Below are 117463 nucleotides of genomic sequence, written 5' to 3'. Positions count from 1 at the left end.
TGATATACAAAATGACTGAACGAAATGAAATCCGCTCAGCCAAGGTTCAGCGAATATCATCTAAGATGAAATCTACTCAGCACATCGTTATTAAAATTAAAATAAAAAAATAATTATAATTATAATTATATTATAAAATATAATTAAGTTGAAATCCGTTGGAACTTCAATTGAATAAAGTAATATAATTATAAAATATAATTAAATTTGATGAAGTCCGCTCGTTGCTATGCAAGCGGACTTCATCTGCCTAGCAGCCCGCCTGTTTACTTTGGACGGACTTTATATTTTGAGATGAAATAGTAATTTCAAGATGAGGGTATTTTTGTCTTTTAATGTCTTTAGTAATTTTGTACGTTAACTAATTCGGGCAAAGTAACATTATTCATTAATAAATTATATTTTACATCATATTAATAGATGATTGTCTCTAAAAATATTATAATTAATTACTTAAATAATATTTTTATTTTTTAAATACCAAACGAGCGCCATGTTAAGTAAAAAAAAAGAAAGATAATAGTCAAGACTCGTTCAATAATTTAATTTTTATTTTTTAAATAAAATTTGAATGATTATTAAAATTATTTTCAAGTTTATTGTAAATTATAAATCATAAGTTTAAATTAAAAAAAATATTATTGTTTTTAAGTTTTTTAAATAAAAAATATTTTATTAACTTAATTTTAAACACTAAAATAACAAATTATCTTAAAATATAACATTCTTTATCGCATGCCTCAAAAGTTATATAATATAAACCTAAAATATCGTGAAATCATGAATTCAATTCTACCGATAATACGTAATCGTAATCAATTGTATTTATCTGAGGAGATAAGTCACCATACTTCATCTCACAATAAATTTTTTTATTTATGATGTGGAACAAATAAATTGTAAGTTTTAAAGAGAGTGAGATAAATTTAAATTAAAAACTAATTATAATCAAAATACTCTCAAATTTTTCATATTATAAAAAAAATTATATGACATACTGTAATTTAAGAGTCATAATTTTGTTAATTAATCATAAATATATCTTATATTAAATACATTATCAATTAATAAAAATGTTTAAGACTCTAAAATTAAGGTGTAATGAATGTACTATCTAAAAGGAAAGGGCATTTGTGTTATAAAGGCACAGAAAAAACCTCAAAAATATTTTTTAAACCATAATAAAGATTAATGCCTAGAGAAATTCTAATAGGTACCATAACAAAAATTATTACAATAGTAAAAATTAAGCATTTGCCTTAAGATGCCTAATTTGATAAATATCAAATATCAATTCTTTTTTTTTTTTTCAAAATTCAATGTTATAAATAAAAAAAATATTACTCAAAACTATAAAACATTTCTCACACCCCCAACGTCAGCAATTTTTTGTTATTTCATATATACCAATCACTTGGATTGTACGATCACAAAAACGAAAAATAGATACGATATAAAATACAAATAATGCAACAACATTTTTTAAAAAAGTAGACAATATGAGAAAAAATGTAAATAAAAAAATATATGAATCTTTTGTAAATATAATTTTTAATATAAAAAATAATTATTCAATTTAAAAATAAACATAAATTTCATAATATATTTAAACAAACATAAATATAAATTCTATCATTCATAAATTATAACTTATTAATTAAAAACAAACAATAAATTTTAAAAATTATAGAATCAAAACATAATTTTGATATTTTTTAATATTATAAATGATTAAAATATTTTTAAAATTATAAAAATAACTCAAAAATATTTTTTTTTTTAAATTTCTCAATATAAGAAACATTTCAAAAACGTTAAAAGGACACCCCGAGACATCTTCGCACAAAAAGTGATGGCTCCAATAGATGATTTACTCCTAATAAGCACTAAGTCATGGGTTCAAACATTTATATGCCTAGTAGACATCTTGTAATTTCTTATGAACCAAAAAAATAAAAAGAAAATAAAGAAAACTAATATAAAGATTAAGAGACAAAAATCACAAAACCTAACTAAAAATTTTCTTTTGCGAGTAGTTTAATTCAGACGGCCATCCTACCAAGTTGGCGAAGGCTTTAACAAAGCATGCCAACAGATTAATCCAATGCAGAACCATCCACTCTGTGATGTAAGAAAATATATAAATATATAGCATATTATACTATGCAACAAATAATGGAGACAATGGCAACAACAATAGGAGTATAGGACGGTCTGAATGCCTACAGAAATTTGATCCTTCCTTTCCATTTGGTTTGTCCAAGTCGGCTGCTCATCCCAAGTAGAGAGTTTTGAGTTTTGTCATGGTCCAAATGATCTTCCTTAGAGCATACTCTCATTTGGTATATCGGCAATATATCAGTTTTCCTCTCCTGACCTTAATTATAAAAAAAAACTAATTTATAATTTTTTGTCAATTTATATGAAAAGAAAGAACCAGTAATTGCCTTTGTAACAGTTGTAAGCAGTTTCTCCCATCAAGATAACTGTCGTCTTCCACTATCCCATTATGCTACTAATCCCACTAATCGGGTCACGTTATGGAAATATATTTTACACCGCAAGGTCATTCGGATTTCGAACCAAGAAAAAAAAGAAAAGAAAGCGAGAATATTTGGACAGCAAAAAGGGGAAATAAATTAGACACTGTAATTACCAGTTTATGTATCATGAAACTAAACACTTCCATGGCCTAACAAATTGTGTCACACATTATAGAACATCCATTCTCCAGGATGGATTTGATGGGTTTTGGGCTCACAATCATTTGCTTGCCTTGGAAAAGTTACCATTGGGGCTCCAAATATGAAAGGCAAGGAATGGTAAGTGAATTGAGTCAGTTTTGCTGCAGAAATACTGTAAATTTAACTCGTTAAGTATGAAGAGAACAATCATATGATAATAAAAGTAAACAAGCTCAGAGCTGACCTTGCGCAAGGGTCTAAAAGTTCAAGAATAGGGATTCCACTGTCTTGAAACCAAGCCAGCTAGACTTCTATCAACAAACAAGATCAGCAGTTTGCCCTTGAGTTCTCCTTATCCAGTCCAAAACGCCAGAACAATCATCCCGGCTGACAAATTTCCTTCATAAGCAAAGAATCGACTGAGCTCTTGAGATGATTAAGAAACAAGTATGTTGAAGAATGACCAGATTTGTACCTATTTTTCGGGCCGTAAGCCTTTAGTTCTGATAGTTGATAGCGGTCTGATATTTCTCTCTCCATACTAAGTGATCTAGGCACGGTCAAATTCCCAGTTTGGTCATAATACGCTTCACATATGAAGTTTAGCACCTTCTCCTGCAAAATTATTCTATTTCAAATCTTAGCAAAAAGAGTGTCAAGGTTCTTCAAATAATAAGCCTAACTCACTAAGTGAGAAGTTAATCAAGTAGCACTTGAAAGAAACAAATTGGCATACCAAGGGCTTAGAAGCATCAATCCATTGATAAATACGCTCATTGCGGAACCAAGTCAATTGCCTTTTTGCAAAATTTCTACACAATAGAATATAATTATTTCAGGTTGTAATTTAAACAGGAACAGCATCTTAAGTCTGAAAAAACCTACAAATGCATGCATGTCTTGTGAAACAAAAAAATTGTTTACAAACCAAAGCAAAAACTCAGGCCTAAAGATGAAATTGAAAGTGCCGTGCAATTTGATAAAGGTAGACACTAATAAAGGGGACCAAACAGGAACTCATACAAATGGCCAAGTCCCCACACAGAATATGAAAATCATGTCTGATTGACAAAGTTTTCTTGCAATGTTTAAAAAGCATTAAATTGACACAACTAATTAAGTGCCATTAGTTGCTGGTGTCAGTCCTCATGTAAAGTTAGCAAAAGAAGATGCCACTCTATCGATACTTTTGTTGGATCTCTGCATCGCACCTTGGATAGCATTTCAAAACAGAAACTGCTTTCGATTTTTAACCAAGTGATAGAAGAATATAATTTCAGAACTTGGCTATCACCTGATCAAGTGAAAAATATACTTAGTTGTATGCAGGCTTGGACTGTTTGGTAATGTCTTGATCGAAATATAAGAGCTAGGTGTATTTCTTGGCCATTTGTAAATTGCGGCCTTTCTTGGTCATTGTTCCATTTAGGAGAACAATGGAGTTTACTCATTGAAATCCACCTCTCATCACTCATAGGACCCCCAGAGAATGCCTTCCAGCCGGGAGCCATTTAGAGAAATGCAAGGAAAACTTCCCATCTGATATGATTACCCATATAGGTAACTTAGATGCACCACCCAAAGAAAGGTCTGTAGTTGCAAGCAAGACAAAAGATGAAGCTGGAGGAATCACTGTTGCAAACTCTTATTACTTAAAAAAGAATTGCCATGTACCAGACCAGATACCTCCTTTCAGGCAGTCTTTTTGATTTGGAATTGGAATATTCAACAGAGTTGTTTGAATTTCTGCAGTCATTCTAGAGTGGGGCAGGATGAGGATGGATTGGTTCGGAAATTGTCTACTGGTGTGGCCTTTTTGGTATCATGTGGAACATGCAGAGATGATAAATTGATAATATGAGAGCCTTTTTGGGGTGTTGACACTCAGGTTTGTCATCTTAAGGGAATGATTCTTGTTTCTCTTTTGTCATGGCATAGGGAGGAGTCCTTTCTTACTCCTGAGTCATTTTTGTGCTTTATGGATGATCTCTTGTAGTGCTTATTGATTTCCTTGTATGGGGTTCGCCCCCTCTCAGCTAGCATTTTTATAAATATTCATTTATCAAAAAACAATTAATAAATTTTCCTATTGCACCTTCTGCTGATAGAAAATTAATCTGAACTTCTAAGAGAGAGAAGAAAAATAAAGTCAACCATTAAAGGTACAACATCAGAGGTTGACTAACTTCCGTTTAACTACGTTGTTACATATAGATATGGGTTAGCAATTCAACAATGGGCTGATGACACGTAAGCAAGGCTGAATGAAGCAACACAAAGCTTAAATAATTAGATATTCACCTGTAAGGGATAAGAAACATTCAGGCCAGAGATGGAGCTGTACTGATACCAAATTTAGCAAAATATTACTAGAGAAACAAATTCTACCTAGCCAAGGAGACAAGTTTGGCTTCTGTAACACATACAACTACACCGAGGACAAGTTTCCCAAGGGCATTCAGCAATTTCTTATGAACATGAAGTTCTTATATACATGAGAAGCTCCCAACAATCAAGTTCAATGGCTTGGGTTTAAGCAAATGAAGCTATCAGCCAATCTAAACTGGCATGCATGCATTCTCTTGATAGGCAGTAAATTGTGGCATAGTACATACATGATGTGATAAAGCCTTGTCTAAACAATATGAAGAAAGTACATAATCATATTAAAAACATGAAAGCACAACTCATTACCTTGATGCTTTCTGGAATTCAGATAGAAAGGCAAAAAAGTCTGGAGCGGAACTCCAGCCCCCCTTTTCTCTACATCTGAGTAAATATTCCATGGCCTGAAATTCAAATAACCACTATAAGATACAAAAGCAGATAGTAAATTATCAGCATTCCCTACAGCAACCTATAGAAGAAATGCAATCTCAAAGTTTCTATGGTAATGGGGACCTATATTTTTCCCCCACATTTGATCTTTTATTTGAAAATAAGTTTAAAAAAAGAGATGACTGTCCATGATAATAAGTTAATCAATGAGATGGCAAATCCCTATGACTTTCCATAAATTTTCAATGAGAATAACATCCAGAGAAATCTCAAATTTTTTTCTAAATTGGACACCATAAATTAGAAGTCAACAGACTCCATGGTTGGTTTCCACAGCCAGAACGCATGCAGTGCCATAAGCCTTCTAGAACAACTTGGCATGTCTAATCAATAAATTGAAAACAAGAAAAAACAACTACTACACCTGTTCTGTCTAGCAATATCTCATAAATACACCATCACCAAAGTTGTATTCCTACCTAAGGCATAAAGAACTCCTCTCTTTGAAAATGTTATTCAATTCCTGTTTAAAATTTGCTCACTCAATTGCACTAAATACCCCTTATATTCATTACTTTCACTGTTTCATAGATTCAACCCTACCCAAAAAAACCACAGCTTGTGAATTAGAAGACAGGTTGCTGCCTGACAGAATAAGACAAGAAAGGTGCACACCTGTCTGTAGCCAATCGCCCTAGTTGCAGAATTTGAGTTTGGTAAAAGACCAATATCAAGAAGCCATCTAGCTTCAGACAAAATGCCGTCACTTCCTGTAGTACAAAGCCAATAGTTAACATGCTATACAAGTCAAATATCAGCTTATAAAGTTTCCCTTGATTCCTACAATCACATAGCCAAACAAAAGAAAGTGCAACTCGCATGCTACTTAATGCAATTTTGACCAGCTTTATGTGCAACACAGTAGAAAAGACTCCAAAGCTAGCATTTCAAACAATCAGTTGCATGCTAATTCCTGCCTTACGTAATTCATACAAGATACAAGAACAAATAAACCACAGAATAGTGTCAAAACAAGCACACAGTAGAGAAATAACAACTTAACAAATATGAATACCAGATCTATCATCAAAAAGAAACATGAGATGAATTGCTGAATTTGGGCCTTATAGAACACTGTTGTCCATCCATACTAACAGAATAATGAAAAAGCAAACCCCAAACTCAATCCTGATCAAGGAAACCGTGTTTACAATATGCCAACTCTTATTTATTCGGCAACTAGCTTGCTTAATGTCTAATATTGCATCCCTATAAGTCAACCAAAACCTAGATCTTAGACCAGCTCAAATGCTTCTTATACAATATGAAATATGATGTCAATATAAATCAATAACATATATCATGACATGAAATTAACATTACTGCCAACACAATATATATAGCAAAGATGAAACTCAGGTGATATCTAAAGCATATTGCTTACACAAATGCTGATCAATTTTTACCGTCATCAAAAGTTATGGTTGAAAATTACAAAGTACAAGATAGGCAGCAATGTTGGACTAGGAAAGGGATTTCAAGAAACAAGTGATTGACATGATAATGCATTGAGACTTGTTCCTCCACAAGCATGTTTTGATGCCTGATACCAACCTGATGATAAATACTATCTTGTAAATTAAGCAATGGGCTTTTCTCAATCAAAATAGCAAGAAACTACAAAGAAATGAATATATGAAATAGAGGCAATTTTGGAAAAGAGACAGGCATATTTCGCTGGATATTGAAATATATAGTCCATCTGCAACCAAAGACCTTCATGTAATGAATAATCCCAACCAATGATAATATGTGATGAGTGAAGTAGAAAACGGCTAGCCAAGGATGTCGCTGGCTTTATCATTCTCCCTAATATGCCCCAATACTCCTCTCACAAGACTGAGCACACACTGATTCGGTTCCAAGTCTCTAACTTCAACTAAATTGTGTGGCTTTGTGAAGGCAAAAAATTTAAATCCATGCAGACCTGGAAAAATTGGATGGGAAAGGTTGATATCCTTGTCATTTTTACCTGACAACATGTCTTCACATCGGAAATCAATCAATCTATAGAGATCCAGTCTTTGACTTGTAAGGAAAAAACAAATGAAGTCATAGTCCAAATCTTTGGATTTGTTATCCTCGAGTCCATAACCAGAAGACTTATCTTCAAGGGAGTAGTCTGTCACAGGTGAATCAAATTGTCCCCTGAAGGAGTCATATGGAACTTGAAAAGCAGATGGGGGTGATCCAGTAGACTGCAAAGTTAAAAATTACTCACAGCATGTTATCACCAACTTCTGAACGTTCTCAAACCTAACACGACAAAGGAAAGCAGCTGAAGCAAACTTAATTTCCTTACTAACTAGACAAGCAAAGTTGGAGAAAAATATCGGTTCATTTTTAAGACTGAATCTACAATGGAGACTGCACCAATTGTAAGGCACACATAGACAAACACATGAAGTTTCTTTTTCTTCATCTTATTCAATTAATTAATCAATTACTTCAGAAGAAAAAAAAATTACCTTAATGATTTCAAGACTCCGACGCAGACGATACCAATCATTAACAGCTAAAGACTGCGCCTTTGGGTCACCTGCTTTAACCACCACTTGCACGGCTGTGTCCCAGTCACCAATGTTCTGTAAATCTGCAAGCTCTGAGTACACTTCAGAGGTAATCTCTGGAGAAGATTTTGGAACATCTGGTTTTCCATATATATACCTAAAATATTAGAAAATAACGAACTGAATTTTATGAACCATATAGTTACTTTTCAATAAAAAATAGGCATGCTTCATTCACATGTATCATGCTGCATATTGAATGTTGTCCAACAGAACTAACATGAATCATCGTCTTTCTTTCTTTCCTTTTTTTTTTTTTTTTTGCATGACAACTAAAAGTGGGTCATTATTACACTTGAATAATCATCTTTAAACCGAAAACTAACTGGTTTCATGCAGTTACCCAAATGAGTTACTTAATACCTGTAGGACATGCAGATAGGAACAGTATCATTTACTCCTTTCTAGTTGGAACAATTATCTCTAGGAGTTTTTATAGAGATTTCTTTCACATTAACAGGCAACTAACCTAAAACACTGAATGTTCAAAATCCATTAGACATTTAACAGGAATGTGAATCCTTTTTTTCTTTATTACTTATTTAGTTATTTTAGTTTATTAGTATTCTTTTTAGAGAAAAGAAGAAAGTCAATCTATTACTGCCAACAAAGAAACAATGATGAACTATGTGTGGTAGTTATACATGATTGGTGCACTCTCCTCTTCAAATGATGCCAACAAGAAATATGACCTATATGATTATAAAAATGTAAAACGAGTATTGAATTATCAAAGGCAGGAGGTAAATCTTAGTAGTATGTCATGAGATGAGAATATACACTAGCAGAATGCAAAGGGAACCAGGTCGAGTCCACACATGCAACACTAACACTTATAGACCATGCAGCCCCTTTTTTGGAGTAATATTTCCTTTCGCGTCCTCATGGTGTAATTTGATTATGTTATACAGCACTTTAACGCCATTTTCCTAGGGTTAATAATTCTTTTCTTTCCCTCCTGTGATGCAATGCTGTTTTGGTAATACATTTCCTGCTGGTATGCAACAACCAGCAGTTTTGTGAAATTGTTGTGACAAATATTATTATATTTAATATAATTGAAAAGTGAAAACAAGAGTGACGAACAATAGCAGGAAATTTATATATCAAAGAGATTTTTGAAAGCATTACGCCTCCTATTAAAATTGAGAAGGCTGAAAAAGAAATTGAGAAACTAAACAAAAATCTTGGAATACTAAAGATATTTTTCATTAGAGGAATTGTGAAGGACTTGTTCTCATAGGTTGTAAGGTCCACTAATGAATTTGCAAGCCCTTTCGCCTGTAATGAAATGCTAGGGCACAAAGAATAGAGATTACGAGAAAGAGAGAAAAATAACTCTCAGTAACTTTACTGATCAGAAGAAAAATGACAAAAGCACACATATAAACAAGAGGTGCAGCTATATATATAGCGTAACACCTACAGAGAAATAAAAGCGCCAAAGCGCCTAACTAACATATGGACATAAGACTGAAAACACATAACAGCTGATAAAACATAACAGAACATAAACAGCAATACAAAACTACTCATGCTTCCACGTCGCCTTCTACTTTTAGATGCAGATATTAAAAAACATATCTCATGAAATTTGACACAGAGACATACCACCGCAAGTATAATCCGGTACCGCCAGTAACTATTGGAACACGGCCCTTGTCAAGAATATCCCTTGTAACTTGCCTTGCATCCTCAAAGAATTGCCCAACAGAGTATTCTAATCATGAATATCATGTTAAGTTCTACTTAAGAACTATATATATAAGAACACAGATAAAGAAATCAAATTAGAACATCAAAAGAGAAAGGAGATCAAAATATTAGAAGATTAGCCAGATATGGGGCCAATCACATCCTTGAAGATGAGTTTCAGAAGATTCTTCATATTTCCATTACTCATAGATGCCCCTTTATCCATTCATACAACCAAAACCAACCAGCTTTGTATCAACAGTAGACAAATTATACAGCCCAAGCAGCATACCTTCAGATGGATGCAGTATGTCAACCAAATGATGTCTGACTTCCTGCTCCAAAAAAGAGAAAAGACGATGTACATTTTTTATCCAATAACAGAAGTTGCACCAACCAAACAAAACTTGTAAGATAATCTGCATCAGACTAGACACATAGGCAACAGAAGTACATTTTCAGTATGGGTAAAGCTCTAAGCAGAATGCAGTTGACCAAGGTTCAAGGTCTCCCTAAAGGAATGACAAGAGTATACTATCCTATTGTAACAAAAGCTCAAGAGTGCTCATATAATTTGGTGTGATATTGTCTTCATAGATCGCTTAGCAGCAAACTTCTCCCTTTATTTGTACCCCTTCTTGAAAAGATAAAAACTCTAGTCATGGCATGCTCTGAGAAGGGGTGGGAAGAAAGAGATTAATCACCAACTACAATTGTTCAATTGGATCTATTTGTTTGGATGCAAAGGAACACTCCAGAACATGGAAAGTTTCACATTACTTGAACATATAGTTTCCCCAATCATAAACATAACTAGGGAAGCATGTTTAGCAGAGCATGCTCTTCACAATATTCATTATACTTAACTGTCTTATGTCACGATTAGCTAACCAAGTTACAGAAATTTTGATTTTTTTATTGCTGTAACTTTTACTGTTTCTTTTACTATTGTAGTTCTTGTTATTCCTTTACTGCTGTAATTCTGTTAGTGAGTTTGTTAGCCTAGAGGTTGGCCACGTGTAAGGGCTAGAATAGGACAAAGGAGTTTGTTACAACTGCAAGGGAGAGAATGATCTGCTGTGGCAGAGTCCCTTGATAGAGTGTATATACTCCCCAAGGCTTTCTTGGAGAGGACATCGATTATCTAAGAAAGAATTCTGAACTCTTCCTCAAATTCTCTAGCCTCTCCCTAACTCTCTCTCTCTCTCTTTCTTCTCTATTCTCCTCTGTTTCTTAATTCTGCACTTCCTAATTCATACCGAGTTAGGATAGTAGCCATTGTCACGGCTTTGCAGTGACATCTTATTACAAAGGCGATGTATCCTTCCCCCCTCTGCTATGAAAAAACAATATAACTAGATAAGAGAGCAAGAACAAAGGACTTGCACTATTGAGCATCTTCTTTGCAAGATTTCAAATAAAAGCTCAGAAAGACTCTTTGGTCTTGTCAAACAAAGACTTGCGAACTATAAACCCCTCTTACAGCAGCTAGTTCAGAGAGAGAAATGAACAAATGAATTGCAAGTGCAAGGAGCCTGTCAAGGCCATGGCCATCAATAGAAGTCAAGCCACTAATCAAGACTCTGGCTTCCAAATAATCGGCAGGAATTTCATTGTTCAAACAGGGGAAACCAAGGTAACCTAACTGCAAATATTTATCATGATCCCTGGTTCAACAAACCATTCACATCCCTCATAGCAATTTCTCAGTCACTACCTCTACTTCAAGCAACTTTAGGCAAGTTCACCCTCCCATATGATAAGAGTCTCTATGCAGAGTTAGCCATCCTTACCACCTTCTGTCATTAAGGACAAAAAAGTTAGCCTCTTTTAACAGTTTTCACAAGGAGCTAATTTTTGAACTGTTTGGTTTGTTTCCACATAACTATCATGATAGTTTCTTTTCATACATGAAATACCCAAGAAGCTGCATTCTTTAGGATCTCAATCTCAAATACCAATTGCAGTTTGATGGGAGCTGTCTATTTTGGAACAACTAGCAGGCAAGCCAAACGATTTAGATTCTCATATTGAAGGCATAACAAAAGGTTGATATTACCCATTTGGATATCCAAGACAACTTCAAATTGGTGGATTTTGCACCCAGAGGAAAGTAAAATTCTAATTTTTTTCATGGACAGCCTGACAAAGATTATTCATGCAGGTTCGAGTCTCTTTGACCGATTACATAACACATTTCCCAACTGGATTCTTGGGGGCCACGATGCATTGTGGGGTATGTGTGGCCCTACGCACTGCTTGCGGTTGATGTGGTGCTCCACCCACCGTGCTGTTTGGTGGAGTTTGTGCAAGAATTGCTTGCTCTCCTTGTGACTGCAGAAGGGGGCTCCGCCTGCCATGTGGTGGAGCTTTGCCTAGCTCATATGACCATGACAGTTTGCATAGGCTCATGGGGATTAGTCGAGTCGAAGCTCCAAATACCCCACGTTACTTAGATAAAAAAAAAAATGCTCTCCTTCATGGATTTGATTTTAATTACTATAAAGCACCAGGGAGGGTAATGATGATTTTGAGAAAGGATGCTCTAAATTTGGCATCTGAAATTGCTTGTAAACAATCGGGGTTTACATAATCAGTTATCTCCGAAGCAGTTTGCTTTAACCAAAAGATGCAATGGTTCTCAAATTTACCCATACCAATCATTATAAAATGGCATAGGACATAGGACTAATTTTGCAAAATTACATTTGCTTAACACCTTTAACACGGGCACACAGGCACAGAGTCAAGCATTTTATCTTCAATTCAGAAAAAATCAAGTGTTACAGTTTGAAGAGGGGCTCAGAAAGCATAAGCACACCACTCAAGATATTAATATTAGAAAGAAAAGATAATCACTTAAAAGAAGTGCTTAGCTAGGTGACCCCAGACTTTCATTTACATAATTTTACCCAATCAGGCAACAACCAAATGACTAATATACATGAAAACAATGTGAAATCAACATGTCAATTCTAGAACCAAACAGGATTTCTACTATGTATAGCTTTGTGTCTTTTTGGAAGTCTGCTTCCAGTCCTACTGTACTTCTAATATGATACAGTCCCTAAGCATATGGACTAACATATGAAGAGCATACATGATACACAGTACTTGGTGGACTACAGTGGAATGGTACTTGGTGGCTACAATTTTCTTTCGCCTAGGATTTTCCACTATTTTTACTTTCCTTTTTTAACTGTGGGCAAGTACATCCAATGATACAACCACCTCCAACCTCCAGCACCAGTAAACCCATGCATCTGTCCTTTCAATGGGTATCAAGTCGTATGCGGATTTCTCATAAACAGTAAAGGAGCTATGGTAAAAAATTTGGAATGCATTTGATGGAAGAAGTACGTGTACGAAAATAGAGTTCGGTGAGGCAAGCATCTGAATACCTCTCTTTCGCTAAATGAAGGCTTTGCAGATCCAACATCAAGACCCTGATATACCTGCAACAGAAATCAAATTGGATTAACTAGGCAGCAAATAAATGTTAAAGGTCACCGTAATAAAGAGAAGGGAGATCACTTTATAAGCAAGCTCACATGATCCTAATGCTAACAGTTTAGGATTGAAGCATATCCACGTAACCTGGAAACAATTATCCATGTTTGGAACTAAGATTTTTCAAGCCAAAGGAACTCGAAGATACAATCAAATTACCAACACGCATACCTTTTTTCACGGATAATGAAAACAGAAGGATTACAAATATCTCTTAATCTTGTTTTCATTTTACCCTCAACAAATTAATTAATTGTTATTAGTTATTAACCAAAAACAATTAGCTTCAACTACTTTTCCCACTATTTCCTTTCTCTTTTACTTTCCCTCCGCGATGAATCCTAGTTCCAAAGACAGCGTCAAGCTTTCTCTCCTAGCTCAAAGCAGCTGTAACTAGTTCAGTCCGGCTTTTCAATTCATGTTAGAACCGATTTCCACAAGATTCAAGGCAAGCAAAACGGTAACTAAGCGCCATCTCGAAACCTGGACAGAATCGGCACTGATAATCTCTCCATTGAGCCGCTTCGCGAGCTCCAAGGCTAGCCTGGTTTTCCCGGCGCCGGTAGGGCCGGAAATCACGATCACCTTCTCCTTCTTAGCCGCGGCTGAGCAGGTGGCGGTGGCGTAGAGTCGGCGAACACCACAACGGCGGCGGATGGGGAAAGCAGAGTGCCTGGGGAGAGGCCTGGCCGCCGGGAACGAGAGGCGGAGGCAACACTGGCGAATGCACCCCAACCCGCTTATCATCTTCTTCCGCGAATTGCGAAGAAAACCCAGGATGAGAGGGAAAGAAGAAGATTAGTGGAAGAAAGACCATTGTTTTTGTTTGGGCTTTGTTTTTGTTTTGGGCTTTTGTTTTTGTTAAACAATATTTATTTACAATCTAACAAATATAAATTATACGTACATGCTTATATACAAGCAATTACAATACTCACATCAATTCCTTCTTTACCTTTATCACTTGTCAGATTTCATCTTAGACAAAAAAATAATAGCAAACAACAATTAGAGAGATTATGATTTCTTGCAATTTTCGTAAAGAAAGAGTTTGCGAGATGCGTCTATAGTTAGAAGAATAATGCTTTCACTTCCATCAAGCCTTATATATAAAGGGACGAGAGATATAAATCATCGGATGAGATTCAAGAGATGATCAACAACTTCAATAAAAATCAACCTGTTAACATGCGTGTGCACATATATATATATATATATATATAAAGCAAATGCAACAGAAATGAAATGCACATGAAACCAAATGAACAAATTAAGTAGACTTGGGCTTGGGCTTGAGACACAAATGGCTGGCCCAACCCAATTATTTATTTGCTTAACCCAATTAATTATTTGTCAATTATATTTAACATAAAATATAATACCATATACTATATGTCACTTACATGAATTAACCAAATAACATATAACATATCAATATATTTTGAATCATATATCAATAAGATCAATTAAGGTCGTGACCCTAAGAGTAAAGCAGAATTGACTCGTCAACAAAGATATTGCCAAACTATCTCTATAGCCCAGGCCTCACATTGGCCTTGAAAAACAAGTTCACCAACTGGTAGTTGCATGGGGTGGTTAGGAAATGCTTCAAACCAAAGCAACATCGTGGCAAGACTCGTCGACCCAATAAGCAACAGCCTAATCTAAAAGCAACCAAGAAACTACAGAACAATGGCACCATCACAATCACCACATTCACCGGCTCAAAATGAAGAAGGCACCGCCTTTCCTCAACCGCCACGGCCAAGTCCAGTGCCTCTTCACCGCTGCGTTGGCCTCCCTCCTCGTGCTCGGCACGGCCCGACTCGTCCTCGACGGCTTGAAGAACAGCCACAGCCCTGTTCTGCAGCTGCTGAGCAGGCGTAATCCGGTGAGATTGCCAGTGAATGTGTCTGATGAAGATGTTGTTGAAGTAGGCTGCAATGTCTTTGAGGGGAAGTGGGTGTGGGACAATGGCTCCTACCCACTCTACACAGAAGAGAGTTGCCAGTTCCTGGTCAAGCAAGTGACCTGCCAGAGGAATGGGAGACCTGATGCCCTTTATCAGAACTGGAGGTGGCAGCCTAACACGTGCAAGTTGCCAAGGTAACTAATAAGTAACATACTTTGATAATATTGCTGTACAAATAGAGAAGGATATTGACGACGGCTGTAAAACACAGCTAATTCTAGGGCGTTTTCTATAATTTTTTCAGTTTTTGAAAGCGTCAGTAATGGAAGGACAAGTTAAGGCTTCTTGGTTTCAAGGGTTGTTTTTGATGGAGCTTAAATGTGTAGAAAAGAAGATGTCATTTCAAGTTTGTTTCACTTTATTTGTTAAGTATCGGTCTAATACCATTTGTCACAAGATCAGAATTAGAGACACACCTAGGAGGAACAAATTTTAGTATGTGATCAATAATGGATCGCGTAAAAGAGAGATTATCTAATGAACCCTAAAGCTCAATATACCCAATCTCACAATCTATAAACTGCCCACTAATGTTCATAGAGAGAATGAGAATGAGTTTTTGATTGGGTGTACAAATTCCATTTGAGGCAATCTCAGCATTATTCAATCATCTTTAAAATCATTGGCTAAGACTTGCAAAAAGAAAGAGAAAGGAGAAGGAAGAGGAGGAAAGAACCTTCAGTTGAGTCTTTTTGGTCCTTATCTTGCACAATATATGGACTCCATCTCTTTATAACAAGTGTGTACAACGGTGTATATCCTGCTAGGTTTAATGCTTTGAAGTTGCTGGAGGTACTGAGGGACAAAAGGCTGATGTTTGTAGGGGACTCAATACAGAGAGGCATGTTTGAGTCAATGGTCTGTTTGGTACAGTCTGTAATTCCTGATGGAAAGAAGTCCCTGCAGAGAGTTCCTCCCAGAAAGATCTTCACAGCCAAGGTACTTCCAACTTGCCTCGTCATCATCCTCCAACAACCATTAATTCAAACCCACATTTTGGTAAAGAACTGTTGGCAACATATGAAAGCATTTTGATTCCAGGATTACAACGCGACGATAGAGTACTTCTGGGCGCCCTTCGTAGTCGAGTCGAATTCGGATAACGCAATAAACCATACTGTACGAAAGAGACTGGTCAAGCTCGACTCGATAGCCAAGCATGGTAAGCAGTGGGAAAGCGTCGACATTTTGGTGTTTGAGAGCTACATATGGTGGATGTACAAACCCCAGATCAACGCAACGTGAGAAATCTAGCCAATCACCTGCTATTCCACTGTGATTCAGAAGAGGAATAAGATTACATTGTTTGCTCCTTGTGGCCTTTTAATTTACTTTTCAGGCTAGGGTACCCTTACAATGTCCAGGAGTACAAGGTAACCACTGCATATAGATTGGCAATGGAAACATGGGCAAGATGGTTAGAAGACAGAATCAACCCTCACAGCCAAAAGGTCTATTTCATGAGCATGTCTCCAACACACCTATGGTGAGCCCAGATAATTGTGTTTCTGTTTAAGCTTTCATAAGTCCTAATTCTGCCCATTTTCAGAGTGTCATCTGGGTACCTTAAACTGACCATTCTTGGTCATCTGCAGGAGCTGGGAGTGGAAGCATGGCAGCAAGGGGAACTGCTTTAATGAGTCACACCCAATCCAGGGTCCATACTGGGGAACTGGTTCAAACCTTGAAATCATGGGGATAGTGAGAGACGTCTTGGGGCAACTACAAATTGATGCCACACTATTAAACATCACCCAACTGTCCGAGTTTCGGAAGGACGGGCATACCTCAGTTTATGGGGAGCGTAGGGGCAGGCTCTTGACCAAAGAGCAGAGGGCAGACCCAAAGAATTTTGCTGATTGCATTCACTGGTGCCTTCCTGGAGTCCCTGATACTTGGAATGAAATCCTCTACGCACATGTACTACAGGATTACAGGTCAAGGAAAATTAAACCTCCACCTGCACCTGCACCTGCTCCTGCTCGTCACAAGACCTAAGTGTATAATCAGATTGATTGACGCATTTCAAAGTTTCAACACACCTCTTTCGATCTCCAGGTTCGAAGTAAGCAAAATAGACTTTACGGAATGGATAAATAAATAGATATACCCTCAAACTAAGCAAAAAGGGCTCCCCGTACCGTAACTTTAGGTTGTACGAAAAATATAAAAAAATGAGTTTTTTTATAAATATAATTTTTAATATAAAAAATTATGCACAATTTTATGAATTAATTGACTAATATTATTCGCCATTTGAATAATAATAGTCCGAACTTTCTATTCAAAAAATTAATCAACTAATATTAATCATGAACTAAAGAAAATAAACTCCCAAAATATCAAATAAACTGTACTAAACAAGGGCTGGGGGCTAAAACAGAAGGTAAAATATAGAATTAAAAACAAATGCACCAAACCGACCATATCGTCTTTCGTCTATATTTCAAATTATTTCTTGTTCCATTAGTTATCTTTACCATTTTAACATAACCTTGGTTTTTTTTTTTTTTTCTTTTATGTGATTCTTTTGCCCAAAAAATGGGTAAATTTCATAGCGAAAAAGTAACCAACTTCTTGCCTCGTCTAAGCTTAGCTATTTCAGTAGTCGATAACTTACTCCAATTACAATATGAATTATTTGAATTATATTTAAACTTTAATCATATTGTCTTTTAACTCTAAAAGCGAAATAAAAATATAACGATATAAATGAGTGTTAATGAATTGCAATTAATTTCATTTAAAATAAAAATAATATAAAAATGAAATATTAATACTAGATTCATTTAAAAATTTATCTAAACAACCATAAAAATTATATTAAGTAAAACCCATTTACATCCCTACAATATATATATACACAAAATGTCCATACCAATAACATAAATCTTTTTTTCATAATTTTCATTAAATTGTTCTACCAAATCAATCGCTCAAGATCTTTGATCTCTACCCAGACCCGATAAAAAGAATGAAATCACTTATTATTGTCTCTTAAAAATAATTCTAATTTAATTCATAACCTACTATAAATACACAAAGTACACTCAATTAAGTTACTTGCACTCAAATATAAATAAGGCTCGTTATCTTTTCCTTTTTTTTTTCTTATCTAAACTTGAAAATACATCATTTTAATTGTTGTCCTCATACATATAAACTTAACTTTAGTTCTACAACAATATATCGCATGGCTTTAGATTTTGTAATGAACCAACGTGAATCCTAAGCAAATAATAGTTCATTTGCAAGTATTTTAGACCATTTTCACCTATTTTATTATTTAAGCAAATAATTGTTTCATTTTTAAAACCTATGTCAAATTTTTTAAATTTTAATAATATTCTTAAAATATTTTAATTAAAAAATAGAAAATTATCTTAAATAAAATTTAATCACCAATCAAAATGTTAAAATCAGAATAACTGAGTCTATGTAAAAAAATTTAATTTAATCAATCAAACAAATACAAAAACTAAAGAAATCAAAAATCAAAAGAGCTGACCAAAATATGAAAAAAAAAAATGAACCAATTGAAAAAGTTACAAAAAACAAATCTAAAATAAACATTAATCGAATAAAAAGAATATTACTTGATTAAAAATAATTATTATTTAATTAAAAAATATTATTTAAATAAAAATAATATTACTTAATTAAAAAATTTCTTACTCGAATAAAAAAATATTTCTATTAATTTGATTATTTCACTATCAAACTAAAATAAATAATAAAATTAAATTTAAAAATCAAATCAAACCGATGCACAAATTGAATTAAACCGAACGATTAATTTCAAATAATTCAATTCAATTATTTTAATTTAACTAAAATTTTGCTCACTCCTAATCTCACATCTAACATGACACTAATCATACCATTATATCTAAACTATTCTTCATATAAATATTATCAAATGTATTTTTAAACTTGTACCCAAGACATAAAGACGACGACCTAAGAATCTATTATCAGCGTGCAAGAGTAGATCAATAAATATTTTTATAAATGTATTCATTTAAATTCTCATTCATCATTCCACGATATTAAAATACAAATATGGCAAAAAAAAATAAATACAAATCTCGCAATAACACTCATCCTTTAAACACAATAGAGAATCCCTCCGGATTTGAATCACCAAGTCCGCCAGTCATCAACAGCCACGACACATGAGACTACTTTCCATTCCAAGCCTTCTTTTATCCCACTATTTGACATCGACCACATCTACATCTATTCTAACTCGCCATTCATTAACTATTCATTTTGATCTCATCTTTGTTTGATTCAACGAGTTTTATGTCAACTATCAAACAAGGAGAAGAACCCACAAGCACAGTTCAATGGCAACCTCCCCCTCCCCAAAACATATTCCCTTGACCAGTAAACAACAGAGAATCTACACTGAAATTTAAAATAGAAACAAGGAGAAGGGAGGGGAAAGGGAGAATACAAGACTATTTTTGTGGGCTACTATGTAAGCCCTAGTGGCTGAGTTTACCTGATGCACACCAAGCATGCCCTAGTGGCTGCAAGTTCTCACCAACAAGAAAAAAGAAGTGCTATCAATCCAAATCAAACAAGGTAATAGTTATTTAAATCCCATCACATAGATGACTCTACCAGAACAGGGTTTCCATTAAGCATGTAAGTTCAAGTTTTGCGGTTATTATGCGATTTCTAATAACATAACTCTCAGATGCGATTGCAGATTCAAACAGCGCGCCATTACTTTCTTACAAAAACAAACCTATTCAGATCTAAGCAATATATACACCGGAGATAAATTTTATACAAGCACACGTATTAACAGCAAGTAGATGTAAGGATGGATGCATCTTAAAGATAGCGTGTAGATAAGCCATATAGGTTATTATGAGTGGCAATTTTGCTACCACTGCAATCAGATACAAAATGTTCACATTGCAGAAAACACACTTCAGTTCACAATAAAGATCAATAACCTTGCTCATTGCACCAGAGGATGCAAGGCACCTCCGTTACTTCTTTCTACTTGCTGATTACTGGGGTCAGGGACCTTAACTGCTGATGCCTTTTTGTCAACTAAACACATTTTCTAAAGTAAATTGGTCCACATAATAAGCAAATTGACCTTGACAGCATGAGGTAACATGTTAAGTGAGAAGTGATCTCATAGATATAGAATACCACAGAATCTCCTGTCAGACGAACTGCACTTAAATTACATAGAAGAAAAGGCAAAATCGGAAGGCGTTGCAGAAGATCCCCTCAAAAACCAACATGGGGATCACTTCAAAAGACTTGCCAGGATATGGCTAACACTTCATTCCAACTAACAAAGTCAGACAAATCATTATTGTCCAAATATGGTAATTCCTCGTTAAAGAATTGTCCCCACAGCAACAATCACAAGCCTCAATACGGTAATTCCTTGTTAAGCTATGTTAAGAAATTGGCCCAAATAAATTATTTTCTTGTTAAAGAAATTACCAAAAAACAGGAAGCACGAGACTTCGTGAAAGAATTACAGTTCAGACACCCTCTTTGAGTTTTTGACCCTGTCAAATGTTGTTTTCTCATGAAGATGAAAATACCAAGTTGCAGCGCTAGCTATTAGCATCCATCCTTACCTCCAAACACTACCCCAGAGATAGATAGCATCAGGGAAGTAGATAAGCAGGTACTACATCATTAGACATGTCTTGCTAACCATTGCCTGTAATTTCTCATGCAAAAATTCCAATACTTAAGGAGGAAGCAGAAAATTTGGGTTATAAGCTCAGAGCCATCACCCAAGGCATGGAAAACAATACTTAAAACACAGATGATACACCAGCATAAAATGGCAGGCCCACAAATGAATAGGTGCTTGAATGAATAAAACAAGCTTGAAGGATAAATTGTAAGGAACAATGATCCCACAATCTTCAACAATGTAAAATGGCCAACATGGGGCACAAATAATAAAGGTAGTTCATTAATGCTGGCCCTAAACCATCTATTTCCTAAAGGTTCGTGCATTTTATGCAACTTTTGGCCTCTAATGCCTTCTCCTAATGGTAATTGCAACAGCCTCAAATCAAAAGGCAAGATTATGCCACTTGCAACAATCAAAACCAACATCAAATCAACAAGCAACCCTGGTGCAGCAAGAACTGTTTTAACTATGAAAAACCATACTGCCAGGGGGGAAAATGCACTCACAATGATCAAACAGGGCAAAATATGATAGTTGAGACCAAATGATTTGAGGTTAGTAGCAAAAATATCAACATAGACACACTTATCAGCAAGATAACCATCAACACCAACTTATTGAGTACTCATTAACTTATAATATACATATAACAATATATATATTATTAGAATTATTAGTATAGTTGTACATATTTTACGTGTGTTTTATTTGTAATTATTAGGGCTTGTAATTAGCCTTAGGTTAAGCCCATAGGGTTAAGCCTGTAAATTAGGCCCATTATACATTTATAAATAGCAAGCTGAGAGAGACTAATCTTTTAAGTTTTTCTCTCTAAATTATTCTCTCACATGGTATCAGAGCCACTGGTGAGAAAATCCTAAGCCGTCGCTCTGTATCCTTCTTTAGCAGTCTCCCAACCATAAAATTCCTTTTTTTTTCTCTCTCTTCGCCGCCCCTGTCAAGGCTGAAACTCCACTGTCTGGCCACCATTTGCCAGCACTGCTGCTGCCATAGTGTTCACCAGCGTCAGATCAGCCGACCACCAAAGACCCATTGTCGCATGCGCCGTCCGACGTTTTCTGGCCAGTTGCCACGCGCCGGCGCATGGGAGTGTGTGCCTGGCCGGAATTCCGTCGTCTTCTCACTGGAACCTCAACGGAGCCTCCTTGTTTCCCATGTGCCCTCAAGATACATAGAACATGATGCAACAGCTTACTGGAGGGGTCCAATTCCTTTGTGACATGTTCAAGCATCTACGCCACCATGGCAAGGAGTGTTCTGTAGTCTGTAATGATCTTGTTTTTTAACTTAATATAATATAATTCTACCTTCTTCCCCTACACCCCCCCCCCCCCCCAAAAAAAAAAAAAAAAGAAAGAAAAGCTTACTGGAGGGGAAGAAGAGAAAAAAGAAAAAATAAATAAAACCACAATGGTGCACTTGGAACATTCACCGAAACTATCTGTCTGAAGCACCAATTCCTTATTTTGGAAAGTATAATATGGATTCCATTTGTGTAGTATAGATTGTCACATTCATCCAAAAGTTCACAATGAAACCTACAGTTTATTTTCATAAGCATAGTGTCCCATTTGACAAATTCCACTTGATAGAAGAAAAGAAATATGGAGCACATGCATAATTATAATTATTGCAAGTTGAGAAAATAATATTCATAATAACTACATTTAAAATGCAGCCTTTTCCAGGAAACTAACATCATGAACAAATGATGAACAAATGGAGAGCCATTGAGACCATGAATAGGAAGAATGACAAGCATTTCAAAAGATAACGCACAGAAGTAAGGAGACAAATCTAGGAAGCAATTAGAAAAAGTCAACACCTATAAAATCTAAAATATATCATAAAAAGAGCCCACATAATATATGGGTATTGGGTTCCAGACAAAGAGTACATAAAACTAAATTCAACTAGCCTTCTCAACTACCAGCAACATAAAAGACTCCACCTCTTAAGGAGCAGATGAAGTGAAAAGTACCAAAGGACATCTAATCAAATTGTCTGCACTCATGAAATCACCAGAACCACTAAAAGCAACTGCGCCAACAAGCTGTCAAACACCTGAATCAAACACCCATTGACAACTCAATCCATCAATATACATCAAACAAGCAAAACAAATGTCATGGAAACTAAAAGAATTTTCCAAATGAACAAACAAGCACATTTAATGCCTCTCGTAGCAACAACAAATGATAAGAAGAAATTACAACATATCCCATATATATGCACATGCAGTAGTAGAGTATCATATTTTTTTTGGGCTAATTGTAGAGTATCATAATTGCTCTTGAAAAGGATTACAACATAGAAAGAAGTCATATAGAACATACAAAGACCAAATATAATACAAGACAGAATCACAGATAGAGCATCATATCATCTAATACAAACATAAGACACGCATCAATATAGCAACAAGAGCTTATAGGTTGAAGAGTAACAGAAAGCACTTAAAAATATGTTCAGTCAACAAGAGAAATATACACCCACAAAACACAAGTTAAGATTCATAAATAAACTTAAAAATTAAAATCACCATATACTATGTATGGCTTTGGCATATGCCATTGATACATACACGGAGAACAAAAAATAGTTATCGGGTAATATGCGCACATCAAAGAGACATCGAAAGCAACATCACCATCCATATACAACAACAACCAAAAATTAATCCCACTAGGTGGGGTCTGCAACATGGATATGGAATTCAGTTCGCCAATGATTGTGCCTAGAATATATGTTAAAGATCTAACAGTTTTTGTGCTGGTTATGACTATCTGCAACCTCACCCACCCCTCTTTCTTTCTCTAGGCTTGAGACTGTCATGATAGGGACACAATATATACCAGAAAAGAACATTATCAAAGCATGATGGGCAATTTTTTTTACATTTTGTCTTGCCAAACACAAATATTCCATAATCAAGCAATACCTCAGGCAGATAATCTTTTAATATTACCACTGAAAAGCTTAAGCTCAATATTAAAAATGGAAAGAATGAAATAGCAGCCCAAATGCCTGAAGTGTACAGATTACTTCAACAAAAACAACCAGGATTCTGATCTGATGTCAAGCAAGCCCTAGTGGTATCATGCTCCAGATACACTCAGAAATCCAACCAATGCTATAACATCCAATCTACTAAGCGAAGCCAGAGGAGAAAAGTCAAGGGTCTGGTTCAACCAGAGATCACTTGAATGATTTTAACAGAATGAAATAATTACTCAAGTAATTGTATTGAGGCCTAAAGCCCACTACCAACAATACTACTCATACAATGCCCAACTCTTCTATTCTCGAAGCTAAACTTATATGCATGCCACTATTGCATATACATATGAATTACTTGACCCAACAACTTGATGATGCCAATACAAGATAATATTAAATTTCAGTAAGTCCTATAATGTTAGAAAAAGAAAAATTCTCCAATTCCCAAAAGGAAAACAAACAAATAGATCAATCCAACCTAAACTTCAAGCACATAAAAAAAGAAAAGAAACTTTGAAATGCAATGAGCAAAATATACATACAAGTTCATATGTAAGAAGTTGGACTGCTGAGATCATAGATTAGCCAAATTAGAAATTCAAGGTCAATAAGAATAAAATTTACATTCAGAAGCACAGTCAACCAAAAAAGGATAAAGAAATACAAATTCAAGCAATATCCCTAATCGGATCGTATCTTAACCAAAACAGAACTTCCAGCACGAAGGGGGAAACTTAAGAAGCTTAAATGTAACTTACAACTTTTTTAAGATCGTCATAAAAATTAGAACAGATTCAGAAAAAAAGAAAACAACAAAAAAATAGAAAGAAATCAGGAATGATATAAACAGGATCAAAGACAAAATAGGTACCAAGAAAGGGGGAATCACAAATTATTGAAGGCTATTTGTATGGCTTTATACACAGTTTTTGTAAGAATTGCCAAGGAAAACAACGAGCATATTTGATTAAGGAGAACCAAGGCCACCTAAAAAGAGAAGGCAGCAAAGTGAGTCCCAAACCAAATGAATTTTGGATGGATATTTACGGTTTTAGTTTATATAAATTTGTCCCTCTTTTATGTGGAGTTGAGCTGTCCATTTATAGTGTGGTGGGCCTCAAAAGTCAGTGCACCCACAGGATAGGTAGCCCACCCCCCATGGGAGGCATAATGCACTTAATATTTTTTTCCCTTTTTTGCTAATATGATGAACTCAATATTACAACAACATATCAAACTTTACTTCCACTGTGAGATCAGGAACATGAATTCTAGTTCACTAATCATCTCTATTTATGATCAATCTTCTGTGGTGCCATTATAACACATACCATGCTTTAAAGTTCACAATCAGGTTTTTCTTGGTCTTCTCCTACCTCTTTTGCTAAAAATTCTTGTGTTCTATCCACTCTTCTTATAGAAGGATTTATCGATCTATTTCTCACATGACCAAACATTCTAATTGGGTCTCGTTTTTTATCTTCAACGAAAGCCACTCTAACAACATAACATGTAACCACATTTCTTATTCTATCATTTCTTGTAAAGGCACACATTCACCGTAAGATCCATCTCTATGACTCATATTTGCACATGTATATACTATATTGCCAGCATTCTATGCCATAAATAAAATACCCTTATAGTCGTCTAATCAAGTTGTCTTTTTTGTGCATTCGGAATAGGAAATTCTTGAATATCATCCTAAATTTAGATTGATTTGATTTGATTGGTTCATGATTTTTACAGTGAATCTTCTTTAATTTAAGCTAATTTTCATAATGGTAAACCTCGCATGCCAAAATCCAAAACGACTATGTTAGCAGACCATCAGAAGAATTTTTGAAGAGAATAAAATGGTAGGCAACATTTGATATTTAGTTTCTCAATTTTTGTTTCCTAGGGCTCCAACGGACAACATAACTTGTAGATTTTAACCCATCATCTCTCTTGAGGACCATATCTATTGTAAAATCAATTATATCACATATCATGTCTAAAGTTCTTAACAAGTTTTCTTCATTCTTTCACTATAAACTTCTATCCCATCCAACCTTCTCAAATATACATCTATTGGTCTTCTTGCCACATGTCCAAATCATCCCAATTGTATTTTGCGCTTATCCTCATTAGACACCACTCCGAAAGATACCACATGCCTCCTATGTACAATTGCTTGCTTGCTTGCTTGCTTGCTTACTTCTCCAGCAATGTGAAATTACAAATATCATTTTTTAATCATGTCACATGATGTTTTATGCAAATATCAGTCCAATAGTTATAACAATACATAGAATTTTTCCCATGAGCAATAATGCTTCACTTTCATTTTCAAACCACAAAGCTGAATAGAACAGTTGGATGTTCAATACCTTTCATGCAGAGCTCTACACCAAATACATTTACTAGTTAATGACATGAAACCAAATTTCAACTATAAGACCAGATCAAGATATACTAAACAGTTACCAGAAGAGACTATTGCATGTCAGACAAAACCAAAAAGACAAATCCCAACACATTTAGTACGAAAAATTGGCTACATTTAAATGAAATAAAACATGATGTACCCAAACTGTCAGTTAACATAAACAAAAACAAGTTATTGTGTGTCAGAAAAACCAAAAACACCCCAACAGACAAATACAAGCAAATTCAGTATGAAATTTCGCTACATTCAAACGAAATACAAATATGCTGTATCCAAACTGTCAGTTATCCTAAATAAAATCAAGAAAAACCAAACTACATCAAAAGGTATCTATAACAAAACCAAAGCCAACTAAGGCCTCAAAGAAACACATTATACACACACAAAAATTGGTCATACACAAAACCGACAGCATACCTCAACATCTAATTAACCACCAAAGAATGGAAAGAAATAAAACAACCAAAATCAAATGAAAAGCAAATCAACAAAAATCTGGCAGCAAATACAAAATACAGCATGGCAAGAGAGGCACAAAAATGACAGGACAAAGCAAAACATAAAGGGCATAATAAGAAATAATACCTCAGTAGAATTGGGGGGCACCTTGGTACACTCCCCCAGGTGGAACTCGGGGTACTGGTGATGTTCCTGTTGGTTGATGATGCTGGCTTGCATATGCAGAGGATGAGAAGCCATAGTGAGCACCATCAGGATAACCACTGGAAGGCATCCCACCTGAGCTTGGTGGCAAACCATACGATGAAGAACCACGAGCAGCAGGCCCTGTACCACCCAACCCGCCTCCTGCACCACCCATACCACCACTGCTACCAGCACCACCCATTCCTCCATATCCAGCAGAAGCAGGCCCACCATAATGAGAACCTCCATACTGACCGCCCAACCCAGAGCCATACCCGCCACCAGCACCCATAGAAGATGGTGCTTGACTGCCACCTAGCGATGAATTTAGAGGGAGATGACCAGGAGGCAGACCCTGCAGTCCACCAGAAAATCCACCATAGGAACCACCAGGTCCGCCATACTGTCCTGGGCCAAGTGAACCCGAAACTGTAGAATGTGAATGCATCCCTAGCCCATCACCCTGTGCGTCGCCAGGAACCCCTGGCTTCCCTTTCTTCCCTTCAATTGCCAATTTGCAATTCAATTGACGCCCATCAATTGTCTTGATTGGATCAACTAACGATGCTCTAGCAGCTTCAGCTGTTTTGTACACAAACAGAGCAAACCCTTTCGACTTCCCAGTCGCCTTATCGAAACCCAACGGCCCTTCCTCAATCTCTCCATAAGACAAAAAATGCGCCAGTAGCCTCTCCGCAGGCATATCATACGGCACGTTCGCCACATAGATCTTCCTCATCGACACGTCCACGCCCGAATTCGCGTTCTGTCCTTGGACTCCGGCTGATGCAAGCTGCGTAACCGTCATTCGCCCGTCAATTTTCTTACTAGGCTCCTTCAAAGCCAACAAAGCTCCGTCAACGTGCTTGAACGTGACGAAGCCATATCCTTTGCTCTTCCCGGTGCCCTTGTCCAGTATCACCACAGCCTCTTCGATATCGCCATAGGCAGCAAAAATAGCGCGCAGCTTCTCGGTGGTGGTGTCCCATCCGAGGCCGCGGACGAAAAGTTTCCGCTGCGCGGGATCCCGATCGGCGATTGACCGGACCGCCTCCAGGACTTCGGCGTGCCGAACTGCAGCGTTTTGGACGATCTCGAGGAGCTGATCGTTAGTGAATAGCTCGATGATCTTTCGTACGTCGTCGACGGTGAGTTGGCCCGGTACGGCGTCGGATGCTGTTTGTACAGCGCCGTTTCCGTCTAGCTTTCGCTTCTTGGTTGGGTCCATCTCCATCAGGATATTCATCAAGCACTGGTGATGCGTCGTATGTAAGATAAAAACAGCTTCTCTACAAACCCTAACCCTAGGAGAGAGAGACAGAGAGAGAGACAGAGAGAAATAGTTTATCAATGTGTAGTTGGTTTTCTAAAAATAAGAATTTATTTATTATATTATAGATTTTAAACCAGCGGCTCGATTCCTATAATCCCGGTTCATGACCGGTCGAGATGGAATTACTATCCCTACGCGCCAACAAGGGGGCGCGCGTAGCCACTCGCTCTCATCACGAGTTTCTGGTGGATATTAGTATATCGGCATTCAGCAACATATCAATCTCTCTCTCTCTCTCTCTCTCTCTCTCCATCTAAAATCAGCAAATCCAGGAAGAAGCAACTCTACTCTCTGTCGATTCGATTCTTCTCGAAATGGCATTCCCTCACCTGTATGTCTCTCTCTCTCTCTCTCTCTCTACACAATGTACATGTATATACGTATGCAAGGGTTGGTGGTAATTTTGGGATTGGGATTCTTATTTGTGGCTTGGGACTCTTCTGAGAGCTCTGGCAACTCGAAGCTTCCGCAAAATCACCTGGATTTTGCTTGTTGCTCTGCAATCTGCGGTTGTTAGAACAAAAAATCGATTCAGTGGACCTGTTTCTTTCCAGTGTATTTTAAGTTCAGTGTTTGACAAATCCCGCGGTCTTATGGTAGACTAGAGACCGTAGATTGAGATAATTTAGTCAATACTAATTCTAGTAATTTGTAATTGTCCTCCTTCTTGATCGATATATTTTGGTCTAGGCTGTTGAGTATGTCGAAGCTTGAGAAGTGTAAAATCGGATATTTTCAGCTGTATTTTGTAAGCTACAGTGGTAGTATTGTGAAATTTTGAAAATGTATGGATGTGGCTGGTGAGGTGAATGCTTAACTAGATGCAGGAAAGACTATATTAACTCGATAATAGAACAGTAGTTTATGTTAATTAGTTTTTTCAGTATCAAGTTGGTTCGATTTTCCCAAGCAAGAAGGTTATTCTGATTCACTTGCTTAAATTTCTTCCAGGAGACTGTCTGGGCCTTCTCTGCCTACAGATCACCTGCCTTTGTCACCACTGTTAAGTAACTTGGTGTTCTGTGCTCAATTTCGAGCAAGTATGAAAAAGTCGATTTACCATGCCTCTTTTGGAAAGAATGAATCTCCTGCACTTGGCCTCACTAGTTTGGCGAGAACACATGCTTACAGAGCTATGGATATTTTATATACAGAAGAGACTTCTGACCTCTGGGAATGCTTTGACCAAAAAATTGGTATTGATTTATATGAGCAGCAAACTTTGACTGATGAGGTTCAATTTAGTCGTCATTCCAACTCCAGAGGAAGCTCTACGGATCTGGAAAAGAAAGAAATTGATAGAAGAAAAAAGATTGGAATTGCTAACAAAGGAAAAGTGCCGTGGAACAAAGGCAGGAAACACAGTGCAGGTAATCTCTTTTCAGTTTTCTTCTTCCAAGAGTTGAACTTGCATGCTGTAGGAAATTTGAATTGCCCCATTTATATTCATAGAGACTCGAGAGAGGATCAGACAGAGAACGAAAGAAGCCATGATGGACCCCAAGGTGAAGTCATGTAAGAATCAGACAGTTTACTTTTTTTACCCCCTTAATTGTTTTTGGTTGTATGGTGTTTGCACAAAAAAATAGTGAAAGAATCATTCAAATTCATGATTGTATTAGAACATTTGAAACTTTACTCATGTATTGTTTGCATGTTCTCAGAGTCTTGTTACTTGAGTCTGTTTATGTTGTTACCCCCATTTGACGAACAAAACCAAGTCCCATTTGAATTCTGCTTATGTGTAATTTTTGGTATTTTAATCATAGCACTTCCTAATACATCTGAATTATCTCTAATTCAGTTTTTTTTATGCAACACTCAGGTTAGAAGAAAGATGTCTGAATGTCCCCGAGCTCATAGGTATGCATTGTTCTCCTCACCTGATTATCATAGCAAACATGCATCTGCAACATGTTTGTTCATTTCTTATTACAAAATAAGAAAAGTCATTTCTTGATGATGCCATGGGCTGATTATCACTGGCTACCTTAAAGCTCCAGGTTACAAGTTATTTATATCATATTGTTGAAAAGACTGAAATAAGTCTAATCAGTAAATTCTAGGAGTCTACGAGTAATGGGGTAGGGAAAAAAAGTTGCAAGCAAAATGCCACCGTAAATTTGCATGAAGCATGGTAGGAAGTATGACTGGGTCTTCTTGTATAGGGCACATAATTCACATGCCATATTAAAGAATAACTAGCCTGAAGAGGTTTTCAGGATACACTTTTTAATGTGTCTCTCTTTTGCAGTGAACAGACCAAGGAAAAAATAGGCTCTGCACTAAGACGACTTTGGGGAGAACGATTGAAATGGAAAAAGTCAAGGACAAATTTTTTGTTATCATGGGCTGAATCAATTGCAGAAGCTGCCAGGAAAGGTGGGAGTGACCAACACGAGCTAGATTGGGATAGCTATGACAGGATAAAAGAAGAAATAGCTCTCCAACAGTTTCAATGGGCTGCAGAGAGAGAAAAGGCAAAGGAACTGGCAAAAATACGAGCTGCTCAGGTGAAAGCAGAAAAGATGGCAAGACTTGCTGAGAGAAGAAAAGAGCAGGAAACAAAAGCAAAAGCAAAAGGAGAAATGAATAGAAAGACACATAGAAAATCAAAGGAAGAGAGGGAAGTGTTAGCTGTTGCTCAAGGGTTAAAACTCAAGGAGAAACTAACAAAGGTGAGAAACATAATATCATCTGCATTAACTTAAGAACCTAATGTCTGCTGGAAATAGACAAGTGTATTGAAGACTATATACACAATGGCATAGCATGAGCTTGACATAAGTGGGTAGGTCTATTGAGGATATGCAAACCGCATGGAAATAATGTGCTGAGGTAGTGACAGAAGAGATGAGAAATATGTTGCTCATGGATTAAAACCAATTCCACCTAGGAGAAGTGTTGAGGCCAGGTTACAATATGTTGAAATATAGTGACACAAGGGTAAAAAGGAAGAGAGCAAGAAGTGTTGAGGCCAGGTTACCATATGTTGCAATAAGTATGAACCCCGTTAGTTGAAGCTCTAATTTATAGAGTAATATAACCAATTCCACCTAGGAGACAGTTTCTTCTAGGGATAAGGATTGCAAAATCCCAAACAGGTTTGGACTATCCTTGCATATGTTTATCCCTTAGAATGCACTCATAATAGGACACAAGACATGAACTTCCCTTCAAGGCATATCCCTTAATACTCAATCCTGATAGGACACAAGACATGAACTCTCTCTTCAAAGCATATCCCTTAGAACTCACTCCTGAATAGATGCAAAGACATAAACTCCTCTTTGAGCCAAGTTGACCTCCTAACTCTGAATGAACCCGTTCCAGTGATTTGCCATGGCAGAACCTCTATAGAGCAACATGACCTCCAGAATTCCAGATTATCTCTAAGTATTATGATATCCACACCCCTATCCCTCTAAGGACGTTACTTATTCTTTCTCTTAAATGTTTCCCAGTTGAGTCATTCAGCTGCCAAATTAGTAATAGGACAAGGTGCTCCACTAGTTTGTAATCAATAATTCAGTTGAGCCCAACTAGTGTAAATATTCTGGTGTGGTTAGCCTTGAGCCCAAATGTTTCCTACATTCAACCAGAGTCACCAGACACATTTCCTCTCCAAGAGTTCACACATCCGCTAACAAAAGTTTGCCACATTACCTGTATTAATTAGGGTGAACACCTCCCATATGGGTATACTATTGATTTTTTATACGAGTGAATGAGTCAGTTGTGGCCAGACCAACAATGGATGGGAAAATGCCTGATCTGACAACTGAAAAAATTTACATGCGCTTCATTCTTCATGTCAAAAGTGATTGCACTGTCGAGAAACTAGTAATTTGTTGCACACGTAATCTTTAGTTGACTTGAAATTGCCAATTGATAGGTCCAAATTTATTATGCCCTTGAATTAAATTGCTATTAACTTTGTAGGAAAAATATTTTGATTAAGAGCCTTCCATATATGGGCACCAAGTATTGATGTATCCTATAAATCAGCATTATATGCTGGTATATTTATTCTTTTATATAAGAAAAATTCTATGGTCTGACTCATTTAATTTCTGCTTCTCTAGATTCATAAAAGAAAGTCATCAACAAATGGTCAAATTACTAGTGAAGATCAAAGAGCTTGGGAGAAAATAGATTTGGATTTTATAAAGATAGAGCGAGCACGAAGAGAAGTTTCACTCGCAGATCAAATTCAAGCTGCCAAGTCCAAAAGATTAGAAGCGGGTAAGAGAAGTTTGCCAACTTCATCATCTCCTCGCTCAAACAGTGAGGAAACTGCAGAGTGAACTTGGATTGCCATTATCATAGTGGCTGCAACACAAAATCAACGATGCATGGAGAGCAAGGTACACTCCTTTCTAGTTCTTTCTTTGCTGCTTGTAGTAGTCCTTGTGTTATTTGGGTGCTACAAAATTTTAGAAAAAATAAATTACTTTGAAGATCTCATACCTATGTTGGCACATTTTGAGGTTCCACAAAACTAACTACTCTATTTCGCCTCAGTTCTCAACAACAATATCAAGCATTGGCAGCAGTCTGATTCTGCCCTTTTCTTATTTTTCTATCTTATTGTTGTCTGATTCTCTTTTCATTTTCTGTACATTATTATGACTTAGGCATGCGGAAGAGAGAAAATCAGGCAACTCATTGTACCACAAGGCCCATTTTCAATAGGCGGCATAATGGAAATTTCCAAGACATACTTAAAGTGCAGCGAGTTCTTCCTATCATTTTCAAATAGAACAGTTACTTCGCTCTCAATACGACACATAATGGACATTTCCAGAAGACATACTTGAAGTGCAGCAAGTTCTTCCTATCATTTTCAAATAGAACAGTTAGTGAGAACCATGGTTGCTTCTTGTCTGGTTGATGTGTCTGTGTGAGGGAGAGGGAGGTCTTGGGGTATTACGTCTTATTAGTTGTATTGGAACAAAACGTAAGCTCGTGACTCGTGATTCCAATCAAGTTATTGTATTGCTGCGTACTAGTTCACAGTTAATATGACTTTTGAGCAATGATATTCTTAACCTTTTGCATTGGACAAAATATTTATACTGTCTGAAGCTCATCCGTTTGCGCATTATTCTTTAAGATGCACGTATTTTCACTCTTTTACACTTTGACATTGACAGTGACACCAATATGTCGAGGCTTGTGTTCCTCGGCAATAACATGACTAGACCATTGTCCCGCAGGATGCAAGCAGAATTAGACCAGAGCTGGCTTCAGGTTCAAGTAGTACTTTTGCGCCATTTAAAAGAGCATACCCCCTGCACCGGCCAGCAGGGCTGTATTCTACACGCTGCTCGGTGTCCATCGTGCTTTCTCGCAGAGATAGTATTTCTATAATTCTAACCCTAAGAAACAACTTTACTGACCCTTCTTATTAGTTTCCCGTTCAGTTAGATTCTCATCCAAAGTGATTCCTTCACTTGAAACAAAATTCGGCAATTAACTCAAGCAAACACAAGCAAGAGAAAGAAGCATGGGAAGAGGAACAACTGAAAATCTTGCCACAAATAAGGGGTCAATAAAACAAAACTGACATGACCATCCACTAGAACTTCATTCGTAAGTTCCTAAAAGCCCTAATATAGAAGCATCACCACTATATATCTACACAGTGCCTATTGATATTTTGGGGGTGGAGGAATAGGCATATCCTGGGTCTGGTGCGGGTTACCCCCTGATGAGTTTGGAGCATAGCTAGGCTGGTACCCCATGTTCTGCCCTGGACGAGGCATTTCCCTGTGTTGTGGCATGCCTCCATTGTTAGGTCCATCCCCATACCTGAAATTTGGTGCATTGCCTGGCATTCCTCCCAAGTTGTTAGGTGGCATTCCTCCCATGTTGTTTGGTGGCATTCCTCCCATGTTGCCTGGCATTCCTCCCATGTTGTTGGGTGGCATTCCTCCCATGTTGCCTGGCATTCCTCCCATGTTGTTGGGTGGCATTCCTCCCATGTTCGGTGCCCCTCCTCCCATGTTGCTGGGTGGCATGCCTCCCATGTTTGGCAGCCCTCCTCCCATGTTATTGGGTCGCATTCCCCCCATGTTGGGCGCACCTCCCATGTTGGGTGGTGGTCCTCCTCCCATGTTATTGGGCCGCATGCCTCCCATGTTAGGTGGTGGAGGCATTTGCCCCATGTTATTTGGCTGCATGCCTCCCATGTTGCCAGGTGGTGCACCTCCCATGTTGGATCCAGGATTCTGCATGCCTTGGTTAGCCATCTGAAAATCTCGGTTCTGCACATTCTCTCTTCTTCTTTCAAAGTTTCTTGATCTATCAAAGTTACGAGGTCTGTCATTGCGCCTATTTCTTTCATTTGCTCTAGCATTGTTTCTCACCCATTCCTCATGGTACTTGGGGTCATAAGGTACAGCCTGCCCATTAATGAAAGGCTCCCCTGCCACAGGAGATACAATATACCAAATAGCAAATAATCATGCATGTGATAAACTGTTATTAAAATGATTAAGCAAATAACACACTGTTGGACCTGATAAGATATGAAAGCCTCAACAAAGAAAAAACTAGAAGCCAGAGGTTACAGAAAGCACTAAAAATAAGATTAGTGCCATGATGCTAGGCTGCTCAGGGTGACCCCATGACATTTACTCTTTACCTCAAGAGTAGCACCTCTGAGGCCCAAGTTGAATTTTCAAGGTAACAGCACCAGTTCCTCGGTACCTACTCAGGTCCTAGGAACACCTACTTGGTCCTAGGAACATAAATGGCCTAGGACCAAGTAGGAAAACAAGTTCCCACCAAAGACACCCTCTCCAACAGATAATTTCACAGCCTCTTGCTCCTATAAGAAGCAGAATTGAACTCTTTGTTGTACCTCAATACCCAATGAGTTAGTTTAAAGGCTAGTTTCATATGTTGGGCACAATGCAGTGTCTTTTGATCAACATTATCACAACATGCCTCCTAAATTCCTAACGAAGAAGGAATATCTTACCTCCATAATCTTTGTTCTTAACGTCCAAGTAAGAATCAGGAAGCACCCAACGGACCTTTGGCAATTCTGTGTTATATTAATAAAGGCATGCTTAGAAATTGCATATCAACAGGAAAAGCTAGGGCTCCAATTTATGAAACAGTACCTTTGATTTTGTATGAAAGCTCTTCTGACACAAGGGCTCCAAATGCAAAGTAGTGCCTAGTTGAGACTGAATAGATTTTCATCCTTGCTTCCTCCTCACTGCAATACAGAATATGCACAAACAATAGCATAAATCCAACAAAAACAACTGAAAGAAACTTCATCAATCCTGTCACTTGCAACCTCAGAAGAGACATCCTAAACATTAGAACAGAATAGGTAAACAACAGAGGCAACTACATAGTTTTTCGGCTTTATCATCTAAAAAATATACATTCATAAATTTGTATCATTCATAGTTTAAAATATGGCATTAGCAACCAAAAAACAGAGCTTTGTCAAGTTTCTCGTGCCTTGATGGTATGAAACAGAAGATCTTAGGGAAGCGATAGGGCATTCCATAACATTAAAAATTTTCCACTTCTACTCAACAAGCATAACGCACAATAAATACTTACAAGAATTCCAGAAAACACGTTACAGAAAAAGAAAGAGAGAGAGAGAGAGAGAGAGAGATAGTGAATAAAATTCAAACCTTCCGACAACCGTAGCTAGGGTTTTGATGTAACTATCGATGATCTCGTCCCTCGTGGGGTCGCCCTCGGGCTTCTCCATAACAATAAGCCAGTGCTCGAAATCGCATCCATCAAGAAGTATCGTCTCCTTCGGCGGGCGATTTGACCAGTTAGGGTTCGGATCGTTGAGGGATGACGACGACTGACGAGTCGCGTAACCTCGGATGGTGGCCGTCCCAGGAGAGAGGCGGTGGAAATGCGCGGAGACGGCAACGAGCGGCCGGAGGCGGAGGATAGAAGCGCTGGAAACGGAAGTCGGCAGAGTGGATAGAGAAAGAGAGGTGTAGGAGCGAGAGACAGCTGAAGAAATTGTGTGCTTTGCAGTGATGAGAGAGCGGGTGAAGAAGCGAGCCGCCATCTCTGAATCGTCCCTCCGAGTGCGTAAAACCCTAGCTCTGAACTTGAAACGGCGAGAGAGAGCAAGGGTTTTGATAAGTGTAAAACAAATACGTAAAAAACAAGTACGAAATTACCTGTGATGTTGCCTTTTACAAGCGCCGCGGCGACTGGATTTGATGGAGTTTCTAATCAGAGAGTTTTTGGGTGTGAGTGGTAGGGTTTGAAGATGAATGGCTGCGTGGGGCTAAAAGATGATGAGGGCAATTTTGTAAAAAGAGTGGGCTGCAGAGAGTAAAATGGTGGCTGCATTGAGCAATCCAGAGAAATCCTATTTTGGTGGCTGTACTGAGCAAAAAAGTGGGCTGCAGATAGAATTTTCCAAAACAGATATTTCGAAAAAAAAATAATAAGCTTCTACCATCAAAAAAAAGCACAAATATCTCCGGGACTCATCTTCTTCCGTGAACACGCGAGTTGCACGTGCTTGGTTTTATATAAAATAGTACTTTTAAATACGGGTGACATTCAACCATCAAATTGCTTAAATTGAATACATCCGACCAAATAATTGAAAAAAATTGAAAAATAAAAATAAATTTAAAAACCAAAGTAATAAAGTTTAAGAATAATTTTTTAACATTTTGATTGATTTGATTATATTAATCTTTTAATACAAAGATTAAATTAAATTAAAATTATAAAATTTGAAAACTAAAGTGGCCTCTACAACAATTCAATGCAGTTCATTCAAAATATTGTTCGCCTATATTTTTAAACACATTCAAGATTTAAAAAATAAAAAAAAAATATTTAAATTTAATATTTTGACTAATACTAAAAGTATATCTTTTGTTATTTATGTAGAAATAAAAAATAAAATACATTAAATAAAAATTTATTTAACGACAATAGATAGTTATAGTTTAATTTTTATATTTTTTTAAGATAAAGTTTAGACAAAGGTTAAATTTAATGAAGTGGCAAAACTAAATGCTTTATACTTGCAATGTTACGGGATAAAATCTTGATGATTAAATTTTATTTTTATTTTTTAAAATAAAAAATATTTTAAAATTTTATTTTATTGACGTAGATTCATAATATTGAAGTTTCTTCTTTGCTAGACTTCCCCAAGAATGCAATATTCGAAAAGCACAAAGATGCAGTCAACAGTCCCTTTTATTTATTGAAACACTAAGCTCTATAGTCCAGTCCTAGGCATATTTGTACATAAGTCTATAACTCAACGAGACCGCAAACTTGGGACATGTATTACACTCAGCTTTTCATACAAGTCTCTACGGCGAGTTCAACTCAAGGAACCAGGAGTAGTGGATCACGGATAAACAAAGAGCATAGTCTTTGCAAGCTCTAGTGCTTTAGTGCGCCCAAATAGCTTCTCCACAATTGCCAGTGCGAACTCCATGGTAGTTCCGGGGCCTCGGCTGGTTATGAGATTGCCATCGATCACCACACGGTTTTCAGCTGCACTCTGGTCCGACAGCTTGTTGGACAAGGCCGGGAATGATGTGGCCTTCTTACCCTGCAGACCAAAAACATAAAATGGTCCCTTAAAACCTAGCTAGACATGAACTGGATGACAGGAAAAACAAAAAAAATGTTTACCAGGATTATCCTGAAAATAAATTTTCATAATTTTTTGTTCTTTGCCAAGCCATGTTTGCTGTACTTGAATAAAATCAGTGACTTATTTATGAAATGTTTCTCATGAAGACGGTAGCTCTGCAGTTGCATTGCTTGTAAAGTTTGCCAGGACTTCTTTTTTTATTTTTTATTTTTTTGCTTAGTAAAAGGGGAAACCCAAGTAACCAAGGGGCATAGTGAGCTGTTCTCTAACTCGGCAGGGGTCAGTACACTGACTATTCAAGACAATCCAGAAAAATTCCTGCCAGAAGTCACTATAGGCAGCATCATCAGCTCCCCCATCCTTAAGCCCATGGCCCATATGATGAGTGACTACCCAAACAACTGCCAGGCAGCAAACTTATACCTGAGACCTGAAGTCTCCATTCGAGAACCATTACTAGCAGAGCTACCACCTTGGGTGGTATGCTTGTTTTTTCACAGCCTAAAGAACATGTGTTTTATAAATCTTCTGCCAGGTAGGCATGATTCACAGAGGCATGGTACAGTAGATACCTTGAGTAAGCCATGAGGCTCCAAGACTAGAGCAGGAGAGGCACATATTGCTCCGTAAGGTCTATTAGCTTCCTTCTGCTTCTTCAGCAAACTCACCAGTTTTTCTGAGTTAGCAAATGTTTGGGCACCACCAAGCCCACCCTGCCACATGATAAACATGGTTAAGCTAACGACTCCATGACAATGGCAGATGGAGACAAACTGAATACAACTTACTGGCAACACAATAAGGTCATATGAAAGTTGGGCAGCCTCTACAAGGGCCACATCAGCCACTAATTTCACTTTACGAGAAGCCAAAATATCTAGTTTGTCCCCCACAGAAGCCACCACGACATCTGCTTTTGCCCGTCGAAGAACGGCAATGATTATAGTGGCTTCCATTTCCTCAGTTCCATCAGCAACAGGGACAAGAATCTAAAAGGAAAATTCATATAATTTCTCTCAGCAGAAACAATACTGGCATTTAGTGAAAAGAGAACAGCAGCCCTTAGGTGCCCCAGATCTTAGCGTTTCAGACTTCAAAAGAACATAATATATCAATATTAGAAAGTTATCATGACTAAGTAACCACATGGGGTTTCCACACATGGTTGGTGGAAGCCAGTAAGTTGTCAGAGAAATAGCAACTTGCACCAATAGACGTGGCAGATTATTTTTTCCATCGGAATTCGTGATTTACTCTAATGGACTGGATTGTTATTATTTACTTATTTTGCTTTTAAAAGTTAAATGTCTTAGAACCCACAAATCTTTTATGCGATAGAATGGCAGATATCTTATCACATCTAAACGAATAAAGACTTGGAGAGGCAAAAAGGGAGGAGAAAATCCACGCCATACAAAGTCTCTTCATGCCTTGTGAACTCGCAGTTGATTTTTGCTAATAACACACAGTTAAGTTATTGAAGAATTACAGAAGTTTTGGGACAGCACCTCAGTAATAAATTCAGGCTATCAAAAAATGAACGACATGTTCCTTTAAATGATGTCCGAATGTTAATAAGTAATCATTAAACTGACTGATCAAAATATGTATGTAACCAATAAAACAATCTGCAGAGTTGGTGAACGAGCCCTATTGAACAGGCGATAAGAAATCTTCAAGCTAAATGAAGTGACTAGATAAGCAAACAATGTTGGGGGTGCACATGCAACCTATAGATTGCATCTGACGTCTCCCTGACTACGACTGCATGTCAAACAGTATGTATTGGCTGGACTCCGTATCAAACCCCATGGAAAGCATTACATTTATCTTTTATCATATTAGGAAGACATTTCCTTATCTAACGAGTCTACTTGAACAAGGTTTGCATACCTGCTCCTATCTCAATCCATCTTAAAACCAATTTGACTCTCTTCATTTGCGTCAGACTAGATGACAACTATTTGACGAGGTCACATGTTAACACACATAGATTCTGTAACGACCTATAAATCGTAGTTTAATTTAATTAGTAGTTTAATGTGTTAATTTAATGTAAATGGGATATTAATATATGTTGTTAATAATCATAATAATAAGTATAAGAATAATTTCATTATCAAATATCATAATAATAAATTATTATATGAGTAAGGATGGAGATGAAGGTGGCGTGAAGTTACATCATAATAATAATTTATTATATGAGTAAGGAATTAGAGGATGTAGATGGTGTGAAATTCTGAAGCTATTCAATTCCATAAAAGCCTTGAATAGCTTTTAAAATTAAGTTATGTGCATGTTTAATTGAAGGAAGCAACTAGCCGAGATGGCTGGTGCGCATTAAGAAATCCAACAGGTCTAGTGATCAATCCTTTGGGAGCTGCATGCGCTCACTGTTTGCTATTTTGCTGGAAGTAATTTCCAGCCAACTGAAGCACCAAAACAACGCCGCATGGAGAAGGGGAGGCAGCAGTTTCTGCTGCCCACACGGCGCGCCCACAGTCTTATAATGTTTTGCTGGCTTTTAAGCCACTAATTAGCATATTTAAACAGCCCAATTGAGCAGCAATCGGCAGCCACAGCAGAATTAAAGTAGAGCAGCAGAACGCGCGTGCGGGCAGCAGAAAGCAGAGAAAATTGGGATTTTTTTTGAGAAATCTCACTTTTAATCGCAGTCTGAGGATATCAGGTAATTCTAGAACCTGAGTAATAAATTCTGTACGGTTGAAATTTCATTTAGAGGCCAATTTTATTAATTTTGGCAAATTATGCGATGTTGCAGTTTGAATAATTTTTACCGCTTTGGGATAGAACAAGCCCAAGGGTATCTTCGTCGAGGCAAGTTCCCTACCACTTTTGCTTTACCCTATTTATTATAGAATCTCATAGTCTTAGTCCTTCGCCACGCCAATCACGGTGTCACCTGCACTCCACTCCACCTGTGAGAACTAAACGCCTATACCTTATCTAGGTAGTGATGCCAAATCTCCAAACAGCAAACCACTGTAAGCTCCCAGTCCACAAGTCCATAATAATCCCTCAATAAATTCTCAGCACAGATCTCTCTTGGAACTTCATATTGATGTTCCAATTTATCCATCCAAATTCAATTAGACTTAAAGGTGATGCCCCTAAACCTCCAAGGAATACAAATTCCTCAGAACCTCAATTTGCTTTCACACCCCATCACATTGCATATCTCTCGTCCGAATATGTATAGATAGTTTAACTGACAACTACACACAAGCTACCGCATTACCCAACCTTCAATACACATCTCAGTACCTACATATCTATCATATACCATCGGACTCCTATAACATGTTCCCACCATGTAGGACCTCTCCGTACCACTCCTGGCAAAATCCAATCATGGACCTCCAGCTCACATTCTACCACGACCTCATCTCTCATGGACTTGCCTCGACGAAGATATCTTCGGGCTTGTTCTGTCCTAAAGCGATAAAAATTATACAAACTGCAACATCGCATAATTTGCCTCTAAATGAAATTCCAACCGTACAGAATTTATTACTCAGCTTCTAGAATTACCTGGTATCCTCAGACTGCAATTAAAAGTGAGATTTCTCAAAAAAAATCCCAACTTCCTCTGTTTTCCGCTGCCCGCTGCGTGCGTTCTGCTTCTCCACTTTAATTCTGTTGTGGCTGTCGATTGCTGCTCAATTGGGCTGTTTAAATATGCTAAATACGGCGTCGTTTTGGTGCTTCAATTGGCTGGAAATTACTTCCAACAAAATAACAAACAGTGAGCGCATGCAGCACCCAAAGGATTGATCACTAGACCTGCTGGATTCCTCAATGCGCGCCAACCATCTCGGCCAATTGCTTCCTTCAATTAAACATGCACATCACTTAATTTTAAAAACTATTCAAGGTTTCTATGGAATTGAACAACTTCAGAACTTCACGCCATCTTCATCCTCCAATTCCTTACTCGTAATAATTTATTATTATGCTGTAACCTCACACCACCTCCATCCTCCAATTCCTTACTCATATAATAATTTATTATTATGATATTTGATAATGAAATTATTCTTATTCTTATACTTATTAATATTATTATGATTATTAACAACATATATTAATATCCCCTTTACATTAAACTACTAATTAAATTAAACTACGATTTACGAGTCGTTACAAATTCTCCCCCCTTAAAAGAATTTCATCCCCGAAATTCGTACCTGGCTAGACAAATAATTGAGGGTGAAGTCGCCTCATGTCTTCCTCTAGCTCCCAAGTAGCCTCCTCAGGGGTATGTCACTGCCACTGAATCTTTACATAGGGAATTGTATGATTGCAGAGCACTTTTTCTTTTCGATCCACAATACTAACTGGCATAACAGACCATCTCATGCTTCTGTCGATGTACCACTTGACTAGCACCCAGAGGAGTCTCATCTCCTCACTCGGTCAATAACTGACCCTAGGGCATGTGGTTCATGATTAGTACCGCGTGTACTCATAGCAACCACTATCCTTACAGCAAAACCCAACAGTTACTTAGACATACAACTAACTTCAGTCCTGGCCATACACCTGAGTATCTCTCGCAACAACAATCTTAAAGGGATTTTCTTATTTCTATTTCACTTTATCACAATGGCCCAACAATGTAAACACCCCCGCCCGGATATCCCAACCACCCGAACTATCCGAACGGGAGCACCTACGGAAGGGAAAAAGAATGGAACTCAAGACAGAAACTACCCTGGCATGCATACACAAGACTTAAAACAACGAAAGCGAAGCTATATACATACATGCACTACGGGAACACCGCTAACACAACGGTCACAAGATAAATAAATAAATACAGACTCCTGTGCCGACATACACGAGACTCGAGGAATGACCTGGCACAGTAAAAATAATAGAGCAAATCCTACTCAACTATCAGAGTTGACATGAACTGACGGGATTGCCTGTACACCATACCGACTCTGCCACTAGAAGTTGACTTCCTTGCCCATGGCCCACGCTGCCACTACCTGGAATGATGGAAAGAAAATGATGTCCTGTAGCTGGTGTGCCTGGTGTAGCTGGTCTAGGTCCCTGTGGACAATCCCTCCTCAAATGCCCTAACTGATCACATCGATAGCACACATCTCGGCGCACATCCCGACACTGTCCCCTGATGCCTCTGTCCACACTGCCTGCACGGTGGAAATCCCCCCGAACTCTTGCTAGAGCCTGCGTCCCACTTCCTCTTCTTGTTGTTGCCTCCTGCTCCCTTCCATCACTGACTGATCTGGTCAGGTCTCCAGTCGATCCCGCTCAACTGCATGAGCTCGCTGGACAAGCGGTAGGAAAATCTGGTGCCTCAATGCCAGCCATAGCATGGCGAATCTCAGCTAGCAACCCCCTCTGGAACTTGCTAACTTTACGAGACTCAGGGGTCACCAACTCCAGGGCATAGCATGATAAGGCCACAAACTCTGTCTCATACTAAGTGACAGTCTTGTTCCCCTGTTGCAATTCAATAAACTCAAATACTTTCTACTCTCGGACCCAAGAGGAACATAAGTCCTGTTGAATGCTTATGCATCCAGATAGTTGAAGAGGCATGAAGAGAATTATCCTACCCATGATCTGGAGTTAGCGGCTATAGTGTTTGCTCTGAAGATTTGGAGGCATTATCTTTATGGTGAGAGAGTCCAGATATACACCGAGCACAAGAGCCTTAAGTACCTTTTTTCACAGAAGGAACTCAATATGAGACAACGCCGTTGGTTAGAGCTGCTCAAAGACTATGACTGTGAAATCCTCTATCACCCAGGTAAAGCTAATGTGGTAGCAGATGCCTTAAGTCACTGTGGAGCATCAGTTGCATCTATGATGGTGCAAGAGTGGTTCTTACTGGAGCAGATGAGTGACCTTACCATCTTAGTGGCACTAGACAATCCTACCCTCTATTGTGCTGACATGAGTATCCATTCAGATCTAGAGGATTAGATTCGGGATTGACAGCGACCTTGGCGAGATCATGGTTGACATGGAGAGGTTTGGACCATTGGAATACAGTCAGAGGGACGACGATTTGCTATTGTTCCGTGGACGGATTTGTGTGCCGAATGACAGGGACATCAAGCAGAGGATCCTAGAGGAAGCTCATCGTTCTCCCTATACTATACATCCTGGAGCGACGAAAATGTATCAAGGCTTGCGAGGTCAATATTGGTGGAGCGGCATGAAGAAGAGCGTAGCATAATTTGTATCATGATGTTTGGTGTGGGAGACTACCAGGCAGCAATTTGGTGATAGGGGGCCGACATGGGCACAGTATGTGGCAGCATTCAATGAGACTTATGTTCCTCCTTGGGTCCGAGAGCAGAAAGTATTTGAGTTTATTGAATTGCTTGGGTCTGAGAGCAGAAAGTATTTGAGTTTATTGAATTGCAACAGGGGAACAAGACTGTCACTCAGTATGAGAGAGAGTTTGTGGCCTTATCACATTATGCCCCGGAGTTGGTGACCCCCGAGTCTCGTAAAGTTAGCAAGTTCCAGAGGAGGTTGCGAGCTGAGATTCGCCATGCTATGGCCGGCATTAAGGCACCAGATTTTCCTACCACTGTCCAGCGAGCTCATGCAGTTGAGCAGGACCGACTAGATTAGTTAATGATGAAGGGAGTAGGAGGTAACAGCAAGAAGAGGAAGTGGGACGCAGGCTCTAGCAAGAGTTCAGGGGGATTTCCACCGTGCAGGCAGTGTGGACAGAGGCATCAGGGACAGTGTCGGGATATGCGCTGAGATGTGTGCTATCGATGTGGTCAGCTAGGGCATTTGAAGAGGGATTGTCCACAGGGACCTAAACCAGCTACACCAGGCACACCAGCTACAGGTCAAGACATCATTTGCTTTCCATCATTCCAGATAGTGGCAGCGTGGGCCATGGGCAAAGGGAGTCAGCTTCTAGCGGCAGAGTCAGTATGGTGTACAAGCAGTCCTGTCCCTGTCAACTCTGATAGTTGAGTAGGATTTGCTCTATTATTTTTACTGTGTCAGGTCATTCCTCGAGTATGTGTATGTCAGCACAAGAGTCTGTATTTATTTATTTATCTTGTGACCGCTGTGTTAGCGGTGTTCCCGTAGTGCATGCATGTATATAACTTCGCTTCCGTTGTTTTAAGTCTTGTGTATGCATGCCAGGGTAGTTCCTGTCTTGTATTCCATTCTTTTTCCCTTCCGTAGGCGCTCCCGTTCAAATAGTCCGGGTGGTTGAGATATCCGGGCGGGAGTGTTTACAGATTCGTTCAAGATTCTCAAAAAAGAAGGTTCTGCTAAGGAAAAAACATTGTAAAAATCCGGATACTCCTATCCAGGGTTGGGTGAGGGGTTCCTATAAGCTGTTTTCTTTCCTTTTAAACCTTAATTGCTATTAATCTACTAAAAATCAAGTGTCTACGCAATTGATCATGCATCTAGTAGTAAGACACAGAAGTTACTTGGAAAGAAAAATATACATAACTCAGTGCACCCATTTCAATGAATTGTTAAGGAAAGAAAAAAAAAAAAAAAAGCAAAAGAAATATGATGATGATAGAGAACATATAAAGAAACACCAGTAAATTCATCCAGAAACCAACAAAGGATAGAGCTCACTATGAGTCAGTTTGTCTGTCAGTCATACATGCACTTTAAACTTGCACAAAAGTGTGTCTGACTGTACAATACATGTGCATACTGATTAAAGAGGGATAGACAGAACATTTCCTCAATAGGCCCCATGGGCATACCAGAAAATGAGAGGCAATGATAAAATAAGACAGAATATAATCGAGAAATATTACGGCTAATCTTCACCTTTGGGGAATTCTTGAATTTCCACTCCATGGGATTTAGCTCAAGCACGGAATATTCATCTCCATGATTGGGACGCATAACCTGATGCAAAAAAAAAAAAAAAAGCTCAGTTGTAGTATTTCTTCTAAAAAAGGTCTGGCCTAAAAAAATCCATATCAATTGATATTAGACATCCAATTATTTCCTTTGATACATGGTTTCAAGAAACTACAGATCAGCCAACCAATGGTGCGAACACAAATGATGCACCTATCAATCTGAAGAGGCATTTGGTTTACAATTTGAGGCACAATATTTAATAGCGCCTTGAAAAATGACTCCTGACATAAAAGCAGTCTTATCCTAACAATTAGAATTCAAAGCAGTCCTTTAGAATTAAGATGACAACAACAACTTTCACCAAACTCAACTAAGCAAAAGACGGCAAGAAACTCGAGAAAAGAAAGTAATGGCTAGATATTGAGAAAAACAACATATGTTTACTTAATAAAGATATATACCAAGTTAGTTAAGAGTAAGGAAATGAAATGATGCATCAGGTTAGTTAATTACAAACTGCTGAGAACAAAGAACAATGATATAGAGGTCAACTAACAAAGGAAAAATTTTGCAATGATAATATTGAAAAAAGTAGTATCCCAATATAGCAAGATCACGTGATGATTTATCTGTGACATTCTTGAAAATGATAGGGAAACAAGACTACATTATGTCAAACAATGAGTCAGATGCTCCACTCTCTCCAAACCTTGCACTTTTTTCCAAATCAACCACCCAGCAAAATAAAAGGAGTTATCTCCCACTCTTCATACTCCAAGTGTGAATACCAATTACCAAGATGTCTTTGTGGATCTACTCCCTCTGATATAAACACAATAATCTTATGTTCAGTCACATGCAAAAACCTTGCATGCCAAATTCCAAACCCTCAATTCTTATGATATAACATAAGCAATAAAGTTATCCAAGACAAGAACATACCAACGGTCCAGATACTTCATTTGCTTTATCTTTTCCAAATAATTGCTCAATCAGTGTTACCGAGTACTCCATGGCAGTGCCAGGGCCACGGCTTGTCACAACATTTCCATCCTGCTGTACTCGTGATTCAACTGTGGTAGCAGACGATGACAATTGCTCCATAAATGATGGATGACATGTTGCCTGTCGAAAACCAATTTTCCACCAAGTAAGACTGCATTATCATAAACAATTCCAAGGTACTGCATCAAAACTAGTACCAAAACAATATCAATGGTTAAGCACAGAAAGTTTCACTTTCTTCCCCTTCAATAGATTCCATGTCCCAAGTGCCACAGCCGGAGCTGCACATATTGCAGCATAGAAGCGTCCATCTGCAGCCTGCTGTTGTATGATGCTCTCTAAAGTCTTACAATCTCTAAGGCTGGCAGCACCGGGCATTCCACCCTAAAACATAAAAGCACCAAAAATCTCAATAAGAAAAAACACTAGTTTGCTAGTCACTAAAAGCAATAGATAAAAACACTTTAAAGAAGTAAATTTTATGATTTTGTGTTGCACGAATATATTTACTTACACGCACACAGGCACAAATATATCTGAGATTTCAAACAAGACTTGCTGGGCAACAGAGAATAAGGCTTTGCCACTGCATAGATAACTTGAAAGAACAGGCAGAGAAGCACAACCTTGAAACCATAGGATACTGCTTCACACCAGCCAATCCATACCATAAAAAAGCTAATTTGTACAAGTAGCCAATTCATACCACCACGCAGACTCTGGAGTACTATTTTTTTGGCCTCTCTTCTAAATTTGCCCCGGCTTGTGGTCGCAAATAATATTATTTTTGTTCTTCAATCCTACTCTTGAAGAACATCAATAAAATTCACAAAAATAATCATTGCTGGAAGTAAGTACTAAGGTTGCGGGGAAGAAAAACTCAAATCGAGTCCCCCGATGGACAATAAAGCAACAATTTTCCACCACCACAGCTAAAAATAAAATCATCAGGGAACTAATAGCTCAACAGAGACCACAATAAATGCATATTACTAAGGCACTCTTGGAACACGGTCAGAACCCCTAACGCCAGCATTTCATTCTAATAGGCTGTTTGATGAGAGAAACAATGCTTCCAGTAACGAATTATAATAAGAAAACCACATTCGAGGAATTAGTAAACTGTTGAACTAAAGTTCGCGTATTAATGACGCAATTAAACGAGGAAACAAAACGCTGGCATGGAAATGTAGAAAAGAGTTAAAAAGGGTACCGGAAGAGATATGAGATCAAACACAGTATCAGCACAGTCAGAAATCAAGGCATCGGCGACAATCTTCACTCCGTGACAAGCATCCACGCGAAGCTGCTTCTCCACGGACGCCACCGTAACCTCGGCGCCGGCGCGCCGCAGCACGTCGATTGTTATCACCGCCTCCATCGGCTCCGTCCCGTTCGCGATCGGCACCAGGACCTGAAAATTTTCCGCAACAACAGCCAAATTCTCAAACCCCGGCACGAGAAGTACCTCAGGAAACTGAAAAAATGGTCGAGAAATCGGACGATGTTGCTTACCTTTCGAGGAGCGGAAGCCATTACTGAACCAGAGAACCGCTTGCTGTTGATTAGGGCTGGGAATGAGAATCGCTTCGTCCGGAGCAGGCGAGCCGACAGCGCAGCAGAGGGAGGATGAGACAGAAGGGTGAAATGGTGAAGGGTCAGAGCCATTTTATAGTTTGGCTCGTGGATTAATCTGGAGACGTTACAGTGGAAGCTCGACCAAGCCATAATAGGCGAGTCGGTTGTAAATTGCAATGGGCTTTCTACGATTGGATAGAGAGAGAATTTCGGCCCACTGGTATATCCAATGGGCTGGAGTTGGCCCACTAATTGGCCCACTGATATTACCAAATGCATGAATGGCATCAAGCCATAACAATCACAACACAACAAAGTCATGCCCAAAAGTCGTGCAACAGTATATGTGTTGTAAATATATGAGTGTACTATATGTTTACGACACATGTGTTGCTCCATGTATTAATGCATTAATGTACATTTGTAGAGCAATATTATATTATATATGTAATAATTTATTGGGCTAATCATGAAAATAATTCAATAATTTTTGCAAATTTACAATTTTATCTAATATTTTTAATTTTGATAATTAGATACAAATTAACTTAATTAAGTGTAATTTTATTCAATGTATAAAATTAAATCGGAGGTAGTGTGTTCATATTAATTTTACATGTTATGTGTTATATAAATATAATAATAATATTTATAAAATTTACCTGTACATGTAAGTAAATAAAAAAAATATTATATTTTTTTATTTTTTATTTATGTATGTGGATCTCACAAATATTAACAATATATAATACTTGACATGTCAAATCAACATGAATACACTATCTCTAAATTAATGAATAAATTATACCCAATTTAGACTCAATTGAAAAAATTAAAAATTTTGATAAAATTATAAATTTATCCAAAGAATTATATTATTTTCATGATTAGCCATAAATTATGTAATATTCGATTTAAAATAAAAAACTAATCTAAATTTTTTCAATCTTGAATTGGACGAATACTTCCATCAACCCCGATTCTACCTTTCAGCTTCAAACTAAAATGTAATTTAACCCTACCTCTTATGGGTGTGCAGAGTAATTGAAACGACCGATTAATACGAAAAATTGAACTAATCGATAATCGAATAGATGTAAACAAATTGAATAAAACACATTAATGAAGAAAATGATGTCGTTTTCTAAACGTCAAAATAACATTATTTTAAAATTCAGTCAGTTTAATTACTTTAATAAAAAAATAAATTTAAAAAAAAAATAACCGAACCGAACTAATAAAAAAAAAAAATCAAACATCAATTTAATTCAAATAAATGGAATTTTTATTCTCCCTCCTATCACCCAAGAGCTGCTTTGGGTGGTAGTTTATGTTAGCCCTTCATGCATGAGACGGCGAGTGGGCTGTGATGTCATTTGGACAGTGCCTAGGCCTAGCCATTATCAACGTCTATCTAGCACTCACGCGGCAATAGACACCACTTTATCTCAATTGGTTGGCTCATCATTTTCGGTACTTTCCTCAATCAAGCACGTAGATGGGATTCAACTACCCTTCTATTCTACTCGAAGAGACTGCAACAAAAGGGTGCTCTCGAAGATAGCATCATCAGTCATCATCCCTTAGCCAATCCCTCCAAATGGTGGGCTCTAAAAGAGGAAATGATGACCGAGCTTATGAACAGTTGCAAGGTCGGGAATAGAAATGTCGAGAGATATCGGCCGACAACCAGTGAAAATGACCAATCTGTTCTTGTGTTGATTTTATTAAATTGAGTTAATATGGAATGTTGTCATTTTTTGGCAATGGAGAAAATGGACAATTTGGCATTTATTTTTGTATATAAGAAATACTTAAAGATTGTGCAATAACAACGTAATGAAACAAAATATAGTTATTGAAACTAAACTAGTCAATTAATTGATGTGTCATAGCTAAAGATCCACCAAATATTCAAAAAAACCTAAAATAATTTACAGGGTAAAAAAAAAATTTGAATTTATCAAACTCAGGAAGAATATAGTGTTTCAGAAGCTGAAAATACACTTATCCGAAAGATAGTGAGACTCTCTATAAGATTATTTTGGAAGACTTTCATTGCCTCTCTGAATATTGTAAGATTCTGAAAGTTGTCGTGTAAGTTTTCCTTTAATTGTGAAGAGGAAATAAATATGAAATAAAGCACAGACAAGATAACTCTGCACATATAAAAATTGATCAAAAAAGTTATGCCAAAATGATAGATATTTTGTATAAAAATCATAATCTTAATAAATTTTGGAGTATCAAGATAAAAATTATCCAAAATAATCATAATTCTAGTATTTTTCAAAAAAACTCCATGTTTCTCTATAAATATATAAATCCTTATTCAAAAAATGATACAGCTTTAATACGCTATTTATTTAAGTTTTTAGTATATAATTTAAGTATTAAAGTGTTTATATAAAAATTTTCTCGTGCCATTTGATTTTTCTATTTTTGCAAAATTCAATCAACTAAATGATAATATTTTTAATTAATAAATTTATTATTATGTTCAAATAAAAATATTAAAAAAATTTCAGATCGGTCTTATTTTAATAATTACGTCGCCAAATGTTCATAAATATCCACGTGGAGACTTTTACTCTTTGAAACAATTTAAGCCGTTAACGTAGTTTGACTTTGCTATAGTTTTCCATATGGTGATTTCTTTTGGCCTCCACCCTTCTTCCACGCCCAGCTGAAACATATTTTAGCACGTGCCTATTTAGGACTCTCAAAGAACTGCACGCTTTTCATGTTCCACGTAAAAAATGTGTGTTTTTTTTTATCCCTCCTAACCAATAAAGATTTAAAATATACATGTTCTAACGTTCGTTAGAGTTGCATCACCACTCGATCAGTATTTGAGTTCTCGTTGATTTTAAATTCGTCTCTTAACCATTTGATGATGATTTTTGAGACCGACTATCACGTGTCACCTCTACGAATGACCTTGGGAATAATATATTGGACTTGACTGATATCGAATTTCAGTGATAAAACTTGCAAAACAATTAAGTGACGAGATTAGGGTCTCCGGGATGGACTTCGATATTCAAATTAGTAGAGTAAATACAGGTAGTAATAAATATAAGAGCTAGATAGCTTGGTCATACCTGATGAGGATCTTTATTTTTTTATAGACAGACCCGTTATAGGGTACCTGAGATAAAACCCAAGATGAACGTGCATGGCTTTCGAGGACCCCTGTCAAGTTAGAATAGGTCTTGCGGTCCAATCTGAATTTTTTGGGCTCCGCTCCAAATTGTTGACTTACCACGCGCCCGTATCTCAGGCAATCCACGTGGCAAGCGAGACTATCAACGCATAGGGGTATTTTTATAATTTTAGGTAGTGCCACATCACAATTCTTTTCAAGCTCGTGTGAATTGGTTATTATTGCAAAATGAATGTAAAACATAATTTTTTGGTGAATCATTTAACGTTTAAGTCATTTAATTATATTTGAGAATGACGTATCAATAATGTAATAAATACATAATAATTGTTATATATGACTTTTGAAAACCTGTATTTGTATAAATAAATTAAAGAGTCCATAAGAATTAGGATGATATTACGTGAATAGTCGAATTTAATCTTTTAAATAAATTATAGTTACGTCAATTATGAGGTAAGTGTTAATAGGGCGTGGAACTCTCCTTAATACTTGTTTGAATTCACCTATTAGCTATTTGGCTACATTATATTTTATAAAATGATTTGAATTGGTACGAGTCATTCAATTAGATTCAACCAAACACACTTATTCCACTTAGAAAGTACTCTTTGTGTCATAATCAAGAACATCCAAGGTTGATTTTTTTATATTATCTTATGAATATGAAGAGATAGATTCACCAGTTGCCTGCCCCAACCATTGTTACTCGATCCATAGATTAATCTCGTTATCTTTAATCTTATCCATCGCTCATACCTAAGTACTTAGAATGCCATCAATCGTTCATACTAAAGGAAACTGAAAGAAGCTTCAAGAACCGAAGAAATGGCGAAAAGTGAGGAAGAAAGGGATGAAATAAAGTGTAGGGTTAGTAGTAGTTTATTATAAAATCCCACAAAAAGGGGTGTGGAACAGTGAAATGAAGACGGGGGTGGGGTTTCTAAGTTAAAAAATGGGAAATGGACAAAGCATGAGAGAGTGAGCTTTCCGGCACTCTGTTCGCGAGGGCTCCTCGGGGTTTCCAAAATCCACTGTTGGCGTGTACACCCATTATCGACGGAGTGTGAGCGTGATGAAGGGAAGGGTGGTGGCTCCCCTTTGCGCTGTCTCTCTGCGGATGATTGATATTCGGAGCGTAACGGTCGGAGGTTGAAACCCTAATTTCATTTCGGAGGCCCTAATCCGCTGCTGATCGGCAAATGCGGCGTTGAAGGTGAGGTTCTTTCTGATTCTTCTGCAATGGAATAGTGGAATGTGGTTCTGGGGCTTGATTTTGATCCAGAGGTCTAGTCTATCTGGTTATTTCGTCAGGTTTTGATGTGAGACTGCACATCATTCTCTCAATTTCGCATTTGCATGGAACCTTTGGCGATAAGGCGCGATGAATTCTTGATGGTTTTGATTGCAATTTAGCTTTTGACATTTTGCGTTTTGATCTCTCTCGATCCTGCCCGTGGGGCGTTGAGATTTGTACACTTCTCGCTTTGGAATTCAGTCTCTCCAGTTCAATTTCATGTATTGTGCAGTCTTTCGATTTTGAAATCAGGAAGCTTTTTTTTTATTCTTTTTGAATTTTGTTGGGCAACAATTGAGGGGCCTGACCTTTTGCATGGGTGCTTTATATTTCCTCTGGGAGAAGAGCATTCAATAGTTTGTAGAGGTAATACAAGCAGTGAGGTATAGTTATCTAACTATGTTTTTAATTTCCTTTTTCACCCTGTTGTGTTTCAAAATATAGAAATTTATGTTAATAGTGGAATGACATGAACTTTGGACTTTGGAGTCTTGGTGTTATCTCAAACTTTGGGGTTGAGAGGAGTTTTGCACAGCATGGGGGGTAAACATTTTCACGGTGTCAAATGTCAATGGCTGCGATCATATAATTATGGCGGGATGGAAGAACGTACGAATATATTACTATTTCCAAAAATACCTTTATTGCTAGAAAGAGTGGACATTGTAAAGCTTGAATGAATCCATATTTCACGTGGCGACAAATGCATTCATTTGGCGACAAATGCATCCATCTGGCATCATTGCTACCGTGCTTCTTTTCTTGAATACAACTCAAATTTGGAAGAATGCCATAAGTGGTTTTTAAATCACTTGGAGATGTTATTAGTAGCCTGCTCGGCTGTGCAGTGGATGAGCCAAAAAAAACACTTTTTGTTTAAATAAAAGCACCTTTTTTTTACATTTTTTTCCAGTGTTTGGAAAATAGCAAAAAGTGCTTTTGCTTTTAACTTTTTGTTGTTGTGGAGGAGGACAAAATGTGGAGTTTCTATTGTGGAGCAGAAGATGTAGAAGTAGAAAGTATTTTTTGTAGAAAAAATTATTCTAAATCAAAAGTGATTCTTGCAAAAGGGGTTTCCCTGACTTGATTGAGATGTTTGTTTGTTTCTTGTTGGGAGAAAAAAATAAAACTACTGATGTTTTTACGCTTTAGAATCACTTTGGATGTAAACATACATATAGAGGAAAGTAGGAAAGATAGTTTGCCAAAATAATATAGATATATCATGAAGCTCAAGAGTTGAGGTACAATCCCAAAGGCAAGGAAAGGCAAAAGAAACTAGAAAATGCTATAGAAACATGGATGGTCTGAGCCAAATAAAATTCTTACAACATGAGAGACTAGGCTAGAAACAAGTACTGCAACTGAAAGTAGTTAATACAACACAAAAGCCTCACTGCCAAGAGATAGGGTGAAAAGATAGGTTTTATTTATTTTTCTTAGAGCTAGATGTCACTAACTCACATTGTAAAAGTAATTGTTGTTAGATGTGACCCAAAACCTTTTATATCCACGTGGTACTCCATCTCTAATTGATGTGGGATGCAATATTCTCCCCTACCAATCACATGATGCCTTTGTCAAGGTGTGGAGTGGCCTACACTCTCTAGGTTTAGCTCGACTTTAGTGTCTCCCATAAAGTCCACACACCATTAGAGAAATAAAACCTTTGAGTCTTGCTCTAATTCCATTTTGCAATGAGTTCATGTCCTTAAAATAATTGCTATTCATTAGGTTTGATTGACCAAACTTTTATATGTCCATATGGTACTCCATCTTCAATTGATGTGAGATTTGAATAGAGCCTCTTTTTTTTTTTTTTTTTATAAAAAAACCCAGGGAGACTTGCAAAAAGCTTTCTCTTTTGAAAACATCACAAGTTCAGTCTTTTCCATAAATTTGCTTTTATTTCCTCTAAAAGAAGTCTTGCCTTGCTTTCACTCATGGACTCATCTCTAAATTAATGACTTCACTAGACCAAGCATTAGAGTTCTCTTTGAGACAATGCTCATCCTCCTTGGACCTTTCCTTTTCAAAGAAACCATCTTGGAAAATTAGAATAGTGATCATGAGATGATGGGAACCTAGAATATCAAAAGCATAGGAAGATTTATAGATATGTCAGAAGTGTGTGCTTGTTCTTTTTGATCCATTTGGGTTAAACTTGACCAAGGTTTCATTGTACACGACTTTTTTAGCAAGTAAAGTGTAACTATCATTACAGTGCCAAGAGGGGCAAACCTTGTACAAAGATACAAAGATGTTGACCTAGCTAATCTCATAGTAATTCGCCCACAAAAGAAGCAATGAAGGTCATATAAAAAGGGAAATCCTCTGACATCCACACGAAAGAGAAATGAGAAACATTCCCTTCAAGAAATGTCAATGAACTTTGAACACCTTCAAAAGTTCTTTGTTCCTTCCTTTTAGCATACCCCACATCTACAAGGATATGATGTTTCAAAGCAATATTAATCGTCTTCTAGAATAGCTCCTTTGGCCATAACATTACCCAACTAATTCACAAAATTTGCTTGGAAGAAGATTGCATAGTGACAGCTACAAGGACACCAGGCAATATAAAATGAGACGATTTATTGACTCTCCTTATAAGTGAATTTGCCAATCAAAGAAGGCTACTTTGTGTGGTTCTCTCACTTTCCACATAGCTTTCCTTGGAAAGCAAGCTATTAATCCTTTCAACTTTAAGCACTTAAAAGGACTGCACTTTACTGTAATAGTCTTCTTTTGATGATATATGGTAAAAACAAGTAAGGCTTAATACATATGGCGCCCTCTAAACAATTAAAAAAATGGCGTTTGGTCCCTTATGTGCAAGATGTCAAGATTCGGCATCTCAACTATTAAAAATTATTTCTTCAAGTCCTAATCATGACTAAACATTAGCGAATGTATGAATGCACCCATTTCTATGAGTAACATGCCATGTGGATGATTAGTTGGCAGTATTTGAATACGCTGACTGGTTTGTTATGCTTCCTCAACAATTAAAAAATGTGGTGTTTCATCCATAATGTACAAAAACGGTCAAGATTTCGTATCTTAACTATTAAAAATTGTTGCTTTAAGTCCTTACCTTGACTGAGAGTAAACAAAGTTGTTATCTATGCCACGTTGAACTTACACATAGAAAAGATAAAGTGTTATGTCATAAGAAAATCACGTCAGCGAGGTACATCAAATTAAAATTTACCTTAATAGGGAAAAAACTAAATTACCCATAGCTTAAAAAAACCCTAAATCCCAAACATTTAAATCCTTGAATCACTAGCCCAAAAAACGCTACCTTCTTTTATTCTCAATCACAAAATATAACGTAACTAATCTCTATCCTTTCTCTTTGTTGAACTTGGTTCTATCGCTCTCTCACTCTGTTGTTTATTTCCTCTTTTGTGTCTCAGGTAAGGACCTAAACAATAATTTTTAATAGTTGAGATATATAATTTTGACATTTTGCACATTATGGACCAAACTTCATATTTTTTAATTGTTGAGGGAGCACAACAAACCAGTCAATCTATTCAAATATTGTCAACCGGTCATTCATGTGGCATGTCACTTACAGAAAGTGATGCATTCATACACGCTCTAACGTTCCGTTATGGTAAGGATTTAAAACAATAATTTTTAATAGTTGAGATACCAAATCTTGACGTTTTGCACATCAGGGACTAAACGCTATATTTTTTAATTGTTGAGGGGGTGTTGTATGTATTAAGCCAACAATTAAATGTGGATTTACCTAAAAGTAAGAATACCATTATTAAATCAAGTTGTAAACACATCTGTGCTTCTATAACTTTCTTAACAGCCCATTTGGAAACCTAAAAGGGTCTGGTATTGGAATTACAAATCTAGAGCTCAAATGAATTATTGTGTTTGGAATAAAAACAGTGTAGGAATCGGAATTCTTTTTATCCTAACCCTAGAATTAGAATTACGATCAAAGTTGGTCAGAATCGTTAAATAAAGAATTTGAATTTTTGGCTCCACTTATTTATTATATTCTCATAAATACCCCTCCCCTTTTCTATTTATAATATTTGTACTCTTTTCTATCTTCCTTTTTCTTATATTCTTCTTCTCCAAATTTTTGATGCTGATTTTCTCACTGTAAGACAACCAAGAGCCTATGTAAGGTATGCATGAATGTTCTTTATTTGCAATGTAATTTAAATTTATTTAGTATTTAATTTTTATATTTTGTTATTTCAAGTGTTTCGCTTTAATTGTTTCGTATAATGAGTAGCATGATTATCTATAATTTCAATTTTGCTAGATTTGTATTGTTGAACCTGTGGTGGTTAAATTATTTATCTGATGTGTACACTTGAACCACCATGACCTTTTGATCACAAATAAATTTGTATCACTGGATCTAATTGCTAGAAGTTTTAATTTTGGATTGTATAAGTTTGTGAATCCTATTGACAATTAATCAGAAGCTTTGATAAAATACTTGTTGAAATCATGAAATCATATTTTTGACATTATTTTAGTTAACATTTATTTTTGACATTATTTTAGTTACATTTATTTTTGACATTATTTTAGTTAACATTTTTTTGGTTATAACATTTTTAATGATAAAAGGTCATAGTTATATACTTGATGGCAACATAATTTTATTTTTAGTACTTAATATCTTAAATTTTGTCTATAATATAGAGTATGTAATTCACTGTTTTTGATATAGTGGAGAACATTTAAAAATTAAAATCAATTATTTAATGTTATATATTAAATTTTTATTTTGATTGAGTTGTTAAGGGTAATATGCTCGAACTACTTATTTAATCTCATTTCCAAGTTTGTTCCAAACATTAGAATTGGAATTCAATTCTAATTTTTTAGTTTTTTATTCTAAAAAGAATAATTAGAATTCTAATTCTGTTAGAATCATTAACTATGGAATTAGAATTTCGTTTCCATTAGAATTGGTTCCAAACAGACTATAAGGGTTTATGACCAAAGTGGTCGCTGTGCAGTTGCACATTTGTGGTCAATATTAGTTTTATGCAATCTCAGTGATAATTGTTTGTGAGCTTATTTGGAAATCTCTGAACCAAGTTCAAATCAAACAGTGGCTCAGTTAACGAAATCTTCAGCATGCTAAATTAATGCATGGTTGGTACACATATTTCTTCATGCTACATGAGGTAGTCAAGTAGGTGTTCTGCTTAGCAATCAATCAATCAATCATGTTCTGCATTTTTGTGTTCTGTTCCTTACCTTATGTTAATAAACAACCAAATCAAATTAGTCTGATCATCTAAAGGTAAAGTGAATCTCTTCCCCCCCCCCCCCCACTCTCCCCTACCCCAAAAGAAAGGAAAAAAAGAGGAAAAGCAAAAAGAAAAGGGAAAGCTGAAAGCTATATAGAAGTAGAACATATTCGACTTAAAGGGCATCTCCAGTGTTGGAGGCTCTTCTCTTTGTGATGGTCGTATTTGAATTCAACTTTGCCATTGCTTTTTTCTCATTTTTGCAAAGAATCTGTTTCAACAATTTGAACCTGTTGACTTCTGGTCTGGTCACAAAGAAGCAACCTTACCATCACTACCAACACTTATTTAGGATACTAACTAGCAATGACTGCAGCTATGTTTTGATGAGGTGGTTGTATATTTGACTGAAAAGACATATTTGCTTCCGTAGATTAATGTCCCTAGTGTCTCTCTAGTTGCTTGTGTCATGGTTACTCTAAAGAGACTCTAGTTTATCTCTTTTATTTACGTATAAAAAACGCCTCTGTTGATTAATGATATTTCAGTGTAGTTGGTGAATTTAGGCCAAACTGATATGAATAAAGAAATTCTTTTATGAGCTTGCATCCATAAATTAAATCTTGTAGAGTGAAAATATGTTGCTCAGGCATGGATACACGAGACAGCGGTACAACAAAAATGTAGAGATTCTGTCACGATAAAAAATTATAATATAACTATGTATTGGAAATGAGTGATTGTAAATGTATTGTACTTGTTTGTGTTATGTCCACCTCAAAGGCCATTTTCATGAAAAACTGTTCTCTCCCTGTTGGGTGCACTTTTCTTTTTCTTTTTAGTCTTTATTTCAAGCAAATGAACATTTCCACTGCTTGCATGAAGCACTAAACTGAATTGCGGGTTGTAGCTACACTTCTTTTCTTATGTAAAGGAGCGCCCCCCCCCCCCCCCCCCCCCCACACACACACACACACACACACACTTCTCCTTCTCGGGTAAAAAGTGGCTACATTTTGATGTATCCACTATTTATTGAACCTTTGTTGTTGCATGTTTCTCATATGTTTAAACTGGATGCAACTTACTATTTGTTGTGAACTTGTTTGAGTCATGTCTCTCATGTACTTCATGTACTAAGGAGTTTCAAAGCTGTGTCCTGGTTTATACTGCTGTGCTTGATCATGCCACTTGGTTCAATATGCATGTTTCAGTTGAGTTGATATTGTTTGTCAAACGACTTAAACCTTTGGTATATCTGCTAGGTCAATTGGTTTTGGGTTTTTAATTCTCTGATTTTGATGCAGATTTATACTAAAAATTTGCGATTTTGAAGCCTTTTGGTGCTGATGTTCATTGAATACAGCAAAGGAAGAAAAAACTGTTGGAAAAACAGTATTGTGGCAAGTTGGTAAAGATGTTATTCAGTAAAGAAATTCACAGTTTGCATGATGATGGCTTTGAGGGGTCAAGTAGTGAGCATCGTATTTTTTCAGAGGTTTTCTTCGGAAATGGCCATGATAGAGCCAGTAAGAGGTGTCTTGTCAATCCAGTTTTTAATATTGGAAGTAGTTACTGTAAGCAGGCAGATGTATCACTTTGCTCAAACAGTGGCAACTCGGCCATAACAAGTCAGGTGGATTCTTGGACTGTAGCAGAGAATTCACTGGAGAATTCTGTACCAGAGTGTTCCTCAGGAGGACATGCCTTGTTGATGAGGGGCATCCACAATGTGAATGGTAAGCGAATAAAGTTATCAGTTGATGAGCTTTCTTATTTGGGACCTTACTCTAGAGGGATTATGAATTCGGCTGATACCTCAAGAGGTACCACTTCAGGTATGCCCCTTTCAGCTTCAGAATCTGTTTGTTGTTCCGTATCATGTCGATTAGTTGAATCATCTAGCCGGGGTGTCATTTCTAGTTGTTATTTGCTCAAGCAACATGCTGATAAAGACTCAGAACATAATATGGGCAACGGGGATGTTTCTAAGAGTAGGCTTCGAAGCTCAGCTGGAACCAATGGAAAGGAAGTCGGTGCAAGTAAACCTATTGCGTCACCTGTTTCTCAGGAGAGCTCTGCAAGCAAGCTTTTGGTTACAACTCCATTGGCCGCTGTTGCAATTAAGTCTGGAAGTGGTGAGGAAAGAATGAAGTCATCCAATAATAATGAACTTCCCATATCTAAAATGTCAGTGAATCAAGATTTCATGAAGGATCCCCGCCCTATTTTACGCAACCATTCCCAGAACTTATTTAGAGCAGCAGGATGGAAGATTGGGAGGCGTAAAAGAGGTGATAAGTTTAATGGGGAATTTCTTTATTTCTCACCTCAGGGAGGGAGGGGGCCTATCCGTGAGTTCCATAGAGCCTGGAAGTTATGTGGTCAGAGATTGTTTGCAGATAGAAACATTGTTGTTCAGGAAGATAGTAAGCAGTGGACTAATATGAGTGATTTCTGGTCAGATCTATCTAATACACTAAGAAAAATTGAGGAGGAACTTAACAATACCGAAAATACTAATGCACTGGCCCATCAGTGGTGTCTTCTCGATCCATTTGCTAACATGGTATTTGTTGACAAGAAGCTTGGTGCACTAAAAGCAGGACAAGTAGTTAAATCAAGAAGTTTTGTGATTGATGCATCCACAAAAGATGCTGCTGCTTTGGACTTCAAAAACATGAATCTTAGAGACCAGTCAGAACGACGATTGCCAGATCAGCTTCATGATTCTTTTCCAGTAAAGGGAAGTGTATTGACAGATTCTGGAGGGAACCACAGTGTGTGCAACGAACAACATGGTATTGGAGTTTTTTCAAATTGTGGACAGTTGCAAGGGGGGGTGATTAATTCTCTCGAGGGAGTGTCAGTTTATGCATACAAAGATACGTGCAAACGCCCCAGAGATACAATCAGTGGGACAGGAACTCAACACACAGGTATCTCTATGACTGAAAGAGGCAATGATGGTCCAAATTCTTCACAAGCTTGTGGGGTAGATGGTGCTTGTGACCATTCAAAGAGTCATATGTTTGAAGTTTCCCTCACTTCTGGAAATGCAAATATCATTCTTGGAGGGCCTGAAACTGTCTCTACTCATGAAGATAGCAATGTGAATTCCTCAAGAGATGATCACAGATTTGGCGATGGTGAGGAAATGGGTTTGGGATTCAACAAGACAGTATCAGTGAATTCTTCAGGAGGCAAAAGTCTGAGTGAAGAAGAGTTGGAGTCCTTGTCTGACCATCCAAGCTGGAGAAATGATGATCTGGTCCAATCTCAGTATGAAGATATGACACGTTTAGATAGTGTTTTGTGCAACCCGTCTATTGTTGAAAATAGCCATTTGGTGGATGCCAATAATATGGAGATCCTGCAACATTCTGGGATTACTCAAAAGGTCAGTGGGTGGTGCATTGCAGATTCAAAATTTGTGTTGAATGATGCATCTTCTGGAGCTGATACCATCTTGAAAAGGAAGACACACAAGAAGTCAAAAAAGATATCTGAAATCAAACTAGCTGCATATTGTCAGAATGACAAGTTAGGTCGAGCCACTAATAAGGCTGGAGGACATGAATTTGATGAGAATATCATTCAGTCAGATTCTGGAAAAGCTCAGAATTCTGCCATAGCTAGTATTAGCATTATGAGAAACGAGAGAAGTAGCAAAAAAGAGTTCATTTGCTCTTCTCAGCTTCAGAAGAAGAAACAATCAAGGCTTGGAAAGTTCCATCATGGTTCTCGTGCTTCTAAGAAATTAAATAATTTGTCTAATGATGATGAACATTCCAAGGAATTCGAGTATGTAAATGACGCTGATGAATCGCCAATGCATGCAAAGAATGAATGCCTGGACCTTGAAACTTGGAGGAACGATATCAAATCAGAAAGACATGAAACTCAAAATGAAAATGGACATAAGAGGTCAATTGCATGCCAGCATAGTGATGATGATCTTTTGATTTCAGCTGTCATAAAAAACAAAACCTTCAGAGCAGCTGGCAGAGAATGTGCTCGCAAAATGAAATCACGCAGAACTGTGAGAAGACGCAAGAGCCAAAAGGGAAGCTGCAGGTTGTTGCCAAGGAGTCTGGGCAAGGGGGGGAAGCACATGGAAGGGAAGTGGTCCCTATTTAGTGTAAGAACAGTGTTGTCCTGGCTAATTAACTCCAGAGTTATTTCTCTTAATGAAATAATCCAGTACCGGAATCTGAAGGATGATACTGTGGTGAAAGATGGTGTGATTACTCAAGATGGGATCTTGTGCAAGTGTTGCAGTGAGGTGCTTTCTGTCTCCAGGTTCAGAAACCATGCTGGTTTTAGGCTAAATCGTCCCTGCATGAATCTTGTCATGGAGTCTGGTAAGCCATTCACTTTATGCCAGCTTGAGGCTTGGTCAGCTGAATACAGGGCCAGGAAAAGTGCCATTCAAACTGTTCAGGTTGATGAATTGGATCAGAATGATGACAGTTGTGGCCTCTGTGGCTATGGGGGCGAGCTGATATGTTGTGATAACTGTCCGTCCACTTTTCACCAGGCATGCTTGTATGCACAGGTTTGTCCTTTTCTTGCTTTACAGTTATCCTAGTTTGCTTTCTTGTTCCCTCCAATTGTGCTCTCATAATTGCTTAATCTCTTTCATAAATTTGGCGTAACTCTGTATCATGTTCTGTGACCATACTTGGTTGTTTGCCTTGGGACTAGTAATTTTACATTGCCACCTTAGTCTTGCAAGATTATTTGCAATTTCTTTGTGAATACTCAAAATATATGCTGCTCCAAAAGCATTTAGTTGGCTTGGGCCCACAGTACATGGGCTTTTTTCACATGTCAATGACTTAAAACATTGTTGACAGCTATATCTGTGTAGTTACAACAGCTAGAAATCAGGAATCATTATGAGAGTCATAATTGATTGGCTACTTTCGTGATGTTGCTTTTGAATAACAGTGTGATTTAATCATGATCTGTAAATTAAACATGCTTATAAATCATCGTATCTGAGAAGATTGTCAAACATCTTACCCGAGAACAAAGGTTCCAAAATCAAGCTAAAATTAAAAATGAATTGAATTTGTCTCTTGATTCAGTTTGGATATGTAGAGATGTGATATATCACTATTATGCACTATTGTGGCTTTTTTATGAAGTTCTTGTGGCACCAGAATGTCATAATAAATTTGTCACAAACAAAATATAAACAAACTTTTAGTTTTGTTGTGAGCTTCTTTGGAGCCTAATCTCATCCTTTGGATAGATGAAATGTATCCTCTCCCCCACCCCCCCCCCCCCCAAAAAAAAAAAAAAAAAAAAAAAAATAGGCCTATAATTTCTTGCACTACAATTTCACATTGACTCAACTCATTCAATTGAAACAAAACTTATTCCAGCATTACCATTAAACATAGGTAGAACTTGCTTCTGTCTTAGTTGCCTAGAGAAGAAGTTGGCAAGATCTCGTTGCTGATGGGTGATAAATAGGTAGAAATTCATTCTGCCTTAGTAGACATTTCTTGGTTACCGTAAACATAATACTAGAAGGAAAATAGCAAGGTAGTTACCGTACAAAAAAGGGTAGCACTAGAGATTCTCATTTCATTAGAGCATGATAACAGTAAAACATATACTCCAAGGAAGCATACTGATGCAGTCCTTATTAAATAAAATTCTTATGCTTTTATCAGTTTGAGATGCATTTGATTATGGGGACACAAAAAATTTCAGTTGTGCACATCCAGGGCAAATTTTGTTTCCTCTCTTTAATTATCACAGTTTTTTTACATAAATATTATTGCCAATATTGTTTATATCCTTTGTCTAAAAATGAATGGGGTTCTTGCATTTTGCATTGTACTAGTTGGCCTATAACTAATTATGGAATTTCTGTGGGAAGGGAGTCACGGTGTCTCAGCCTTTGTTAGTTTATTCTTTTGCTTCCAGATCTGTGTCTTCCCACTTCTGAGTTGATGCTTCACCTTGGTTCCTTTCATTTCCTTTTGCAGTGTGTTTATGAATTACTAATTATTATTACAAATTGGTGCAATAGATTTTCATCCCCTTTTATCTTATGTTCTCTGGTAGTAATCTGGGAAAAATAAAGAGAAATAAAAGAAGTGCTTAGTACTTCTCTCTTTATTTGTAATTATTTTTACTGCTTAGCTACATATTGCATCAGGTAATTTAATTGAACTAACCCAATTTTTTTCCTTCCTTCAGGAGCTCCCTGAAGGCAATTGGTATTGTCCGCACTGCATCTGTCGCATTTGTGGTGATGTGGTTATGCTTAATGATAAAGATGCTTCAATGTCACCTCCACTGCAGTGTGCACAGTGCGAGCATAAATGTAATTTTCTGTTAAGTTATAGAAGATTATTTACATGTTTTGACTGCTTCTTTGTAGCTTCAAAATTTAATGCAAACGAGATCAAATAATCCCTACCTAGTGGGATTAAGAGTGGGTGTTTGTGAGAACTCACAACAGAGTTCAAAGTTGAATATTTTAGCTTTGAAATTGTTGGTTCCATTTGTGAGGCTTCCTGTTTTGTCCATCATTCTTTTCCTTATACTTCTTTAACTTCTGATTATTGTGATTCATGTCAACAGACCACAAGGCCTGCTTGAAAGGGAGGGGTGCATTTGGAGAAGCAGCTTCTGATACCCGGTTCTGTGGTGAAAGTTGCCAAGGGGTAAAATACAATTTTCCGTTCCAAGTTCCAACTGCCAGTTGATTAAAAATACATATGACAATAAAAAATAGCACATATATTTATATGTTACTTATTGAAGATTATTACAGGCTCAAATGTGGCTGTAGCATGTTGTTTCTTCACAAAAAGTATGGCATGGACATTGTATTGGTGCTGAAGAGCCCAACCTAATTTGTTAATTGCATTCCATCTTTTGGGTAAATCGCATCAAAGATCACTAAACTTTGGTGTGTTTTTCATTTTGGTCACTAAATTTTAATTCTTTGCAATGTGATCACAGAAATTTGAAATATTTTGCAATGTGGTCACATTTAAGATTTTTCGGCCAATCTATAGCCATAGTAGCTGACGTGGCGCTCTTGTGGCAATAACAGCCAATCAAAACCTGCCATGTGTCAAACTGTTATACCTAGGGTCACTAGAATTGATTTCTTGGACAGAAATTCTGCCACACTTGATCACACACACTCACGGATTTGATCTTAGAAACAGATTAAAAGCCCTCTCTCAAGATTACAAAAACTATTCTAAAACACAGCCTTTCCTTTCTCAAAGCTTTCTCGAGAAGCAACTGAATTATGCGCCTCTTATGCCTAGACCTCCTCTGTTTATAGAATATTTGGGCGATAGTTCCTAGGCTATTACATAATTGGATATTACCCGTTTTACCCCCTAACTTGACAGTTATTTACAAGTGAGTCCACCACCTATCCCTACTTTCTAAATTGCATAATAACCTATATAAACAACACTATTGTCGCTGCCTCAATATTCTAGACAAAACCCTAACAATTCTCCACCATTGTCTTGAGTATGATCCATTTCATTCTTTGTCCATCAAAGCCTTGGCCTGCTCTTCCCTTTTGGTTCCAGCATGATATACCTGACCATTCAAAAACACAAAACACATTAAAGGAAAACAAACAATGCTGTAACTGATACAGTGAAACACCTTTGGATAATTTCCAGCTGCACTAAACTTGCAACTCTCATTAGAATTGTAATACCTCGAGAGCCCAGAGGAGTTAGTATATATCGAGAATAGTGTAAGAAAAGAAATAACACCAGCTGGATACCTTTTGGGCTGAATGTTGGCAAAGAACTCCCAAGTTAAGCGTGCTTGACCTGGGGTAATCCAGGGATGGGTGACCCCCCCTAGGAAGTTCGTGTAGGTCTATCAGGGTAAGTTGTTCTGGATCTTCCTATGCTCGATCGGGTCGTTACAGGTGGTATCAGAGTCGACCCCCGAGCCTCTGAGCGCGGTGGTGGGGCAAACCTCAGCAAGGAGGCTGAGTCCCGAGGGGGGTGTGTAGGCCCCTATAGGGGGTGCGTGTAGGCACCTTAGGCAAATCCCACATCGGCCATGCAAGGGGGGAGAGATCTGGGACCGGTTGTAAGGTCGTATGACGAGGACGTCATGTGTTTAAGGGGGGGAGAATGTAATACCCCGAGAGTCCAGAGGAGTTAGTATATATCGAGGATAGTGTAAGAAATGAAATAACACCAGTTAGATACCTTTTGGACTTAATGTTGGCAAAGAACTCCCAAGTTAAGCGTGCTTGACCTGGGGTAATCCAGGGATGGGTGACCTCTCCTGGGAAGTTCGTGTAGATCCATCAGGATAAGTTGTTCCGGATCTTCCTATCGCTCGATCGGGTCGTTACAAGAATTATCTACCTCCTCAAGGGGTTTTCCTAATGAATAACTTTCGTAACATCAATATGATTGGTCTCTTCATGGTGGGACTAAATTCTAAGCCAAGTGGACTGCCCATTGGCTGTTTGAGCTCCTCCTACCTAGACTTTTCTTTAGGGTTCCTGCTGCATATGAAATGCAATATATATATATATATATATCCTAAATTCATAACTATTCATCTAGGCACACTCCACCATAAACCAAATCTATACATGATGTTATTCCTTAATCCCAAAGGTTTCATCCTTTTACACAGCATCACAACATAGTGAACCTCACCCGGATTGGCCTTTCCACTGCTAGACTTTGTTCCTAGCTCCCCTAAATCAGCCTTTTAGGCTTTACCACTGTTCTTCCTCTAATATTTACTTCAAACAAACAAGACTGCTCGAATTTTCAAGACCGCTCTATCTATCTACCAGTCTACCAAGATATGCTTAAGATTAGGGTAACCTAGGCTACCTTAAGCTGTCCAAACCCTATTCCAATCTCTATGCCTTAGTATTTCCCAGCTTATCCTTCCTCCCACACTCTCAAACACTGATCTGAACACTCAGTTACACCTTGAGAGTTCTATTTTGGAGAGAATACCAATTAAGCTGCCTCTCAATATACTAGGCATACCACTGGAATACCCACAGCTTCCACATGCACTCAATTTTAACCCTTTTGGACTCTTCCAATCTTATATCTTACCTAAGGAATTACTATCATACCTAGAGAGACCTTCTAAGAAACCAATCCTTGCTTACCTTTCCCTCTAGCCTCTTATCCCTTGGCTACACAATAAGATCACTTTTCCCTCAGTTTTTGCATGGATAATTAGCTGTTCGTGATGCCTATTTGATCCAAATTAAGCCTTCATGTGCTGCTTTAACCAATGGTCGTTTGTCTAGCCTTTTTCCTAGACTTTTCCCCATTTCCAGCACCTTAATTCTCAAATAGACACTTCACAGCACTCCACCCCTTTAACCTAAGGGATCTTCCATTTAAGTCCAAGTTTCATTTCTCCCCAAATTTACATGGCTCCATGCCATTCATTTGGGCAAGAGTGCATCCCTCTTCTTATGCAAGAGGTTCTATTTTCCAGCCTATTCCTTAGCACTCAAACCAGAGCCTAAGCATCCTTCAAACTCAACATTCCATACCTCACTGGTACTTTCTTGTGGTTTTATCTGTTCCACATCCTAGGCAACACTAGACCTTCTATTCCCATGCTCATTACCTACAAGATGATTTCCCTTTCCTTTCCTTGCTTAACCTGGATTTTGATCAACGTGGGCCACACCATACAAGACAATACTTTGCACACACCCTTTTCCCCTCACTGTTCACAAGGGCCCTCACTACAAGAGCCAAAGCTTATCTTGAGCACTAACTTTCTCCCTCTCACAATCTAGCTCATGATTACACAATGAGAATGATAAATTTTTTTTCCAGATTTTCCTATTGCTATACCCTGGTTCATAGGTTAGTTTAGGACATTCCAAAGGATTATACATGTTTTATTTTCCAGCATCCCAGATTTCATCCCTTGACCTTAGTATTAGCTAATTTTATGTCCTATTGGTAGAGTTTTCCCACAGAGGTAAGAACCCTAGCTTTAGAAGTCCTAGGCATACTTATTTCACAACTCTAAACCACCTAATCTTTCACACCAGAATCAATTTCCTTAGGGACACACCATCTCCACTAGGTTCACCTCACCTAGCTCCACCATGAGACAAGTCCTAGATAGGTCCCCCTAGATCCTAGAAACCGATCTCTAATGGGCTTTTGACATATACAAGGTCTGTTTTTGAGACTTCTACATTTGGTAACCTTACCAAACTACATGGTTCCTATTCCTTTATACCTGTAGACTTTTCCCTCCCCTAATATCCCTAGCCTTAGATACCTTTCTTAGTCCTTACTCACCATTGTGAGCCATCCTCAACAAATGACACAGCCTAACCTTATCATAGGCTATCCTTTAGTGGCTGCAGCTTATCTACATGTAAATGTAAGCATGCATCACATAACCTCCATTCTTGAGGGTTGCTTCCATCTCTTTAAGAGATTCTTGTGCAACTTCTTAGGACTTCAATTCTCCTCTATAGGAGAAATCCTTTACTATCTAATTCTTCCTAAGGATATTAGGCTTTCTTTTAAATTAGGGACATATTTTTACAGCTTCTAATATTCTGGAACAACTTCACCATGCATCCTATTCTCACATCTCCAATTCCCGTGATCTTAATTTGTTGCCTAGACAAACCATTTCCCCCTCCACTATGTCTCTATGGGTAAATACCTATTTCCTATGAGAAGTACACCCTAAACCTAGGACCTATGCTACTTTCTCTGCATACCTAGAAAATACTATAGGGCATCCGTACTCTCATAGCCAAAACCACACCTGGTGTTTGAACATTCGGGGCTGGTTCTTTCTTGAGATTCTTTATTTTTGTTTGGGCACTTTCTCTTAATGTGGCCCTCCTCGTGACAATGAAAACATTTTATTTTTCTCCTGCCATTCCTAGATTTTGATTTAGACCATCCCTTTAGCTTAGGATTATTACTATCCGATCTAAATCCAACCGAGAGGGCATCACTTACCCAGTTCTTGTCTTCTACCTTTAGTTGCAATTCCTTAGAATTTAAAGCCCTTACTACATCATCCAAAGACAATTTATCCCTACCATGTTTCAAGATGTTAACAAAAGTCTTATATAATTTTGGCAATGAATGCAATAAGACCAATGTCTTATCCTCATCATCATACTTAATATCAATATTCCAATGTCTTATCTTTGGAATAGTTTATTGCACTCATTGGTCATGTAAACGGTTTCTAGCCTATTCCAAAGATCTTTTGCGGTTGTCATCTTTGACACCTTGCTCAATGCTTTGTCCCCTAGGCTTAATATCAGTGTATTGAATGTTTTTTTGTCAGTTTCTTTTCTCTGTTTAGGCATTTCTCTTTTCTGTTCATCCGTAAGGGTTTCTTGTGGTTTTTCCTCATTGTCTAAGGTCTCTTCCAGTCCTAAATTTCCTAGTAAAGCCCTCATCTTCATCTTCCAAAGGCCGAAATCATTCTGGCCATCAAACTTCTCTATGTAATACCTAGTTGCAGCCATTATTTGACAGTATTCTATGATCGAGAATCAAAACAGAAGAAATCTTGATGAATCTTGATACTAGAAATAGGCTCTTATACCAATTTGTTATACCTAGGGTCACTAGAATTGATTTCTTGGACAAGAATTCTGCCACACTCAATCACACACACTCATAGACTTGATCTTAGAAACATATTAAATGAATTCAATAGAAATAATAAACAGAAACAGAATTAAAAGGAATTAGAATACACAAACCAAACATCCACAAGACACCAAGATTATCCTGGTTTATATTGCAATATGCAATCCTACATCCAGCCTTAAGAACCCTCTAAGAGCAGTCGCCTTTGATTTAGAAAGAATGATATCAGTACACTAGTTGCACCCCTCAATTACAAGCCCTCTCTCAAGATTACAAAAGCTATTCTAAAATACAGCCTTTCCTCTCTCAAAGCTTTCTCGAGAAACAATTGAATTATGCGCCTCTTATGCCTAGACCTCCTTCTCTATTTATAGAATATTTGGGCGACAGTTCCTAAGCTATTACACAACTGGATATTACTAGTTTTACCTCCCAACTTGACAGTTATTTACAAGTGAGTCCACCGCCTATCCCTATTCTTTGAACCGCATAATAACCTATATAAACAACATTGTTATCGCTGCCTCAATACTCTAGACAAAACTCTAACACAAACCCATCAAACCCATTCCCCCCCCCCCCCCCCAATCTCGCTCTCTCTTTCCCTCTCTCCCCTTTCTAGTTGCATGCTGAGTCTGCTACCCTCGCCATTTGTCGCCTTTGCACCTATCGCCATTGCAGCTGTTGCCGGTCGCCTCCGACATAGTTGTCGCCGCCTCCATTGTTGTTCGCCTTCGCTAGCAATGCTTCTAGTCGCCATTCGTCTACGCCGCTATCAACGCCTTCGACTGCCTTGCCTCCTGCTGTTTTGCGACTGCCTCTGCCTCTGGTTGCCCGTTGCTTCACCTCTACTGCCTTTGACTGCTTCACCTCTGGTCACCGCCGACGTCTCTATCGTAGTGAGATATCTTAAGCATGTATCAATTGGCAGAACGGGTAGAGAGAGAGAGGGGGGAGGGAGAATGAGTTTGATGGGTTTGACACATGGCAGGTTCTGATTGGTTGTTATTGCACAATCAACATGTAACTTTTATTGTTTGTCACATGAACGCCACATGAGTGCCACATCATCCACTCCGGCTATAGGCTGGCTGAAAAATCTTAAATGTGACCACATTGTAAAACATTTCAAATTTTTGTGATCACATTACAAAGAATTAAAGTTTAGTGACCAAAATGAAAAACACACCAATTTAAGTGATCTTTGGTGTGATTTACCCCCATCTTTTCTTGTACTAATATCCTGAATTCCTTAGGTTGGTGTTTGGAAACTCTAGTACATCTTTTGGAGAACTTTAAGCTGAAACATTTTTTTCCCTTGGGGGGTGGGGGGTCAATGTTGGTTGGTTGCTGTCTTAGTGGGATTTGTGAACCTAGAAAAGAGAAGTCCTGAATAAGGTTAAGTGTTCAACTATTGCTTCTCATGTTCACCCATATACAAAATTAGTTTCATCTCTGAACAGAATCAGAACTCTGATCAGCATAAGGTATACTGATTGACCCTGAAGTAGATTTATTGTTATCAAGGATTATCTCATGGGTCCTGTGTTTCTAGAATCTTGGGAAAGATCTTTCAGGTTGAATATTTGCTGAGCTGTCGTGGAGGAAATGTTATATTAAAATCTCTTGCTGCTATATCCATAACCATAACCATGGAGCTGATATGTTATATATTATCCTTTTTGTAGTTTAATGTGAATTTCTGTTTAGGGGTTTCTGTAAATTCTTCCCTGCAAATGGCATGTTACAGTTGCAGAAAGAGTGTGAAAAGAAGATGGTTTTATATGATATGCCATCTTGAAAGGTTGTTGCAATTTTGCCTTTATCAGTGGGTCTGCCCTCAACCCCATAAATGATCCACAAACATTTCAGCTTGACAGGGTGAAACAACATATCAAGCAACTAGAAAATTAATAGTTTTACCACATGACACTTGCCATGTGGGTTTGAACCCTTGCAGATTAGAGATGATAATAAGCCACGTTCTGGTACATGGTTGCAGTCTCTCATAAATGTAACAGAGACTGACATCTCAAATACATTAATAGTGGTCATCCATGGCTGCATGATATTTCATAGAGAAGCCCTAGCTGTTTAGTTTGAAAGGGAGACGTTAAATACATGCTTGTTTAGAATTTGGATAGCAACTTTTCTACAGGCTTTAGGCTTTACTTTATGCTCTTTTACTAGCTTTTAGAAATTATTGCATACAGGTGACACCCCCTGCTGCATTTCAAAATAAGTGTTACTTGCACCATTTATCACCATACTTTAAATATCCAGTTATCAAAAGCATACTGATTTTCCATCCATTCTTCTGGTTTTTCCTTCTTTGTTGGTTTTGAGAGAACATACCATTCTGTTGCCTAAAAGAGGCGGAAAAAGAAAAAGAAAAATGATACACTGTTGTATGCAGGTTTACTTGGGCCTTCACTCCTGCATTGGACTTGTCAATCTTCTCTCTGATGGTTTCTCTTGGACACTTATGAGGTGCATTCATGGTGATCACAGAGTTCATTCGGCTCAAAAGTTTATTGCTTTGAAGGCAGAATGTAACTCGAAGCTGGCTGTTGCTCTTACAATTATGGAGGAATGCTTTGTCTCCATGGTGGATCCAAGAACAGGCATAGACATGATACCTCATGTATTATACAACTGGGGGTGGGTTCATTCTCTTTTTGGCGCTTTACTATCCGTAACTCTTTTGCTCACCCCCTTGACTGTAATTATGCCATTTGCACAAGTCCTATCCCACTTTGCTCTTGCATAGGAGTAGGTTGTGCCAAGCGAGCCAGCATTGTCCTGTTCACCCCAACTCCTCAATGTAAAATTAGAAGATGAGCTTTATTAAATTATTGTAAAATGTCCGTCACTTGTACCTATGTTGGTGAAGTTATTTAGATATTTATGTTCATCAGTCATTTAGCCCCTTGTCATAAGAAGTTCTTAAATTAATTTCCTGACTAAATTAGGTCTTGGACTTTGTAAACAACTTCTTACATTCATGCAGTGAGCTGATTTAATGGCAATGTAATAATTTTTCTGCTGAGCCAATCATTTCATTTTTAGCAGGTCAAAATTTGCACGTCTAAACTATCATGGATTTTACACTGTGATCTTGGAAAAAGATGACGTGCTGTTGTCCGCTGCCTCAGTCAGGTAGTCTTCCGTTAGTGGTTTCATCATTTTACCTTATTTTCCTATCTTTCTCTAGAAAAGGTATTTGGATCTTCTGGGAACATTAGCTTTGCATGGACAATTGTTGCTAATTTGTTTGTTTGATATTTCCGCAAGTGGTTTCCTTGTGTTTACATATTCTTCAGATCTCTCTCTCTCTGAACCTTATCTTTCTCCTCTGTGTTTTCCTCCCTCCGTTTTCAATGTCTCTTCATACGTTCTCAAACTAATTGGTTTTGTTCTTCATTGTCTTGCTCTTATTCTTTCCTGCTTACTGTTATATGGCCCTTCAATTCCTTGAATAGTGCAAGCAATACCAGTTTATATTCAAGCATCGAGCCTTCATGCAGGATCCATGGAGTAACAGTTGCGGAGATGCCACTTATCGCAACGTGCAGTAAGTACCGCCGCCAGGGAATGTGTCGACGCCTCATGAATGCCATTGAAGAGGTAATTTGTGCCACTAGGACTTGTTGAGCTTTATAATAAAGTGAAATTTCTGTTTGTTCTGTTATGACCTGTTATAAGCAATATTTGCTTAATGGTGTTGCTCTTTGGACTCATATCTATACTTTCGTACACTGGATGTCCTAATCTTTTAGCGTTGCATGGACTCTAGAAAATTTTTGGTTTCATAAATCTGAGCTATTTCTTTATGTACTAATTCTTTCATTCCGTTGTGGTTTTAGATGCTGAAATCTTTCAAGGTCAAGAAGCTCGTCATATCTGCGATTCCCAGTGTGGTGGAGACGTGGACGGTTGGCTTTGGCTTTGAGCCCTTGGAAGAAGATGAGAGGAGGAGCCTGAGTAACATCAACTTGATGGTTTTCCCCGGCACAGTATGGTTAAAGAAGACGATCCATGAAAACCTAGCACCCGATCAAGGTGATGGTCATTTTCTTCTCCATTCTCCGTACCATACATACTTTTCCTTTCTGATTTTCTTCCATTTTCTGGGTTGCTGGAGCTAATTTTCTTTTTCTTGGGCAACAACACAGACTCACATGACAATCCAACCACAAGAGGTCCTTGCTCCGAAGAGGTGCCCATCGATGGAAGCTCTGTGGTTGCTGGTGGATCTGCAAGCCAGAATACCAACCCCGACAACAGTGAGGGGACAATCGCCAATGGAAGCTCTTCGACGAAGGAAGTTGCTAGTGGAAATATCTGCAGCAAGCACATGCAAGAAAACGTTCAAAGAGCTTCAACAGCTGCAGGATCTCAACTTGAAATGGTTTGTCATGTAGAATCTGAGGTTATGTATGATGATGAGAAAGAACCTTCTTCAGCTAAAGAGGTAGGAGAGTCCCAACTTGAGACGGCTGCTTGTCATGTAGAATCTGGGGTTATGTATGGTGATGAGTGGAAGCTTTCCTTGGGTGAACAGTCACAGGACTCTCTTATACCGCAAGATAATGATAAATAAAATCATATATTTGGGAAAACTTTTGTTGCTGCCAAGGATTCCTTATTTGGATATGGAAAGGCTAGATAAATATTGTTGGTGTCAATAGAATTGTCTCCCAAAAAGATTTGAAATTTTACTTTCACGATACCATTTCTTTTAGTTAACAGAATGATTAACTTGAGTGTCTAAGGATCGGGTGCAGTGGCGGAGTCAGCACCTTGGCTCAGAGGAGACAGAAATCTAAGTTTGAATACTAAATTGATATTACATAATTGTCTTTTATTTTTTATTTCAAGGGGATAGTGTTACATGTCATAATAATTTATACACAATATCAGGGGCAATTTTAGAGGTTGAGGGAGAGGGGGGATTGATTGCACACTCATTGACACGTAGCTCTGTCATTGCTCAGGTATGCAGGATGAGATTAGGCTTCAAGGGTAGTTTGATTTTTTTGTACTAAAATTGGAACCGACGACTGTTTAAGCTATTGAGAAGAATCCTTGATAAATCTTTTAAATCTTTTTTAATAATAGTAAATGATTATTTAAGTATCGTCGTAAGATATTCAAAAATTTCACTTTTAAATATGATAAGAAATTATTTAAGTCTTATGCAAGATAAGATTATCAAATTTGAAATTTTTGATCTTTATTAAAATTTAAGTTGTGACGTTGAAGGTGTAAAATATGGATATAATAGGATAGGAGAAAACAACAATTTTGTTGGTTTTTATTTTTTGTGATAATAGATTTTTTGATGGCGGGTGATATATTTGAGTTGTGAAAATAAATTAAAAAAAAAACTCATAAAAGCACCATTTAATTTGGAAAAAGAATTTATAAATAAGCTTAAATTCTAAAAAACTTTCCCCTTCTCTGTGAATCAAACTGTTGTCTTCTCCGATTTTCGATGCTCAGTTCCACAAAACCAAAATCACAGAAGCTACAGAAGTATTCGTTGGAATTCCGACTGGGTTCGGATCGGCGGCACGGCGGCGATCGTTGGGGCCCGCTGGATGTCATCTGATCAGCAAGGATTTCGGCGGTATAGCTATTCTTTCGTCAGTTATATTATTGTGTTCGTATTTGTGGCGATGGGTGTTTTTTATTTTTGCTGAGTGGAGACCTTGGTATTTGATGTATGATTATTGAGCAGTGGTAAATTTGATTATGGGCCATTGTTGAAAAATTTGGTGGTTTGCCGTGTCCATGATGGGATGAAACTGAAGAATCAGCTCAAGACTAAGTGGGGATTAGAGATGATTAAGTTGTTGAAAAATTTGGTGGTTTACCGTGCCCTAATGGGATGAAACTGAAGAATCAGCTCAAGACTAAGAAGGGATTACAGATGATTAAGAGACTGTTTGGCTCAGCTTAAGAGCTTATTTGCTAATAAGTTTGGATAAAATGTCTTATATGCTGTCAGTTATATAGCTGTCTTGTGTTATAAGCTGTCAGTTATAAAGGTTTTGGGTAAATTTTTTTTTGGTAAGTAGATACGTAATAAGGGTAAATTGTTTTTGTCTAAAACTTGGCTTGTATTTGCAATAAACGAGGTATGAACTTCTCACATGGTGCTTGACTTGACAAGATTATAAATGTTATAAAATCAGCAATTTTGATATGATTGAGTTCAACAAGTATATTTCTTTAATTCTATGAATATTGCAACCTATTTATTGTCCTATCCTAGCTGTATGTGTATCCTGGAAGCCTTCGGCATTGAAATCTGTACACGTCCATATGGATTCTCATAAAGTTTAGTAGAACTCAAAATAGTGTAAATTGCCACCACCTCAAAAGAAAAAAAAAAAAAAGGAATTGAAAAGAAAAGAAGAAGCATAGGTCAAAAAGGCTGCGTTGAGGGAATCAAACTGGAGTGGATGGTTTGAAACTGGAATGTGTTGGTTCCTAATGATGGCAAATATATTCCAAGATGGGGGGTGAATTGAGATTCGCATAAATTTTTCGATAATAAAAACAATAGTTGATGATAGAATATTATATTTCGAAATATAGACTATATGTTTCGAAATAAACCTTTCTGTTAAGTAGATTTCGAAACCTACTATATATGTTTCGAAATATAGAATGTATGTTTCAAAATATACTTTTATGTTGTGCTTGATTCGAAATCTTTTAGCTTGTGTTTCAAAATAATGATTTTTGGCAAAGATGATTTATATAAGTAAGAGTATACCAAGGGTGTTTGAGATCAAAGATAGATACTTATGTATATGTATAGGCTTATGCTTAAGGAAAATGTGTTTTAGACTTTGATAACAAATCTTATGAAGATTAAGCAATAATCAATAAGCAAAAGCGAAAGATTAAGTGCACACAAGATATATAGTGGTTCGGCACCTCGCCTAGTCCACTACATTCAAACTTACCCACTTAAAGGATTTTTCAATTCCAATCACTTTTACTAGTAATCAACCACAACAAGGGTTTTATCACGATTCACCCCAAAACCTTGTACAATGAGTTTTTATGACTCAACTCAAACCTTTCACCAAGTGAGTTTTAGGCTTAACTCAAACCTTTGACACAATGAGTTTTAGGCTCAACTCAAATCTTTACACTACAACGAGTTTTGGGCTAAACTCAAACCTTACAACATTAACAAGATGAATAAAACTTTATCTTTACAGCCCAATAGAATGTATAGCAATAAATATCTTACCAATGGCTGGACAAACCTCTTAACTTGAGGTGAGGAGAGCTAGACAAGATGAGACTTCAGTTTTGGCTTGCTTCTCCTTTACACTCACAATGCACAAGAATAGGATTTGTAGAGGATCTTCTTTGAGAGCTTGAATAAATGATTTGATCAGCACTTGTGCTTGTGTATGTGTCTCTAGTGTGTGCTCTCTTGTCATAACTTATTCTTGTCTTTAAACACCTGCTATTTATATCAAGAGATAGAAATCTAGGCATTTATAGCTGTTAGAGACAAGACAAAAAAGAAGGTTTTAAAACATAGCATACAGGTTTCAAAACATAACAAATTTACACTAAGGTTTCAAAACATACTCCTCATGTTTTGAAACATACAGCCTTTCCAGCTGGACTTGCACTTAGAGATAGCATTGAGTGGGAGACAAGGTCTTGTGCCCACTATGATTAAAAAACACTCACATTCAAATTCAAATTTGAGTCTACTTTCTCAAAAGATGGATTTAAAAATCAGAGAATAAAATTAAATGTCTAACACAAGTGCATCTCGGATTTTTTAAATCTTTGCTGACAGAAATGTTAGAGGTTTCGAAATATAGAATGGAGGTTTCAAAACATATTACAAAACCTGATTCGAAAACATATGCATTACATAGATGTTTCGAAATAGCATATACACTTAGAAAAATATTGAAAACCTTTTCAGAAGGGGTTTCGAAACATGTACAGAAACATGACAGATTTTCAGAAGATTTTGTTTGAAAGTACAATCCATAGCATGTATACATTACAACATATTTACATTTCTTTAGGTAAGTAAATGTCCATATTTTCTTTTATTTATATTTTATCTTCCATTTACTTTAATTTCTTTAGGTAAGTAAATGTTTATATTTTCTTTTATTTATATTTTATCTTCCATTTACTTTAATACATAAATGTAAATAAGAAAGTACCCCCTATTTGGATTCAATAAAAATATCAAAAAAATCAAAATCTATAATAATAAGAAAGTAGAATTTTGGTTTTAGTACAAACTCAAGATTTAGCAATATTATCACCTTCAAAATATATACTTTCTATTTAATGAAAAATTCATTAAAAATCGTTTTAATACCAATGGATATTAGATATGAAAATACCAAGAGATAGTTTTCCAAAAAGAAAGCATTTTCAAAAACATGTTCTAGTTGGTCTTTTGCCTTAGAACAATTTTAGTTTTATGTTAACCAATGATTTTAAAGCTAATTTTGAAAATTACTTTAGGAGATTTTTTTTAAATCATAATACTTGTTTTTGCAAATCTCCATATGTATAAGAATGAACTTAACTTGGTTTTCATTTGAACAAAATAATACTTGATGTTGAAATTGATATATGTTGAAAACTATAACCTTGACTCATGACTTAGGGATTAAGCCAATAGATATTTTTCATCATCAAAACTAATATACAAAAAGGTGCAACATCAGAATGGTCTAGTTAGCGGCAAAATATGGTCTAGTTATATGTTAGAGGAGAAAATAATAATTTTAGAGATATGGAAGGAGTTGATGTTGACTCTTTGAATACTATTTATCATTTTTGTGATTTGAATCCTATTCAAGATAAGAACACATTGGAAGCATTTATAATGATTTGTAATTTTGAGATTTGGGAACACCTGGTTTATAATTTGGATATTCTTGATGCCCCAACAATTTGTTTTGTAATTGTTGATTTGTATCATCCTAAACTTTGGTTAACATTGTTGTATGGACCTTTTCTAAATGTCAAGGAATGTTAATAAATTTTGAAGTCTATTATAGCATTATGTGATGGACTTTAATTTTTTAGATCTAAGTTGTAATTTTCATGTATTTATCCATTAATGAAAATAAATCCTGTTTTGACCTTGGTTCAACCCTGGTCCAACCCTTTGACTCTTGACCCTCTCTGATCTCGGGTTCAATAACCGCTCTAGGTTTTGGAACATTGCAACAAAGGGAAAGGAGCAATTGGTTAGTTTTGTAATTACACCAGACTACCCAAGGTCCTTTTTTTGTCCTAGAAATACTTATATATAGTCATAACTCAACTCAGAAGGCAGCTATATCTGCCGCAACGTAATCATAGATCACCTGTGATGGAGGATTTGGTCACAGAAGATGATGATGATGATGATAAAAGCTAGAATGATGTTCATATCTTATGAAAGTCAGATCAGCGATTCACCAGAATATGAGGTTTGCTGATAACTTTTCATTGTGAAAAGTGAAATTGATGAATAATTCCTTCCAGTGTTTCAAGAGGTGCAAGCATCCTTTATTTTGTTTGTTGTTGCCAGTGTACTTTATGCATTAGGAGGTTGTTAAATAAAACTCTTATGCTCTTACTGGTTTGAGATGTAATTGATTTTAGGGACTCAATCATTCCTGTTGTGTACATTCAGGGCAATTTGGTGTTCTCTCATTAATGATCACTGTTAATTTTTAACATAAATGTTATTTTCAACGTTGGTTATAATTTCACCTGGTGGGATTAAGGCTTGTGATTGTTGTTGTGCCAATGTTGTTTATATCCTTTGTTTCAAAACGCATGGTGTTCTTGCATTTTGCATTGAACTAGTTGGCCAATTAATTCTGGTATGTCCGTGGAAGGAAATAAAAGGATCATCCCTTTGTTAATTTATTCTTTGTTTCTGGATGTTTGCGTCTTCCTATTTCGAGAGATACTACTTCACCTTGGTCCCCTTCATTCCTTTTGCAATGTAGCTATGAATTACTAATTTTTATAACAATTTGGTGTAACAGTGCTACAGTTTTGTCCCCTTGTATCTTATGTTCTTTGATGCTAATTCCCCCCTGCCTGGGGGGGGGGGGGGAATGGAAGAGTGCCTATGACTTCTTCTCTGCTTTGTTTCTAATTCTTACTTCCCTGCCTAGTGGGATTAAGACTGGGGCTTGTTGAGAATTCACAACATGGTTCAAAGTTAATATTTTAGCTGAGAGATCGTTGTCTTCATTTAAAGGATACCTGTTTTGTCCATCTTTATTTCTCCTTGTACTTCATTAACTTCTGGTTATTGTGATTCATCTCAATAGACCACAAGGCCTGCCTCAAAGGGAGGGGTGCATCTGGAGAAGCAGCTTCTGATTTCTGTGGTGAAAGCTGCCAAGAGGTAAAATACATCTCAACCTTTATCCTATTATGTGAGGTCGGCTACATAAATTCTAGCTATCAATTCATTTCTATTTATGACTATATCTATGGTAATGCGGCAATGCCTATATAATTAATGTCAAACATAAGCGGTATGTTTTTTTTTTCAGTTCCATCCTTTCACTGCCTAGCGACCCCTCAGCTTAATCAGTGATTGCCTTCTTATCCTAGAGTCTGTATGGGAATTAAAGGTCCAAAACTTTCAAAAGCTATTGACTTGTATTTATGATTGTTACGACAAGTTATGTGGATGGTACCACAGAGGATTACCTCTATGGTAATAAAAGGACGACAAATAATTTATAAGAAAGTGCTTGTATATTTTATCTAACCTAGAAGCTAATCTATATTCTCAACAACGTTCAACCAATACTATTCCCTATTTTGTTTTGAATCGAATTTTTTGTTCAAGGTATATGCAATTATTCATGCTTCTAAGAAGAAACATATATCTGTTTGATATGCTCTTGGTAATACTTCTTGTGAGTTATTCATGTATCTTTGAAATTTTGTAGGCATACATTGTGCATATTAGTTTTCCCTTTCTTCTGACTTGTTAGGCAAATGTTTTTCATAAATTCTAGGTATGGAGACGCTTCCTTTCTAATTTAAAGTTAAAGTCATGTCTATGAAAATAGCCAAGATTTTTAAATTGTTGTGCAGTAAGCAGATACCTAACAAGGGTAAATTGTATCTGTCTAGAACTTGGCCTGTATTTGCTATAGATGTAAATGCATGAACTTCTCACATGGAGCTTGATTTTTCAAAGTTAGAAACATTACAAAATTGGCAATTGTGATTTGATTGAGTCCAAAATATATTTTGTTATTTCTATAAATATTGGAACCTATTTATTGTCATATCCTAGCTGTATGGTGCATCCAAGAAACCTTTAGTATTGAAATCTGTACAGGTCTTGGGTCTTTTTATAATAATGTGGATTCTCCTAAAGTTTAGTAGAAATCAAGATAGTGCAAACTGCCTCTTATTCAAAATAAGAACAGCACAATGAAAACATTTATAATAAATTTGGGATATCTGGGGACACCTGGTTTGTAATTTGGATATTGCTAATGCATCAGCAATTTTTTTTTGTTGTTGTTGTAATTGTTGATTTTTAATTAAAATATTTGATCTTGAGTTTTATTTTATTTTTATTCTAAACTTGTGTTAATATTGTTTTATGGACTTTTTCTAAATGCTGGAAAATGTTGCTTAATGAATTTTTAAGTCTATTATAGTATTATGTGATAGATTTTAATTTTTTTTATTTTTTAGATTTAAATTTTATTATCATGTAGTTATTTCTTTAATAAACATAAATCTGGTCCAGTCCTAGTCTGACTTTTGACCCTTGATCTCATTTCCTATTCAATAACCGGTCTTGGTGTCAGAACCTTTGATGCATGGGAACACCGAAACAGTGCCATTTTGGCATTTTCAAAATGTTTCCTACCCCAAAACACCAAAAAAAAGTGTCCAAGCCATTTTCGTAATTTTGAAAACATTTCAGGGTCGTTTCAAAGTATTGAAAAAAATATTGGAAACACATTTATGTTCCGCAACCATGTTAATGACTATGATAGAGATAGAAGCAACTTGTGTTTATGTTTGCTTGAATGGATGATGGAATTTATGTTTATGTTTGATTAAATAATTATTAATTTTCTATATTAAAATTATATTTACAACAAGACCCCTATATATATATATATTTTTTTTATTTACGCGTTTTCTCCTTGTTTCCGTTTCCTACTTTTTTGAAAAATGTTGTTTCCCATTTTGTGTTTCGTATCATATCCTTTTCCCATTTCCCATTTCCCATTTCCGTTTCCGTGAAACTTTAGAACATTGCATAAAGGGAAAAGAGCAATGTACAATTTTGTAATTGCACCAGAATAGGCGAGGTCCTCTTTTTGCCCTAGAAACGCCTATATATACTCCCATCTCAACTGAGAAAGGAGCTATACCTGCTGCACAATAATCATGATTCACCTGTGATGGAGGACTTGGTCACAGAAGATGATGAAGATGACAAAGCTAGGAAGGCATTCATGTCTTTTGAAAATTGGATCAGCGTTCTTACCAGGATATGAGGGTAGTGAGAACTTTTCATTGTGAAATTGGTGAATATTTGTGTTCTGAAATCAAGGAAAAGTTGTTTTCACCATTTTGTTTTTGTTTTCATTTCTTCCCCTCCCACACTTCTTGCTGTCACCAACTCAATATCGCCAAAAAGTAGCCAGCAAAATCTTCCGGGGCATCTCCTCACTTGCCAGCGACTCCCATAGGAGTCACCAACTAGAGAGGAAACTGGCAAGACTCCCTGATCTGCAAGTAGCACTCCAAGATCTGGTTTGATTTGATCTTTTTTGATGATATCTCTACATGCGTGTGAGCGCATGTCTCATAATTTAGCTAGATTTTCATCTTGGTTGCAGTGACTGCCAGAATTCATCTCAATCTTTGTATGTCAATTTGATGATCTGGATATGCTTTTGGTTCATTTTGAAAGCAAGAACACAAAAGAAATATTGCAGTATATATTTATGTGTGTATTTGTACAGATGAATAGATTTAGATAGATCTGAGATGTAGATCTCTAGTTTGTCTAAAAATTATTCTGAACCCAAGATCTTGGAGTCCACAAGAAGGGAGTCGATGATGACCTCCAGTCGCTGGTGATGTTAGGGATAACGCAGAAAAAAAAAAATACAAAACTAAAAATGAACATAAAGTTGTTAAACAGCATGATAAATGAAAATTGAACATAGAGAACTGAAAAGGGGCCTAATCAATCTTGGTATTTCTGTGGGGAAGGGAATCAAAGCGTTGCCGCCTTTGTTAATCTATACAATTGTTTCCAGATCTTCGCATCTTCCCATTTCGAGACAATAGCTCACCTTGGTCCCTCCCATTTCCTTTTGCAGCATAGCTATGAATTACTAATTATTATTACAATATGGTGTAATAGTGCTACTGTTTTATCCCCTTGTATCTTATATTCTCTGGTACTAATCTGAAAAAAAAAAGAAGAAAAATAAAAGAATTGCCTAAGACTTCCTCTTTGCTTGGTTTATAACTCTTTTTACTACTTGTCTTGTGTAATTCCCAGAGAGCCACAACCTGAACCTGAACCAGAGGGTTCGATGTTGAGGAAGGATGTTCTGCTCTTTTATCCCTATCCCAAGGAGAAGCATAGGTGAGCTAGACATTGGATTTGGATGGAAGCCAAAACTTCTGTGTCTTTCTCTTCTTTATACGTATATACATATATATAGCAATGCTGTGATATTCTCTCTTTTGTGGCAGTTCTAGGAGTCATTTACTGCGATGGGCTTTTTTGTGATTCTTTTAACTGTGAAGAAATGGCTGTGGCCATGGAATCCAGTTTTGAGTTATGTCACCAAAAAGCCTGTGACGAAGCCATCGACTAGGAGAAATTCGAGAGCAAGCAGAATGCTTAGAGGCTCCGAAATGAGAAGCAGCAGCAGCCAGGCGGTGGATCAGTTCAACGGAAGAGAGTGAAAAAACAGGAGCTGGAAGATGATGGCTGCACTGATGATGAGAATGAAGCAGCAGATGAGGAGACGAGGAGGAAGAGGCCAGATAGGGAGGGAGGTAGAATGGAGATCAGCCGGGACGCCCAGTTCAGTAATAAAAGGAGGTAGGGGTGCAGAGACAGCCAGGAGATTTGCCTAGGAGCAGCCACCCTTGAAAGAGTGTGTAAATAGTTCACTAATCGAGTGCACTTGTGCCGAAGATAAACGGGGCTAAGTGATCGAGGGGACGACCACCGAAGAGGTCAGCAGCGCCGATGAAGTCGCTGCTGCAGTGCAGAAAGTGCTCAAGGATGCAATTTGAGTGATATACTCTCTTCCTTATCAATGGTAATTAAGCGTAATGGTGTTCAAAAAAAACTGGTACACCGTGAAAATCGGCTAGACCAAATCGAACTAGATCGAACCGGTCAGTTTTTTTTTTTTTTTTGCGGTCAAAAACGATTTAGATCCTGTCCAAACCGCACGGTTTGTGGTTTGGATAGTTGGCGGTTCAATTTTAAACCGAACTGTCCAAGAAAATAATAAAAAAATTATTATTATAACAATCTAATAATCGACAGCCCCATCTTATTTATTTTTTACACTATTTTGTTTTTATTTTTTGTTCTTATTTATTTATCTTTGATTGTCTTTATTTATCAATATTTGTGTTTTTATTTACTATTTTTAAATATTATTTTTAGTGATTTTAAATAGCATTTTAAACTATGGTAAATTGCACTAAATTAGACCACAAATGCAGTGCGGTTTGGCCGCATCTAAACCAGACCGCGGTCTGGTTTAGTTGAAAAACTGCACCAGCGGTTTAGTGTGCTGAAAATGATTCAGACCGGTCAAATCGCACCTCGCACACCCCTAATTAAGTGGCTTGTTTCAAGATTAATTTATTCACTCAGTGTAATAATATTTTTCTTTTTTCACTAATAAATCGACTGATTAAACTCATCTTTCCATTGTTGTTAAAATCCCGATTTTACACGTACGATTTTACGATTCGAAGACCCCCAAACGATTCAAATCTCATGTAAAATTCAATTTGGGATAAAATCCTATAAAATCTCGATTTTACATATACGATTTTACGATTTTACGCTTCAGAGATCTCCAAACGATTTTACGATTCAAAGACCTCCATTGATTTAAGTTGTAATTTAGAGGATGCTTCCAACGTCTCAATGTCACATAGCATCTGACATTGGAACTTATGCAATGAATTGTTATATTTTGCCTCTAAATTGGAACTTGATTTAACATTGATTACATAAGTTCCAATGTCACATAGTATCTAACATTAATTGCATAAGTTCCAATTTACTTGATTTAAATTATAATTTTTACTTGATTTAACATTGATTGCATAAGTAAATCAAGATAAATAAATAATTAATTAATGGACCACCCAACCCCAAATCGGGATATTACTTGATTTAATCAATGTAAATCAAGAAAAAATTACAATCTAAATCTAATGGAAGACGTTGGAAGCATCCTCTAAAGAATTTTAAACTATATTTTACCTCTAAATTACCTATATTTTGCCTCTAAATTGTTTATACCAACCTGTTAGTTTTTGAGCTATATTTTGAAAGTATCATCTTTTGAATTATAATAAAGAATAATCAGGTTATTAAATGATATTAATTCATTTTCTATAAAATTATGTTATTATAAACATATATTTACAAAAATTAAAGGGTATTTTTAATTATCTCTAAAATCTTACAATTTTACGATTCGATTTTATGAACCCTTTGTCGATCCCACTTAAAATCTCAATTTTAACAACCTTGCATCTTTCTATAATCAATTCGATCCCCCGATTGGATCAGGATAAACACTTATAAAAAGATCACTTTGATTTAAGAAAAAATTGCTTGAATTTATCCATGGTTTATTTAGTGTATGATATTTTTTTTAATATTATAAAATAATCTCGAAACATTTTTAGAATTATAAAAATAGTTTAGAAACGTCTTTTCTTTTTTTTAACCTTTTTTATGTTTCAAAAATAAAAACATTTTAAAAATGTTAAAACAACGCTTTTATGATGTTTTCGTGGATGATAGTTAATTAGTAAAGAAATACATAAATTTATTAACTCTACAATTTGAATTTGAAAATCAAGTCTGTTAGGTACAAGTAATTGGAGATGACATTAAAAATACATATCCATGTAAGTAAAATTCTGCCAAACTTTACCTAACAAAAGACTAAAAATAAAAGAAAAAAACTTGCCAAATTTTGAAATTTCAAAATGTATTTAATCCTACCCAGTAATTACACTATAGTTTAAAAGAAATAAAAAAATAGATGACAAGCAGTGCCGAACCTGAGTTTTTGGGGCTCTGAGGCGAGACTTAAAAATGGCCCCAAATTGTATAATAAAATATAAAAAATAAATAAATATTTATACCATAAGAATAAAATTATTTTTTTTTAAATTATCAATCAAAAATTACCATAAACGAAACGAACGAAGGATACTACCATAAATGAAACAAAATGAAAAAGCAACTAATTGCTGAAAGTTGAAGCAAATATGGAGTTAGAGCATCTAAGAAGCAGATCTAATTTGATGACCCAATTAGCAATCAAGAGGTAGCGAGCCACCGACCACAATCCACAAGGGTGAGGGACGAAGGGCGATGGTGAGCCAGCGACTGAGCAGAGCAGCGAGAAGCGATGCTTACTAGGCGAGTGCCCGAGCAGCGAGCTACTAGCCACGAGGGCGAGGGAAGTCGCTGAGAACGAGCCATCGCCGATCGAATAGCGAGAGGCGAGAAAGCGAGGGCGAGGGGGAAGCCGCAAAGGGCGAGGAGCAACAAGAAGAGAGAGAGACAGCGAGCTACCGGCGACGGAGCAGCAGCGAGAGGTGAGAGCGAAGGTGAGGGCGGGGCGCGACGGAGCCAAAGAGGTAGGGCTAGGACAGCGAGCAAAAGATAAAGAGGGAGAATGGTCGCGAGAGCGAGGCGCGATGGAGCCAAAGAGGTAGGGCTAGGGAGCGAGCGAAAGAGAGAGAGGGAGAAGGGTCACGAGAAGGGGGTGGGTGGGCGCAAACAGCATGGGGCCTAAGTTGTGAAATTTTCATGGGTCCCTAGTTGTGAAATTTGCATGGGCCATTTTCAATTTATGGGCCCCTAAATTGTGAAATTTCCATGGACCCTGAGGCAGCTGTCTCATGGGCCTCATGGAAGGTCCGGCCCTGATGACAAGTAAGGCTATTTGTGGAGTAAAGTTGATAAAAGGTGAAACTATAGATCTATTTTTGGAATAGAATCAATTTCACCTTGTCACGGATTTTTATTAACAAGTAACAGGGAGATGACACTTATTATTTCATCTAGTCTATATTTAAAAAATAAGTTTATAAAATCTGAGTCCCATGTCATTATCCTATAAAACTTGAATGTTATTAGAATGGTTGAGATAAATGAACTCGTTGATCTTGAAATAATTTTAAAAAATTTGACTCACATTGTCAGCTTAAGATATTCAAGTTCGAGATTTGGGAGATTTAATTCTGAATACCTTGGGCTATCTTATCTCTAAAGAATTCAACTTCTATTAGTTGAACTCAATGTTATTTTTATATGGTTCATACAACTTAAATCGAGATGATCAAATTTAAAAAAATTTGAACAACTTTTTGTGTCCCGACTCACTTAGTCCATATAAATGATGCAACCCTCACAAGTAGACTAATAGACTCATGGTGTTTATTAAACATTTATTACTCATTTATTTTATTAACTTGAGCTTTGATATTTATATTGAGAAAATTAATTTTACCATTTTTCTTACAGACTCGTATTGAGATAAAATTGTGATGATCAACCCAAATATCATTGTCAACCACTAACAACTCTTTTTGTATAATAGAAACCAATTTTTTTAAAAAAGAATTAATTTAATTTAGTAAAATTAAAAAATTATAGAACTTAGATGCATCAAAGTTGAAAAAAATAAAAAGAAAAAGAAAACTAAGCTACAGTGACAACCAGAAAACGAGAGCCCAGCTGAGACCACCAACCGCAGGAGAGATCGAGAAGCAAGCAAAGGCAGCCTATCTCCCTCTTCTCTGTTCAATGCTCTGTTCCACAAAACCAAATCGCAGAAACTACAAAGGCCCTAGCTTCCTAGGGTTTTGCTTTGAATGCCCAACACTCTGAGCTCGAAATGCCTTCGTCTCCCAAGTACGCCTACCCTCGATCTTCCTCCTCCTACTCTCGTAGATTGACGGTCCTGCTCCTCTGTTTCCTCATCGGACTCGCCGGGTTCGTCTTCGGCTTCCTCGCGATTCCTAGTCGCAGTGCGGCGTACAAATGCAGAAGTAAGCCGAGGTCGGTGTCCGTGGTTTGGGAGAGGGGCGGCGGTGGCGGTGGTCGGGATGGAATGGTGTCCGATGAGCATCAGACGAGGCACAAGGTTATGGGATTCGTCGGAATTCAGACTGGGTTCGGATCGGCGGGACGGCGGCGATCGTTGCGGCGGACTTGGATGCCCTCCGATCAGCAAGGGCTTCAGCGGTACTGCTATTCTTTCTTCAGTTAGATTATTGCGTTCGTATTTGTGGTGATTGGTATTTGATGTTCTTGGTTATTGAAAATCTCGGATGTCTTTCTGAAATGATAAGGATACTGTAACTGTGGTTATGTTGATCATGGGCCATTGTTGAAGAATTTGGTGATTTGCTGCCTTCGTTATGGGATAAAACTGAATCAACTTAACGCATTAGAGTAAAATAGGGAACAAAGATTATAAAATGTTATACTTGAAGAGGGGAAGGTGGGGCTATTGGAGAGCGAATTGTGAATAGGCACTTGGATACAACTTTCAATGTTGAAGATCGTTTTACGTTATAGCCTCTTTTTCTTTCTTTTTCTTATTTTTTTTTTTTTCCCTACGTTACATTATAGCCTTTATTTATGGCCTTTTCCCGCAGGGAGCATAGTTGTTAAAGGCTCAAGACACAAGAGTGCTTGGAGTCTAGGAACAAGCCTCTTCGATGTGAGGCGCACATTTAAAAGATCTGATAAAAAGTACTCATACATCATTATTTTCAATTTATACCCATAAAGAGATAAATGTAAACTTGAAAAATCACAAACAACAAATAACCAACAGTATCTAACTAAATAACATGGCGTTTTCTTAATTGTCTGTTAATTTTTTTGAGCTATTACTGGGTTTTTTTTTTTTTTTTTTCTGTAAATGAGAGTTATTACTGGTTAGATTTTACAAAGTCCATCAAGAAAATAAAAAAATTACATAGGAGCAAAAGGCACGTACCTTGCACCTCTAGATGAGGCGCGCCATAGCACCTAGGTACGTGCTTCATAAAGTGAGTGCCCTCAGCTGAGCCTTGAGCCTAGGCATGCCTTTGACAACTATATCGCCGGGGGGGGGGGAACTCTTTTACTTTCTCAGATTAACGAACAAACTGGAGGTAGAACTGATGAACGTTACTGTAAAGAAAGAAGGAATATTTATGGAGATTTACATTATAGCCTTTATAGGTTTTTTCAGCAGGAAAAAATAGTAGTGGTCCTTTTACTTTGTCAGATTAAGGAAGTCATAGAGGCTCTTTTGTGTTGATCAGTTCTTTCCACACGTTAGTTTGTTGGTGTTTCCCATGGGGGTTATTAATGAATAAACATGGTTAAAAATCTATAAGAGAAAAAAAAAAATGCTGGCAATGGACTGACTTCCCATTAAGCGAGTGAAAGTTAAGACATCAATTAAAGAAATGAACTTAACTGGAAAAAATTAAGGAAATATAAAGAGAAAAAGAATTGTGGTTTTTCCGCCCCCACAGGGGGCCTGTTAATTGATAAATATGGTTAAAAATCTACTAAAAAATGCTGATGACCAGCCGACTCTAGGCTAATTAATGTGAAGTCAACAATTAAGGGATGTGGCTTTGGCACCAATGGAGAAGGATAGGGTAATACCTTCTTCTTCTTTTTTTTTATAAATTGGAGGTCAGGTAATACTTAAGTTGCAAATAATGCATTTTGTAACAACCATGAAGACACTATTAGGATGTACATACATGAAAAGGGCTGCAGCCCAAGATCAAGATGACAATTATTGGCAACCAATAATGGCAGTATGGCACTTTTTTTTTTGTAGTAACTTGGGAGATGACATTCCAAGCTATCAACTATGGTAGCTCAACACAAAAATAGGTAGACAAAACGGAAGCTGAAATAGCAAGGTCTTTACTTTGGTAAAATTGGAGGAAATGAAAACAACACCACCACCAATCACAAGCCATAATCTCACCAGGTGGGGTCAACTACATGAGTTTAAGCAGCTCACCAATTATCTCTATCTATGGTCAGATCTTTTGTAACATTTTATAACTCATATCATATATAAGAGTTTTCCACCAAGTTTTTTGTGATCTTCCTCTACCTTTTTTGTTATAGACTTCTTTCATTCCATTCACTTTCCTCATAAGAGCCTCTATTAATAATAGCTACTCCAACTTTATTACAAATTATCTCATTTTTAGTTCTTTCTTTTTTTTTTTTTTTTGTATGGCCACACATTTATCATAAAACCTCCATTTATGTTATATTCTTGCACATGTTGGTGCTTTATTGCTCAATATTTCTTGTCATACAACAAAGTTAATCGTATAGTCATCTTACAAAGTTTTCCTTTTAGCTCTAATAGAATTTTATAATCACATAAAACTTCTGATGTACTTTTTAATTTTAACCATCATGACTTAATTCTATAGGTAACATCCCATTAATTTCTCTAGCTTTGCGAAGAATTGACTCAAGATCTCTAAATTATCTTTTTCTTAGGATAACTTGATCGCCAAGTTTTACCAAAATATTACCATTCTTATATTTTTACTAAATTTATAATCTATATATCTGTTTTCCAATCTACTCAACTTAGTAGTCATGCCTTCTTTTGCTTCCACTAAGATAATGGCATCCACAATAGCATATATCAAGCACCTCTGTCTGGGGATGTGTTTAGTGTGTTCATCCATTACTAGGATAAGCAGATAAGGGCTTAACGCAAATCCTTGGTATAATCTAATTAACCTTGAAGTCTCAGTATCTCATTCACATATTCTACCACATGTTTTAGCTCTATGATACAAGTCTTTGATAGGTTGTGTACAAGTAGCTTAGACTCATTTCTTCTCTAAGATTCTCCATAAGTCTTCTTTAGAGATTTGATCATAATTAGAGATTTGATCTTAATATTTTTCTAAATCAATAAATACCATAAGTACTCTTGTTAAACTATTGGACATGAAACCAAATTGATTTTCAGACACCTTAGTTTCTCTTCTTAACCTTTGCCCAATCTCTAATAATGATAATAATTAAACTTCGCTCAACCACTCTAGCCCAGAATTTCAAAATGTGGCTCATTAACTCGATTCCTCTATAATTTTCACAATTTCAACTATCTCCCTTCTTTGTTCTTATAAATAGGCACTAGAGTGCTCCTTCTCCATTTATCATACATCATCTTTGATTTCAGAAACACATTGAATAACTTTGTTGGCCATAAAATAGAAAATATCATCTTCTCCCATGCAGTTCCTTGCTTCTATTTGGGTATCATCCAGTCCAACTGCTTTACCATTATTCTTCTTTTTTGTGACTTGGTTTTACTTTAGTTGGACAAATGCGTCTATAGAACAAGGATAAATTATTTAGTGTCACCTGTTTGATCATTGTTTGTACCATAGAAATATTTATATTTGGTATATGTCTAAAGTATGTACACTGACATGTATATGCTTGTTTAGTTAGTCATCTGCATATTAGAAATGCACTCAAAAGCACATAATTCATAAGTTTCTGAAGATGGAAACCCTTGTCTTTTTCTTTCTGGAGTTCCTAGAACCAGTCACATGGCAGTTATCGAAATATGGGATCATAAATTGTGATTGGATCCTATGTTTAAAGGAGAGGAATTGAGCTTTGGATTCAACTCTTACTTAGTCATAACCCCTGGATACTGAATAACTATGCTCATGGAGCAATAGCTGCAAGCAATGGCAGCTGTGTTAAAGTTTTGATTTTGCATTTATTTGTGTTGCAACCTCTGGAGCACAGACTTGGGCAATTATTTTCTTAATGATTGCATGGCTTCTTTTATTCTAGCCTATCTGTTGAAATATGATTATGTCTCACAGCTTGGAGGAAGCCACAGGCTTGGCTTTCCGATTTGTTATTGGTAGAACCCCTGACAAATCAAAAATGTCACAGCTCAGAAAGGAGGTGGAAGAATATGATGACTTCATGCTGTTAGACATTGAGGAGGAGTACAGTAAGCTTCCTTACAAAACGTTAGTGCTGGTCATAGAGTTTCTATCATTTTTAAGTTTCAATATTTTGTTATTTTTGAATAGAACTGGCACATGCAACAGGTTGGCTTTCTTCAAAGCTGCATATGCACTTTTTGATGCTGAGTTTTATGTTAAAGCTGATGATGATATATATTTGAGGCCAGGTGATTAATTATTATATGGCATTTTTTGTTGTTCCATACTCTATATTATTTAGCTTCTAGACTCCCTGTCTTTTCCATGTGCTACTAAAGAAAGGTCTTCTATCTTTTACTGCCAGATCGCCTTTCACTACTTTTGGCAAAAGAACGTTCACACTCTCAAACTTACCTTGGATGCATGAAAAAGGGTCCTGTTTTTACTGACCCCAAGCTCAAATGGTCAGTCCTACAATTTTGGTTTATATGTTGTCATTCCCATGAATATTGGACTTTTTGTTTTGCCATTTGTTTTACTCCACCCTGAAAAATTTTCTAGTGATTATATACTTGAGACTTGAGATACTGATGGACTATAATGTTGGTGAAACACGGTGTGAATGACCTCACATTTTAGTTCAGTGGCTGCAATTACTACAAATCTATTATGCAAGATTGATAGATGTTACAGAGAGGTTGTGTAAAGGAGAAAAGTAATTCAAATGGAACAGAATGAGCTTCCATCTCTACATATTTTTAGTGGATGTAATTGACGAGTCTTCGTAATTGACTTTTTGAGGGTCAAAATCCTTAGAAGTAATGCTGTTTTGGCAACCATGGTAAACCCAATTCTTAGCTTCATGTACAGAAGCATGCTAAGTGTTAGGGAGAAAGTATGTAAAGGTGCTTTGCGTTTTTATCCTTGATCTAGTCGGTCATTGATAGGGATTATCTACCCATCCTATCAACATAATTTCTTTGATTTTTGCTCTGGATCGCTTTTGTAGGCATAAGTTCTCAATGCTAGGAAAGCTTATTTTCTTGAAATTCAGGAATATTACGGGCAATCTTTTTGGAAGTGTTTTAAGAATTCATTCGAACTACATTTTTTTGGAAGTTGGAACTGGATTTCTTCTGAATTAGAATTTTCTGCTTGTTATATTTTGGTGATCTGATCAGTTTAATCCATGCAGGTATGAACCGCTATCTTATTTGCTCGGAAAGGAGTACTTTCTCCATGCTTATGGTCCCATATATGCCCTATCTGCTGATGTTGTCACAAGCTTGGTTGCTTTAAGAAACGACAGGCAAGCTCACTTTCTTTCTTGCTGTTACTATCATTATTATTTGTTTGTTTGAAGTTATTTTTGTCAGAACCTGTTCTTAAGCTGGAATCCATGGTTCATTAAATGTATTTATATTTGAGATTTGTGGACGTTGTTGTGGTTGGTTTGCATCAATGACATTTTATCATTAAGTTTACAACTGGTAGTAGATATCCATGCTATTTGAAGTACTTTTCTAGATGACTAATACTTCAAAAGTTGCTTGAATTTACAGTTTCCGGATGTTTAGCAATGAGGATGTTACAATTGGTGCTTGGATGCTTGCGATGAATGTCAACCACGAGAACAATCGACTACTATGCCAGCCAGAATGTACTCCATCATCTATCGCTGTTTGGGATATTCCCAAGTGTTCAGGTTGGTATTTGTTCTCATGGCTTCTATGGGACTGCACCGGCCTTATTTATTCTATAGCTGCATGAATCTACATGTTTGTTGCCTGATGTTGCTTATGTTGATGAGGGCGCACGAGCCTTAGTGGCAATGGTAAAGTTGCTGCTTTATGACTAAAAAGGTCATAGGTTCGAGCTGTGAAAACACTCTCTTTGCAAAAAAGCAAGAGAACAAGGCTGTGGACGAGTACAATCCTCGCAAATCGGGGAGTCATGTGCACTAGGGATGCCCCATGTTACTTACATTGAGGTGTATTCTTATGCAGCTTTTTCTGTAACTATCTTTCAGGGCTTTGTAACCCGGAGAAGAAGTTATTGGAACTCCATCAGACAGAAAGCTGCTCAAAGAGTCCAACTCTAGAATCTGAGGATTAACATTCTTGCTACCACTTGCTCAAATTTTGCTTGAATAGAGCAGGGATTTATTGTTCGCTTGGGTTGGATCAACACTCAGCTGTAGATTCATCAACTTCCAGCCATCAAGGAGGAATCTGTACAAGAATTTCTTACACCTTCCATCATTCTCTTTCTAATTTCATGTACTTTTTGTAGCATGATTTACTACGATCCTTCTAATAGAGTAAGAACTATGTTTTCCAGATGCATCGTTGTTTCAGAGTTACAGATTTAAGGAATACCATGATCTCCCATGTCAATGATCATCTCCTGTATGTATTTCCCTGATTTTTACTCCATTAATCCTGTCTTGGACTTTGTCTACGTCCACAAGTATATATGGCCTTGAATAAATTATATTCAGGTTCTGCTCTGTTTGTGTGGGGATTATCTTCAAAGATCATCATATGGGCTCAAGACCCCATTGGCTTTCTAGTTTCTCTAGTAGTAGACTAGCATGTTGAAATTTTTAGTCTCAGAATCCCCAAGAGTTATAGCCTGAAGATACCATGCCATAGTTAGTGACATCTCTGTGATTAAAGTTTAAACTTTTATTTTGAAGTGTTGATGCATAAATTTTTAAAGAAGCTTGCCCAATACATCTCTTTTGTACTTCCTGACAACTAAGAGGGCCTATATTTCATCCTTAAAAGCAAATGCTTTTAAGTGGTTGACATTTGTCAATGGTTACCAAAAAGTCCTCTGACTACTCAATGCTTAGCCACTCATCTCATACGACCAAGGGAGTAATGATAGTGCTGCCAATAACTAATCCAAACACAAACCAACCTACCTACCTAGAAAATAAAAAGCACCACCAGATGGTCCCATCCAAATGTAGAATTCACTTCTTACTGATTGAATAATCAGAGTTGGATCCTAATTCTTTCCTCTTTGCTCGTGACTTTCCTTTTTTTGTTAGACACACATTTTCTTCTAATTAATGATGGGCAATGAGAGAACATATATTCCCATAAATAAAGATATTTAAAAAATTAAAGCTTGTGGCCTCCAAAGTGTTTAAGCGAGAGTTTAAACGTGATATTGACATTGATGGTTCATTCAGAATTGTTTACAATGGTCCAAATAACTCTTGTCCGTAATGTGACATGAAATCTAACCTTGTAAACCAAGTTCATTAAAAGGCTTGTGGCGTTGATGATGGTTGTTATTTTTGCCCAGTATATATAGGCAATGATGCATGATGGATTGGGATTAAAGCTAACTCAACCTTGGAAAGGATAGAGTTTAAAGGAAGTTAGCGAGCAGAAACAAAAGACAGTTTAGCAAACCATTCAAATATGGGTGGTGGTGGTGAAGGAAGAAGAAAGTGCCTGCCCGCTTGGTGGTGGTGGGTCGCCAATTTGAGTGATCGTTGGCCGAAGTCCAATATGATTTGGCAGCTGGGCTTACACTTTAAGCTTCCAGAGCCATCATGTTTCATCATATTCATATTCATATGTGATTTCCATAATCATCCTCCTAATCATGCAAACAAGATTCATGTTGAAACATGATGGCTCACACTTTGAGATTATGTTCTCTTTTTAGTTGGACCATCACGACTCACGCATAATCTCAAATTCATCATTCTTATAAGAGTGAAAATAGTTATTTATGCCTTAAAGATAATATATTATTTCTATCTCATATGTAATTAAGAGTGACAAGTCTTTTATCATGTTGTAAAAATTATCAATTACGTTATTAGTTTTTTAAGACTTTTTAAATAAAGTAAAATTAAAATTTCCATCTATTCTTTAGAAACTTTGATGTACGTGATACTTTACAAGAAATCACGAGAAATTAAGGATCAGATTAATAAAGAATGGAATTATTGATGAAATAGAACCTTATTAAGATGGCATGTATAAAGAGTTGAAATTCGAATTTATAAAGCTTTTATTTTTTTTCACCCATAATATCTTTAATTCTTGAGTTTTTTGGTCAATTAGTTCAACTTAATCATGAGTCATTTTAAACTCCCAAAAATATATATAATTTAAATTCAAATATATATATATACACACATACTTAGTTTATGAATCAAACTGGATGGAAAACCGAAAATTGCCACTTCCTAAACCTAATACTCAACCAAAATAATTCGATTTAAACTAAACTAATGTTTTCGATCTAATCTAATCTAAACTAAAATTTTTACTCTTTAAGAATAACCACATTTTTATTTTAACAATCAACATCTTAGAGAGAGAGAGAGAGAGAGAGAGCGCTTTGGTTCTGCTGTTTATCAGAACCCACCATCTTCTTCTTCTTGGAACTCTCTCTCTCTCTCTCTCTCTCTCTCTCTCTCTCTCTCTCTCTCTCTATATATATATATATATATATGGGGAATCCAAGGCAAGGCACCCTGTGAAGCAGACAATTAGGATAGTGAAACCATTTTAGCCAGTTTACATGCATGTGGCCTCAGCCAGCCAGATCACATGGACCCACTAGGGGAGGGAAATGAGACATTTGCAATTCTTGGCCTAAAGAATATTTTTATCCATAACTTTTATATATTTTTTTTCTTGTGGAACTCTACAACAAATTTGTTGTGATTCTAAATATGTCACTATATAATATAAAAATATCCATTTAAACACTTAATTAGTAAGTGATATTCATGTACCTTAACGTAATAGTTTTATGATATTTTCTTAATTCTCTCCCCTTTCTCGAGTTGTGTTTGCATCTTCTCCATCATTTTCTTTTTCTCTTCTATGTTAACTCGGCTCATCCCCTCTCTCTTTCTTTCCAAAAAATGTCAATTATAAAAGAGGAAAGGATGATGAATTATTGATGGGGAAACAAGACATTGCAATTCTTTGATGAAAGCCATCTTTCCATTGAAAGGGACTGATCGAGTTGCCAGCCACAGCCCCAATCCTTTTCTCCATCAATTCTATTAAATTTTGGGACTTAAATCTTAATGTCATTTTGAACTCATAAATAATACTTAACAAATAAATGATGTTAAAAAATTAAAAAAGAAAACTCGACATAAACATAAAAAATATAGTTATAAAATGTTACAAACTACAGATAAAAATAACTATTATTGAACTAGAACAATAATAATCGGACAATCACAAACTACGTACATGCATGTTTAGTGATGGAGATCTCTCTTCAAGTGCCATGTGGTCATCGCATGCCCCTCTAGCTCCATGACAAAACCCTTTATCCACTTTTTTAACACATTCCTCCCACAGAGGAAGGGTCCAAATTTCATGTGGCAGCATGGCCCAAAGAATTTGAAGGCAAAAGTTTGAAAGCCTATAAGTTTATTGAGAGCCATTTGAACATAGACTTCAACTTGGTAAGCCTAATGAAAACCAATCACAACCTAAAACCCTTACATATGTGTTGGAAACAATGACGGATCTAGAAATAAATTTAGGGGAGGGTTGACTCCAGATTCATGAGTATTTTAGCTCTTCTCCCTTTTAAATGGGTTAAATGTGTCTTACAAATCTGGAAAATAACTAAATTTGAGGACTGTAGTCCGTGCCTCTCCCCTAAATCTGCTTCTGGTTAAAAATGTTATTTGAATTCTCATTTGTTGTTTTTTTTATATTTATGTATTAATATATTATATATATAGATACCAATTAATATTATTCTATAAAGAAATGTTATATTTATAAATAAATTTAACAAACAACTCTCATGAACCAAGTTTGTTAAATTTATTTGTCAAACAAATATTTTCCTATCTTATTTATATATATGTATATATATATATATGCACACAACATGTGGTGGTGAACATGTGGCATATGAGGCATGATTATGTCGGGTAAGTAAAGATATTTTATATCCTTAAAACTCTCTCATGTGGCAGCTCTGACCATTTGGGTTTTTGAGTTTTTCTTTGTTTTCATTATTCTCTCAGAGTAGAAAACAAACAACTTTGAAAATAGTGTTTTAACTTTGATTTCTTGAATATCGATTCGATAAACATAAACATAATTTATTTTTATTTTTAATACAATCGCCAGAACAAAAGAAAGTACTTCGAAATATATTCAAACTATGAGAAAAGGGCTCAAAAATATTTTTATTTTTTTTTATGTTTCTTGACATTTCAAAGTAAGAAACATTTCGAAAACTCTAAAATAACACCGTTTTGATATTTTCATACATCAAAGTTTTCAAAAGTTAGTTATATACAAGTCATCTTCATCCTGAAATAATCTTCTTATTTATTGAAAGAGTCATCTTCATCTGAAATTTTTTTTTAAATGATTTAAGAATTACGAGTCGAGTACCAACAAGGGTCTTTCTCATAAATTACGAAAGAAATCAAGTTGAAGATCATACTTGCTTGACCTATCTTGAATTACATTATATAAATGGTAATTACCTTGGAAGGTGCGCGCGCTCTCTTATAAACCTATTCGTTACTCAATTTTGTTATTAATTTTCTCTATATCGAGTGCTAACTTGACCATAAAAGTATCTTTTTAAAGACAATAGCCTCATATATGCAGGAGTCCAACACAAGTGTTATGGATCCCAATTCCTTGTAGCATCAAGAATGATGGTGATCTTGTATTCATTTAATTAACTTTTATTTTAGATCATAAAATTAGGTTGATTTGTTCAATAAATCTTTTACTCACGTATTATTTTTTTAATTTTTATGTGATTTGACGATGTCTCGATTATATCAATCATAAGTTTAGGGCGAAAACCTATGATGCTAGATGAAGGTTTTAGTAAATCCAATGATAAAACTATTTTCTCAATTAACAAACAAAATTTTTACTTGAAAAAGAGTTCCATTTAAAGAGTGGGCTTCTCTTAGGGTTTGTTTGGTATTAAATTTTAAAAAGTATCGTTTGATAAATTATTATTGTACTTTTAAAGCACTTGTTATATTACTTTTAAACAAAAGCAAGCGACCCCCCCCCCCCCCCCCCCCTTTTTTTTTTTGGTAGAAAACACAATTGTTTTTAGTAAAACCCACAATCATTAATAGGCTATTTACTTTTTATAATAATTTTATTTCTTTGTAATTATGCTACTTTATGAAATAACTATTTAATATCTTAGTATCAATTTTAGTCATTTTACTAATTTATAACATAATAAAATGTTAACCAAACACATGTGACAAACTTTTAACATTAGTAAGCACAACACAAAATTTAATTACCAAACACTATTTTATTAATGTTACTTTCATAGCACTATATAATAGAATGCACCACCTAGATTGCATGGAAATGAAAACGGAAAACAAATATGATAGAAATAGAAACGAAAAATAATATTTAAAAAAATAAAACACGAAAACACGTAAATAAAAAAATATAAAGACATTTTCGTGCATCATACGCATCGCTACACAACAACAATACCAAAAATGCCTTTGATGGTTAATAATGGGGGAGCGAGGACATTGTTTGTTTAACTAGTCCTGCATGCTCATTGACCTCCAAATAACATTACAATTTCTTTCTTCACACTCAATATGTTTGCTCTAGATCAAAGTTGCCAAAGTGATTGTCTAGATTGAAGTAGGGATGGAGCTATAATGATATGTTAGTGTGTTAAATTTTTTATTTTGATGCTTAGTTCAAAACATATGTTCTTAATTAGTGTGTTAATTGAGTAATCTTATACATTAATCGATTGATTATCATGCATTTTGTATTTAGTACACCTCATTAATAATCGAGTATCTAAGATTACTCAATTTGTAAGAAAAATCACTCAATTTTGGCTCCACTTTTTTTTTTTTTTTAGCACTAACTTAAAAGAAAAGTCTATCTTGTGGTGATGTTAATTAATTGAATTGATGTGGGCTCAACTCTTTATAGTTAGGGCTTGTTTGATAGTCAATTTTTTCTATAGAAAAGGCAAAATTTTCACCTAATTTCCAACTTGTGCATTGTTTGATAGCTATTTTTTTTTCAAGGAAATTATTTTCCTTGCAATGGTCACGTGAAAGCATTTTTCTTTAAATCATGAAAATCAAATTCCTTGAGAGGAAGGAGATGGAATTTTCTAGACAATTGAAAGCAGGAGTGGGTGGATGAGGGAAAAGGGCAGGTGGGTGGGGAAGAATTTGTAAATTATTTATATTTTTTATTTTTAATAATTAATAAATATAAATATATAAAAAATATTCTATATAAATTATTTCTTTGGAAAATAAAGAAAAATAATTTTGTAGTTTTATTTATTTGAGAAAATAATTTAATTAATTTAAAATACATTATTATTTTAATTTTTTTGTACAAAATTTAATATTTTTCAATACATTTTCACCATTGAATTTTATGAAAAATGACCAAATTCTATAGAAAATATTACCAATTAAACACCAAAAGATGAAAAATAACATCATTTTCTAGGTAAAAAATTATATCAATCAAACAGGTTAAACTTCTAATTTTCAGGAATTCATTTTCTTTTCACTCAAATTCTACCCTTGCAATAAAACGCACTCTTAGAGTGTGTTTGATTACACACATTTACAATGAAAAATATGTAATTATTACACATTTTATATGAAAAACAATCAAACACTCTTAACTTTTCTATGAAAAAATATGTATGGTACAAGCATTTAAAATTTTGTTCCATAGAATTCATTTTCCAAGGGGGTGGGGATGGTTTTTGTTTTTTAGGCAATATTACCTAGAATTAAATTCTAGGTAATACAATTAAATACACCTTTAGTATTTTTAAATTCTTATTAATAGTTAGTCTCTAAATTTTAATAAAAATAAAAGGATTAGCATTAGTTAGTTGACAATAAATATAAAATTTGTGACGTCAAACAAAATGAATTTCAGATAAATAAAATATTTATCTTTCTCATAACATTTTAACTATTTTTATTTTTTAAGCATAATGGTGTAAGAATTAGTTGTTGCTCGCATGATAATTGAGGTATATATTTTATCATATATAGTTATATTTATTTAATGAAATAATTAAAGAATTTAATAAGAAAGTTGATTACTAAAATTTTATTTAATTTAGAAGATATACACAACTCTTGATAAACCTGGATGGGAGACTACATCTACACTTATAAATAGGAGTTCTCATCTTTCTACCCTAATTACAGAAAAAACTAATTATTGTTCTATTTTCGTCCATCGTCAAGATTAGGGGTTAAGAGAGAGAAATCAAATTCTTCAATTCTCTTAATCAAATGGCAACATAATTGAAGTCTTAATGGATTAAGTTTTTTTTTTTTTTTTTAAATATATGAAGTTTTAAGATTTATGAATATATGAAGTTTCAAGATTTATTGTTTCTAACCTATCATATTTATGTGACACATTAAAAAAAGAAGTTTTTTTTTTTTTTTACATTGGAAGAAACCTCTAAAAAATATAATGACGAGAGAGTTTGACACTTATAGGGGTTAATTACATCAATAATAACTCAACTTTGCATTCTATTACTGTTTAGTCACTGAACTTTGAAATGTTACCTGTTAGTTACTGATATTTCAAAACTATTACTGTTTAGTTATTAAACTTTAAAATATTACTTATTAGTCACTGATATTTCAAAACTGTTACTATTTAGTTACTGAATTTTAAAGTATTACATGTTAGTCACTAATATTTCAAAACAGTTTTTCATCCGTCACTCGTGAACTTAAAGTTCAATGACTAACAAGTAACAAGTGAAAAAATGATTTTGAAATATTAATAACTAGCAGGTAATATTTTAAAGTTCAGTAACTAAGCAGTAACAATTTTAAAATATCAGTGACTAATAGGTAACATTTCAAAGTTCAATGACCAAACTATAATAGAATGTAAAGTTGAGTTATTATTAATGTAATTAACTCCACTTATAGGAGTCCGTAATCATTTTCGATTTTTTTAAGCCTTTATTGATTATAGAAATGTTATTCAAACATTTACTTAGGAAACACTTACCATACACATATATCAATATATTATATTAATACATATATAAATATCACTAAAAACGTCAGAAGTAGGTATCCAAACAGTAGTTTACTGCTGTGCTCAGTACATTTTTACAGCACAAAAGAGTAAAATATTAGTTATTTTGATTTTTGTAAAAAATTAAACACAATATTATGTATAATGTAACACACCACACCACGGACGGTATAACACATGGATGAGAGACAAAAGCACCGACAGCCGTTGTGAAGGTTTGACTAATACAAGTGAAAAGTGGAGGGTCTTTCGGCATTTGACCCGTTATGTCTCCTCCTCTATTTGTCACTTTTCTAGTTGGGCCTTCAATTTTACGGCCCAGCCCATGGGATCCGCGGCCCAATTCAACTGGTCCCCACTTGATCTAGTACTTCCGTTGTACTTGTGGTTGCATCACAGGTTAACATCATGATTGGGCTAAATTCATATTTTTATTTACATATTTTTTTATGATTATTTAAATTTTTTATTATTTTAATTACATAATTAAAATTGATTTAATTTTTATATTTTTATCCTTTTTTATCTCATGTGACAATTAAATTTTTTTACTATTTTGATTATACAACTATACTTATAGTTTTAAGTTAATTTAATTTTTATATTTTTATAGATAAAAAAAATTAAAATAAAATAATAAAATACATATCACAATCTATTTATATTAAAATATAAGAATTAAATAAATTTAAGAATACATATCTATAAGTATAATTAAAATAATAAAATATTTATATTATTACATAAAAAATTAAATTAATTTAAAAATATAATTAAAACACTAAAAAGTTTAATCCACGTAAAGTAGGGATAAGAATTTAAATTATAAAAATAGTTTTTTTTTTTTTTTAATGTGTATACAAGTTTGACTTTACTTGACCCTCGCTTGGACAGGGAGTGTGTATATGGACGAGGATGCACGAGCAGACACTGGATTATTTCTCGCAGGAGGATGGTTGGTGCTGACCTGGCAGGGGATGGGGATCTGGTGGTCATGAGCCAAACACCGCACACTACCGCCCACTGTATGGCGGACTCTCTCTCCTGTCACCATCCGGTTCTGTCCGGTCCCTTCTCGTCGACGGAATCCTCTTTTTTCATCGAATATTCCGTCAAATCTAGTGACGCCTTACGCTCGCCGTCAAGTGCTTAGCTGGAGGCCACTGTGGGTTTCTCTGAACGGGCCAGCTGGCAAGCCACTCTCAAGCACATGGCCAGCTGCTCGCTGTCCATACAGTTTGATCCACCCTTTTACCTTTCTGCCCCTAAGCCCGTCCCAAATTTGCACCTTTGCCACCGCTTTCCGGTGGTCCCTCGAAACGTTGACATTTCCCTAGTTAGTTTTCTCCCTTTCTTGATTTGTCAAATTTACCCGCCTTTGAAACCTTTCAGTAAATCAAAGAAAATTAGGGGTAAAAGAGAAAATATAATTTTTATAAAACACTAAAGTTGCGTTCTTTTAATTTTTTAATTTTTAATTTTAAATTTTGAATTTATTTTAAACCCTATTTTACAAGGTTCTTAAATATAAAAAATACCTATTTACAAAAAATTTAGCTTTTTTTAAGAATAATATCAATACCTAAAACAACGAAATTGATTTTATTAACAATATTATCAAAACTTTCTCATAAATGGCTTTAGATTCTCGTAGTTTGAATTGTTTTTTCTCTTGTAGTTTTAAAGTCTTTGTTTTTATAATTTTAGTTTTAATATTTTAAGCCATTATAAATCATTTTAACGTGACCATTAACTTAATAGAAAAAGATCACAAGCACACAAATTATTCTCTTGTCACGTCATTCATAATTCAATTTTTATGAGACATTCTACACATTAATTTTGTATGTTTATTTAATAAATATGTTTTGTAAGTTATTGTACATGTCCAGTGTTTATTTAGATAACGTTTGTTAAAATGAGCAAAATAAGAGAGTATCAAGATAAGTTTAGATTTTTGAATCAAAATATGGAATGATTAAAATAATGTTGTGAAGCATTCAAAGATTTTTATTAAGTTGTTAAATTTTTTAAAATACACTAGAGGATACAAATGTCATTTTTTTTTAATTTATAAAGACCAAGATATATTTATCTTGAGCGGGGGAGAGAAAAGTATATTTTGAAAGATCAAGATAAAAAATCATTAATAATTTTTTCAATAATGGTCAAATAAACTTAACAAACATGTTGGAAATGATAGAAGTTCGGGAATGCATCCCATATCTTGACTTTCTCACCTCATATCTTGATTAACAAATGCCTCATTAATGTATATTCAAGAAATAATGCTAATACCACGTGCGTTGGGCAGTGTGTGGGGGCCTTTAAGGTGAGAAATTTCATCTTTTGCACTAAAAAAATAGTGTTAGTAGCTTTTAAGACATAAATCAACTAATTAGATCACAATAAGGTAGGATTCGTACTATTAAGTCGTGGATTCAATTCTTTATCTTGCGCAATGAAATAAATTTTTTTTTTGTGATTTACTTATTTTGTCAAAATCAAGGACACAAGAGTGGTAATCTCAAGAAATAGTGCTAGTAGATTAAAAAAAGAAAAAAGGAAACAATATAGAATTTGCTTGAGATAATCCAAATGATGGGGTTGATGTGAAAATGTTTCAAACTATAGGGTTTAAATGAAATTTACCAAAATAGAATCACCCCGTAGAAAATCACTCTAAATCCACGGAAACGTAGATTCAGGGGACGGAGGGTATTTTGGGAACTTCACAGGGCTATAAATCTTGGGTTAGCTTCTGGCTTGCGTACGAAAGTGAAAATCTAGAAAGTACAGGAATCTAGGAGTGATCAGTACCCTGTAAAATGTTCACATACACGCAATCAAACACGCATTAATATGGAACACCGAATCACACGCCGATCCATCTCATCTCTGACCGTCCATCGTCATCACCGTCCCGGCGTCACATTTCGTTCGATCGGACGGCCCAGGTTGGTGGGTTCCGTACCGCCTGATCGAGATGGGGGGGTCTTGTTCCGGAATGAGTGCTCCGCACAGGAGATGGTGGTGCTTTATGAGGGGCATGTGAAAGACCACACCGCAATTATAACGGTCGACTCTAACATTAACGCCGGGGGGTGCAGGGCGTAACCTGCGCACTCTCTGTCTACCGTCTAGCCCTTAGATTTCTGAAGAAATACAGGTTTAATGCGCTTCTCCTCTCCCACGCGCGCCCCTTCGGCGCGTTGACTTACCTCCTGTTAACGGTTACATCTACTTGGTACAGTTTTGGGAGATTTGTGTATTAATATATCGTATATTTATATTAGATTATTATATAAAATATTATTAAAAATATCACAAGTAAATGCTTAAATAGCATTTTTATTTTATTGAATATGTAAACATTATCTTTTTTTTGTTTAAATGATGATTTTTTATTTAAAATATTTTAATTTTTTTACACATACATAGCACAAATGAATATGAGGTCAAATATTAGCAAAAGTCTATAATTATATATCATTAAGTTAAACGAATATTTATAACACTCAGTTAAATAGATAATACTCTCTTAATTTTTTATTTTTCATCTCGACTCATCGAATTTGTAATAATTATTATAAAATATATCACAGATTAACATTTGAAATGTTAAATGGGATTTCATGGGGGGTAATGGGCAATTGTAGTGTACATTTCAGGTTTTTGTCATTTACTACCAAAGAAGGTAAAATTTGAAAAATCCTTTTTCATCAGGTGCTTGACTTTTGTAATTAATTAACGTAATAACAATCAAATTCAGGGTTACTATTGAATGCAGTGGATAAGATGATGGATTAGAGAATGGTTTGTATGCCAATTGTTCTTCTTAATCTCCATTTAAGGGAATCAATTTCATATGTCAATCTTCACAAAGATCGTCTTAAGATGAAGGCAATTGTTGAATTAATGTTGGATTTGTGAAAATTTGATCAAAATGAATGGAACCCATTTCGGAAAAGATTTTGAGTTTTGGAGAAAGAGGAAAAGGGAAGAGAGATGAGGTAAAGCTGCCGTTAGAATGTGAGAAGGCGGCATGCATGGAGGTACAGGAGAGAGTGGGTTGGAATTTTCTCGGGAAAATTCTGTATAAAACATGCTCGAGAGAGAAAATTGGGGAAAGAGGCGGAGATTGGGATAGTAAAGTAATAATAAAAGAGGAAAACGGAGAGAGAGAGCAACAAAGAACCTGTCCCGTGAAGCAGCAGGTAAGAAGGAAAAGAAAAGAAAAAGAAGTAGAAAATGAAATAGAAAATCAAACAATTCTGTAAAGCTTTTGTTTTGTTTTGTTTTTCTTCATTTCTTCTTCTTCTTCTCTCTCTACCCCCCGCCCCCCTCTCTCTCTCTCTCTCTCTCATATGTAAAACCCTTTCTTCTCTCTCTCCTCCCAACATTTCTCTCACATTCATTCTTTGCTTCTGCCTTTAAATCACGAGATCCCCATCTCTTTCTCTCTTTCTTTCTCTCTCTTTTCATGTCTTCTTCAAAGGGTCTCTGTTTCTGTATCTCTCTCTCTTCTACACATTGCTGAGAGGGAGAGAGAGAGAGAGAGAGAGAGAGAACTGGAACTGTGAAATATCTACAGAGAGAGGAAGAGAAGCAAAGGTTTCAACTTTCAAGCCCTGGTTTTTGTTGTTGGGTTCAAAAATGTCGGATTCTGGAAAGCCCATTTCGGAGCAGCGATTCGACGATTTGAAAGATCGGTTCCGTGACTCGCTGAGTTGCGACAACGCCAACAAGCCGGACTTCCGAGAACTCGATCTGGGTTCGCCTGTGTCGCCCTTGCGGGCTCGACACACGGTCACAACCAGTAGTAGTTCGAGTTCTTCTGGATCGGTGTCGGGTCGAAACGGCCCCAACCCGCCGGCTAAAAGACCCGATTCCGGTGGGAACAGCCACTCCGGCGAGCTGTCAGGCTCCGGCGAGAGCTCCCCGGCCCGCGGATACAGACCGGGTCATGCCCGTTCCGACTCCGGCAGCACCGCGAACTCCCCGCCCGTCAATGTGCTTCCGACCGGTAACATATGCCCGTCGGGCCGGATTTTGAAAACTGGCATGGCGAGTCGGAGCTCCAAGACCGACGTTTTGGGCTTGGGAACGGGGAATTACGGCCACGGTAGCATAATGCGCGGCGGCGCCTCTGCGAAATTGGGCGGCGGCGACGGCGGTTTGGCTGGAGATTCGTCGAAACGGGCAATTTGGGGTTTGGATCCGGAGGAGGTGAAACGGGCCGGGAACGAGAAGTACAAGCTAGGGCATTTGGCCGAAGCGTTGAGTTTATACGATCGTGCAATCGCTATGTCGCCGGCTAACGCCACTTTCCGGTTCAACCGGGCGGTGGCTCTGACCGGTCTCGGGCGGCTGGCCGAGGCGGTGAAAGAATGTGAAGAAGCTATTAAATTGTATCCTGGCTATGTCAAAGCCCATCATCGTTTAGGATCTCTTCTTCTCCGGTGGGTGAAATAAAGTTCAAATTTTTATGCCCATACGTTACATGTTTCTGGTCACACGGCTCTCCGGCGACTCTGTTTATCTGGTCGTCGACACGCAATCACATTAATCTGGCTGCATTATCTCGCAAATTATGGGGGTTGCTTTCTGATGAATGTGAATATATCTACATTGAACACATAATCACAGTAATCTAGCTGTATCATTGCCTCACAAACAATAACACAGGCTGCCAGATCCGGTTCATGTAGATGACTGATTTAGTGTTTTCTGATGTTTTGTCTAGTCTCATCACTTCACTACATTATTTGTCTAGTCTTAATTTCTTATTTTCACAGGGTAGCCTTCTATTATCTTCCTTCGGTTGAAGGACTGCCTTTTGGTATACTATGCAAGCCAGTAGAATCATGGTTTCTGTTTTTAAGTTGGTCTTTGAGTATTTAAGGTTGCTGGGTCATCCAAAACATTTTGGTTCTTGAGTTTTGCCAAGCATTTAGAATGTTCACTTTGTGGCTTGAAGTGCATTTTGGGGTTCATATTCAACTGTGATTTGAGATTTGGAGAATGGAGATTCTTCATGTTCAGCTCGGTGTTATTGTTTTTCTTTTGGGTTATGGAAATTTCTATTTTTCGCTTGCATTTTCTTGAGCAATATATCTAATTCCTTTTATGATAACAGTCTCGGGCAGGTTGAAAATGCCGGGAGGCATCTTTGTTTTCCAGGGCATCCATCGGATTCAAATGAGTTGCAGAAGTTGCAAGCAGTAGAAATGCATTTGTGCAAGTGCACCGATGCCCGGAAGATCGCTGACTGGAGGAGTGTGTTGAGGGAAGCTGGTGCTGCTATTGTTGCTGGAGCAGATGCATCTCCTCAGGTGAGGCGACACTGAAAACTTTTGTTGTCTTAATTGCAGAAGAAGATGTAATGAAATGAGAGGCTATAATTTGATTTGTTAAAATCGAATTGGCAGCTACATACATGTAAGGCAGAAGCTTACTTGAAGCTCCATCAGTTAGAAGAGGCGAATTCGAGCCTATTGAACGGTCCCAAATGTGAATCGACCTCTCCATCTTGCTCACAGTCTAAATTCTTTGGGATGCTGTCGGAAGCATACATGTTCTTTGTCCAAGCCCAAATTGAGATGGCTTTCGGAAGGTGAGTTCAAAAACTGTCTTAATAATAAAGAACTAGGGGTTATGGGGGAAGAGTGAGGACAGATGATGGATGTGTTGCAGGTTTGAGAATGCAGTTACAGCTGCCGAGAAAGCTGGGCACATTGATGCTCGAAATATTGAAGTCTCTGTTCTGCTCAGCACTGTGAGGCTGGTGTCAAGAGCTCGTGCCCGTGGCAATGATCTCTTCAAATCTGAAAGGTTCACTGAAGCTTGCTCTGCGTATGGTGAAGGCCTTAGGATTGACCCCTCAAACTCAGTTCTCTACTGCAATAGAGCAGCTTGTTGGTCTAAGCTTGGGTTGTGGGAACGATCTGTTGATGATTGCAACCATGCCCTGCGCATCCAGCCGAACTACACCAAAGCCCTTCTTAGAAGGGCTGCCTCAAACAGCAAGGTAGAATTCGAAGGTTTTTTTTTTTTAATTTATGAAAGTTGCTGTGTCACATATAGTGGGATAAAGGCTGGATATGTTGTGTTGTTTATGAAAGTTGCTGTGTATGCCTGTACCGTCATTTCATGCATGTTTTAGCTAGGGTTTGTGACTGATATTAAGTTAATGTTTCTGTAAATGTTCATTACAGCTCGAGCGTTGGGCCGAAGCTGTTAGAGATTATGAGGTATTGAGGAGGGAGATCCCAGATGACAATGAGGTTGCGGAGTCCTTGTTTCATGCACAAGTTGCATTGAAGAAATCCTGCGGGGAAGAAGTTCACAACATGAAGTTTGGTGGGGAAGTGGAATTAGTATCTGGTCTCGAGCAGTTCAGGGCTGCAATTTCTTCTCCGGGTATGTGATATTGTAGTCCGCCTTCTCATTGCCTTCTATCAATTACAAGCCTTTCTAAGGTACAGTCTGAAACTACAGGGGCTTCTATTGTCCATTTTAAGGCTGCGTCGAATGTGCAATGCAAGCAGATATCTCCATTCCTTGACGTGTTATGTGAACGCTACCCATTCATCAATTTTTTCAAGGTATAAATTGCATCCATCACAAAATTGATTTCTTCACTTTGAATTGAACTAGAAAAGATCTAATTACTTAAGAGCTCATTGTGTCTGCTAAAAGGTGGATGTGGAGGAGAGCCCGGCAGTTGCAATAGCCGAGAACGTGAGGATCCTACCTACATTCAAGATCTACAAAAATGGCAGCCGAGTCAAAGAGATGGTTTGCCCGAGTCCAGAGGTGCTGGAATCATCGGTGAGGCATTACAGTTTATAGAACACAAAACTGTGCTGTACTACTACTACTACTGCTGTGTATCCTCCATTTTTCCTTGCATTTTCCCTTGTCGTGCAATCACCAGCTTTGACGGGAAACCCATGGCCGCCCTCTTCTCCTATCTAACTGCCATACCAGGATTAGGACTTATCTGTGGACATAAAACAGCCCTCTCTGCTACATAATAACGTCCATTAGGAGCCCAACATCAGTGGAACCCAGGGAGATAACTTACTTTGTTTTGAAGTTTATATTTATTCATTTGTTCTTCATTGCTCTCTGGTTCCATATCCCAACCCCTTCATTTACCCTTCCAAAGTTATTTCTTTTTCAATTCCATCTTAGGCCTGGCCTTGCTCTAATGTCTCCTTGTTCATTGAGAGAAGACGTAGTCGTCGACAAATCCGGCTGAACTGCAACTCCAGAGAGAGAGAGAGAGAGAGAGAGAGAGAGAGAGAGAGAGAGAGATGTCTGGTTGGCTTTTAGATAATGTACATGTATATATTGATGATACATACAAAACAATGGGGGGAAGCCATTAAAGGGAGATTTGGAAGCTTGGTGGGTATTTAGTTTCTGGGTTGGTGAAGGAAGGATGAATATGATGATGATGATCATCTTCATCTTCATGTTATTGATATTGTTGTTTCTTTTGCCCAATCATTTCATTAATAAAAGTTACATTTTTTCTTCTCTTGCTAATGTTGTTGTTGTCTTTATTGTTTGATCCATCCCTTCCCCACGGATGAAGTGCATGATTTCTTGTATTCTTTTTTCCCCTTTGGTCAGTGGCCATGAGATGGAGATTCTAACTTGGTTCTTCAGTTGCAGGGTTTTTAATTGAAGGTCGGTTTTCTTATTAAGAGGTGGCCTTAGTGGTTGAATTCCCATTCATCACTCTGAGCAGATTGGTCCCTTTTCACGAGATAGATAGAGAGAGAGAGAGAACCAACTCCTTATTTGTTTAAATGACACGAGATTTATGCTAATGAATCTGTCACTGAGATCTAGAAGACTTGACCATCGGTTTTAGAGTGAAGTTTGGCTCTATAGGACCTCACTCAATGAGTGGGTTGATGGGTTTTACCCAAAATCCTATTCCATTTGCACTAAGGTTTTCGTTAGAATTCAAACTTGCTCTTTTACCTAGGGAGGGTTACCCTATTCTTGTCTGTTTGATTGAGTACACAGTTTTAGCTAACTCTGGTAAGGTGTAGGTCATACAGAAGACTCCAATGGCTCCACTGTCTGCCTCTTTGTCAGGGTCTGAAGCATCCCTTTAGCGAGGGAGAGGGGGGTGGTACCCACTGCTTATTTGTTTAAATGGGGGAGATTAGAGCATCCAAACCCACTGTCTGTTAGTTTAATGGGCGAAGATTGATATGATACCTAATGTGGATTGTTCATATATTTGGAGAGAAATGGATACATCTACCCACCATCCATTTTTTATTTGTTGTTTCGATTAAGAATGGATGATTATCCATCTTAGAAGTAAATGTGGGACAAAGTCTTGTTTGGAGGTGAACAGAATAGGTCATTAATTGTGGGTGGAGTGGGCTGAGTCAAAAGCCCTCCTTCGAAGGGCTTCTACACTTTGTAATCACATGCAGGCATTTAATTATCTGCCTCCCAAACAGTCCCCACACCCATAGAAAAAAATTATGGAAAAGCCCCCAAAATAAAGGTCCAAAAGGTGTTACGTGTCGGTGCTAACCTGCGCATTGGGCCTGTCTTGTCGCTTCTCCCATTTGCATTGAATTCTCTGATTTAGGGGGGGGGTACTTGAAGTTAAAATTCGAAATTACATTTGTGCCCACATGTTTGTCTTTTTGTATTGTTACACCTTGCATTATTACTTATTGTACTTTGGGTTACTATTTTTTATTTATAATAATGCCATAAATGGTGCTGGAGTTTGTTCTTGGAGGAGCATTTCTGAAACTGGCAAAAGGGCCATGGAGGAGGACAATAATTTAAGTACAACCAATCGATGCACTAAGTAATTGGGTTATTTGTAGGAAAGAAAAAGCAGAATGCTTGTTTGGTTGTACTTTGATTGGAATTATCTCCCTTAGCTTGGTCAAAGTTGCATTGATGTCATTAATAAAAGATCAAAATAAAAATAGGGTGTTGTTATTTTAGAGTAAATAAATAATTTATTAAAGAGTAATATTAATTATTATTCTAAGGGCAATCATTAAATTTTAATAAATATATTTTATTTTTAATTTAAAAAAAATATTAAATAATAAAATATTACAAAATAAAATATATTATATTTTTGTTTCCATATATTTTTTATTTTTTTCTGTGATTATTTAAATTTTTTATTATTTAGATTACACTTTTAAACTTAATTTTTAAGTTAATTTAATCTTTGTATTTTCATATTTTTTTTGTTATTTTGATTATTCATTTGAATTTGTATTTTTGAATTATTTTAACATTTATATTTGTGTAAAAAAATAAAATAAAATGAGATAATAAAATATAAAAATTAAATTGATTTGAAAATATAGATTTAGAGATATAATTGAAATGATAAAAAATTTGAATTGTAACATGAAAAAAATATTAAACTATAAGAGTTAAATTGACTTGAAAATATAGATTTATGGGTGTAATTAAAATAATAAAAAAATAAAATAATTAAAAAATATAAAATTATAAAGACAAAATATAGATTTGACATTTATTTATTATAAATTAATAAACAGTTAGCTGATTTCTTACGTGGAATAATTAGCATCATATGACATTAGCGTAGGATTTTTATATATTATAAAAAGAGTGATTAATCATGATTATTGTGTCATTAATATTAATTTAATTTTAGGTCACGATTACTCAACATTTCTCGTACAGACAAAAACAAGTGAGTACTCCCATAGGCATAGTCGAGTGGCAAAAAGGCAAGCTGAAAGCTTGTCTATGGGCTTTCAGTGTGGGTTCAATTCTTGAAAAAAGCAAAATGTTTCTTTTTGGGGAGGATCTTGGAAGTAACATTAATGGTGTTAAGGCTTATCACTTTGGTCACTTAAGTATATCTCTCGATTTACTTTTTTAATATACTTTTAGAGACGAGGTGGCTGTGAGCGCCAGTAATAAGGCGTAATCTAAAAAAAAAACAAGAATGAGTAATGGTATGCAAATGCTTTTAAATATATTTATTAAAATTTAACTATTACCGTACATATATAATCTAATCTAATGGTATAATAAAAGAATCATGTCAGATGTACAATCATTTTGTATATTTTGGACTACATAAGGGGGTATTATGACCAAAATACTTTGTACCTCACATGCGCCTCATGCACCTCATAAGGAGTTTTTTTATCATTAATACACCTTTATATAGTTCAAGATATACATAAAAATGTATCAGTAACATTTTCCGTAATAAAAAGTAGATGGAGATTCTACTATTTGGGAAAAGGTAGTTCATTTAAGACACTGTCCAGTTGCTTCTGAGTAATTAACTAAAAGGTGAAGGTCAGATCAGGAAAAGTGTCAATAATTCCCACGCGCGGGGAAGTGGAGCGTGGCGAAAACAAGCGGCCAACTCAACACATAAGTAAATTGATTTAAGTTGAGGTAAGTTTTAATTATAATTATTTAAAAAAATCTTTAAACTCAATTTTTTTCTGGTTTCTAAATATGGTTAACCAACATATTAATTCTAATCGATTACAATAAATTGAATTAGATTTGATAATTTTTTCTTTTGCAGGATCTTGACGTGACCTAAGCATGATGGAAGTTTAAGAATATGTTTTCTTTTTATAAGGGATAAAATTACATAGGATTTTCACCCATATTGTAGGGTGAATCTAAAAAAATATGAAAAATCTCCCTCTAATTTGTACTTAATAACTTTTGATGAAATTCTATATTTTTATAACACATTAAATCTATCAAAATAGTCAAATTTGGACTCTCTAAGGTATCTGATGAGTTAAAGCTAGTCAAATACCTTATTTAGATAGTGTTTATTAAATAAAATATAAATTAAAAAAAATAAGATATAAAAAATATTTTAAATTTTTATCCTTTCTATATTTATAGAACTTATCTAATAATCAATAAAAAAAATAATTTACAAAACTTTTTATTTAATATTTTTCAAATATGCTTATCTTCCTCGCTTTAGATAAATATATTTTAAACTTTATAGATAAAAAAAAATAATACATATATAATATATTCTAACAAATAATTTTATAAAAAATTTAAAATACTTCCCAAATTTTACGTTGAACTCAATTGGACACCCTAAACTTACAAGCCAAATAGGACCTAAGCACCGATAGATGTATATATAGATATACATGTATATATGATGGTAAAAGACAAAAAGTTCATTGATACCGAAAAGCAAATTGTGGGCTATATAAAGACCCTTGGTAATCTCTTTTCACTTGCAGGTGTATGGGTTCTTTCAACAAAAACAAATGGACCATCAGAACAAATAAAAGACCATACATCACTCAAGCTCATAGGGTAAATAATTAAGACATATCAATGTCATATATGAGTCTTATAGCGTGGGCATTTAGACTTTTTAACAGGAGGGCATTGAATTGTATAACAATCATATAAAATAACCTTGGAATTCCATTCTCATTGATGCCCGACATTAGCCAGAGAGCATTGATTCCCCTCCTTAAATCTCAAGGTCAAAAAGTCAGCCCCTATTATACACAATTTACCAGTAAAAAGAAGTAAACAAACACACAAATATGTAGTATTTCATTTCTTTATCCAAGGCAACTCAAGGTCCACACATAGTTCCACTTTCAATGTTTATTCTGTCCAAGATTCATGCAAGATAACGAATAGAGAAACATGGAATACGCTTCAATTTTGTTAGGCTAGAATATAGCATCAAAGAAAACTTAATTATTACCAATATAAAAGCAAACCCGTAGCAAATCTCTTTCAATTTCCTCTTCCAACATGGAAACACAAGACTAAAGAAATATCACCATTCTCAATGTAAAAAGCTATAAAAAAAATGTCCCAACACTTGGGCAACAAGTGGAGCAGAGTGAAATAGGCATTTGTTTATATGAAAATGACAAATAAATCCAAAGCAAAGGCATCAACACGCACAATCTCAAAGCCATAATAGTACATAGCTAACTTGTTAATGGCACGACGACCCCGCACACAGACAATAGGCAGAATTTCTTCAGGAAAATCAATGGTAACATAAAATTGCATTAAGATTTGTGAGCATCAAGGAACTAGAGCAAACAGCCATCTCATGCAATACCACTTCCCATTGAACAAGAACTATGAGCGAAGAACGGACCAGAAGCTTCTGTTAAACAAAGCTTTGACAGAGTTCGATTTTGGTCACATGCTTGCATATAAACCTTTGTCAAGCTCCATATTTCAAAACCCCTCTAAAGCTCCTGCTTTGCCCTCGGTGTAAAATTGAACCGTAAGATCTACCAAACTAGTAGGCGTAAGCCCCCCTCCTCGACTCCCCAAATCCCCAAAATACAACAAATTCAAAGATCAGTAAGAAGACACAAACTGTATATCTAATTATACAATTTCCAAGATAAAGTTCCGAAGTCCTGAAACACTTATCAGCAGTTGCTGGAAGCTTTGAGAATATTCAGTTTCAAGTCATTGGATTGATTCTTCCAAATTCCCATTCAAATTCAACATTAAAATAGGATACATTGCATATTCTGTTATTTTTGGGCAACCTAATCTTCACTGTTCCCTTATGCACCACTTGCATATAGGCGCGTCCATTCCTTTGCTGCATTGTTCAAAATGTCACATAACAAAGTCAAGGCCATTGCTTATTTCAAAGGAAAAACTACTAAATATAATTCATTGTTAGGAGCCATCATTTCGTTAGCATTGCCAAAACAATGTATTATAAAGAGTGCATTCATTATATTTTATGTTTTTCTGCTACAAATGCAAAGAGACAAAAATACCTGTTTCAACAGCTTCAACCTCATTGGTCTTCCAATGCTTTGCAATGTTCTCAGAAAGAGGGTCATCAGGATTTGGAGCACTTAACAGAGCTTGAATGCTAAAAGCAAAGCAATCAAAAAATATCAACAGCATCAGTTTATCGGCACAGAATTCAACAATGCAGAATAATTTGCCCCAAGATGAATAACTCTACATCTTTTTCTATTAGGTTACAGTTATGAATTCTGATCATCATCAGAGGTAAGAATTGTATCCACATAGCATCAGCTATTTGAACCAATCATTATTTCAAGAAGGAATTCTAGAACTACAACACAGGCCTCACAATTGTGAATATCAGAAACCATGCTACCTCAAGAGTACAGTTCGAATCTGAAGAGCAGGACTCCATTTGTCTTTAAGAATATCAAGGCATATCCTTCCAAGCTGTAATTACAGAAAAAACACTACTGTGAAAACCATAACTACAGCTGAAGCCTAAGACAAGTTGGGAGCAAGAATATCAACCTTATCAATGTTGGGGTGGTAGATTTTAGTGAGAAATCGGACCTGTCAACAGGGAATAAGTGAACATTGACCGTGTTAGTCAAATGAACTTAAACTACCAATCATAGTTTGCTAATACCATTCTATATCATCTCCCACAATGGTATAAAGAAGAGCATATTTAATACCAGTACCAGCTTGAGCCAGTCTATCAACCAATATTAAACTTTATAGGGCAGCACCAGGCGGCATCAAACCATGTTAATTATTATTTTTTCTTTCATTTCTCTCTTTCGTCTAATTTAGAAAACACTTACATTACATCAATTAAGAAAGTGACTGCATAAGTCTTTGAAAGGCAATTTGTGCCTGCATATATATCTACTATAATCTACATAAGTTTATTGTATATACAGCCTGTAATCTTTTGTTACAAGAAACCTGAAAAATTCAACATTTTTGGAGACACCAATGCTGTTGCAGAAAGTAATTTCTAATCTATTTGTTTAAACTTTAAACTTGAACAGCATTAATTAATCTAACAAGAAGGAAGGCCAACAGAAACTTGTACACCCACACATTTTCCATAAATATAAAGGTTCAGGAATAACCAAAATGGCACACCAGAACTTACTGGTACTAGCACAACAATAGAAATTCCAAGAACCATACATTATCTGATACACACAATTCACAGATATACTAGCAACAAGCCACTGCATACAAATGAACAATAACTCATCTATAAGAGCAAATGCTCAACAACACACAGAAACGGCTACAGAAACATATGTTGCATAATCAAAAAATAAGCACACAAAGGTCACTCGAGATACATTGACAATTGAGGTAGCAGATGTACTTAGCACAAAAACAACCAGATGCCACATACTATTCACACAAATCCATCCAAAACCCTATAACCACATATTAAGGGCATAACTCACACCACCTAGCAT

The 117463-nt window shown here is 36.4% G+C and overlaps 10 protein-coding genes and 1 long non-coding RNA gene across 15 annotated transcripts in view; 6 read left to right on the top strand and 5 right to left on the bottom strand.

Annotated features, from left to right (window-relative positions):
* Positions 1-2468: 2468 nt before the first annotated feature.
* On the bottom strand, positions 2469-14160 carry LOC127792036 (tRNA dimethylallyltransferase 9). 2 transcript variants are annotated; one of them, XM_052322325.1, is made up of 12 exons: positions 13781-14160; positions 13189-13242; positions 10080-10122; positions 9704-9812; positions 7991-8189; positions 7495-7720; positions 6138-6232; positions 5379-5473; positions 3421-3496; positions 3160-3299; positions 2929-3071; positions 2469-2856 (listed from the first exon to the last, which is right to left on the bottom strand). In XM_052322325.1, exons 1-11 carry the CDS (start codon positions 14042-14044, stop codon positions 2999-3001), a joined length of 1374 nt encoding a protein of 457 aa, XP_052178285.1. In that variant the 5' UTR covers positions 14045-14160; the 3' UTR covers positions 2469-2856; positions 2929-2998. The 2 variants fall into 2 exon arrangements, with proteins under 2 accessions (XP_052178285.1, XP_052178284.1); XM_052322324.1 differs by having other exon boundaries at positions 2929-3083; positions 13781-14148.
* LOC127792038 (UBP1-associated protein 2C-like) lies at positions 13219-28420 on the bottom strand. 2 transcript variants are annotated; one of them, XM_052322331.1, is made up of 2 exons: positions 26993-28420; positions 13219-13242 (listed from the first exon to the last, which is right to left on the bottom strand). In XM_052322331.1, the coding sequence occupies exon 1, from the start codon at positions 28296-28298 to the stop codon at positions 26994-26996; it is 1305 nt and encodes a 434-aa protein (XP_052178291.1). In that variant the 5' UTR covers positions 28299-28420; the 3' UTR covers positions 13219-13242; position 26993. The 2 variants fall into 2 exon arrangements, with proteins under 2 accessions (XP_052178291.1, XP_052178290.1); XM_052322330.1 differs by lacking the exon at positions 13219-13242 and adding an exon at positions 22689-23040.
* Positions 14899-17390, top strand: LOC127792039 (protein trichome birefringence-like 31). The gene is made up of 5 exons (XM_052322332.1): positions 14899-15403; positions 16037-16208; positions 16311-16510; positions 16609-16755; positions 16865-17390. Exons 1-5 carry the CDS (start codon positions 15027-15029, stop codon positions 17265-17267), a joined length of 1299 nt encoding a protein of 432 aa, XP_052178292.1. The 5' UTR covers positions 14899-15026; the 3' UTR covers positions 17268-17390.
* A 145-nt stretch (positions 28421-28565) lies between the features above and the next one.
* On the top strand, positions 28566-33436 carry LOC127792040 (uncharacterized). Its single transcript, XM_052322333.1, has 7 exons — positions 28566-28716; positions 29337-29755; positions 29838-29890; positions 30211-30248; positions 30640-31063; positions 32471-32752; positions 33023-33436. Exons 1-6 carry the CDS (start codon positions 28700-28702, stop codon positions 32690-32692), a joined length of 1173 nt encoding a protein of 390 aa, XP_052178293.1. The 5' UTR covers positions 28566-28699; the 3' UTR covers positions 32693-32752; positions 33023-33436.
* Positions 33437-33897: 461 nt separating this feature from the next.
* On the bottom strand, positions 33898-36703 carry LOC127792037 (multiple organellar RNA editing factor 8, chloroplastic/mitochondrial). Of its 3 annotated transcripts, none has more exons than XM_052322327.1 (5): positions 36566-36703; positions 36053-36487; positions 35519-35616; positions 35374-35439; positions 33898-34815 (listed from the first exon to the last, which is right to left on the bottom strand). In XM_052322327.1, the coding sequence occupies exons 2-5, from the start codon at positions 36448-36450 to the stop codon at positions 34037-34039; spliced, it is 1341 nt and encodes a 446-aa protein (XP_052178287.1). In that variant the 5' UTR covers positions 36451-36487; positions 36566-36703; the 3' UTR covers positions 33898-34036. The 3 variants fall into 3 exon arrangements, with proteins under 3 accessions (XP_052178287.1, XP_052178288.1, XP_052178289.1); XM_052322328.1 differs by having other exon boundaries at positions 36053-36492; positions 36566-36681; XM_052322329.1 differs by lacking the exon at positions 36566-36703 and having other exon boundaries at positions 33898-34287; positions 34333-34815; positions 36053-36550.
* An 889-nt stretch (positions 36704-37592) lies between these two features.
* On the bottom strand, positions 37593-48594 carry LOC127792384 (protein DJ-1 homolog A). Its single transcript, XM_052322859.1, has 8 exons — positions 48409-48594; positions 48107-48307; positions 47128-47277; positions 46831-47013; positions 45850-45930; positions 38808-39008; positions 38592-38732; positions 37593-37974 (listed from the first exon to the last, which is right to left on the bottom strand). Exons 1-8 carry the CDS (start codon positions 48559-48561, stop codon positions 37768-37770), a joined length of 1317 nt encoding a protein of 438 aa, XP_052178819.1. The 5' UTR covers positions 48562-48594; the 3' UTR covers positions 37593-37767.
* A 3725-nt stretch (positions 48595-52319) lies between these two features.
* On the top strand, positions 52320-74578 carry LOC127791991 (increased DNA methylation 1). Its single transcript, XM_052322259.1, has 9 exons — positions 52320-52853; positions 59488-62738; positions 64400-64526; positions 64787-64869; positions 72251-72495; positions 72907-72993; positions 73362-73461; positions 73701-73896; positions 74010-74578. The coding sequence occupies exons 2-9, from the start codon at positions 59598-59600 to the stop codon at positions 74435-74437; spliced, it is 4407 nt and encodes a 1468-aa protein (XP_052178219.1). The 5' UTR covers positions 52320-52853; positions 59488-59597; the 3' UTR covers positions 74438-74578.
* A 696-nt stretch (positions 74579-75274) lies between these two features.
* Positions 75275-84075, top strand: LOC127791396 (uncharacterized). Its single transcript, XR_008020941.1, has 4 exons — positions 75275-75466; positions 80184-80260; positions 83417-83503; positions 83614-84075. It is a non-coding gene; the product is annotated as an uncharacterized LOC127791396 (long non-coding RNA).
* A 3797-nt stretch (positions 84076-87872) lies between these two features.
* LOC127791326 (probable beta-1,3-galactosyltransferase 14) lies at positions 87873-94563 on the top strand. Its single transcript, XM_052321123.1, has 7 exons — positions 87873-88390; positions 92041-92193; positions 92275-92357; positions 92474-92573; positions 93305-93418; positions 93672-93814; positions 94139-94563. Exons 1-7 carry the CDS (start codon positions 88041-88043, stop codon positions 94222-94224), a joined length of 1029 nt encoding a protein of 342 aa, XP_052177083.1. The 5' UTR covers positions 87873-88040; the 3' UTR covers positions 94225-94563.
* Positions 94564-106409: 11846 nt separating this feature from the next.
* Positions 106410-110753, top strand: LOC127792455 (TPR repeat-containing thioredoxin TTL1). Its single transcript, XM_052322943.1, has 7 exons — positions 106410-107659; positions 108337-108532; positions 108629-108813; positions 108894-109227; positions 109415-109619; positions 109698-109804; positions 109899-110753. Exons 1-7 carry the CDS (start codon positions 106854-106856, stop codon positions 110049-110051), a joined length of 1986 nt encoding a protein of 661 aa, XP_052178903.1. The 5' UTR covers positions 106410-106853; the 3' UTR covers positions 110052-110753.
* A 4602-nt stretch (positions 110754-115355) lies between these two features.
* Positions 115356-117463, bottom strand: part of LOC127792001 (ubiquitin-conjugating enzyme E2 36) — a 4212-nt gene continuing 2104 nt past the window's right edge. The window contains exons 5-8 of the mRNA XM_052322274.1: positions 116526-116567; positions 116371-116444; positions 116018-116115; positions 115356-115833 (exon numbers count right to left, since the gene is read on the bottom strand). Of these exons, the coding sequence (XP_052178234.1) occupies positions 115796-115833; positions 116018-116115; positions 116371-116444; positions 116526-116567 (252 nt within the window). The 3' untranslated portion in view covers positions 115356-115795. The remainder of the gene's footprint in view (positions 115834-116017; positions 116116-116370; positions 116445-116525; positions 116568-117463) is intronic.

The sequence above is a fragment of the Diospyros lotus genome, chromosome 15, assembly GCF_014633365.1.
Source record: "Diospyros lotus cultivar Yz01 chromosome 15, ASM1463336v1, whole genome shotgun sequence".
Classification (NCBI taxonomy): Eukaryota; Viridiplantae; Streptophyta; class Magnoliopsida; order Ericales; family Ebenaceae; genus Diospyros; species Diospyros lotus.
Note: the sequence above shows the minus strand (reverse complement) of the source record. Positions and strands in the feature narration are given on the sequence as shown.

What these genes read in the sequence shown, in the direction of transcription:
- LOC127792037 (XM_052322327.1), bottom strand. Translation starts at nt 36,450, where the DNA reads ATGGCGGCTCGCTTCTTCACCCGCTCTCTCATCACTGCAAAGCACACA. An exon ending in CTAGCTACGGTTGTCGGAAG is followed by an intron (nt 35,617 to 36,052) that starts GTTTGAATTTTA and finishes TCTGTATTGCAG; the next exon opens with TGAGGAGGAAGCAAGGATGA. An exon ending in TAAGAACAAAGATTATGGAG is followed by an intron (nt 34,816 to 35,373) that starts GTAAGATATTCC and finishes CTCCTGTGGCAG; the next exon opens with GGGAGCCTTTCATTAATGGG.
- LOC127792384 (XM_052322859.1), bottom strand. Translation starts at nt 48,561, where the DNA reads ATGGCTCTGACCCTTCACCATTTCACCCTTCTGTCTCATCCTCCCTCT. An exon ending in ATGAAGTATCTGGACCGTTG is followed by an intron (nt 45,931 to 46,830) that starts GTATGTTCTTGT and finishes TTTTTGCATCAG; the next exon opens with GTTATGCGTCCCAATCATGG. An exon ending in AATTCAAGAATTCCCCAAAG is followed by an intron (nt 39,009 to 45,849) that starts GTGAAGATTAGC and finishes TTTTCCTTTTAG; the next exon opens with ATTCTTGTCCCTGTTGCTGA.
- LOC127792038 (XM_052322331.1), bottom strand. Translation starts at nt 28,298, where the DNA reads ATGAATATCCTGATGGAGATGGACCCAACCAAGAAGCGAAAGCTAGAC.
- LOC127791991 (XM_052322259.1), top strand. Translation starts at nt 59,598, where the DNA reads ATGTTATTCAGTAAAGAAATTCACAGTTTGCATGATGATGGCTTTGAG. An exon ending in TGCACAGTGCGAGCATAAAT is followed by an intron (nt 64,527 to 64,786) that starts GTAATTTTCTGT and finishes TCATGTCAACAG; the next exon opens with ACCACAAGGCCTGCTTGAAA. An exon ending in TCATGAATGCCATTGAAGAG is followed by an intron (nt 73,462 to 73,700) that starts GTAATTTGTGCC and finishes TTGTGGTTTTAG; the next exon opens with ATGCTGAAATCTTTCAAGGT.
- LOC127792040 (XM_052322333.1), top strand. An exon ending in AAGCCATGATGGACCCCAAG is followed by an intron (nt 29,891 to 30,210) that starts GTGAAGTCATGT and finishes TGCAACACTCAG; the next exon opens with GTTAGAAGAAAGATGTCTGA. An exon ending in GAATGTCCCCGAGCTCATAG is followed by an intron (nt 30,249 to 30,639) that starts GTATGCATTGTT and finishes TCTCTTTTGCAG; the next exon opens with TGAACAGACCAAGGAAAAAA.
- LOC127792039 (XM_052322332.1), top strand. Translation starts at nt 15,027, where the DNA reads ATGAAGAAGGCACCGCCTTTCCTCAACCGCCACGGCCAAGTCCAGTGC. An exon ending in AACACGTGCAAGTTGCCAAG is followed by an intron (nt 15,404 to 16,036) that starts GTAACTAATAAG and finishes ATATCCTGCTAG; the next exon opens with GTTTAATGCTTTGAAGTTGC. An exon ending in AAACCCCAGATCAACGCAAC is followed by an intron (nt 16,511 to 16,608) that starts GTGAGAAATCTA and finishes TTTACTTTTCAG; the next exon opens with GCTAGGGTACCCTTACAATG.
- LOC127791326 (XM_052321123.1), top strand. Translation starts at nt 88,041, where the DNA reads ATGCCTTCGTCTCCCAAGTACGCCTACCCTCGATCTTCCTCCTCCTAC. An exon ending in GATCAGCAAGGGCTTCAGCG is followed by an intron (nt 88,391 to 92,040) that starts GTACTGCTATTC and finishes TATGTCTCACAG; the next exon opens with CTTGGAGGAAGCCACAGGCT. An exon ending in GGATATTCCCAAGTGTTCAG is followed by an intron (nt 93,815 to 94,138) that starts GTTGGTATTTGT and finishes ACTATCTTTCAG; the next exon opens with GGCTTTGTAACCCGGAGAAG.
- LOC127792455 (XM_052322943.1), top strand. Translation starts at nt 106,854, where the DNA reads ATGTCGGATTCTGGAAAGCCCATTTCGGAGCAGCGATTCGACGATTTG. An exon ending in ATTGAGATGGCTTTCGGAAG is followed by an intron (nt 108,814 to 108,893) that starts GTGAGTTCAAAA and finishes GATGTGTTGCAG; the next exon opens with GTTTGAGAATGCAGTTACAG. An exon ending in GGCTGCAATTTCTTCTCCGG is followed by an intron (nt 109,620 to 109,697) that starts GTATGTGATATT and finishes CTGAAACTACAG; the next exon opens with GGGCTTCTATTGTCCATTTT.
- LOC127792036 (XM_052322324.1), bottom strand. Translation starts at nt 14,044, where the DNA reads ATGATAAGCGGGTTGGGGTGCATTCGCCAGTGTTGCCTCCGCCTCTCG. An exon ending in GGAGTCTTGAAATCATTAAG is followed by an intron (nt 7,721 to 7,990) that starts GTAATTTTTTTT and finishes TTAACTTTGCAG; the next exon opens with TCTACTGGATCACCCCCATC. An exon ending in GCTTACGGCCCGAAAAATAG is followed by an intron (nt 3,084 to 3,159) that starts GTACAAATCTGG and finishes TTGCTTATGAAG; the next exon opens with GAAATTTGTCAGCCGGGATG.